We start from the raw sequence: 140,021 nt of genomic DNA, 5'->3' as shown, positions 1-140,021 counted from the left end.
CGCCTCCCGGGTTCGCTTTCTCGCCCGGCAGCCTGGGGTGCCTCTGAGGCGAGCCGGGGGTTAACGAAGGCTACACAGAGTTTCCCTTTTCATGGCAGATCAGGTACTGGGCTCCCGGCCAATTCATCAGGGCTCAGATCTTAACTTTACATCACTGCAAATTATACCCAAACCACATTCAAGAAAAAATTTCCCATTCCCGAATTCTCTTTCAAGCCGTATTTAAACTCGCAAACCAAAAGCACATTTGCAGTTTAAAGACCCTTTGCAGGCGCTCGCTCAGCAATAATCTGGAAATTAAAACATACAACCCCCCCCCCCCCAATCGCGAGGGGCTGCCCACAGGTTGTCTGCAGAGTCGCAAGGCTGACAGGTATTTTTTTTTTTTTCGGAGCATAACCCGAGCTGTGGAAACAAGGAGCTGACTCCATGTGTGGCATTTCTCCGGGTTTCAATCCCGCGTTTCCCAGCGCCTGCCTCGCCGTGGTTTTTTATTACACCAGCTGATGAGTTTTAAATGTTTCGTTAACTTCACTGTCCAGAAACCGGGAAAGACCACACCTTCCTCCGACGAATTCTCAATCCAGCCAGAACCCTAGCGAGATTATAGAGGACTGTTTCGGGGTTGCTTTTCGGTTGTTGGTTGGTTTGGGGGTTTTGTTAGTTGTTTCCTTCCCACCCATAACCCCCGGAGCAAGAATTCACCTGGCTGCGATAGACCTTTGATCACTACCTTGCCGTAACTGCTGCGGGAAGGCTGCCTGCCCTCACCCCGTTCCCCAGCTCGCCGCTGACGCCGGCCGCTTGCCGCCTTCTGCCGCTGCCTCTCAGGTTCCCACGAGCGCCGCTCGGCCCTCGGGACCACCGCCACACCCGCGGGACATCCCGCGGGGCTCCGGGCCCCTCATCCGTCAGCACTGCCGCAGGAGATGCGCCGAGGCGGAGAGGGGCTTTCGGAGGTGGGGGTGGTTTCTACCTGCTGTAACAGCCATTATCCAGTTCCCCTTCCCTTTCCCCGTTTGCGGCAGTTTCGCTACCCGAAATACTTAGGTCGAGGAGAAAGCTGTTCTTCCAAAATTACTCTTTTTGAGAAAATGGGAATTAATATCCCCAGCGCTCGGAACTAAAACACGGAGCGAGGGGACGCTTTGAAGGATATTTCTGAGCGGTACGTGTGGGAGCGTCGGGATATGGCAACGCAACATACAGATCTGGCTACAACTAGCAAGGACTGTAATGTCCCCTTTCGCTCGTAAACCAGACCAGGCACAGCAGGACTCCCAGCCTCAGTTCCAGCCTACCCCGAACTCGCAGAGAAAGTAGCATTTCTCCCATCAGCTGCTTTTCTTCTGCAAGACTACGAAGCGAGGAGGAAGAGGAGGATGGCGAAACACTCCGCTGCCGTGACCACCGCCGGGCTAGTCCCGGGCTGCACTGAGTTGTTTCTCCGCGGCCCTCTCGACCCTCGGGTTGGGGCCAGCCTAGGCTGTGGCATGGTATCGCCCTGCGAGAGGCAGGAATTGAACAGCTCCCGGACTCAACGCTCCGTCCTACGGTCCTCAAACCCACCCTTCCCACTTCCTCCTCACCCCTCCCCACCCCCCCAAAACCAACAAATAAAAATAAGAATTAACCGCGGCCGCTTAGCGAGGCCCACGAGGGGGCTTCTGGATTTAAAAACTGAAAATAAATATTCAGGATCGGGTCCGAAACGAGCCACCAGAATGGCTTATTAGGCTTTAACTGCTCCTTCCCATTAGCTGAGGGGATCCGCGGACGCGCACCGCCCCGCCGAGCAGCCGCGGGGCCGCTCTCTCCGACCACCCTCCCTCTGCGCAGACCCCCGCGCCTTCGCTGAAGAAAACAAAACTAAATAAGTAAGAATCCCCTCCCCCGTTTTTCAGCGGTGAGAAACACGCGGCCGCGGGCCCTGAGGGGACGCACCGCTGCTCGCTCCGCCCGCGCCCCAGCCCCTCTCCGCTCCCTCCCGCAGCCCCCACAGCGCGGGGTTGGGGGGGAACAACAAACCCCTGCATGTCCCGCAGGCACGGGCAGAACGGAGGCAGAGCTTGCTCCCCGGCCGCCGCCGCCGCCCCCCGTACAGTCGGTTCCGCGGGCGCGGAGGCCCCTCCGCCGTGCCGGGCCGTGCCGGGCCGTGCCGCTCCGTTCCTTCCCCGGGCGCACGGCAGGGATGAGGAGCGGCTGCTCGCTGCCGCACTCCGGCCGTCTGGTCTGCATTAGTGCTTTTATAAGGGGCTCAAACAAATCGAATACAAGGTCACCAAATAATTAACAGTTGTGAATTCCCTCCTTGCCCATTAAAATACTTCCCTGCTTATATTTAATTTTCCCTCTGCCAACGACAACACTGCCTGGGCAAAGGCGCTGCACGGATTACACTATATCGCAGCTTTCGGTCCACCCAGAAACCCGCTGTTTTGCATAAACATGTTGCGCTAGATGAACTTCAAGTGGGATTTACGCTCTTTTCTTCTGCCACATGCACAGCCAGGCCATTTCCAGTTTCTGCGCACGGGATCCTCCTTTAGTCCTGCCCCTGCTCCTCACCCTCTCACGACCCTTATGGCAAAGAGCAAAATAACCACGGTGGGACCCCTGCCCATCCGAATCCGCTGCCTCTCAAGTGGAACACGAAACTGCACAAAGGAAACGGGGAGGGGAAAAGGAGACGGTCTCGACTCATTTCGGTTTCCCCATCCCTTAGGCTCGTAGCTCAGCATTCCGTAAGCGAGAGCCCGGCCACGGCACGGCGGCTGCCGGCAGCCCTGTGGATACAGAAGGGAAAGGCGAAGCGAGGCCACAGCAGCATGTCCCTGTAGCATTCCCTTCCCACGGCAGAATCCTTTAAAAATCGAGCTCCCTCGCACCCCAGCTATATATATATATTTATTTATTTTCAGTTTGTTCCGAGCCATGCCACGTTTCTTGCTAGTTTGGGTTTCCTTGTTTATAGCTCCCTCCCGCTCCCTCTCCCTCTCTCTTGTTTTTTTTTTTCTTTTTCTTGTTTTTTTTTTTCCCTCCCCCTGCCTGGTGGAGTCCTTGCAGCTCCTAATTGTCCTGCCTTACTGTGGAGCTCCAATGCTGGGGGTCCTGAGGCCAGCGAGAGCACCATCTGCGTTTTAATGAGTTACTTCATGTGCCAACAGTAATTTTCCTACATTCAGCTAAGTCCTGTCTGATCTTGCGACCGTAACAGGGGGGAGAGAGTGGGGGGCGGGAGGGGGTGGAGAAGGGGAAATCGCAAACCTTTTCCTCCTTTCTGCGCTCCTTTTTTCTACTGATGGGGGGCGGGAGGGGCGGGGGGGAGAATAAAAATATGTATATACATGTAATGCAGTACTGTAGCTTCGAGCTAGCCTGAAAAAGATCTTATTAGCTTCAAGAGGAAAGGAAAGAAACAAGAGGCGAAGAGGTTGGTGGTGATCGCGCCGAAGCGCTCTGCCCCAGTCAGCTGCGGAGGGTGGCGGAGCGGGCGGGCTGCGGGGCTGCGGAGGGCGGCCAGGGGCTGCTGCGGCCATGAGCTGGCAGCAGAGCTACCTTTCCTGCGAGGCGCTTTCACGGACACGCAGGACAGCAGCCCTTGCCGTGCAGGAAGGGTAGTTCTTGGCAGGAGTAAAAGCTGCTTCGTGCTCCTCCCTGGGCAGCTGTCTCCTCGAAATACGCCGATGAAGGATGCCGTGTGGGCAGGAGGGGCGGCCACCGTTGTCTTCCCCGGAGATGTCGCTTAGGTAAAGAGCAGCCCTTCTAATTGGGTCAATTTTGGGCGGCTATATTGTCTGCAAATGAGTTGACAGAAACTCCCCACCACCCTCCCCTTCCCCGCTTTCCCTGAGCAAATACTGTTCATCATCAGCACAACTCCAGCTCGCCAATTAACTGGGCTAGGAGCCCACGGGGAGGTGGGCAGTAAAATAGCTACCACTTCAGAGGAACGGAAGCTCTCTTGAAGTTTTTTGGTGATGTGCCATTGGCTGGTCAGCTTCATTATGGGAGACTAGACAATATTTGATATGTTATGACATGAACACTCAATTAGATCACTGAGTTGAAATACTCCAATCAGTGGCTTGATGCTAAGCAACCCTCAGAAGGTCCAGCAGAAGGTCACAGCCTGTGACACATCAAATCAAAATCAATGGGGAAAAGTGATGCTTGTCCTTAATCAAACCAGGACTTCTGTTAGCAAATCACTTCCCCCGGAGGAGAATCTCCCATGCAGCGAGATGAGCTAAATTTGTTGAATTAACTGTCTTTCTTCTGGTTATCAAGAATAAGATGATCTTGAGCGCGGCTTTATTTCCCCGCGGCTTTCACAATTCGCACCCCGTTTCCTCTCCGGCGGGGGAAGCGGCCAGCTCGTTTCTGAAGACTGAACTTTCGAAACCGTGTTTCTAGAAAGCGAGTCCTCTTCCCCCTCTTCCCCTCCCGCCCCCCCCGCTTTTAACAGCGACGAAGGAAAAAAGCCCCCTTAAAGGGAAGGCGGAAAGTAAAACCCTCCGTCCCCTCTATCCTCGGAAACGACCGGGTTCTTCTTGCCCGGGGGTACACCCACCGAAGGCGCTTCCACCCTCCCGAGGCCAGAGGGGCGCGACGGGTACCGGGGCGGGAGGGGAAGAGCCACGCCGAGCCGAGCTCCTTCCGCGGGGGAGGACCCCCTGAGACGGGGGTCGTCACGATAGGGAAAGGGGCTGAGCCATGGGTTCCCCGGGGGAGGAGAGGCTGCCGACTCGGGGCGTGGGGGGCGAGGGGGAGGCGGCGGAGGTGGTTGATTTGGGTTCGATTTGGTTTGGGGAGGCAGAAGCTCCTGTGAGTCTGAGCGGTTTTCCCAGCGCTCGAACGGCTGAGACGCGGGGGGGTTCCGGAGTGCTTCCCCAGCTCCCGGAACGCTGCTGCCAACCGCTGGCAGGTACACGAGCAGGGTCCCCGGGGGGCGCGGACGGAGGGGAAGGTCTTCAAACAGGGATGGGGAGGAGAGGAGGAAAGAATGCACAACCTTCATTAAGAACCTGTTAATTAGTCTGTCCTTAATGACTCACAAAACAGGGTAATAAAAAATAAAACCGAAAAGGGTGTTTTGAGGGAACGGAAATTTTCCTCTGCGTCTCCGAGAAACCTCCACAAGCTGTCCCGGCTGCGAGCGATAGAACAAACGAGAGAAAAGCAATGCAGGCTCCCGGCCGGAACTGCAGGTCGTGGAGAGGTACCGGGAGCCCCGCGGCACCGGTGCTGCCCGAGGAGAGGAGGGCAAGGCCTGCCATCCAGTTGCCTCCGAACCCCGGTTCCCGCCCGTCCTCTCCCTCCTCCTCACTCCCACCACGGGGCAGCCGAGTGCCCGGGGAAGCGGCTCCTGCTGCCGACTCGCTCCGGGATGGGTGAGGACCAGCCCCGCACGCACTAGGCTTAAAGGACTCGGGTTGCGTCCCCGAAACAGACGGCGGGTCCCAGCCGCTCCCCGATGAGCCCCGGGGCCAGGAGTCACCTAGGCTTCGAGCCGCCTCCCAGCCACGGCGCTTCCGAACGGGGCTGGTGCTCTTCCAGGTAACCCAGATAAAGCACGCACCGAGAGCAGCTGCAGGCAGCAAATGTTTGCCTTCGGTCAGTATGAACTTTCTATTTGCCTTGGAGCCGCCGCGATAAGGGCGATCCTTTCCCCGGCTGAGGGAAACAAACCAAAGAGAGGTTTGCGTTTGGGTGGGTTTTTTTTCTGTTGTGGTTTAAGGTTGCGTTTACACCCAAAGTGCTCCTGAGGCGTGTTTCCCACCACCCCATGACGGTTCGGGGGCGAACACGCGTGTTTCCCGCAGGCAGCCGCAGTCCGGGCGTAGCGCCGCGGGACGCTTTGCTCTCGGATAAAACAACGCGATCCTCAATTTACCTAGAGATCCACTTTTCTGCAATACCGAATACTGAAAGACCGCCGGTGACCGGCGCAGCCTGTCCCCATCTCCCAGCGCCAGGCTCCGGGAAACGGCAGCCGCTGGAAGGGGCGCCCGCCGACCCGCAGGCCAGTGAGGGGCGCGGGTGGGGTATAACTTACCTCGTCCCCTGTCTACAAAGCTAGTGATGGTGTTGGCGGATTTGGACGACTGAAAAAAGCTGGCGTTGATGCCCAGTTTCTCCGCGATAGAGTAAGTCCTGAACAGAGACAGCATGTACTCGTGGGGTTCCGCTCGTGGGAGCGCCCGGCCCACGGCGTGTCCCCCTTGCCGCGGGCGGTTCTCCCGTGGGGACCGCGGCAGCCTGCGGCCCCGTCCGCCCTTGGAGGAGGCGGCGGGTAGGGAAGCCGGGAGGCAGCAAGGTAAATCCCAGAGGAGGCTGGCAAGCAAGGCGGCGGAGAGCAGGGCCCGGCGTGCATTCATAGCGAGAGGCGGCCGTGAGGAGGGAGAGGAGGGCGGCCCGACGTGCGGCTCCGGCGGCCCACGGAGCGGCGCGGGGACTGCGCGGCGGCGTGGCGCGGAGCGGGGACTGCACCCGGGCGGGCTCGGCCCGGAGTAGCCCGCCCCGCCCCGTGGGTACCGCCCCGCCGCGGACCGCCCCGTGGGGGCACCCAGCCCGCCCCCGCGGGGCGGTCCCGCCGTCGGGTGCTCGGGGGACCCTTGGCTCCCTCCTCGCTGTCGACGCCACGCGGGACGTGGACACGATGGCCAGAGAGAGACGCTGTGGGTCTTCCTGGCAGCCTTTGGGTACCACTTCCCACCAAGCCACCTTCGGGGCTTCTCATGAACCTGCCAACCCTTTGGTGCTCTCACGTGCTGTGGTTGCAGGTGTGAGCAGACTCATGGGATGCTAATGATTGTGCCCAGGGCTCTTCCTCTTCCCAGGGCCCCGTGCCCAAGAGCCTGGCACAGCGCAGGGCTCTTTCACAAAGGAGAACATGGTCAAAAGCAGGTTCTCACTTTAGCGTGAGCTGGGGCCCAGCTAATGAGCAGCCCTGAGGCAGGCCTTGCCACCATCCGAGGGGGAAAGGAAAGCACAGGAATGAAGAACCACAGACCATTCTTCTCTCAAAGTGTGCACAGCTACCAAGAGGAGACCAGCCCAAAAGGAGCACAGTGCCAGGCTGGGGTCTGGGAAAATGCAGTGCTGGACAGCACTGTCAAAACAAACAGAGCAGGCTGGGTGGTCAGGAAAGCCTCCTCAAAGTGGGGCAGCACAGATCTTCCTTGTCCTGGTCATGCAGAAGCAGGATTCAGCCATCCCTTTTTGACTGGCTTTTCAGAGGTGCATCCTCCAGTGTAAGACTGGTGTCAGCTCCCCAAATGGTTTCACCCAGCCACCAAAGTAGGGTTCACAGCCAAGGACAAAGCACGGTAATGAGATTGTGTTGCCTTACCTGTCCTGTTCCCTCATTGCTTCTTTCTCATCTCCCGTCTGAACCATGACACTGCAGCCACTGGCAGCCACAAGCCAGCCTCCTTTATTTCCCCACACTGCTTTTGTTTTCCCCTGTGCTGAGCTTCCCCCATTTTGTGTCCTAATCTCCCATTTTCCACTTATTCCTACCTCTCCTACCTGCTCTAGGTCTGCCACTTGGGGATTTCCCACACTGAATCTAACATCTCTGCACTTCATCAACAGCTGTTCTTCATGGGCCATGTGGTTGTACACTGGACTTTCTGGTCTTCCCCCTTCCCCCACCATTTTCCACCAAGAGAGGGCAACTCATGCCTGGGCTTCAGGCACTGCTCCCAGTGCAGTACACATCAGTAGGGCAAGCAGACTCAGATGGGGCACAGGAAGCACACATCCAGCCTGTTAGGTCCTGGTTTTCTTGTAGGGAGCTGAGTCCCACCATGCTCCCCAGCACTTGGGGAGAGATGCTAGGGGAGGTGAAGAGAGTGATAGAGGACATTCAAAGCAATTGAGGGATTCAGGTTCCAAGTGCCCCAGGCTGCATGTCCACTAGAGAAGAAGGTATCTCCAAAGTGCTGCCCTGCAGTCTTCCATACATGGCTTAGTGAGCTCCACAGTGTGATTTTGGCCCATGCCAGCTACCACTTTGCCAGCCGGTGCCCAGGCCTGTTGCAAATTGTGGCTCATGCCAGAGGCTGTCCCTAGACAGCCATTTGGATGTGGGACACACCATATAGCTGGTATTAGAGAGTGAGGCCTGTCATTGCCTTGGCTTCCCTTCAGCAGGGCAGATGCACTGCGAGGTGCTGGCAGATGAGCTGTGAGGAAGCAGGGCTACAAAAGAGTATCAGTGACAGCGCAGAAATGAGGCAAGTGTTCTGCAAAACCAATTCCCACATCTCTCTGGCCTGGTTTCTTCACCCTCTTTTATTTACTGTGCTTTCACTCCTCCTGCCTAGCCCCTGACTTCACAGACACCCTCCTGACCGTTCCTCTCTCTTTTCATCATCTGTTTTCTGCTTTGGGACCTCCCCCCCGCCTCCTGGCCCTTCGGCTTCGCGTTTCTGATGCCTCGCTTTTGTTAGTTCTGCTCTTCTTTGCTGCTCCCATCTTTCTGCTCTGTGCTTAGCATTTTGGCTACTTTTTCTTGCCATGACCCAGTTCCTTCCGGAGCCTTATCATCACTTTTTTGTTTCCTTCTGCTTCTTTTGTGCCCTCTTCACTTATTCCACGCTCCCGCCTGCTATCTCAAATCAGCTGCCCAGCTCCAGTTTCTTCTCCTCCAACTTCTGCCCAACCCTAGTCCCTCAGGCTCTTTCTTTTCTCTCCTGCTGCATTTCATTGTCCTATTTTCCTCTTCTGATATTGTTTCCACTTCCCACATCCCCTCCTTGTGGTTCCCAGTGCTGCTGCTGCACGGCTGCCCTTTCCCACTCCCACCCCGCTGGTTTCCAGGGTCCCCTTGCTGGTCCCGGAGTGTCTGTTCCCTTCCTGCCTTTGTCTCTCGATCTGTCTCTCCTCTTCCCTCTTTGTTCTCAGCTTTTTCCTCCCTTGGCCTCCTCCTCTCCCAAGGGAAGGTGGTTTCATACTAATGCAAAGCCGCAAGGGTCGGGTGGTCTCGAAAACAGCTTCCATCAGCCTGACTTCATTTCTACCTGCTGCTTTTGGGTGTTTTAACACATTCTCTAAAGCTGACCGGGATGGCTGCTTTCCACCCTCGCTTCTTTTATCGAGGGCCTGACTGGAAGCCCTCTGCAGCCAACGAGGGTCTTTCCCCCGGCTCCAGCAACCTTTCAGGCAGCGTGGAGGCTGAGGCAGGTGCACACCCTGCTGTTATCCCCCCAAGACAGCACTGCTCACCAGATGATAGTGCATGCTGTTAGTGCTAACAGCTGTGGAGTAGGTAGTGCTGCTCTCCTGCCCATTCCTCTCAGCCCCATTGCTCCCAGTGTCCCCTTGCCATTTTGGAAGACAAAGCCATTGTTCAATACAGCTAATTGCCAGGACAGCCACTTAAGAGAGCAAGAGAATGTAGGGAACCAAAAGATGTAGCAACTGTGGTGTCTTAAGCAGCTGGACAGTCATAGAATCAGAGAATTGTCAGGGTTGGAAGGGACCTCAAGGATCAGCCACTTCCAACCCCCCTGTCATGGGCAAGGACACCTCACACTACAGCAGGCTGCTCACAGCCACAGCCAGCCTGGCTGCAAACACCTCCAGGCAGGAGGCTTCCACCACCTCCCTGGGCAACCTGTGCCAGTCTCTCACCACCCTCATGGGGAACAACTTCTTCCTCACAGCCAATCTCAATCTCCCCATTTCTAGTTGTGCTCCATCCCCCCCAGTCCTATCACTCCCTGACACCCTCAAAAGTCCCTCCCCAGCTTTCTCGTAGCCCCCTTCAGATACTGGAAGGCCACAAGAATGTCTCCTCGGAGCCTTCTCTTCTGCAGCCTGAACGACCCCAACTCCCTCAGTCAGATCATTGAGAGGGATCTGAATGCAACAAAACCATCTGAAGATGTTTTGATGTTGATTAGCATTGAGAAAACAACCTGGACCTGGACCTGGGAAGCACAGGCAGGAGCAGGCACCTGGCAGGCAGCACGGGAGGGAGGGAATCGTTGCCTGTGGAACACTTGGAATCCTGGCTCCGGAGCTCAGCAAAGGGTGTAACAACAGCAGCAACAATAAGAAGAGTTAAATAATAGCTGCCACCAGAAGAAAAAAAAAAAAAGAAAGAATAAGAATAAGAAGAATAGCACTTTGAAAAAAAGATTTCCTTTCTGGTTTGCTCCACAACAAAAGTTGGCCAGATTTTGGTTATAATTGCATTACAAATCTTTTCTAACTTGAATGATTGATTGATTGATTGATTGGTTTCAGCATGTTTCTCCAAACCCAAGCAATTTGAAAACCACTTCCTTCAATTTCCCTGCACTAATCCACACAGCTTTCACATGTTTCAGTTTTTAAAATGCATTCATTTAGTCCTCGTTTCTCTTTGATTTTGTTTGCTTGGTTTGTTTCATTTAGTTTGAAAAAGGGGAAGGCTGAGGGGAGACCTGGTTGTTGTCTACAGCTACCTGAAAGGACATTGTAAAGAGGCTGGTGCTGGTCTCTTCTCCCAGGTAATTTAGGCTACTCAAGCTATGACTGGGTAGGTTTAGACTGGACAGTAGGAAAAGATTTCTCATGGAAAGAGTGGTCAGGCATTGGAATGAGCTGCTCAGGGAGGTGCTTGAGTCACCAGGCCTGGATGTGTTTGAAGGTGGGTTGGATGTGGTGCTTGGGGATATGGTTTAGGGGCGACCCTTGTAGTGTAGGTTGGACTTGGTGATCCTGAGGGTCTTTTCCACCCTGTATGTTTCTGTGATTCTGTGAATTTGCTTTTCTGGTGGAAAGAAAACTCGTGAGAGGAGAATTTGAAGGCCAGGACACAGACGAAATCATCTGTAATTTTTTTTCACTCGGTAGGTTTAATGGAAATATATCTTGTTACAGCCATAAAATGAGCAGCAGGTTGAGGTCACAGAACCACAGGATGTTAGGGGCTGGAAGTGACCTTGAAAGATCATCCAATCCAACCCCACTGCCAGAGCAGGACCACCTATACCAGGTCACACAGGAACACACCCAGGTGGGTCTTTCATTCCTGCACAAGGGGTCAAGCAAGGTTTGAGTATCTGGGTTGTGGCCTTTCAGAAGGTGCATGAGGAGCACTAGCACAGAGCTGATCAGTTTGTAGACAGAGCTGATCAGTTTGTAGACAGTCCCTCTTCACAGATTTTATTGGTCTTTAATGCCTAGCTCGTGTCTTATTTTTCACCGTGACGGAAGCGCTGCAGCGTTTCCATTTCTGTGAACGCAATTCATTCTCTATTAGGATGAGTACAAAACACGACCGCTCAAAGCATGGGCTGCTTCCTCCTTTGCCACACACAAAAAGCCTCCAAAAAGATCGTGGTCACACCACATAATTACAGGGGTAGGGTTTCCTACTGCCAGAGCAGTTAGCACAACGTTTTCTGCAATGCCCACATGTGCTGGTTCTCAGCAAAACATCAGTCTCGGCATTGGCTTGGAAAATGGGGGGGGAGGGTGGTGTTTTTCTTCTTCAGAGATACCAGACCCAAGGCATTGAACTCCCACTGGTTTAGCCTCCATATTTTTAGCCTCTCTTCTTCCTTGCTGCAGCACTCCTGAAAAGATTGTGGTTTGGTGCTCCATACTAGCAGGAATTTCTCTTTCTTTCTTTCTTTCTTTCTTTTTCTTCCCTCCTTCCCTCCTTCCCTCCTTCCCTCCTTCCCTCCTTCCCTCCTTCCCTCCTTCCCTCCTTCCCTCCTTCCCTCCTTCCCTCCTTCCCTCCTTCCCTCCTTCCCTCCTTCCCTCCTTCCCTCCTTCCCTCCTTCCCTCCTTCCCTCCTCTTTCTCTCTTTCTCTCTTTCTCTCCCTTTCTTTCTTTCTTTCTCTCTCTCTTTCTTTCTCTCTCTCTTTCTTTCTCTCTCTCTTTCTTTCTCTCTCTCTTTCTTTCTCTCTTTCTCTCCTTCTCTCTCCCTTTCTTCCTTTCATTATTTTCCCAGAAGGTAGATTTTGGCCCAGAATTTGCTACCCCTTCCCCTGGGGGACATTCCCTTGTGGGCAATGCACCAGCTCCTCTCCCTGCCTGCCTCTCCTGTCCTGCTCTCAGCTGAGGGCATCACTGGGGACGGAGCACCAAGTTTCTTTCTCTGCTGCCTGCATCCTGGATCATCAGATTAGACAAATGTTTGTTTGTTGGTTTTCTTTTTGTTGTTACTTGGTACAACGAACCCTAATTTAATTCTTTTCCCCTCAGCGTATTTGTTTCAGCCTCCACACTCTCCAAACTGTTAGCACAAACCTCCAAAGTCTAAGCAGAGCAAGAATTTTAACTGTCAGAACTATGGCGTGTGAACTAAGAGGAGATGAAGGAGCACACCCATATACGCAGGGTTGCTTCAGGAGACTCTGAATCATCTCCTGCATTGTCCCTTCAAGGAAAGCTCTTTCACTTTCCAAGCATCCGGTGAGGAATCTGCGCCTCTCTCAGTGCCCCATGGCCCGCGGGCTCTTCCAAGCGAGTCCCCCACGCTCCGGCTCGGCGGAGGCTCGTGTAGCCTCACGGCACAGGGATGAGCTTTCCCCTTTCTCCCTCTTTTGCTCCTGCTTTTGGCAGTTAGTCTTTTCACAGGAAATGTCGGGAGAAGCGTCAGGGCTAACCCCGTGCACCACGGCTGCCTTTCACAGCGTTTTATTTCGCCGCGAACCAGTGGCAACGCCGCTCCCCTGCAAGCTCTCTGCATTTTTGTCACTGTCTTAGATTAGAACCACATTGCCTCTCGCTCACGCTTAAAAACTCACTGTATGGGCATGAAGAGGGAAACCACTCCTGCGTTCAAAACATATCCTGAACATCAGGGAAACAAACTGCAGTGGATAGAGCAGGGGAAAAGGGAGGAGGTTCGCAGGAGCAGTTCTGCTCTCGCTGGTGCCGGGGTGGAGCATTCTGAGGAGGTAGGAAATTGCCTTTCCTGTTTCAGATAGATTTGGTATTGAAAAATCACTGCTAACTTTGTAAACATTAAAATAGAAGCAATAAAGATGTGAAATTTCACACAGGGGATCTACAATGTTTGTGTAATTATAAGCATATGGTTACTTTACATGAGGTCTCTGTTATACTTTTATTTACTGGTGCTCAGGGAAAACAGAGGGGCTCGAGTTCAGTGTTTATTTGCATGGATAGAGGTTGTCACAGTCTCCATTAACCTGTCATAATCTGTCTCAGAGCTCCAGCTATAGAAACTGAACCCTGTCCATTTCTATTCTGTTCAGCCAGGCTGCTAACTTGGACACTTTCTGTCCTTTCTCAACCCTGCAGCCGGTGGCAGGATGAGAGCCGCTTCCCGCCTCATTTTCAGCTCTTGGGGGGGCTAAAAGCGAAAGGCTGTCGCTTCCATGCCGCCTTCTCTCTTCTGGGGGGTTTGCTGGTGGTTGAATTGATTGTTTTCTTTTGAGCTGGACTTTCCACTAGGCTGCTAACCCATCCCCGGAGGACACTTGGCATTTCTTCTCCGGGGCAGAATAGCCACAATCCCTAATTTTTTCTGGGACACAAAAGGAGCTCAGCCCCAGCAGGATCCAGCCCTTCATTTGTGGGCTAAATGATGCTATTTATTGTCTTTAATCCTTAGTGGCCATATGTCTAGGACTGTTCTTCGCTTCAGTGCAGGGAGTGCAGGAGCTTTTGTGCCTGGCAACTTCTGATTTTAGGGAAAGAGCCACGTGGGATGATTTGCAGACATTTCTTGCCCTTCTACATTCTGCGTGAGGATGCTTGCAGTTAGATCTAACTGCAGGTTTTGGGGGTGGTTCCCTCAAGCTCAGGCTTCCAGCTTTGGTTTTGCTTAGGCTGGTGCTGTGGAATGATGTTCACCGACAGGAGCCATCACCACCAGAAACGTTCTGCCTGGAGAGGGCCAGGGATATGCAGTGAATGCCTTCTGAAAAGAGCTGAAGGACTCTGTGCAAAGTGCTGCATCATCACAGCTTGGCCTAGCAGCAGAACAGAATTTATTTGCATCCTGTTACTTTACAGTTCCTTTCTTGCTCCTCTCATTGCTGTCACTTCCCTCTTGTCACTTCAGCACTGCATGGCAGCTGGGTTTTCTCACAGGACCTGAGATGACTCTCAGGCATCTCAGTTACTGTTGTGTTGCTCACGTTGGGATGCAGGCAAGCAGCTTACCAGAGACTCCAAAGATGTGGCTACCGATCTCAGCCATACTCACACTACCTCAGGAGTTCCACTCTACCTTTCCTTGCTGCTGTTTCTGCCTCATTCCTTCTTTCAGCTGCAAAATGTTCAGGATGGGGGCTGCCTCCCACTGCTATTTGCATTTCTTCTTGGTGGTAGTGGGGGAAATTTGTTTTTCCCCCTTCATATTTACTCTTTCAAAGCAGTCCACCAGTGGCAGCTGGATGTTGTTTCCTGGGCAAGGACAGGCAGATGTCTGCCCTAAAGAAACACCTTTAGGAGTGGTATATAGACCCAAATTGCTGCAAACAGACCCAAAGCAGGGGCTGCCAAGTGAGAAGCCTCTGGCAAGGGAAAGCAGCTCCTGGGAAGTGCAAAATTCATGTTGATTCTTATCAGTGCCTTGGTGTAAGAAGGAGCTAAGCTGCAGCAGTCCCCAGGCTGGGGACATTCCCTGATCTGAAGATGGTGGCAGGGAATGGAGAGGCACAGCTATGTGATGGTGACAGCTGTCATTTTAATTCTACTTTTTCTCCCCTATTCTCTGTTTTGTTGATTTTACTGAGAGGGGAGTGAGATGCATAGAATGAAAGAGGAAGGGATCAAGGAAGGAGAGGGAAAGGCAGGCTGGCAGTGGTTTTATCAGATTGGATGTTAGGAAGAAGTTCTTCCCCATGAGGGTGGTGAGACCCTGAAAGAGGTTGCCCAGGGAGGTGGTGGAAGCCTCATCCCTGGAGGATTTTAAGGCCAGGCTGGATGTGGCTGTGAGCAACCTGCTGTAGTGTGAGGTGTCTCTGCACGTGGCAGGTGGGCTGGAACTGGATCTTTGAGGTCCCTTCCAACCCTGGCAACTCTGTGATTCTATACCAGTTTAGCTGTTGGCTGGATCTTCTCTACTATGGACATCCTCAGTGCAAATTCAACTCCATCTCAGAAAACACCCCCACGTGCTGCAAGAGTTCCCTTCCCTTTGCACTTCCCTTTTGCATTTGTAAATCTCTGTCATTTTTAAAAGCCATTTTTCATATCCCTGGTACAATGTGTGGGAGAGGCACAGCAAAGAGAAGCTTTTGCCTTTCCCCGAGGAAACAGCTGAAGTATTTCGCTGAGGGGCAGTGCTGGGACACAGCCCCACACTGAGCCGGCTCCTGCAGAGAGCTCCCCCGGCACACAGAGCAGTGGTGCCCTGACCTGAGCCAGCCACAGTGTCCACAGCCTTTCTTGGGCCCAAATTAACTCAGTTATTTCACTGAGTAAAAAGATGATTAAACAAGCAGTAAGATGTTATCATTAGAGGCTTCCTATTAAACGATGGCTATAAATACTGGCACAGGGAGGATAAAGCTTCTTCAAGCTGAGCATGTGAGCAGCTAATGTTTCCTTAAACATTGTCCACAAAATGCATTGGCTGACCAAACTGTTTATCAGTGCTACCTCTGGGGAAGCCAAACCAGTTTGTTTGTTTCAGTTTGCCTGCCTGCTTTCTGTTTCGTGCAGCAGCGTGGTTACCCTGTAACATCAAGCTGCAGCGTTAAACAGATTCCCCCAAACTATTTGCAGCACCACAAAGGCAAAAGAATGCTGAAGCTGGAAAAAAAAAAAGGAGGAATCATAGAATCAATAATGTTGGAAAAGACCTCAAGGACCATCAAGTCCAACCTGTCACCCAACACCTCATGACTAAATAAACCATGGCACCAAGTGCCACGCTCATGAACACCTCCAGGGATGGGGACTCCACCACCTCCCTGGGCAGCACATTCCAAGGGCCAATCTCTCTCTCAGTGAAGAACTTTCTCCTCACCTCCAGCCTAAACTTCTCCTGGCACAGCTTGAGACTGTGTCCTCTTGTTCTGGTGCTGGTTGCCTGGGAGAAGAGACCAACCCCCACCTGGCTACAACCTCCCTTCAGGTAGTTGTAGACAGCAAGAAGGTCTCCCCTGAGCCTCCTCCTTTGGATTTGCCAGCCAGAGCACCCTGGCATATTTTGATTTCATTGCAGCTTCATCATAACTCTGGATTCCCTTATCTAAAATGCTTGCTCTGGGACTAATTAAATCAGCTGGACTGATCCCTGACCTGCCACTGTGCACACTTAGTCTTTCTCAATGTAGGATGTGGGGGGTTTCTCTATATGGGTGCAGTGGTAGCAAGCCAGAGCTCTAAAGCTGAGGTGGATGTCAGCGCATTGCACCTCTCCAATGATGCCACTGCTGCCCTGGCACAGGGATTCATGCCCCTGCCTCTTCTCCCACTACATGTGCACAGTTATTGGTATGGGCAAACACCAGCATGGCAGGAGGGAATAGGGAATGATCAGATTTAAATCATTAGTGCATTTAAAAGAAGAAATTCATAGAATCATGGAATTGTCAGGCTTGGAAGGGACCTCAAGGCTCAGCCACTTCCAACCCCCCTGCCATGGCCAGGGACACCTCACACTGCAGCAGGTTGCTCACAGCCACATCCAGCCTGGCTGCAAACACCTCCAGGCAGGAGGCTTCCACCACCTCCCTGGGCAACCTGTGCCAGTCTCTCACTACCCTCATGGGGAACAACTTCTTCCTAACATCCAAGCTGAATCTACCCATTGCTAGTTTTGGTCCATCCACCCCAGTCCTATAACTCCCTGACAGCCTCATTCCTGGAGGGTTTTTAAGGCCAGGATGCATGTGGCTCCGAGCAAGCTGATCTAGCATTAGGTGTCCCTGCTCATGGCAGGGGGGTTGGAACTAGATGATCCTTGAGGTCCCTTCCAACCCCAACAATTCAATGATTCTATGATCCTAAAAAGTCCCTCCCCAGCTTTCTTGTTGCCACCTTCAGATACTGCAAGGCCACAAGAAAGTCTCCTCAGAGCCTTCTCTTCTCCAGACTGCACAGCCCCAACTCTCTCAGTCTGTCTCCATGGCAGAGCAGCTCCAGCCCTCTGCTCATCCTCATGGCCCCTCTCTGGACACCTTCCAGCACCTCCAGCCCTCTGCTCATCCTCCTGGCCCCTCTCTGGACACCTTCCAGCACCTCCAGATCCTTCCTGTCCTAGGGGCTCCAGAACTGGACACAGAGCTCCAGCTGTGGTCTCAGCAGAGCTGAGCAGAGGGGCAGAATCCCCTCCCTGGCCCTGCTGGCCACACTTCTCTTGCTGCAGCCCAGGCTCTGCTTGGCTCTCTGGGCTGCAAGCAGGCATTGATTTTATCCTGGGTATTTTATCTATGGCAATAGAACAGTGAAAATCTCCTTTAGGAAAACCAGGCTGAAACTGTACAAACAGTGTAGGTAACAATAGAATCTCAGATTGCATTGGGTTGGAAGGGACCCTTCAAAAGGCATCTTGGCCAAGCCCCCTGCAGGCAGCAGGGACACCTCCAACTATAGCAGGCTGCCCAGGGACACATCCAGTCTGAGCTTGAATGTTGCCAGGGATGGGGCCTCAGGCACATCCCTGGGCAGCCTCTTACAGTATTTCACCACTCTTATTCTAAAGAACTTCTACAAGCCCTGTGCTCACTGAGGGTGAAACAGAGAATAAATGAGCAATACTGCAGAAGGTGCTGCTTTGCCTCTGACTTTCCAGACTCCAGAGAGATTTATTCATTTTGGGCCTGAGTCCAAAGCCATCCACAGGCAAGAAGATTCTTGGCTGGGGCAGAGGTTTGACCTCTTTATGGCAAGGCTGGTCCACAGGGATTGCAAAAGGGCTGCTTCTGTTCAGCTCCTGTCTCCTTCACATGGGGAAAGGCACAAATGTTGCTCTCACTGATGTTCATGGGAAGGATGGCTGCAGTTTAGCATCCTCACATGCCAACATGTTCCACAGGTAATGGCCTCTCTGTGTGTGTGTGAATTAGTTCTTAAAGCTGCACACATCTCTGCTCTTCATAAAAGACGACAACCAGGCACCCTACAACTGCTAAGAGCAGTCTGATGACTGGAAGGTGTTTTATTAACTGAAGTTGGGGAAGAAAATGAGAGTGAATAAAATGTGACTGCATAATAAAGTGCATGAAGTGGTCGTGACAAGAGGGGATCTCGGTGTCATAAACCCAGACCAGCTGGATGCAGTCCCTGGGGACTTTCCCCTTCGCTGGTTTGTGGCCTTTATTATTGTTACTTGGTTACAGTTCAGGAAAAAAGGGACAGAAGCTCTTTATCCAGCTCAGCTTTTCTTTGCTTAATATCAGAAAGTGTCTTTACTTCCCTATAAATCTCAGCACTGCCTGTGCTGGGTCCTGCAGGTGAGTCAGGGCAACCCCAAGCACCAATATAGGCTGGGCAGGGACTGGCTTGAGAGCTGCCCTGAAGAAAAGGCCTTGGGGGTGCTGGGGGAGGAGAAGCTCAACAGGAGCAGTGAGCACTTGCAGCCCAGAGAGCCAAGCAGAGCCTGGGCTGCAGCAAGAGAAGTGTGGCCAGCAGGGACAGGGAGGGGATTCTGCCCCTCTGCTCCACTCTGCTGAGACCACAGCTGGAGCTCTGTGTCCAGTTCTGGAGCCCCTAGGACAGGAAGGATCTGGAGGTGCTGGAAGGTGTCCAGAGAAGGGCCACCAGGATGAGCAGAGGGCTGGAGCTGCTCTGCTATGGAGACAGACTGAAGGAGTTGGGGTTGTTCAGTCTGGAGAAGAGAAGGCTCCCAGGAGACCTTCTTGTGGCTTTCAGTATCTGAAGGGGGCTCCAAGAAAGCTGGGGAGGGACTTTTGAGGGTGTGAGGGAGTGATAGGACTGGGGGGAATGGAGCAAAACTAGAAATGGGTAGATTCAGCTTGGATGTTAGGAAGAAGTTCTTCCCCATGAGGGTGGTGAGAGCCTGGCACAGGTTGCCCAGGGAGGTGGTGGAAGCCTCCTGCCTGGAGGTGTTTGCAGCCAGGCTGGATGTGGCTGTGAGCAACCTGCTGTAGTGTGAGGTATCCCTGGCCATGGCAGGGGGGTTGGAAGTGGCTGATCCTTGAGGTCCCTTCCAACCCTGACAATTCCATTATTCTAATGACACCATCCCTTTCCCAAGGCAGGGATTGCACAGCAGGGGATGTTCAGTATTCCCCCTCAACAGCAGCATGACAAGGAATGGAAACCAGAGATGCATGTTGTGTGGAGACATTCCCAGCATGTACACTGTTTTCAGGACTTACCAATAATTAATCAATATCAGTTTTTTGCCTCAAAATTCATCAAGCCTCACTTGTTCCTGAAATCCCACAGTAGTTCTTCAGCAAGATGACAGAGTTACAGGTTAAAGTCAATGGAAGCACTCTAATCTTTGGCTGGGCATAGAATCATAGGCTCTTAGAATCAATAAGGTTGGAAAAGACCTCAGTGATCATCAAGTCCATCCTGTAACCCAACACCTCATGACTAACTAAACCGTGGCTCCAAGTGCCACATCCAATCCCCTCTTGAACACCTCCAGGGACAGTGACTCCACCACCTCCCTGGGCAGCACATTCCAATAGTGAACAACTCTCTCTGGGAAGAACTTTCTCCTCACCTCAAGTCTAAACTTCCTCTGGCACAGCTTAAGACTGTGTCCTCTTGTTCTGGTGCTGGTTGCCTGGGAGAAGAGACCAACCCCCACCTGGCTACAACCTCCCTTCAGGGAGTTGGAGAGAACAAGAAGGTCTCCCCTGAGCCTCCTCTTCTCCAGGCTAAGCAACCCCAGCTCCCTCAGCCGCTCCTCACAGGGCTGTGCTCCAGACCCCTCCCCAGCCTCGTTGCCCTTCTCTGGACACATTCAAGAGTCTCAATGTCCTTCTTAAATTGAGGGGCCCAGAATCTTCTATTTCATCCCCTGTAATTACAGCCTGGCCTTTCCCTTGGAGATATTCCTTCTGCTGTAGCACTGCATCCTTCCTGGTGATGTCAACACTTGTGTTGAGGTAGCTGAAGGAATACTTCACAGCCTGAGCTTTATCAGAGCTATAGCAAAGGAGAGTGCAGGCCAAAAAAAGAATGGAATGGGCTTATTTCCAGAAAAACAGGGGGAAAAAATACATTAACACATGTATTTTGAAAAGAAGTCCAGAATTGTATATAACTTACTGGAATCATGTTCCTTGATAGCACCATCAGGACTGCTTTATTCATTCAGGGAGCAAAGGGCTGTTATTCAGCAGGAGTAAGTTTGATGGCTCTCAGTCTGACTTGCGTGGCTTTGCTCTCTTACAAGCAAGCACGTTCCCTTAGTTTGTTGTTATTTCCATGTCTGTTAAAACACAAAGGAACTCCAAATCTGACTTCATGCAAGGTCCTGCAGCTGGGTCAGTACGATCCCAGGCACCAGTATAGGCTGGGCAGGGACTGGCTTGAGAGCAGCCCTGAAGAAAAGGACTTGGGGGTGTTGGGGGATGAGAAGCTCAACAGGAGCCAGCAGTGAACACTTGCAGCCCAGAGAGCCAAGCAGAGCCTGGGCTGCAGCAAGAGAGGTGTGGCCAGCAGGGCCAGGGAGGGGATTCTGCCCCTCTGCTCCACTCTGCTGAGACCACACCTGGAGCACTGTGTCCAGTTCTGGAGCCCCTAGGACAGGAAGGATCTGGAGGTGCTGGAAGGTGTCCAGAGAAGGGCCACGAGGATGAGCAGAGGGCTGGAGCTGCTCTGCTATGGAGACAGACTGAAGGAGTTGGGGTTGTTCAGTCTGGAGAAAGCTCCCAGGAGACCTTCTTGTGGCTTTCCAGTATCTGAAGGGGGCTCCAAGAAAGCTGGGGAGGGACTTTTGAGGGTGTCAGGGAGTGATAGGACTGGGGGGAATGGAGCAAAACTAGAAGTGGTTAGATTGAGATTGGATGTGAGGAAGTTGTTGCCCATGAGGGTGGTGAGAGCCTGGCACAGGTTGCCCAGGGAGCTGGTGGCAGCCTCATGCCTGGAGGTTTTGGCAGCTGGGCTGGATGTGGCTGTGAGCAACCTGCTGTAGTGTGAGGTGTGGGAACTGGCTGATCCTTGAGGTCCTTTCCAACCCTGACAATTTCTATGATTCACCTTCCAATGGCAACATGCAAGTCTTTGTTTATTAAAACAACTCCATGTTGTAGTTACCAGTGTCTCATGGGGCCTACAACAGCATCCACGCACCTGATGCAAATCTGTGCTCCCTCTGGGTTTTCAGCCCATCCAAACCATCCCTGCTTCTGAAATCACAGGTTTTGCAGAGCAGAGGTTGGGTTCTGGATGAGCTCCCAAGCCCTAGTTTTGAGAACTGCTGATGGCCCTTGCTTCTCCTGAGGGACCTGGAGCTGCACACTCACACCAGGGCTCAGGGCAAGGCAGGACAGGAACACTGAAGCTCCAGAAAGAGCATCTTGAGAGTTTTCATCCCTAGCCTCCATGTTCCTTCAGTACATTGTCCTAGGTCTTGTTTTCCACATTTCTCCTACAAAAGTCATTTGGCAACACCTGTAGGAGGGCCAAGATAAACACCAGCAGGTGGTGATAGGAAAATGTCATCAGCTGCCCTTTGCCCAGGTGGCTGGGAAGGGAGCAGAGCGCATCGCAGGGAGACCTGGCAGTGCCTGTAGCAGGGAGCTGTGGAGGAAACAACTGGTGGGCAAGGAAATGCTGGTTGGATTTAGTGACTACTGAGAGCTGGGACAGGGGTCTGGTCTCTGAATTTGGTGAAACATGTTTGGACTGTGCCAGACATCCGGATTGTGTGCTTGCTTCCATACCAAATGTCTCTGAACTCAAGTGAACCGTTGTTAAATGAGATTGTGAAGCAGCTGTCAGTGCCTTGGACAGAAAGGGGAGCTCAGAGCCACCAGCACAGAATAAATGATCAGAAGAAAGAGCCAAGAACACGCTTCTCTAGAGAGGATCAATTCATAGCAGGGCTAAACCATGGCAGGTTGAACTAGGTGATGTATTTTAGAGGCTAGTATGAGGCACCAGGCAGTGAGAAAGTTCTTTTTATTCTGTTGCAAGAGAAATCGACACCTCAGAGGGTCCTTAGGAAAGTCACTGAGCCTTTCCGTGAGTCACTCAGACCGGACTAAGAGAGCTCAAGAGAAAACCCCGGGCAGGACGGGAATAAACCTGTGCGATACCATCGGTCTGAGAGCGAGGATCCTACTCACAGCCGATGCAAACCACGAGCGCCCCAGACGCCCTGGGGTGACACGGAACGCGCTGGGTAGGAAGCGGTCCCTGGCTCCGAGCACTGTTCTCCCGTGAGGCCATGACAGCCCTTTGCCCGAGGGGTGCCCAGGCCTGGGAGAGGGCTCACGGTGTAACGGCTTTCCTCTCCCGTTCTCTTTCCCGACCTCCTCCCCCTTACAGGAGAGCCCGCCGTGCCTCGAACCCGGGGGGGACGACTGTCTGGAGGAGGGCAGGGACGCCCCGTCTCGCCGCTCCCGATGCTGGGTCCCCTCTCCTCATCCCGCTGCTCCCAGGGCCGGCTCTTCTTTCCCCATCCCGCCGCTCTCGGGGCTGGATCTCCACTCCCCATCCCGCTGCTCTCGGGGCTGGATCCCCTCTCCCCATCCCGCCGCTCTCGAGGCCGGCTCTTCTTTCCCCATCCCGCCGCTCTCGGGGCTGGATCCCCTCTCCCCATCCCGCTGCTCTCGGGGCTGGATCCCCTCTCCCCATCCCGCCGCTCTCGAGGCCGGCTCTTCTTTCCCCATCCCGCCGCTCTCGGGGCTGGATCCCCTCTCCCCATCCCGCTGCTCTCGGGGCTGGATCCCCTCTCCCCATCCCGCTGCTCTCGGGGCTGGATCTCCACTCCCCATCCCGCTGCTCTCGGGGCTGGATCCCCTCTCCCCATCCCGCCGCTCCCGGGGCCGGCTCTTCTCTCCCCATCCCGCCGCTCCCGGGGCCGGGTCTCCCTTACCCGCGGCGGAGCCGGACCAAGCCCTGCCCGAGACGGCAGCGCCACCTGCCGGCCAGAGCCAGACGTGCCGCCGCCCCGCGCCGGTCAGATAAGGGCACCGGGACAGCGGGAGGGACCCAGGAGGATCTCCCGCTTCGCCGTGTGTGCGCCCGGCGGGGAGTTATGCTCCGACACACAGGCGGGCATACACACGGTGTGCTACCGTGAGTGTCTCCCGGCTGCCGCCGTGACGGTCCCACAGGGCTTCCCGCGGACGGTTCGCTTCCTTTTGTTCGTTTCCTAGGGTGGGGCGGTACCGCGGGACTGCCCTGAGCTCACCGAAATCTCTGCCCTCATTTCGGTCCCCGTTTGTTCGCTTCCCGTTTTATTCTGGATATGCTCGTTGCTGGGCTCAAAGCAGCAGCCCGCACGCTGATTTTTTCCGTATGATGCTTGGAAGGATCAAAGAGGGGTGACAGCAGAGACGTGCGGCAGCCACAGGGAGCATTCGAGGTGAAGAAACACGAAGGTAAAGGTTGAAACAGAGGGCATCCAGCCTGGAAATCCCTTTCACAGCACAGGGAAATGACAAGGCAAGGGCTTTTCTGACAATAGTGAGGAGGAGAAAGGCAGGGCTGTGAAATTTGGTAGTTATTTTCCTACACTTGATCTAAATTCTGAAATAGTAAGAAATCTGAGGGAAAGCAGCTCAGTATGTGCTGCTCCGTGGGTGCTGTCACTCCAGTGTGTGCAACACTGCAAGGAGGCTCCTGAAGCCTTTGCTGCTGGTGCTCTTGTAGAGCATACAAACTTTCTGAGGCTTCATGCTTTCTGCACGTCCTCAGAGGAGAGCTTATAAACCTTGCAAGAGCTCTGCCTGAGACTGCAGGCTCACTAAAGTACACTGCTGAGCTTATAAACCCTGCAAGAGCCCTGCCTGAGACTGCAGGCTCACTAAAGTACACTGCTGAGCTTATAAACCCTGCAAGAGCTCTGCCTGAGACTGCAGGCTCACTAAAGTACACTGCTGAGCTCATAAACCCTGCAAGAGCTCCGCCTAAGACTACAGGCTGAAAGAGGTACACTGCAAAATGCCATGAGCTTCAGGACCTGTTCTGTAACCGTACAGACCTGAAAGCCACATGCACATTCTCTCCTGAGGCTGTGCTGAAGCCAAACCCCTGCCCTATATGTCACTCACCAGAGTCAGAAACACCGTTGGTGTTTCCAGATGACTCTGCTGAAGGTGTGAAGTGGGTGTCAAGTAGAGGGGGGCAATCTCTTTTGGGTGGTGCACAGGGATAAGACAAGGAACAGCAGGTTCAAACTTGAACATAGAAGATTCCACCTCCACCTGAGGAGAAACTTCAGTGAGGGTGGCAGAGCCCTGGAGCAGGCTGCCCAGAGAGGTTGTGGAGTCTCCTTCTCTGGAGACTTTCCAACCCCACCTGGATGCATTCCTGTGCAGACTGCCCTGGGTGATGCTGCTCTGGCAGGGGGGTTGGACTGGGTGATCTCTGTAGGTCCCTTCCAATCTCTTCTGTACTGTGGTACTGTGATACTGTGAAATTGTGGCAGAGTCATGTTATGTTCAGTTTTGTCACCCCTGCAAGGTAGCAATCACTTCCAGCAAACCACTAAGAGGCTGAAACCTCAGGCATGGTGATGTCTAATGGAGCCTGTCTGTCAGGAGGAGCCATCAGATATGCAGGTTTAGCATCTTAATGGTCTGTGAAGTGCCTCATATGGCTCTGCAGCTCTGCTGCTGTGGCCAGGACTCAAATGCTGAAGTGAGATTCCTCCATGGCACCGAAGCTCTGCAGGTCCCTGTTTTCCACTCCTTGGAAAAATGTCCTCTTGCTGTAGAATGGCCTTGTAGTGATTTTTCTTTTCTAGCATTCATGTACATTCTGTACTTTCAGCTTAGTAACAGATGGAGCAGCCTGCTTTCCATTTTCACAGTGTGCTTTGCCCATGAACTTAATCTTCTCATCAGACCTTGAGAGCAGCAGAGGTACTAGGAGAGCTCTTGGCTCACACGTGCTGCCCCAGACCACACCTTCTCCTTGAGGACTTCCCAGGCTTTCAACTCCAGACTGTGATCTCTGTAAACCCTTGTCTGTGATGTCTGAATGTTTGTAATACTTCTCATTGTTCAGGCTTTAGCACCGGCCAAAGCGCGTGGGGCTGCTTGCCGTTCACCAGCAGAAATGTGCTGGGCTTCCTCCAGCAAATCTTCCTCACCTTCCCAAGCAATCCTGTGCACACCAGCAGGCTGTTGAGGGTGGCTGGGGGGCAGAAAATCATGGCCCCTTCAGCTGTCAGTAGGAAACTTTCTGCTGGCTCTCGCTGAGTCCACGCCGTGCCTTTCGTGTGGACCTCTCATCCTGCTGCCCCCCATGGCGCTTGGACAGCGTCCCAGCTCAGCCCCCAGGGAGGACTTCGGCTTCTCCTGGTTGTAAGCCTCATCCCTGCATGGTGAATGCTGCCGTGGCCAGGTGGTGAGCACAACCTTCACCTAGTGCCAGTGTCCTGCTGCGTCAGCCACCTCTGCTAGGGCCAAAATGCTGCATGGCTGTGGATCCCAAAGGAGTTGGTGGAGAAAGCCTTCGCTCTCAAACGTCCTCTGGGCACGAGAAAGGTCGAGTCTTTAAATTGTGCCTGGACTACTCAGTGCTGTGTAAGCTTTGGCACAAGGAAAGGGAGAGCCTGGGAGTTCCTTCCAGTGAAAGAAAAAAGCCCACAGTATATAAACAAGATTTAAGACCAATGGAGCTGTAAGTACAATAATTGCAGAACTACCTGCTGGTGAATTTTTATCACACAATCATCCATATGGCACCAGAAAAGAGAGCCTCTGATGTCTGTGCTGAAGCCTGGAAAGCACCACACGTTTCCAAAAGCAGCCACCTCCTGTTCTGTTCTGCTGCTCAGAACGTGCTTGAAAAGCACATTAAATTGTGGGGCAGTGTCCAAAAAAGTTGGCTCAGTCTGGTTTATGACTGACAGGAAAAGGCCAAGCAATTATCTGAACTCCTGATGGGGCAATTTTGTTCAGATGGATTTTTGGGGTCAGGAGGCAAGGATTTCATCAGAGGGAGTTCTTCAGCTTATGAAACATACAGTGTGTCCAAAACAAAGGCCTGAAGTTGATTAGATATAAGTGTTCAAAAGGAAATGATTTACATGACAGCCCTGGATATATCACCCTCTCGGTAAGACCTGACCCAGCGAGGCTGAGATAACTAACTTATGGAACAGCACTTGTGGACCCAGCTAGGAGATTTTTTTCTGTTCCTCCTCCTTCCTTGTAATGCTTTGCAGGGAATTAGTACATAAATCTTCATGGACCAGGTGAAAATATAGCAACAGTTCCTCATGGTCCTGGTTCAAGCCCAGCTGGCAGCTGAGCACCATGTGGCTGCTTGCTCTCTCCCCTCTGGTGGGATGGGGAGGAGAATCAGGACAAAAAGGCAAAACCTTTCTGGGCCAAGGTAAGGAGAGTTGAGCAGAACAGCACAGAGATGGAAGGAACAACAGGGAGACTCCTGCTGAGGTGCCACACAAACCCAGTGATGCACAGCAGAACTGCCCCTCCAGCTGCACTGCCCCTCCAGCTGCGCTGCCCACAGCCAGCTCCCTGCCACTCTTCTGTACTGGATGTGAGGTCAGGATCACAGGATGTTAGGGGTTGCAAGGGACTTCCAGAGATCACCCAGTCTAACCCCCCTGCCAGAGCAGGATCACCCAGGGCAGCTCTCACAAGAACACCTCCAGGTGGGTTTTAAAAGTTTCCAGAGAGGGACACTCCACAACCTCTCTGGGCAGCCTGCTCCAGGGCTCTGTCATCCTCACAGTAAAGAAGTTTCTCCTCATGTTTAAGTGGAACCTCCTGTGTTCCAGCTTGTACCTTTTGTTCCTTGTCCTATCACTGAGCATCACCAAGAAGAGACCGTCACCTTCATCCAGACACCTACCCCTCAAATAGTCACAGACATTGATCAGATCTCCTCTCAGACTTCTCTTCTTGAGACCAAACAGCCCCAGGGCTCTCAGTCCTTCCTCATAGGGGAGGTGCTCGAGTCCCCTAAGCATCCTCATAGCCTCTATTGGACTCTCTCCAGCAGGTCCCTGTCTCTCTAGAACTGGTGAGGCCAAAACTGGGCACAGTATTGCAGGTGTGGTCTCAGCAGGGCACAGTAGAGGGGGTATCAATAACCCACTGGCTGTTTTGGTTCTGCTGCCCTGGCCATGGCCCCTCCCAGCTTCTTTTGCCAATTGACCCTGTCCTAGCCAAAGCCAGGATGCTCAGCTAGTGTCAGCTGGCACAGCTCACCAGCTGTGGGGGCTCACATCAGCACAGAGTCAGGGCTGTGGCTTCTAGATGGGCTGGAAGGCTCTGCTGTGCTTGGGTGATATTTGCAGGTGCTTGGAGAGACATTTTTTGGCATTTTTTTTGCTCTGTTTCTGAGTCACCACCAGGGATAAATAACAGGCTCCTGGCTTTTAGTGGAGATCCTGTAAAACAATGCCAGTGTGATCATGTTCAGCATCCAGGTAGTCTGAGCTGTCCTGGCTGCCCAGGTGCTACCAGGGTCTTTCTCTCCAGTGCAGCACAAGGTACACACGTGCACAGCTTTGTCAGGGCCACTGGGCCCATGGGACCTCCTCAGGAGTTGCTGCCAAAGTCAAAAGGGACAGCTCCCATGGCACATATGTCTTGGACACAATGGGCACATGGGGGACACCTTCAGTTTGTGCCAGCAGGCAGCAAGAGGATGGGATTTTTGCCTGGCACTTCTTTATTGACTGGAAGCCTTACAGTCCAAGGGCCTCCTGAGGGAAAGGTCATGGAATCATAGAATTGTCAGGGTTGGAAGGCACTTCAAGGATCAGCCACTTCCAACCCCTCTGCCATGGCCAGGGACACCTCACACTACAGCTGGTTGCTCACAGCCACAGCCAGCCTGGCTGCAAACACCTCCAGGCATGAGGCTGCCATCACCTCCTTGGGCAACCTGTGCCAGGCTCTCACCACCCTCATGGGGAACAACTTCTTCCTAACATACAAGCTGAACCTATCCATTTCTACTTTTTTTCCATTGCCCCCACTCCCTGACACCCTCAAAAGTCCCTCCCCAGCTTTCTTGGAGCCCCCTTCAGATCCTGGAAGGCCACAATTAGGTCTCCTCAGAGCCTTCTCCTCTCCACACTGAACAGCCCCAACTCCTTCAGTCTGTCTCCATAGCAGAGCAGCTCCAGCCCTCTGCTCATCCTGGTGGCCCTTCTCTGGGCACCTTCCAGCACCTCCAGATCCTTCCTGTCCTAGGGGCTCCAGAACTGGACCCAGAGCTCCAGCTGTGGTCTCAGCAGAGTGGAGCAGAGGGGCAGAATCCCCTCCCTGGCCCTGCTGGCCACACTTCTCTTGCTGCAGCCCAGGCTCTGCTTGGCTCTCTGGGCTGCAAGTGCTGACTGCTGGCTCCTGTTGAGCTTCTCCTCCACCATATCACATAGAAGGTACTTTTAAAAATGAGCTTTTCTGCATTTTCTCCTCTCCTTTCTGTTTCTTTTTTTTTTCATTGTTTCCTTTGCTATTGCAGCAGACAACACAGGCTGTTTGCAAGTCTTTTATCCTTGATGTGTTTCAAGTTTTCTATGCCTCTTGCACTTTTGTCTTCAGATTGTGGCACACCTGCAGAGTTTGCTGTCAGAGCTGGAGCACGGGTATTTTAAAACTCAAGCAGGTTCACTTCTGCAAGGTTTCATTGGACTTTTTTCTCATACAGGTGAGGTCCCTTTCCTCACACCTTATTAGAGGGCTTTGCCAAGGTCCCTCATGCTTTTAGCAAGAGAGGCATGATGTCTCCAGGAGATTTATTACGAGCCACAACTTAATCAAGGAACCAAGACAGATTCATTTCTCGTGCAACTTGTGCAGCATCATCACCTGAGAGACTCAGCACCAGTAAATCTTGCTGGCATACTCTGAAGGGTGACCCCAAATTTTGGGAGACTCCTCAAATATGAACCAAAGGCACACACTGCTTTATGTCTCCTTCCAAGCCAAAAAAAGAAATATGTCTGGGAAATAAGCCCTTTTGGATGGTCCTTTAATTGGGGGCAGATGTGCCCAACAGCTATGACATCATCCTAAAGCAGGTCTTTTCTCCTTCTTCACTCCCCACTCCCCAGCTTTACAGGAAAGATACAGAATGCAAAGGGATTTATCAGGTGTCTTATCATGAGTGTGCTTTGTACTGTGAAGTGTGTCTGTGAGCTGGTTCTCTTAGGTAAAACCAGCTGTCAGCTCTGAAGCAGGACAAATGAACTGGGGGGGGGGGGGGAGGGGAGGACAAGGAAAAAGAAAATGGAAAGAAAAAGAGAAAGATAAAAAGATAAAAAGACAAAGACAAAGAAAGAGATGAAGAAAAAGAAGAATAAAAGGAAAATAAGAAAAAGAAGAAAAGAAGAAAAAGGAAAAGATGAAGAAAATAAAATTAAAAAGGAAAGAAAAAAGAAGAAAAAGAGAAAAAGGAAAAGAAAAAAAAGAAAAAGAAAGAAAAAGAAAAAGAAGAAAATAAAAGAAAAAGGAAAAGAAAAAGGAAAATAAAAAGAAGAAAAGAAAAAAGAAAAAGAAAAAGAAGAAATAAAAGAAAAAGGAAAAGAAAAAGGAAAAGAAAAAGAAGAAAAGAAAAAAAGGAAAAGAAAAAGAAAAAGAAAAAGAAGACAAGAAAAAGGAAAAGAAATAGAAAGAAGAAAAGAAAATAAAAAGGAAAAGAAAAAGAAAAAGAAAAAAGAAAAGGAAATGGAAAAGAAAAAGGGGAAAAAAGAAAAAAGATAAAGGGAAAGAAAATAAAAATAATAAAAAAATAAAAACAGAGAAAAAAGAAAAGGAAAGAAAAGAAAAGGAAAGAAAAGAAAAGAAAACAGAAAAGAAAAGAAAAGAAAAGAAAAGAAAAGAAAAGAAAAGAAAAGAAAAGAAAAGAAAAGAAAAGAAAAGAGAAGAAAAGAAAAGAAAAAAGAAAAGAGAAAAGAAAAGAGAAGCAAAGAAAAGGAAAGAGAAGAAAAGAAAAGAAAAGAAAAGAAAAGAAAAGAAAAGAAAAGAAAAGAAAAGAAAAGAAAAGAAAAGAAAAGAAAAGAAAAGAAAAGAGTAAAAGGAAAGGAAGAAAGAAAAGAAAAAGTAAAGGAAAATGTAAAGAAAAAGAACAAAAAGAAAAAGAAAAGGAAGAAGAAGAAGAAAAATTAAAAGATCCTACACAGGAAAGAAAGCATTTGCAGCAATCATGGAGGCTGTGGGAAAGAAGAACAAAATCAACTATCCATCTCACTTGTCTTTAAGTATGCGATTTCTTTAGCTGGCAGCACCAGAGGGGACTTGGCTTTCATCTGAAAGTGAATTCAGCTCTGGGTTTAGCAGCAAGAAGTGTTGCTTGGAGGGAACCTGGAGAGATCAGTCCTCAGCTGGTAACTCGGGCAGCCAACACAGATGTCCAGCGGTGCTGCCAGCTGTGATGCTTTTGGACTCTCTGAGCACCCTTCCTCCAAACCTCCCACCACCACCTCAGTCCTCCTGATAAAGATGTGCAGGGCAGTGTGGGGAGGATGGAGCCAAGCTCTGCTCAGGGATGTCCAAGGACAGCACAAGGGGCACTGGGGGCAAGCTGGAGCAGAGGAGGTGCCCAGGAACAGAAGGGAAAACTTTTTCCCTGTGAGGGTGGCAGAGCCCTGGAGCAGGCTGCCCAGAGAGCTTGTGGAGTCTCCTCTGGAGACATTCCAAAGCCAGCTGGATGTGTTCCTCTTTAAAATCTAGCTGCAGTGCTCATTCTTTTTAAATACCTGCAGCCAGCAATGCTCACAGTGAGTGCCAGGAGCATAAAAGGGTTGATGAAGGGTGAGAGGCAGCAGCCTCAAGCCACTTGCTGCTGAATCACACAGAGCTGCACGTAGCCCCTGAGTCATTGCCAAGACAGAGACCTCTTCAGGCCAGCATGGACTTCTTGGAGTGTGGAGAGCTGCACTGACCATTGTGAGGGAAGCAGGGAGGCAGGATTTGTCCAAGCATGACTGAAATGTGTGTATCTGGGGGGGGGGGGAAAAAAGCTAAAATCAGGATAAAGTTAGTTTTTACTGCATCCATTTACATCTTGGCCTTGGGAAAAGTGTTTCAAGCCATTGCCTTCCTTTAGGCAGGTGAGTGGGCCAACTGCAATGATAAATACAAACCTCTGAGGTCATTATTCCCCTTCTTGGATTTGAACTGATGAAAAAGCTTCCTTCTGTTTGGCTGGGCTGTGGGCCAAAGCCCAGTGACCACCCTGCTGCAGCAAAATGATGAATTAGGGTAGTCTTGAAAACCTAAACCATCACTGATAGGGAACAGATAAAAGTTCCCTCTGTCTCTAGCTTTAATCATTTGTGCCCTTGCCAGCATCATCCCCTAGGCTCCAGAAAACCTTCTTGCAGTCGAAGGATGTAGCAGCTTGGGGCACTTGGTGGCAGTGGAGGGTTTTGTGCCAGGATTTCATGGGTGGAAGGCAGGGGAAGGCTGCCTGCCCAAAGCCCCAAGGGCAGGGGTTGTGTCACTGAGCAGCAGCTAGGACAGCCTGCTCTATGCTTCTTGAAGGTGTTCACCAAAATCTGGGTTGAGGGCATTGTCTTCACTGGTGTTAACAACAGTGACTGGATCCTGCTTGAAGTAGTGCTTTGCTTCTGCAGCTTTTAATTTGAGGCACCCTGGGCTGCAGCAAGAGAAATGTGGCCAGCAGGGACAGGGAGGGGATTCTCCCCTCTGCTCCACTCTGGGGACATCTCACCTGGAGCACTGTGTCCAGTTCTGGAGCCTCTAGGACAGGAAGGATCTGGAGGTGCTGGAAGGTGTCCAGAGAAGGGCCACGAGGATGAGCAGAGGGCTGGAGCTGCTCTGCTCTGGAGACAGACTGAGAGAGTTGGGGTTGTGCAGTCTGGAGAAGAGAAGAAGAGGAGACCTTCTTGTGGCCTTCCAGTGTCTGAAGGGGGCTACAAGAAAGCTGGGGAGGGACTTTTGAGGGTGTCAGGGAGTGATAGGACTGGGGAGATGGAGCAAAACTAGAAATGGGGAGATTGAGATTGAATGTTAGGAAGAAGTTGTTCCCCATGAGGGTGGTGAGAGCCTGGCACAGGTTACCCAGGGAGGTGGCGGCAGCCTCATGCCTGGAGGATTTTAAGGCCAGGCTGGCTGTGGCTATGAGCAACCTGCTGTAGTGTGTGGCCATGGCAGGGGGGTTGGAAGTGGCTGATCCTTGAGGTCCTTTCCAACCCTGACAATTCTGTGATTCTATGATTCAGTGAGTTTTCTAATCAGTTCCAGTGCTCCTGTGTGTTCAAGCTGGAATATTTTAGTGTTTCTGATTTTTAGTGTATTTCTGATTGTAAGTGAGGATGAGCATTTCAGAACAACAACAACAACAACAACAAAAGACAAACCAAGCCCCTGAAAGCTATCCACCTCCAGTGCAGTAGGTGAAATTTGCTTTCCATAAGACTTCCCAAGCATATTATGGCAAATTTCCCCAACTTTTCTGCAGCTGCACTGGCAGAGGGCCAGCAGGCTAGAGCCAGTATCAAATTGAACATAAAGGTGCAACATACATAGCCCAGAGCTACCAGCACCAGAGGCTCTGTCCCAGATCCACAGCTGCAGAAGGCTGCCAGTGGCACCCAGTGCGCACCCAGTGCGCACCCAGTGCACACCCAGCCCGAGGCAACCAGAATAGGCACTAAAAATTATTCATCTCTTCCACTGTCACAGAGTCATAGAATGGTCTGGGCTGCAAGGGACCTCCAGAGGTCATCCAGTCCAAGCCCCTCTGCACTCAGCAGGGACATCCTCAGGTTGCCCAGAGCCCTGTTGAGCCTGACTTTGAGTATCGCCAGGGCTGGGGCCCCAACCCCCTCCCTGGGCAACCTGTTCCAGTGTTCCACCACATCATTCCCTTCAGCTATTGTGCTCACACATGAAGGCCAGCCCTGGGGCACTGTTACCCCCAGAGTATCCTGTTTAGGTCTTTGAGAGTGGAGGAATTTTCCAGTGGTCCAGCCATGGAAATCCTGATGCTTCTGGAGCATCTCCTTCAAGGTTATGCCTGAGGAGCAGAGCAAAGCCTTCTCCTGTGCTCTCTCAGCAAGACAACCTGCCTTCCTCTGGGGGATTCTCCACTGAAGGAGGTTTCCCCACAGTTTTGTTCCCTGTGGCAGTTGCCTCTCATCTTGGCCTGGGTGAAGCAACATCACTCCATTTTCTGCCTGCCTGCTCGGGCTGCATGGAAGTGTTGATCCTGTCTTGGATCCAGAGTGTTGCAGCCACTGCTCTGCGGGCAGCTGGGCAGGGGGCAACGTTCCTTATCTGACCAATTCCTTAGCTGCTGCCTAGAGCCAAACAATCACAGTCCATGGGGGCCAAGAACAACATCCTCACCTTAGCACCCTGTGATTGGAACATGCTGCAGGAGCCACCTCCTTGACACGCTGGCAAAGCTTGGGAAAAGATTTTAGCTTGGATGTGTGGTTGGGTTTTACTGGTGAAGGGATTGATAGCAGAGAGTATATAAACAGCCACTCTGAGCAAGAGTGTGTGGGGTTAGGGACTTAGGTTAGGAATGGCTTGGGGGATTTAGAGCTGCTAGGGACTTCTGCCTCTGTTAGCTACTTCTGGCTGGGGCTTCAGTGCAGGGATGCTGCTAGGGATACGCTCAGGACTTCTGTTAGCTGCTTCATCTGTTAAGGGCTTCCAGGATAATTAGGTCTCCTTGGAGCCTTCTCTTCTCCAGACTGAACAACCCCAACTCCCTCAGTCTGTCTCCATAGCAGAGCAGCTCCAGCCCTCTGCTCATCCTCGTGGCCCTTCGCTGGACATCTTCCAGCACTTCCAGATCCTGTCTATAATAGAAGCTCCAGAACTGGACCCAGAGCTCCAGCTGTGGTCTCAGCAGAGTGGAGCAGAGGGGCAGAATCCCCTCCCTGGCCCTGCTGGCCACACTTCTCTTGCTGCAGCCCAGGCTCTGCTTGGCTCTCTGGGCTGCAAGTGCTCACTGCTGGCTCCTGTTGAGCTTCTCATCCACCAGCACCCTCAAGAGCTGCTCTCCAGCCAGTCCCTGCCCAGCCTGTATCAGTGCCTGGGATTGCCCTGCGCCAGCTGCAGGACCTTGCTCTTGATCTTGCTGAACCTCATGAAGTTGGCATGGACCCAGCTCTGCAGCCTGTCCAGGTCCCTCTGGATAGCATGTCCCCCATGATGTTCTTCTAAGGCCAGCAAAGGAAATAAAGGCCAGATGAAGCCATTAGCCAGTGGGTGCATAAGTGGTTGAAAAGCATGCTGGACTTCTCCCAGCTTGCCATCAAAGTGCAAATTCATTTTGAGTGGGGTCAGCCAGGGTCTGTGCAGGGCCTGTTTCTGTTTGATATTTTTGCTGGTAACCTGGATGATGTAATAAAGTGTGCTTATAAACCTGGCCCATCTCACTAAGCCAGGAGGATTGTGAGCATGCTGGGGCCCAGGATTAGAAGTCAAAATAGCTATGAGAAATTGGAGAGGTTTTTCCAGAATCAACAAATGGAAGCAAAGAGAGAGACCTACAGGGTGCAAGGAGGTAAGAAGGACCTCCTTGGCCCCAAGGGGTGGCCAACCAGGAGGCAGAAGAGACCTGGGAGAAAGCACAGCCTGGGTGACTAGTGACACTCACAAGTGTACCCACAGGGACAGGAAAATCAGGGGCTGGCTGTAAGCTTCCTGCTGCTAGGAACTTCTGAGCTCAAGTGCTGCATCCAGCACTGAGCTTCACCTTTTGAGAAAGCCTTACATGAAACAGAAAACAGAATTAACCAGGTTGGAAAAGACCTTTGAGATCATCCAGTCCAACCTATCACCCAACACCATCTAATCAACTAAACCATGGCACCAAGTGCCTCATCCAGGCTCTTCCTAAACACCTCCAGTGATGGTGACTCCACCACCTCCCTGGGCAGCACATCCCAATGGCCAATCTCTCTTTCCAGGAAGAACTTTCTCCTCACCTCCAGCCTAAACCTCCCCTGGCGCAGCTTGAGACTGTGTCCTCTTGTTCTGGTGCTGGTTGCCTGGGAGAAGAGACCAACCCCCACCTAGCTACAACCTCCCTTCAGGTAGTTGTAGAGAGCAAGAAGGTCTCCCCTGAACCTCCTCTTCTCCAGGCTAAGCAACCCCAGCTCCCTCAGCCTCTCCTCACAGGGCTGTGCTCCAGACCCCTCCCCAGCTTTGTTGCCCTTCTCTGGACACCTTCCAGCAACTCAACATCTTTCCTAAACTGAGGGGCCCAGAACTGGACACAGGAAGCCCTGAGAGACCAAGAAGGGTGTTAAGAAGTTTATAAAACCTGATCTGTGAGGAGAGGTTGAAAGAGCTTGGGGTTGTTTAGTCTAGTGAAGAGGAGATGGATGGGTCTGGAGGGAGCAGGATAACAAAGGTTACTGTAAAGAGGATGAAAATCTCTTGACTTGATGTTCCCTGAGAGAGGGACAAGAAGTAATAGGTTTAACTGGGAGCAAGGGAGATTTAGATTAGGTATCAGGGCAAACTTCCCAGCTATAACCAAAGAGAAGGTCTGGAGCAAGCCAGACTTGTGAGCACAGTCACTGGAGGTTTGTAAGAACAGGTTAAATGAGTACCTGTCAGAGATGGTCTGTTGCAGCTCCTCTCATCTCAGCACCCAGGAGCAAACAGCACAGCCCTGCTTTGCTGGGGTTGCTTTATCTTTCCCTGCAGCAGTTTTGTAGGAGCTGAGAGAGCTGTGGAGGCTGTGGTGGAGTCCCCATCCCTGGAGGTGTTTAAGAAGAGACTGGATGGGGTGCTTGGTGCCATGGTTTAGTTGATTAGATGATGATGGGTGATAGGTTGGACTTGATGATCTAGAAGGTCTTTTCCAAGCTGGTTAATTCTATCCTATCCTATCCTATCTTATCCTATCCTATCCTATCCTATCCTATCCTATCCTATCCTATCCTATCCTGTAATAGCTCTTGGTCTGCTGTTTGGGAGGCAGAGGAGCTCTGGCAGGAGCAAAATCCAAGCATCTACCTGTGACAGGAGTACCACAAGTATGTGGTGGCATCAGCCACAGCTTCACCTCTTTGCTTATCGAGTTAAGACATTGCAAAGCTCCACTAAAATTCAAGCTGTCCTTGAGCTTCCTCAGTGATAGGACAAGGAATAACTTCCTCAGTGACAGGGCAAGGTACAGTGGCTACAAGCTGGAACACAGGACGTTCCACCTCAACACGAGGAGACACTTCTGTATGGTGAGGGTGATGGAGCCCTGGAGCAGGCTGCTCAGATAGAATCATAGAATCAATAAGGTTGGAAAAGACCTCAGAGATCATCAAGTCCAACCTATCACTCAACACCTCATGACTACTAAACCATGGCACCAAGTGCCACATCCAATCCCCTCTTGAACACCTCCAGGGATGGTGACTCCACCACCTCCCTGGGCAGCACATTCCAATGGCTAACAACTCTCTCTGGGAAGAACTTTCTCCTTACCTCAAGTCTAAACTTCCCCTGGCACAGCTTGAGACTGTGTCCTCTTGTTCTGGTGCTGGTTGCCTGGGAGAAGAGACCAATCCCCACCTGGCTACAACCTCCCTTCAGGGAGTTGGAGAGAGCAAGAAGCAACCCCAGCTCCCTCAGCCTCTCCTCACAGGGCTGTGCTCCAGACCCCTCCCCAGCTTTGTTGCCCTTCTCTGGACACATTCAAGTTTCTCAATGTCCTTAAACTGAGGAGCCCAGAACTGGACACAGGACTCAAGGTGTGGCCTAACCAGTGCTGAGTACAGGGCAGAATGACTTCCCTGCTCCTGCTGGCCACACCGTTCCTGATATAGGTTGTGGAATCTCCTCTGGAGTCTTTTAAAACCCACCTGAATGCATTCCTGTGTGACCTGCCCTAGGTGATCCTGCTCTGGCAGGGGGTTTGGGACTGGATGATCTCTAAAGGTCCCTTCCCACTGCTAACCTTCAGTGATTCTCTGTGGTTCCTCACTCAGTGGGCTCCTTCCTTAACACATCTCCTAAGCACCTGAAATCAGCAACCTCATCACTGCTATTTAACCAGGGCTGGTACTGAGAGGCAGCTCTCTCAGACTTGTGTTACTCCTGTCACAGGTAGATGTTTGGATCTTGCCCCTGCCAGAGCTCCTCTGCCTCCCAAACAGCAGACCAAGAGCTATTATAGAATAGGATAGGATAGGATAGGATAGGATAGGATAGGATAGGATAGGATAGGATAGGATAGGATAGCACCAAGCACCACCACAGTACTGACCTTGTAAACTGAGCCAACCTCCACAACACAGCTCCTAATTAAAACACTGAAAGAGTGCAAATAAAGGCAAATTCCATCCTGGTCTATTCTATTCTATTCTATTCTATTCTATTCTATTCTATTCTATTCTAATCTATTCTAAATAAAGAGTTCATCAAGGCTGCAAATAAAGGCCACCATCCTGCTGTGTACACCACACTAGCTGTACATCTGGAATTCACTGTCTTCCTATCTCCTTACCTATTTCTTTGTTTGGTTTTGGAGTGATGCAGCCTGTGCTTGAAATGTGCTTTTAAAAGCAGATGTTTGGACAAGAAGTGGAGTCACTGCTTGCTGCTGCAGCTTCTGCCTCCAGCAGTGGATCAGTGCCTCTCCAGGCTTAGTTGAGCACACACAGACATCGTGTTCCAGGAAACAGGGGAAATTGTCTCTTCAGTGACAAATAATTGCTCCTGCTAAAGAGGTACTTGTTATCACCTCCTTGGGCTCGTTAAAGCTTGCAAAATAGCTTCTTTTCAGCTCCCTGGAGACATCTGCTCTCCATATGGTGGGCTTGCCTCTGCTTCCACGGGCTCTGTGCAGGAAGGAGACTCCTGATATGACAAATTGGATTTCTTTCCAGGTCTTCAAACACTTCACTAGTTCCTGACTCGTGTAATTGAGCCTCACAAATTCTGCACCACTCTGCATGCTTTAATCCCTCTCACCCACCTAATTTATGTCACACTGCTTCCACTCTCAGCAGGCTTCCCTTAAAGTATTGGTGCAAGGCTGTTGGCAGCAGAGAGCCACTTAGGAGCCAGAACTGGTTCTGAGCCCACCTAGTGAGTTCAAGCCTGCAGTGGGCAGTAGTGTCCTCCCTACTCTAGTCATGAGGTCTGTGGTGACAGGTGGGACTCGATGATCTTTGAGGTCTCTTCCAACCTTAGTGATACTGAATACTGAATAGTGTCTACTGACCCACCAAGCCATCCTGCTCTTCTGCTCCTTGGAGGAGACCCACTAGAAGGAGCATGGTCACCCCATGCCAGCTGTGACTGGGGGGCTGCTGGCACAGGAGCACAGCCCCTTGGAATTACAGAATCACAGAATGTTAGGAACTGGAAGGGACCTCCAAAGATCATCCAGTCCAACCCCCCTGCCAGGGCAGGATCACCCAGGGCAGGTCACACAGGAACACATCCAGGCAGGTCTTGAGTATCTCCAGAGAGGGAGACTCCATAACCCCCCTGGGCAGCCTGCTCCAGGGCTCTGTCACCCTCACAGGGAAAACATTCTTCCTCTTGTTTCCATGGCACTTCCTCTGCCTCAGCTTCCACCAGTGCCCCTTGTGCTGTCCTTGGGCATCACCCAGCAGAGCCTGGCTCCAGCCTCTGGGCACTCACCCTGCACATCTTTATCAACAGCAATGAGGTCACCTCTCAGTCTTCTTCTCTCCAAGCTGCAGAGCTCTCAGCTCCCTCATGCTCTTCTTGTGAGGAAGATGTTCCACTGCCTTCATCATCTTTGTAGCTCTGTGCTGGACTCTTCAAGCAGTTCCCTGAGGTCCTTCCTGACCTGAGGGGCCCAGAACTGGACACAATATTCCAGCTGTGGCCTTGGAGCATCCATGCCCGCTGTGATGGTGGGGCTGCTGGCACAGGAACACAGCCCCTTGGAGCACCCATGCCAGCTCCTTAGCACTACAAATCCTGCAGGAAAAATGGGGCCATGCCTTCCCTATCACAAAATCCCAGGATATCTTTGGCTGGAAGCAACCCTCAAGCTCTTCTAGTCCAACCTTTGACCCAGCACTGAGAGCTCACCACCAACCAATATCCCTAAGCCACGCTGTTTGCATTCTGCAGATTCTAAACCTCCCAACCCCAACAATTCTGTGATTCTATGGGTCTGTGGAGTGAAGACTCCTTCTGCAATCACTTTGGTTTGGAAGCAGATGCCAGAGGATGGATTAAGAGCTAGAAATGAGCAGTCATGTTTGTGTGTGTGCTGTGTCTATCTATAGCTACCCTCTTACTCCCCATGCTGGCCTGTGATGTATGTGTGTGCTGTGACCTTCCCCTGTAAAACACATGCACTGTTCAGCTGTATTTCCTCATCCCTCACTGGGTGAACTGTCAGCTTGAATTTTTCTAGAAGCTCTTCTGGTACAAATATCTCTGTCAATTAATTCACTCCATGCAACAAGAGGATATTGAAAGTAGCAGTGGAGAAAACCCACAGAGCTGATATTTGGAGGGCAAGACCTTCACAGAGAATCAGAAGGCAGCAGTGACCATTGGTGCTTCTGACTTGTGACACTGGACTGTGTCTCAGTGACACTCAGGGCACCTGCTCTCCTCCCCTGCTTTCTGCAGCAGGGAAGTGTTCAGTTCTGGGCCTCTCAATTTAAGAAGGACATTGAGACACTTGAAGAAGGGCAATAAGGCTGGGGAGGGGTCTGGAGCACAGCCCTGTGAGGAGAGGCTGAGGGAGCTGGGGTTGCTTAGCCTGGAGAAGAGGAGGCTCAGGGGAGACCTCATTGCTTTCTACAATTCCCTGAAGGGAGGTTGTAGCCAGGTGGGGGTTGGTCTCTTCTCCCAGGCAACCAGCACCAGAACAAGAGGACACAGTCTCAAGCTGTGCCAGGGGAGGTTTAGGCTGGATGTCAGGATGAAATTCTTCCCAGAAAGAGTAATTGGCCATTGGGATGTGCTGCCCAGGAAGGTGGTGGAGTCCCCATCCCTGGAGGTGTTCAAAAAAGGCTTGGATGTGGCACTTGGAGCCATGGTTTAGTTAGTCAGGAGGTGTAGGGTGACAGGTTCGACTTGATGATCTCTGAGGTCTTTTCCAACCTTATTGATTCTATGATTCTATGAAGTGCCAGGCTAGCTGGTGGGAAGGAAGCTGTGTGACAGGGAGGAGCAGCACCAATGCCTTGGAGTGGGGAGCACTCTGCATTCAGCTGACATCTTCCTTCCCCCCCCCCCCTTTCCCACCCCCCTCCACAACCTCTCTGGGCAGCCTGCTCCAGGGCTCTGTCACCCACACTGTAAAGAAGTTTCTCCTCATGTTGAGCTGAAACCTTCTCTCTTCAAGTTTGTATCCATTGGTCCTTGGCTTACTCCTGTGCACTACCCAAAAGAGCTTGGCCCCCTCCACTTGACACCCACCCCTCACATATTGATTATCATTGATCAGATCCCTCTCAGCCTTCTCTTCTCCAGACTAAACAGCCCCAGGGCTCTCAGTCTCTCTTGACAGGGGAGATGCTCAAGTCCCCTAAGCACCCTCCTGGATCTCCCTTGGACTCTCTCCAGCAGGTCTCTGTCTCTCTTGAACTGGGGAGCCCAGAACTGGACACAGGATTGCAGCTGTGGTCTCAGCAGGGCAGTGCAGAGGGGGAGGAGAACCTCCCTAGCCCTGCTGGCCACACTTTGCTCGGGGCACCCCAGGATGCCGTTGGCTCTCTTGGCCAGGAGAGCACATCTCAGTAATTCATTGCATCGTTAAGGACCTAAAGGGCAAAGCTGTGTCAAGCTGAGCACACTGCTTTGTCCCAGCTTTTTCTACAACCAAGGTTACAGCAGGACAGTTCAGTGGCATGCTCTCAAACTGAGAGCCACTGCCAGCATTTTCTTAATGGGATTAAATTGTGCCTTGTTGCTGTACAAAGGCACATTTTAAGTAGGCTTGGCCATTTATTTGATGTATGATTCTCTCTGGCTGAATTATTCTCCTGCATTTGTGAATAGTAAAGCCCTTTTATTTCATTACTTGCTGTAATTCTTCTCCTAGAATTTATCCAATTAGTGGTGTGTTAGTAGAATGGAATAAGCAAAATGGGTCGTTTAGCATTCCCCCTCCCTCTTCCCCCCTTTCTGTTAGTATCTATCTCTGTCAGTGACTGAATAGATACCAGCAGTGCAGCATCTGGATGTATTAGCAAATACCAGTAATAGAAGAATTGATAAAGAACTGCAGGGAGATGACACCCTGCCTTGCAGGACCAGAAGGGGAGCTTTACAGATGGCAGCAACCACAGCTGAAGAAAGACAGAGCCTGGCCAGGGACAGGGCTGGGAGGTTGGGATGGAGATGAGAAAGGGACCTCTGCCAAACCTGGGCCTCTGGCTTCCTTCTGCCACAGGCAAGAGAGCAGCAAGGGATAATCACTGCAAACAGCTCATCCCTGGGCCATGATGCAGGCCACAGCCACAGCAGATGAAACATGCTGAAAATATTTCTGCTTGCTGAAAATTCTAACTTAAATGGTAACTAAGAGGCAGTTTTCCCTCCCTTGAAGCTGGGCAGTCCAACCTCTACAGCACCCTCAGCTTTACCAGGCTCCTCTCCCCACAGCGCAGCCCTCTCTCAGGAGAGCAGCAGCTCAGGCTCCCATCCTGGCACATCACAGGCTGGTTTCCCTCACTGCTGAGAAGCAAGAGTGAGCCCAGACACCAGAACCCTGCCCTTGTAGCAGCACAGCAGCACCAAACACCCTGCTGCAAAGTCTACTTTCATGGTCTCACATCAAACTGTTTGCTGGTTGCTGCTTTTGAGCCCCTGTAGCAATAGTTTGCAGACAGAGGGGATCTGCTGCATCACTCCACTGCAGGAGCTGTCTGATGTGCCTCATCCTCAAGGCATAACCAGCAGCAAGCCTGGGCAGAAATACCTGGTCCAGGAGAGAAGTCCCTGCTATGGAGGAGATGGGGACATCAGTCAGGCTAAGCAAATCATGCAAGTGCTGCCTGCTGCAGAGGTGAGGGGGGAAATCAGAAAGCTGTGTTAGATGTAGATGTCCAAGTGCTGGGTGCTGCACTTTGGCCACAACAGCCCCATGCAGTGCCACAGGCTGGGGACAGAGTGGCTGGAGAGCAGCCAGGCAGAGAGGGACCTGGGGGTGCTGGTTGACAGCAGCTGAACACGAGCCAGCAGTGTGCCCAGGGGGCCAAGAAGGCCAATGGCATCCTGGCCTGGATCAGCAATAGTGTGGCCAGCAGGAGCAGGGAGGTCATTTGTTGCTGTCATTGGAGGTGTTCAGGAGGAGACTTGATGGGGTGCTTGGTGCCATGGGTTAGTTGTTTAGCTGGGATGGATTGGTTGATGGGTTGGAAGCGATGATCTTGAAGGTCTCTTCCAATCTGGTTTATTCTATATGTATTCTATATGTCATTGTGCCCTGTGCTCAGCACTGGTTTGGCCATACCTTGAGTCCTGTGTCCAGTTCTGGGCTCCTCAGTTTAAGGACATTGAGACTCTTGAACATGTCCAGAGAAGGGCAACAAAGCTGGGGAGAGGTCTGGAGCACAGCCCTGTGAGGAGAGGCTGAGGGAGCTGGGGTTGCTTAGCCTGGAGAAGAGGAGGCTCAGGGGAGACCTTCTTGCTCCCTCCCTCCAACTCCCTGAAGGGAGGTTGTAGCCAGGTGGGGGTTGGTCTCTTCTCCCAGGCACCCAGCACCAGAACAAGAGTACACAGCCTCAAGCTGCACCAGGGGAGGTTTAGGCTGGAGGTGAAGAGGAAGTTCATCCCAGAAAGAGTAATTTGCCATTGGGATGTGCTGCCCAGGGAGGTGGTGGAGTCCCCATCTCTGGAGGTGTTCAAAAAAGGCTTGGATGTGGCACTTGGAGACATGGTTTAGTTGTCAGGAGGTGTTGGGTAATAGGCAATAGGTTGGACTTGATGATCTCTGAGGTCTTTCCCAACCTGGTTCATTCTGTGATTCTGTTTCCAAGCAGCTGGCACCCTGCAGGACCACAGCCAAAGGCTTTGGAGAGCTCTGTGTGCCCACAGGGGGTGGCTCAGGAGACAGCAGCAGCATGCTGCAGCCTTGCAATAGCTGCAGATCACTAAAGGCACAAACCCTTATTGCAGAGTCCTTAACCATCAGAAAACCTCTTCTACAGTAATTTTGAAGAGCTCAACACTCCCTATGAACACAGCATGACCAAGACTCTGCAGCACTTGGTTCCTGCAGTTGGTCAGCAGCTGGAGTCCTTCACTTGCTTAAACATTGATTGACTGAAGACTTGGTTCTGATCTTGTTTCACAGCTCTATAATTCCACTGCTGTGACACTACCCCAGTGCAATGCATAAAGGTGGAAAACTTAGGAGGGTTACCAAAAGGTGCATGGGTAGGACATTGATACATTTGATTCTTGATGCTGAAGACCTGATTCTCCCTTCCTGAAGTCTGGTAGAAACCAGGATGAGTACATTGAAGTTACACTGTTAAATATGAGAGCATAGTTAAGACCACAGCATCACAGTACAGAAGAGGTTGGAAGGGACCTCCAGAGATTATCAGGGCCAAACCCCCCTGCCAGAGCAGCATCACTCAGGAATGCATCCAGGTGGGGCTGGAAAGTCTCCAGAGAAGGAGACTCCACAACCTCTCTGGGCAGCCTGCTCCAGGGCTCTGCCACCCTCACTGCAAAGAAGTTTCTCCTCATGTTGAGCTGAAACCTTCTCTCTTCAAGTTTGTATCCATTGTCCCTTGGCTTATTCCTGTGCACCACCCAAAAGAGCTTGGCCCCCTCCACTTGACACCCACCCCTCACATATTGGTAGACAATGATCAGATCCCTCTCAGCCTTCTCCTCTCCAGACTAAACAGCCCCAGGGCTCTCAGTCTCTCTTCACAGGGGAGATGCTCAAGTCCCCTAAGCATCCTCCTCCCTTGGACTCTCTCCAGCAGGTCTCTGTCTCTCTTGAACTGGGGAGCCCCAAACTGGACACAGGATTGCAGCTGTGGTCTCAGCAGGGCAGAGCAGAGGGGGAGGAGAACCTCCCTAGCCCTGCTGGCCACACTTTTCTTCATGCACCCCAGGATCCCACTGACTCTCTTGACCACAGGGGCACATTGCTGTCCCATGGAGGGTTTGCTGTCCACCAGGACTCCAAGGTCTTTCCCTGTGCACAGGTGAATGTTTCTGTCTTTTATTCTGTCCTAAAACCCTTTCCATTTCTATGTCTAGTGATCAAAGGCAAGCACTGGTGACCATCAATGCTTTACAGTGAAGCAGAGGTCCCTCAGCTCCTTCCCAGGATAATGTTAGCAAGGTCTGTGCTGCTAGTGTGATGCTTTAACCCACCTACATCAACTTCTTCTGTCACAGCTAGCAAGGACTGCATCACTTCCAGCACAAAAGCCACCACTAGTAGAATTAAGGGCCACGAGGATGAGCAGAGGGCTGGAGCACCTCTCCTGTGAGGACAGACTGAAGGAGTTGGGGCTGCTCAGTCTGGAGAAGAGAAGGCTCTGACGTGACCTCATTGTGGCCTTCCAGGATCTGAAGGAGGCTCCAAGAAGGCTGGGGAGGGACTGCTCAGGATCTCAGGCAGTGATAGGACTAGGGGGAAAGGAATGAAGCTGGAGGTGGGGAGATTGAGGCTGGAGGTGAGGAGGAAGTTCTTCCCCATGAGAGTGGTGAAGCCCTGGAATGGGTTGTCCAGGGAGGTGGTCGGGGCCCTGTCCCTGGAGGTGTTTAAGCCCAGGCTGGATGAGGCTGTGGCCAGCCTGATGTAGTATGGGGTGTCCCTGCCCATGGCAGGGGGGTTGGAACTAGGTGATCCTTGTGGTCCCTTCCAACCCTGACTGATTCTATGATTCTAATTAACCCAAATTTATGGCCAAAAAAGAAAAAAACCCAGTTAAAACCTTTCTATTTTAACATCTCCAGGCTTTATTAGGTGTTCTTCCCACAGTCATCTGGTATGGTTAAAGAGTGAGCAAGCATATAAAAGGAAATATGGTCATAGCTGATTGAAGTAATAAAACCCCCAAACCAAATAGCATCTCATAACTCATTACACAGCACAGATTAGATTTCATTACATCAGTATGTGACTTAGGAGGGAAGTCTCCTGTTGGTCATAAAGCTCTGAGGTGTTGTCATCCTGAAAAATGAAATGAAAAAGAAAAGGAGAGGAGGACAATGCCAGGCCCCCCTGGTGGGGCTGGGACTGTTATGGAGCAGCTCCCCACCTCCTCTTGGGGTGAGCTGGCCTGGGAGGGTGATGCAGGGCATGGGTGACATGGACCCAAGCTAGAGGAGGGGAGATTGAGATTGGATGTCAGGAAGAAGTTGTTCCCCATGAGGGTGGTGAGAGCCTGGCACAGGTTGCCCAGGGAGGTGGTGGAAGCCTCATGCCTGGAGGTGTTTGCAGCCAGGCTGGCTGTGGCTGTGAGCAACCTGCTGCAGTGTGAGGTGTCCCTGGCCATGGCAGGGGGGTTGGAACTGGCTGAGCCTTGAGGTCCCTTCAACCCTGACAATTCTGTGAGTCTTTGCCATCGTGTCCAGGAGGAAACTGCTCCTTATCACAGGGCACTGGCACTGCCAGCCTTTCATTGTTATTATAGACTATTATTAATTACTACTAATTATTATTTACTATTGTTTCTTATTATGTATTACTACTAATTATTATTCATTGCTGTTTACTAGTATTTCTTATTCTGTATTACTATCCTCTGCTATGAGCACAGGCTGAGGGAGCTGGGGGTGTTCAGCCTGGAGAAGAGAAGACTCTGGAGAGACCTTAGAGCTGCCTTCCAATAGCTGAAGGGATCCTCCAGGAAGGCTGCAGAGACACTTTTCCTGAGGGTGTCTAGAGACAGGACAAGGGGGAATGGTTTGAAGCTGAGGGAGAGAAGGTTTAGACTGGAGCTTAGGAGGAAATTCTTCAGTGTGAGGGTGGTGAGACTCTGGACTAGGTTGCCTGTTGGAGGCTGTGGCTGCCTCCTCTCTGGGGGTGTTCAAGGCCAGGTTGGATGAGGCCTTGAGCAGCTGAGTCTAGCTGAGAAGTGTCCTTGCCCCGTGGCAGGGAGGTTGGAGTAGATGATCTCTGAGGTCCCTTCCAACCTGAGCCATTCTAGGACTCTATGTTTTTTTGCATAGCTGACCTGCTGCTGAGTTTGCCACCCTTGTGTGCTGATGAAGCCACATCTGTCTCCAGCTCTGGGCAGCTGCTTGAGGACACTGGATGAAGACACCCTGCTGCTGCTCACCCCCCTTCACACCTGCCAGTGCTGGTCAAGCAGCCCTGACAGAAGCCAGAGCCATGGGCTGGATGCTTGCACTCCCTCTGCCATGGCACCTAGGGGTATTAGCTGCTGTCTGTCAGCTCCTTGGGCACAGCACAAGGCAGAGCAGCTGCCCTCTGACCCTCCTTGCCCTCTGACAGACGCCATGTCACCACAGCCTCCAGGCACTGCCTCTAGGTCTCACCCAGAGCTTCTCACTTCCTGATGTAGTGCTGTGAGCTGGAGAATGTGAGCTGGCAGCTCTGCTAAGGGCCCCAGGCTGTGGGGAACTGGATGGGCACCCCAGCTACTCCCAACCAGGGAGGGTGCAAACAGTCCAGGGGGGTGGCACAGCTGTAGCCCAGCTGGACTGTGAGCTGGGGCTTACCTGTGTTCAAGCCACCCAGCTACAGTGTCAGGGACCTGCTCCCTGTCTTCTTGCAGCCCACAAAATCTGGAACTCTTGTTGTGCTGCAGCACAGCATCAACACCTCATCTGGGGTTCTGTCCTCCAGCTGCACAGCCCAGGTTGGAGCAGGGGACCAGCCCTGGGGCCAGGCAATTTCTTTCCTTCCCTGAGCCAGGAAGGCTGCAGCTTTTCCCCAGATCCCTCTTCCCTTCTGAGCGCCAGGGTTGCCATCTCCTGCCTCAGGACCAGACGGGCTTCTGCTGGTGGTGTAGGTGGCAGGTCCTTCACCCACATGCTGCTAACATGATTTCTGAGCAGCCCTAGGATCCCCTCACTGCAACCCCTTCCTTGCTGAAGGGCTCATCCCCTCCATGCAGAATGCCAGAGCCCAGGCATAAGATAGGCTCTGAGCCACGTCCACACTGGCTGAATCAGGAACAAGGCTCTGGCTGTCAGCTATGAAGAGTGCATCTTCTCTTTAATTCCCCCACAGGCTTTTATTTAAGGGATGCTGGGGTTTTATTTTGAGAGCCAGCCTCTCCTCCTCCATCTGATAGCTTATAATTACCCAGAGCAACCCATCAGCAACTGGGCTGACAGCAACATCTGGGAGATCTTAAGGCAGATCCCCGTCCAGGCTGCACTGATGTAATTGTTTTGCTGGGTGAAGGCTGATAACTCTCCCCACGTGTGTTTATACTCCTTACAAATAATCCCAGGGTTGGTTCTTGGGGGGGGGGGGGCTTTTATTTCTTGTTTGGTTGGTTTTTTGAAGCTCACTTATGTCAACACATGCTTGATTGTGTCTTCTGTGTGCTGAAGGCCCTGCGTGGAAGCAGCTGGAGGAGAAGTCTCCTTTCGGAGCGCACCTCCTCACGTGCTTTTTGAAGTGGCTTTGTTGAAGCACTAGAAAGTATCAAGGCTTTAATGGTTGGGTTGGAGGGGTTCAGTCTCACCCCTGGGGTTGATATGCACGTGAAAAGCTAAGTATAAGAAAGAAAAATGCATGAAGGAGATCCCCCCCAAAGCTCCAGGGGTGGTGGTGGCTGCACCCCTCCTTTCCCTGGGAAACAGCAAGAGCTGGCAATCAGATAGGAAGAAGGCTGTGCAAAGCCAGGCATTCGGTACCCTAAGCACCAAGAACCAGCTCTGGGGAGTAGCTGCAAACCTAGGAGCTCACAGGATCCCAGGATGCTAGGGGTTGGGAAGGGACCTCCAGAGATCTTCCAGTCCACCCCGCCTGCCTGAGTAGGACCAGAGAATCCAGCACAGGTCACAGACAAGCACATCCAGACAGGGCTGGAAAGGCTCCAGAGAAGGAGACTCCACAACCTCTCTGGGCAGCCTGCTCCAGGGCTCTGGGACCCTCACAGTGAAGAAGTTCCTCCTCCTGTCGAGGTGGAACCTCCTGTGCTGCAGGAAATGCTGCTGCCGGCAGAAGTTGTTCTCCAGACCCAGGCAGCAGATGGAGTGGATAACGATGCTCTTTGGGGTAAGCCAGGTGAACCTGGGCTACCATGTGAAAACATTAAACTCCAGATCTCAGCATCTGATCTGTTGCCATTACCTCAGCAGTCCTAGGCTGGGAATAGCAGCCTCTCAGCAAGGCAGCTGTGCTTCTGAAAGGCAAAGCGCTGTGCTACGCTGTGCCTGGAACTTCTGTTATTCTCTTACCTCTGTTTTGAGCAAACCAAAACATCCCTGGCTGCTGCCAGCGCAGATCCAGGTCGTGACATTGCCTTGCCACAAGCCTAAACACTCCTAGGCAGGGCAGCCTGCCTCCAGCAAGCTCTGAGATGCTGATCTCAGCCCTCCTCTGGTACAGGGGCATTGTGCAGCGCTGAGAGCAGCGCCGAGCCGAAGCTCACCTGGCAGGGGAACACGAGTTTGCTGTTCCTCAGAGCCGCCTCCCCAGCGCCGCGCCAGCCTCCCGAGCTCCTCCGGCCAGCAGGCTGGGTACCGAGCATCACCGCGGGGCAGCTAACACAGCCCTGGAGAACTGCCTCCTGTCCTCCTCAGGCTGCAGCTGAGGAACCTTTAGGAGCTCGAGAATTTTGAGTTAATCAAACTAAACCAAACCTATCGCAGCTGCTGTTGTGGCTGTTTCATAATAGAGTCATAGAAGTGTTAGGGTTGGAAGGGACCTCAAGGATCAGCCAGTCCCAACCCCCGCTGCCATGGGCAGGGACACCTCACACTACAGCAGGTTGCTCACAGCCACATCCAGCCTGGCTGCAAACACCTCCAGGCAGGAGGCTGCCACCACCTCCCTGGGCAACCTGTGCCAGTCTCTCACCACCCTCATGGAGAACAACTTCTTCCTCACAGCCAATCTCAATCTCCCCATTTCTAGTTGTGCTCCATCCCCCCCAGTCCTACCACTCCCTGACACCCTCAAAAGTCCCTCCCCAGCTTTCTTGGAGCCCCCTTTCAAATAGGATCTGTTCAAAGCTAATACTCCACCAGGGAACACAACTTGCAGGCAAAAAAAAAGTAATAATAAATCTAACAAAAACACCAAACCAAAACCCCCACAACCAAAACCCAACCAAACCTCAAGCCTCTGAGGTGTCTTGAAGAGATCTGAGCATTGGACTCTGAGCTTGGCTGCTTGTAAACAATCATTTCAATCTGCTGGGCTGCAGCAGGAGTATGAGGCTTCAGCAAAGGGCTGGCTGGGGTGGTGTAATACTGACTGCAGCAGCACCGAGCTCCAGGTATTGCTGTCCAGCCTCTCCCTGTGCAAGGCAGGGGATTTAGACACAAAGAACCAGATCCACAAAGGCCAGGGGGCTTTAGGCAGTGAGGAGTGCTCAGCCCAGCTGTGCTGAGGTACCTCTTTCTGATCAGGTTTCAAGCCCCAGATCCCTCCCAGGCACAGGGACTGTAGCAGCACAACTCTCATAAACCAGCGAGGGAGGTTTCAGCACTTGCTGAGGTCTGGAAGAGAGAGAGCCAGAGTTCCTCTTTCACTGCAGAGATGGAAGCACTTCAAACTCAGACCTGTCCTCTGTAGGATCATAGGATCCCAGGAAGTTAGGGGTTGGAAGGGACCTTTGAAGATCACCCAGTCCAACCCCCCTGCCAGAGCAGGACCATGGAATCCAACACAGGTCACAGAATCATAGAATCAGTAAAGTTGGAAAATACCTTTGAGATCATCAAGTCCAACCTATCACCCAACACCTCATGACTACTAAACCATGGCTGCAAGTGCCACATCCAATCCCTTTTTGAACACCTCCAGGGATGGTGACTCCACCACCTCCCTGGGCAGCACATTCCAATGGCCAAACTCTCTTGCTGGGAAGAACTTCTTCCTAACCTCCAGCCTAAACCTCCCCTGGCACAGCTTGAGACTGTGTCCTCTTGTTCTGGGGCTGGTTGCCTGGGAGAAGAGACCAACCCCCACCTGGCTACAACCTCCCTTCAGGGAGTTGTAGACAGCAATAAGGTCTCCCCTGAGCCTCCTCTTCTCCAGGCCCTCCTCACAGGGCTGTGCTCCAAACCCCTCCCCAGCCTTGTTGCCCTTCTCTGGACACCTTCAAGTCTCTCAATATCCTTCTTAAACTGAGGGGCCCAGAACTGGACACAGGACTCAAGGTGTGGCCTAACCAGTGCTGAGTACAGGGCAGAATGACCTCCCTGCTTCTGCTGGCCACACTATTCCTGATGCAGGTCAGGTCACACAGGAACTCATCCAGATGGGTTTGGAAAGTGTCCAGAGAAGCTGGCAGGGCATCCTCTTGAAGCCATTCCAGTTCACGTGGAAAGAAGTAGATGAGGTTAGGCCAGAGGAGAGGTACACTGAGGTTGTGTGCAGGAACTCTGGAGGTGGCACAAGGACAGCCTGAGCTTCACTCATGATCCAGTTCAAAGGATGATACTTAAATATTCTTTAGAGAAAGCTTAAACCACAGTGAGGACAATGAACTTGGGGTTCCCAAATACAGGACACACAGGCATCCCCCTCTACAGCAGCCTGAAGAGCAGCCTGGCCTTTACCAAACCATCACATAACTCTTTCCTCACTATCCCGTTGAGTGCTTCCTCTTCCCAGGCTGTGTTCAGCCTCATGCTTTCCTTTCTGCCTTTCCCATTTATCTGGGCTCACTTCATCCTCACTGTGCAACCCAAAAGCAGGCAAAGGGAATGGAGGTCAACTTATTTTCCCTACACTCCTTCCAATCCCCTGCACATGATTTCCTAACCCTGTGTCTATCTCAATCCTTTGTCCACCCTGTGTATCTCACCCAAACTCTTGGCTTATCTCCTGGGTCCAGATGCCAGCCTGCTCTCCTTTTCCAGACACACCATGAGAGCACTCACCTCACCAGGCAAGCACAAATCCACCTGGTTTCTGGCACCCTGGGACATCAGATCAGACTCTCACCTCATCCTGGCATCCTTGCAGCTACACTGAGGCAGTGTGGTCTGGATGGGCAGGGAGTGAGGTGGATGGGAACTGGTTAAAGGAGTCAGAGAGTTGTGGTCAATGGGACAGAGTCTAGTTGGAGGCCTCTATCTAGTGGAGTCCCTCAGGGGTCAAGACTGGGACCAGGACTATTCAATATACTCATCAATAACCTGGATGAGGGCACAGAGAGCACTGCCAGCAGGTTTGCTGATGGCACCAAGCTGGGTGGAGTGGCTGACACAGGAGGGTGGTGCTGCCATTCAGCCAGACCTGGACAGGCTGAGAGCTGGGCAGGGAGAAATGGAATGGGATTCAACAAGGGCAAAGGGAGAGTCTGGCACCTGGGAAAGAACAACCCCATGGAGCAGGAGAGGTTGGGGACTGAGCTGCTGGAGAGCCGTGAGGGGGAAAAGGACCTGGGGGTCCTGGTGGATGGGAGGTTGACCATGAGCCAGCAATGTGCTCTGGTGGCCAAGAAGGCCAAGGGCATCCTGGGGTGGATTAGAAGGGCTGTGGTAAGGAGGTAGACAGAGGTTCTCCCCCTCTACTCTGCCCTGCTGAGGCCACATCTGGAATATTGTGTCCAGTTCTGGGCCCCTCAGGTCAGGAAGGACCTCAGGGAACTGCTTGAAAGAGTCCAGCACAGAGCCACAAAAATGATGGATTGGAACATCTGCCCTAGGAGGAGAGCCTGAGGGAGCTGAGGGCTCTGCAGCTTGGAGAAGAGGATCCTGAAGGGTGACCTCATTGCTGTTGCTAAAGATGTGCAGGGTGAGTGCCCAGAGGCTGGAGCCAGGCTCTGCTGGGTGATGCCCAAGGACAGCACAAGGGGCACTGCTGGAAGCTGAGGCAGAGGAAGTTCCATGGAAACAGGAGGAAGAATTTTTTTCCCTGTGAGGGTGCCAGAGCCCTGGAACAGGAGGGTTGTGGAGTCTCCCTGTGGAGATATTCAAATCCCACCTGGATGTGTTCCTGTGTGACCTGCTCTGGGTGAGGCTGCTCTGGCAGGGGGGTTGGACTGGGTGATCTCTAGAGGTCCCTTCCAGCCCCTCACATTCCGTGGTTCTGTGATCACCAGCACTATGTCCTGAGGGAACCAGGGACTGTTTGACACTGATGGATTTACAAAACTGCCCTGAAGGCAGCTTACATCTCTGCATAGCCTGCAGAGGAGCCTGAGGAAGCGGTGTTTGGGGATCAGGCCCTGTTCTTCAAGTGCACTTAGATGCTAACCCAAGCTGCTGCCCACAGATTCCTCAAGATCTCAGCCCTTTGGGCCTTAGACCAGCTCAAAGTGGCTAAGAGAAGTGAAGTCACTCAAGACACTCAGGTCAGCTGCATAGCAGGTGAGACACCCACATTCCAGCCCTGCTCTCACCCTGGAGCAGCAGTGGCTCAAGTTGCCTCTCCAGCCCTTCCCCTGGACAAAGCTCCAGTCCAAGCAAACTGACTGCAAGCAGAGTGAGGAAATCCTGAAGATAATCCTCGACCCTTTGCTGCCTGGAAAGAAAATGCTTCAAGTGGGAATGTATTTGCCACATGCATGTTAGAACAGCTCCATTGTCACGACAAGCCTGATGTTTCATCAAAATTCTGGGGAGATTTAGATCTGCCCTCCTTTGGATGGAAGTTGGATGCAACACAAGCCATCTGTTTCTTGTTACAGTGCTGCAAAGAAATGAAGAGACAAAAATCTCCTCTTTCTGGCTCAGGCCATTCCAAAATGTAAAGGTTTCAGCCTGCCATAACAAACAAGAGCTGCAGCGCTCCCAATGCAGCCTTGTGTTGTGCTGTGGATTTAACACAAGACCTTCGAGGGAAGCCCAGGTTTGCTTGAAAGTGACGAAAATTAGCTCAAGGCAGAACTGTTCACTGAGCTGCAGGATCAGCAACGTCAGCTCAAGCCTCTCTGCATCTAGAGGTGCAGAGATGCTGGGAACTCAGACCACAAAAAGGCCTCAGTAATTTATGGGAGCTGGGTAGCATTTTATCTGCAGAAAGCTAAATGAATGGAGGTGAAGGTTTCAAAGCCAAGCTGCTCTCTTGTTGCCTTCTGCATTTTGCTAGGAGTTTCAAACTGCAGGCTCAGAGTTTTCCCAGTAGGAACTGCTCCCTCTTTCAGCAATTCTTTTCAGTCCCTTTCAGCACACACAGCTCAGCCTTCCTTTCTGCACAGACCACAAACCTCTCAGCTTCTTGATAAGCATTTCTGTGCTTACCAAGGGAATCTGAGGGTTTTTTCAAAGCTGTGAGAAGCCCTCTGAGACCTGCTCCTGGTACCACCACCTGGAGTATCTCTCGTGTGGAAGGATGGGTACTGACACTTTCACCTCCTATTTTCAGAGCAGGTCTACTGCACCAAGACATGGATGTGATTACTCTGCACTTCTGCAGGCACAGCCCCCAGCACCAGATGGTAAGCATTTAGCAAGATGCTTGGTGGGTTACTGTGAACCAAGGGGCTTGCTTAGTGTTGCAGAAGAACCTCCTGACAGCAGCAGATAAACCCCTCAGTTCTCCAAGCCATCACTGCATTATCTTTTCACCTCTGCAGTTTGATTCCCTTTGCTGTTATCAAGCTTTTCCTTAAAATGAGGCCTGGTTTCCAGACAGTAAGCTCATGGCTGCAGTCCTGCACAGTATGGCTTAGGCTGAAAGAGAACTCACAGATCATCTACCTCCAACCTCATCACCATGGGCAGGAACACCCCTCAGCTGGACTTGGCTGCTCAAACCCTCTTCCAACCTGGCCTTCCAACACCTCCAGGGAGAAGGCAGCCACAGCCTCCCTGGGCAAACTGTTCCCAAGTCTCACCACCCTCACACTGAAGAACTTCTTTCTCAGACCCAGTCTCACCCTGCTTTCCCTCAGCTTCAAACCATTCCTCCTTGTCCTGTGTCTAGACACCTTTGCAGCCTTCCTCTAGGATCCTCTTCTCCAGGCTGAACACCCCCAGCTCCCTCAGCCTGTCCTCACAGCAGAGCTGCTCCAGCCCTTGGATCATCTTCATGGCCTCCTCTGGCCTCACTCCAGTAGCTGTGTGTCCTCCTTCTGCTGGGGACAGCAGAACTGGAGGCAGGATTGGAGGTGAGGTCTCAGCAGCAGAGTCAAGGGGCAGAATCCCCTCTCTTGCCCTGCTGCCCACACTCCTCTGGCTGCAGCCCAGCACACAGCTGCCTGCTGGGCTGCATGAGGGCACTGCTGGCTCCTGGGGAGCTGCTCAGCACCCAACACCCCCAAATCTCTTTTTTCAGAGCTGCTCTCAGTGAGCAACCTCTGTTTAATTTAACAGAGCATCTAGCACCAATAGCCTTACACATTTCTTACCTAACCCAACAGCTGCAGAAAACAGCTGGACTGTGAAAAGAGTAAGAATCCAAAACCTGTACAGAATGAAGCTGATCTGTAATGTGTGTGCTCATAGGAGAGGCCTGAACACCAGCTTCTTAACATCTACAGAGAACTCTGCCAAGTAGATTTTACACTTGTGACATGTTTATTGTAGTTGGGTGAACAAATTCAATGAACAAGCCTCCTCAGCCTCACATTTGCTTCCCTGTAGACTTCCATAACCCAGTGTTTAAAGATCACAGAACCATGCAGGTAGGTATCTGCATGAAGTAGTTCAACAGTTACTTCTTGTTCCATGCTTCTCTTTCGAGCCTTTCACGGATTACTTCTTTCAGGTATGGCTCCAGATAATGCTTGTCCTGCAAAAGAAGAGAACACCCTTGAGCTGCAGGGGGAGAGGACACCCTTGAGTTGCAGGGAGAGAGGGGGGAGAGAACACCCTTGAGTTGCAGGGAGAGAGGGGGGAGAGAACACCCTTGAGTTGCAGGGAGAGAGGGGGGAGAGGACACCCTTGAGTTGCAGGGAGAGAGTGGGGAGAGAACACCCTTGAGTTGCAGGAGAGAGGGGGGAGAGGACACCCTTGAGTTGCAGGGAGAGAGGGGGGAGAGGACACCCTTGAGTTGCAGGGAGAGAGGGGGGAGAGGACACCCTTGAGTTGCAGGGAGAGAGTGGGGAGAGAACACCCTTGAGTTGCAGGAGAGATGGGGGAGAGGACACCCTTGAGTTGCAGGGAGAGAGGGGGGAGAGAACACCCTTGAGTTGCAGGGAGAGAGGGGGGAGAGAACACCCTTGAGTTGCAGGGAGAGAGGGGGGAGAGAACACCCTTGAGTTGCAGGGAGAGAGTGGGGAGAGAACACCCTTGAGTTGCAGGAGAGAGGGGGGAGAGGACACCCTTGAGTTGCAGGGAGAGAGGGGGGAGAGGACACCCTTGAGTTGCAGGGAGAGAGGGGGGAGAGGACACCCTTGAGTTGCAGGGAGAGAGGGGGGAGAGGACACCCTTGAGTTGCAGGGAGAGAGGGGGGAGAGAACACCCTTGAGTTGCAGGGAGAGAGGGGGGAGAGGACACCCTTGAGTTGCAGGGAGAGAGGGGGGAGAGAACACCCTTGAGTTGCAGGGAGAGAGGGGGGAGAGAACACCCTTGAGCTGCAGGGAGAGAGGGGGGAGAGGACACCCTTGAGCTGCAGGGAGAGAGGGGGGAGAGAACACCCTTGAGTTGCAGGGAGAGAGGGGGGAGAGAACACCCTTGAGTTGCAGGGAGAGAGGGGGGAGAGAACACCCTTGAGTTGCAGGAGAGAGGGGGGAGAGGACACCCTTGAGTTGCAGGGAGAGAGGGGGGAGAGAACACCCTTGAGTTGCAGGGAGAGAGGGGGGAGAGAACACCCTTGAGCTGCAGGGAGAGAGGGGGGAGAGAACACCCTTGAGTTGCAGGGAGAGAGGGGGGAGAGAACACCCTTGAGTTGCAGGGAGAGAGGGGGGAGAGAACACCCTTGAATTGCAGGGAGAGAGGGGGGAGAGGACACCCTTGAGTTGCAGGGAGAGAGGGGGGAGAGGACACCCTTGAGCTGCAGGGAGAGAGGGGGGAGAGAACACCCTTGAGTTGCAGGAGAGAGGGGGGAGAGGACACCCTTGAGTTGCAGGGAGAGAGGGGGGAGAGAACACCCTTGAGTTGCAGGGAGAGAGGGGGGAGAGAACACCCTTGAGTTGCAGGGAGAGAGTGGGGAGAGAACCCCCTTGAGTTGCAGGGAGAGAACTTATTTCACTTATAGGGAGGTCCAGAATTATCTCAAGCCATTCCTACAGCTTCCTCATGTCTCAGTCCTTCTCAGATGTTAATAAATTCCTCCCCAACAAGAAATAAACCAAACCCAAACCAACAACCCCCCAAACAACAACCAAGAAAAACCCAACTCAAACCCCAACACCCAAAAACCAAACCAAAAAACTACCCAACAACAAAAACCCCAAAGCCAAAACCACCACAAACCAAACCAACAAAGAGAAAAATCAAAACCCCAAACCAAACCAAACCTAAAAACCAGACAAAAGAGCCAAAATCTAAAAGAAGAAATCCCCCCCACCCCCAACACTGCTTAGTCTGAAAAGGTAAACTTCCTACCTGCCAAGCCTGCAAAGACTATTTCTGTGCAACTGCTAATGCCTTGCCAACATCCACAAGCAAAGGGATGCTACCAGCTACACCTTCAGCAACAATATCCTTTGGGCAGACACATAACTGTACCAAATCCACTTTAATTAGATCAAAGCCCAAATATAGTAATCTGAAGACATTTAATTTTGAACTCCTAAGCAGCACTGCAAATTTGGGCACCTTGACTGTGTTTAACACTTGCAAAGCAAACTGCTGCTCAAGGAACAATCCTCACTGTCAATACAGACTGGGGGATGAGGTGTTAGAAAGCAGCCCTGAGGAAAAGGGTTTGGGGATGAGAAGCTAGACAGGAGCAGGCAGTGTGAGCTTGCAGCACAGAAGGCAAATCACAGCCTGGGCTGCATCCAGAGCAGCACTGCCAGCAGAGCCAGAGAGGGGATTCTGACACTTGGCTCTGGTGAGACCTCACCTGGAGTACTGTGTGCAGGTCTGGAGCCCTCAATATAGGGAGGACATGGACCTGATGGAGAGGGTCCAGAGGAGGCCACAAAAATGATCAGGGGGTTGGAGCAGCTCTGCTATGAGGACAGGCTGAGGGAGCTGGGGGTGTTCAGCCTGGAGAAAAGAAGGCTCCAGGGGAGACCTAATAGCAGCCTGCCAGTACCTGAAAGGGGCTACAGGAAGGATGGAGAGAGACTGTGGGCAAAAGCCTGCAGGAACAGATGAGGGACAATGGCTTCAAACTAGAGAAGAGCAGATTTAGACTGGGTATCAGGAAGAAGTTCTTTGTTATGAGGGTGGTGGAACACTGGAACAGGTTGCCTGGGGAGGTAGTTGAGGCCCCATCCCTGGAGATATTCAAGGTGAGACTCACCAAGGCCCAGGGCAGCCTGCTCTAGTTGGGGATGTCCCTGCTGACTGCAGCGGGGTTGGACTGGATGAGCTTTGGAGGTCCCTTCCAGCCTGGACCATTCTGTGAGTCTTTGTGAAAGAAGCAGTTATTCAATGTAGGTGTTACCTAAATATGAGCTACTGGATCACAAGAAACAGCCTCTGCTTAGAGTCACAAAACACCCTGATACTATCCTGTAGCCAGATGTTTAGTGGCAAGACTCCCCTTTCTCTGGTAATTTGGAGTAAACTGAGACTAACAGTACCAGAAAGTCTGTGAATCAATCCATTAAACACAGACAGTATTGGCAGTTACATCTGAAAAAGAAAGAGCAGTTTGTTTGTCATATCACAAGGTGAGACTTGCTTCAATGCAGGGTTTCTGTTGAAATTGTTCCTCCTCCACAAATAAAAGCTTTGGCTTGAGATTTTCTCTAACATGAAGGAATTCAACAGAAAAGCAAGAGAATTTCCAAGCTATCTACAGTGCATTTCTTTATCTGATAGAAACCTAGAACAGCTCAGGTTGGAAGGGACCTCAGAGATCATCTACTCCAACCTCACCACCATGAGCAGGGACACCTCTCAACTAGACTCAGCTGCTCAAAGCCTCATCCAAACTGGCCTTCCACACCCCCAGGGAGGAGGCAGCCACAGCCTCCACAGGCAACCTATTCCAGAGTCTCACCACCCTCACACTGAAGAACTTCTTCCTCAGCTCCAGTCTCACCCTGCTCTCCCTCAGCTTCAAACCATTCCCCCTTGGCCTGTCTCTAGATACCCTCAGGAAAAGTCCCTCTGCAGCCTTCCTGGAGGATCCCTTCAGCTATTGGAAGGCAGCTCTAAGGTCTCCCCAGAGTCTTCTCTTCTCCAGGCTGAACACTGCCGCTCCTTCAGCCTGTCCTTGTAGCAGAGGTGCTGCAGCCCTTGGATCATCTTTGTGGTCTCCTCTGCACTCACTCCAGCAGCTCTGTGTCCTTCTTGTGCTGAGGAGGACACCAGAGCTGGAGGCAGTATTTGAAAAGAGGTCTCAGCAGAGCAGAGGGGCAGAATCCCCTCTCTTGCCCTGCAGGAGGAGGCCCAGACAAGGCCCACAGAAATGATCAGGGGGCTGGAGCACCTCTCCTGAGGACAGGCTGAGGGGGCTGGTGTTGTTCAGCCTGAAGAAGATAAAGCTGCCTTCCAGCACCTGAAGAGGGCCTACAAAAAGGCTGTAGAGAGACTGTTTACAAAGGGCTGTAGTGAACAGGACGAGGGGCAGTGGCTTCAAACTAGAGCAGATTTTGACTGGATGTTAGGAACAAGTTCTGCACCACAAGGATAGTGGAACACTGCAACAGGTTGCCCAGGGAGGGGTTGAAGCCCCATCCCCGGACATCACAGTATCACCAAGGTTGGAAGAGACTTCAAAGATCATCGAGTCCAACCTGGCACCACAGACCTCATGACTAAACCATGGCACCAAGTGCCACATCCAATCCCCTCTTGAACACCTCCAGGGATGGGCACTCCACCACCTCCCTGGGCAGCACATTCCAATGGCTAAACAGCTCTCTCAGTGAAGAACTTTCTCCTCACCTCCAGCCTAAACTTCCCCTGGTGCAGCTTGAGACTGTGTCCTCTCGTTCTGGTATAGGTTGCCTGAGAGAAGAGACCAACTCCCTCCTGGCTACAACCTCCCTTCAGGTAGTTGTAGAGAGCAATGAGGTCTCCCCTGAGCCTCCTCTTCTCCAGGCTCATATTCAAGGTGAAGCCTGAGAAGGCTCTGGGCAACCTGATCTAGTTGAGGACGTCCCTGCTGACTGCAGAGGGGGCTGGATTAGATGACCTTTGGAGGTCTCTTCCAACCCAAACCATTCTCTGATCCCATGATTCTGACTCATCTAAGCCCTCCAGCTTGGAACCACTGTGCACATACCTCTTCATACTTCACCCACTGGTCCTTGGGGAGGATCTGGTGTTTGAGGCTCAGGTCGAGGGCTCGCTTGATGCGAAATATCCTTTCGTTGTAAAGGTGCTCCGGGAGCCTCCTCAGCGCTTCCTTGACGTCGTCATCCTCATACAGAGTATCATCTCGCATCAATCCTGCCCCAAGGAGATTGCACAACGTCACTGAATCAACAGTCTTTGTGCTCCAAGATGCTGCCTACAGCTCCCTGAAGGGAGGCTGTAGCCAGGTGGGGGTTGGTCTCTTCTCCCGGGCAGCCAGCACCAGAACAAGAGGACACAGTCTCCAGCTGTGCCAGGGGAGGTTTAGGCTGGAGGTGAGGAGAAAGTTCTTTCCAGAAAGAGAAATTGGCCACTGGGATGTGCTGCCCAGGGAGGTGGTGGAGTCACCATCACTGGAGGTGTTTAGGAAGATGTAACACAGGCAAAACATTCCCAATGCAAAACTACAAAGAAAACCAAAACCAACCCAGGCAAAAAGAACTTGAATGAGGCCTTGAGCAACCTGGTCTGCTGGAAGGTGGATTGGATGCTAGAAACCAGTTCTTTACCATCAGGGTGAAGGAACCCTGCAACAGCTTGCCCAGAGTGGTAGCTGAGGCCCCATCACTGGAGATATCCAAGGTCAGGCTCAGTAAAGCTCAGAGCAACCTGATCTAGTGGTTGATGTCCCTGCTGACTGCTAGACAACCTTTGGAGGTCCCTTCCAACCCAACCCATTCTACAGCTGTCTTGCCATTTATTTCTAACTTCCCCAGGGCAGGCATGTTAACTGCCTTAAAATGATTTGCCCGTGTTGTGGTCAGCAGTAAATCACAGCCTCTGCACATTCAGCTTCTCATGTCAATCAAGAACAGTTGTGCCACCTTAAATAGCTGAAACAAACTTGCTAACAACTCCAAACACAAACTGAAGACACCACCACCAAGGCAGCTTCCCAGAATCACTACTTTTACCCCTACTTCACCACTGTGCAGGCCAGAGAGACACCAAGTGAAGTTATGGTGGTACAAACTAAACTGATTCCATTGTTTGCAGTTTGGATCCTTAGCACAAATGTTACAGGCAGGCTGACTGCTATCAACAGGAACTTCTCCAGCCTCAAGGGCAGCCTTTGGGTTAGAAGATACTGGCCAGTGAAAGTGACTTGGTGGGAAAAGATACATAACCAAGCTTTCAGGACTTCTTTATGCAAGCTTTTTCAACTGCTCCAGCTTAACCTTGGTCAAGAAAAGTAAGAGGAAACAAAGAACCAACAGAAAAGTCACCGATTTGTTATTGAGTAGGAATCATGATGACTGAAGCTGCTGCTAGCTTTAGCCTCACAAAGGCAGTAGCTAATTTTGATCAAAAAGACTGCTTCCAAACTGCAGTCTAGCCTGGGGATTGCTCAATTGCAGACTTGACAAACACCTCCACCAAACACTCACCGAGTTTGTTGAACCCAGCTGCGTTGTAATACCACTTCCGAAGCGTGTCCAACAGGCGACCACCTCCTGCAACTGAAAGTGACATCAGGATGGACATCAGGAGGAAGTTCTGCACAATCAAAGGGGTGAAATACTGGAACAGGTTGCCCAGGGATGTGGTTGAGGCCCTGTCCCCGGAGATATTCAAAGTCAGACTGGATGTGACCCTGGGCAGCCTGCTGTAGTTGGAGGCGTCCCTGGTGTTGGCCGAGATGCCCTTTGAGGGTCCCCTTCCAACCCAGTGCAATCTGTGACCATCATCAGTTGCAGAGCAATATGAAATTCAGCATTTGCAACACAGCCATACAAATATTTGCTGGCCTCCTTCATTTGCAGGAGCACACCACCACATCCAAGGTTGAATTTGAACATACAGAATCACAGAAAACATCCAGCTGCAAGAGACCCTCCAAGCTTTCACCCAGCGCTGAAGGGCCAACACCAAACCACATCCCTCAGCACCAGGTGCACAGGCTGCTTAAACACCTCCAGGCATGGGGACTGCAGAAGTGTGCCCTGGGGCAGACCATTGCAATGTCTGAGAACCCACCCTGTGAGGAAATATGTCCTAGCACCCAGTCCATGAGTGGGATGCTCTGTTTTTCAATAATTTGCAGCTGACACCAAGCTGGGGGCAGGAGTTGATCTGCTGGAGGGCAGAGAGGCTCTGCAGAGGGACCTGGACAGGCTGGGCAGATGGGCAGAGTGCAAGGGCAGGAGACTCAACACATCCAAGTGCCAGGTTCTGCACATTGGCCACAGCAACCCCATGCAGAGCTACAGGCTGGGGTCAGAGTGGCTGGAGAGCAACCAGGCAGAGAGGGACCTGGGGGTGCTGGTTGATGGTAGGCTGAACATGAGCCTGCAGTGTGCCCAGGCAGCCAAGAGGGCCAATGGCATCCTGGCCTGCATCAAGAACAGTGTGGCCATCAGGAGCAGGGAGGTCATTCTGCCCCTGTACACTGCACTGGTTAGGCCACACCTTGAGTCTTGTATCCAGTTCTGGGCCCCTCAGTTTAGGAAGGAGGTTGACTTGCTGGAAGGTGTCCAGAGAAGGGCAACAAGGCTGGGGAGGGGTCTGGAGCACAGCCCTGTGAGGAGAGGCTGAGGGAGCTGGGGTTGCTTAGCCTGGAGAAGAGGAGACTCAGGGGTGACCTTATTACTCTCTACAACTCCCTGAAGGGAGGTTGTAGCCAGGTGGGGGTTGGTCTCTTCTCCCAGGCAGCCAGCACCAGAACAAGAGGACAGAGTCTCAGGCTGCGCCAGGGGAGGTTTAGGTTGGATGTTAGGAAGAAGTTCTGCACAGAGAGAGTGATTGCCCATTGAAATGGGCTGCCTGGGGAGGTGGTGGAGTCACCATCACTGGAGGTGTTCAGGAGGAGACTTGATGGGGTGCTGGGTGCCATGGGTTAGTTGTTTAGGTGGTGTTGGATTGGTTGATGTGTTGGACACAATGATCTTGAAGGTCTCTTGCAACCTGGTTTATTCTATGTATATTCTATGTATCCAACCTCTTAACTGAAGAGGTAGAATGAGTAGCTGTTAAGTACAATGTTTAATGTTTATTCAATGTATTTGAATATTAAACAGCTTCAAGGCTTGGAACAATGCTAACAGTTAATTGCTAAAGACAGCACCAAAGATTTCAAGGCTCCACTTAAATGACATGAAAGCCAATATTCTACATAAAGCAAACCCACCATGCTTTTCAAATCATTTCTCTAGGTTCCACAGCTCTCACTATAGGCCAATGGCATTCCAAGGCAAGCACATTATTACACTGCCAACCTGCTCTCCTCTTTAGTTGCTTAAAAAAAAATAATAAATCTCTGGAATATCATTTAAGTCAACTGGAAAGTGAACACTGAAACCTCAAATAAACAATAAAATCACTGATTATCAAAAGAGAAGATAAAACATGCCAGATACAGAGCGTTCATCTTTCCTGAACTGCGATTCTGGATGGCAAAAGTGCTTTGAAATGTAAGCAAGTAGAATGCAATGCCCAATACCATTGAAACAACTCATCAAGGGGTCTAAAAAAATCCAGAAACAGCACAAGATGGGCAGTGAGGCCACGGCAAGCTATCTTTCATGGCTTGAAGTCAGCTGCTTTACCAAGTCTCCCCATCAACTCAGTGCTAGGCGTGCCAGTAGCACATCACCTCATCAGGCTTTATTCGCTCGCACCTCGGGCTAGAGAAGGAATGGCATTAAACAAAGTCTGGAGTCAGTGGCGGGGGCAGGACAGCCACCCCCGAGGCCCCTCTGGGGCAGCCCAAGGGCTCCTCCAGAGCACCTTCTGCCCCAGTGCTCTCAGAACAGCCCAGAACCAGGCTCCCTGGGCTGAGGCCCGGACAGCAGGAAAGATGAGCAGGAAAAGCCTCAAGGGACTCACATGATACTGTCAAGGAGATTCTTTCCTTCTTTTCTTAAAGGTGGCTTGCAATATGCATACACACACACATATGTATACGTGTAACATCTTTCTGCATTTCAGCGCTAGTTTCGTGACAGAGAAAGAAACCCTGAAAGTGAGTTTAAATGGTTTTGCTACTGGCCGCGGCCGCGGCCGCTGCCCCCGCCAAGGGCACAGAGCGCACACCGCCCACCAGCCCCCCGCTTCCCGTCACGGCCCGCATCTCCTCACGGAGCGGGACAGGAGAAGCCCTGCAGCGCAGACGGAAGGGACACGGCCCCCCACGACCACCCCAGGCCGCCCCCCGCCGCCTCACCCGGTGCCCTGGCCGCCATCTTGACCTCGGAGAGGCGCGCTGCCTTCTGGGGGAGCCGCCGCGCGCCCGGGGCGGGGGCGGCCGCGCCAATGCCGCCGCAGCGCTGGCGCATGCGCCCTGCCGCCCGGGGGCAGCCGCCGGGCCGGCCGCGGGGGCTGGCGGCGCCGCGGGCTGCGGCTGTCCGCGGCTTCGTGCAGGCTAGTAGCCAGCGTGCCCGAGAATGGAGACGGCTCCATCGGTCTCCGCCATGGCAGGCAGGCAGTGACTGTGCTGCCACCAGTAACAGGCCATGCACACACAGCTTGTGTGCACAGAGCTGTCCTCTCTGAGGCACCCGAGAGGCAAACGAAGCCCATGCTTTATGATGATTTCAAATGACACAACCTTGGTGGATCGGAAATTAAGCCAAGATTAATCAGTGCTTGCTCTGACGACTGAGTGTAGCACAGTCTCCTCGCAGCACCTCAAAAATCAAAAGCTTTTGTTGCCATTGCCCAGGCTGTTGCGTGTGCCAGCAATGACCAAAGGTCCCCCAGGGCAGCCACAGCTGTCGCTCAGTGGTCTGGGTTGGAAGGGACTTCCAAACGTCATCCAGTCCAGCCCCCTCTGCAGGGGCATCCTCACCTAGATCAGGTTGCCCAGAGCCCTGTTGAGCCTCACCTTGAATATCTCCAGGAATGGGGACTCAACCACCTCCCAGGGCAACCTGTTGCAGTGTTTCACTACCATCCTCTACTTTGGATCCATCCCTCCCCAGTCCTATCACTCCCTGACACCCTAAAAAGTCCCTCCCCAGCTTTTTCACAGTCCTCTTCAGATACTGGCAGGCCACAAGAAGGTCTCCTCAGAGCCTTCTCTTCTCCAAACTGGACACCCTCAATTCTCTCAACCTGTTCTCACAACACAGTATCACCAAGGTTGGAAAAGACCTTGAGGATCATCGAGTCCAACCTGTCACCACAGACCTCATGACTAAACTATGGCACCAAGTGCCACGTCCAATCCCCTCTTGAACCCCTCCAGGGATGGTGACTCCACCACCTCCCTGGGCAGCACATTCCAATGATGAATGACTTGCTCAGTGAAGAACTTTCTCCTCACCTCCAGCCTAAACTTCCCCTGATGCAGCTTGAGACTGAGGAGCTCCAGCCCTCTGCTCATCCTCATGGCCCTCCTCTGGATGCACTCCAGCACCTCCAGATCTCTCTTGTAATAGAGGCTCCAGAACTGGAGACAGTGCTCCAGGTGGGGTCTCACCAGAGTAGTGCAGAGGGGGGAGAATCGAATACTACTGTTTCTTAAGCAACAACTTCTTAAACCAGTAACTATTAAGACACCATAAAGGGGAGGTACACATTTCCTGACTTTATTCTAGTCTTTTTTTTTTCTTACATGTGTTACTAATTAAAGTGTTTTTAAGAATTTTTCAAAGTCCTGCATAGAAGCTTTGGCAATCTCTGTACAAAACACCTCATCGGGTAAGGATACTAACTGGTCCAGGGAGATGTAACTGGGTTGTGCTGGGTCATACTGGGCTCTTCCCAAGAATTTAAGAAACATATGTCTCTCCTTGATTCGTAACAGCTTGGAGTTGAAAACCTAGGAAAGAAAAAAAAAGGAAAGAAAGGGAAGAATCTTTTCCATTGCCTAAATTACAGACTCTGCTGATTGTAAAATAAGAGCATTGAAAAGTGGAGAACTAGGGGGGAAAAAAACAAAGCAACAAAATATGTGCATCTTTTCATCCATTTCAGGTTATTTGAATGACACAGAATCACAGAATGTTAGGAGCTGGAAGGGACCTCCAAAGATCATCCAGTCCAACCCCCTGCCACAGCAGGATCACCTGAGCAGGTCACACAGGAACACAGTCAGGTGGGGTCTGAATATCTCCAGAGAGGGAGACTCCACAACCCCCCTGGGCAGCCTGCTCCAGGGCTCTGGAACCCTCACAGGGAAAAATTGTTTCCTCCTGTTTCCATGGCACTTGCTATGCCTCAGCTTCCACCAGTGCCCCTTGTGCTGGCCTTGGGCATCACCCAGCAGAGCCTGGCTCCAGCCTCTTGGCACTCACCCTGCACATCTTTATCAATATGAATGAGGTCACCCCTCAGGCTCCTCTGCTCCAAGCTACAGAGCCTCAACTCCCTCAGCCTGTCCTTACAGGGAGATGTTCCACTGCCTTCAGCATCTCTGTGGCTCTGTGCTGGACTCTTTCAAGCAGTTCCCTGAGGTCCTTCCTGAACTGAGGGGCCCAGAACTGGACACAGTATTCCAGATACAGCCTGAGCAGGGCAGAGCAAAGGGGGAAGAGAACCTCAGCAGAGTACGCTGACACACACAAGGGAAATCAGGGCCACTTGTCCTCTGCTGCACAGTGATGCCTACCTGTGAAGATAATTGTCACAAAGAATTCTAATCAAAGGTGAAAACAATGGCAAGGGAAAAATGGGGAAAAAAAATGAAAAAAAAAAAAAATCAGTGGAACATCCAGAAAAGGAGAGAAGTGGGGAAGCCAAGAGATGCACAATTAAAACATCTTGAAAGCAGAGATCTTACTCTGCATTTCCAAAGAGAAAGATGCTGCTTTAAAGAAGGTAATGGAGAAAACATGAATGCTAGAGTGATGAGAGGGAGCAGTTTTTAGTAAAAAGGAATGACTGCACTACTGGAGGAGAGGTTTCAGGAGGATGCAAACTAATCTGAACTGGAACAGAGAGCAAAATCCCTGTCCCTCCTCTGCCTTCCTTGAATTTAGAGGGGGAAGCAGAACACAGGGGAAAAAAATCCTTAGCCACCATTTATGGATCTGGCTGACAGGAAGGGTGGTTACAGCAGCAGCTGCAACATCAGAGAGGATTTGACAAAAATAAATAAATCAATTCCTGTATGCCTCTTATTTACAGCACTGTCAATCAGGATAGAAGCAAGAACAGATGGAGACAAGTATCCTTCTGTGATTGCAAAAGTTAATGGCCAGCCCATGCCCAGACTGAGGTGCTCCAGCCATATCCCAAGGCTCACAGTTTGAGGATGGAAAGAACAGGGAAGAGAGAGGGTGACTGCAGCAAGAACAAAGAGGAGAAGAAACTCTCCTCTTTCTTTTCCAAATCAAGTGGAGGGAAATAATGAGGTGAACCACCATGAAGCTGTAATGGGTTGGGGCAGGTCCCCTCCCCACCACAGGCAGAAATAACGACTCAGGCAAACGGATTGCAAAAGTGATGAAAGTTTAAATAGAAAGCAGTGAATGCTACAGAAAACCCAAAGCGCAGTGACAAAGAAAGATCCCATCCCCACCTGAGGGTGCATGCAAAACCCCCAGGGCTCCTTCTTCCCCCTCCCTCTGCTGGGCTAGTCTCAGCTGGCCAGGCCTGAGACTGCCCATCCCCCTGTGGCCTTGGGCCTAATCAGGCCCATGGCCGGGAGATCTCTCCCCCAGTTACCAAGTCTCGGAGAGGGAAGGAAAGAGGAAGTGCCAGACTCCGCACTGGATCTTATAGTGGTGCAAAGAATTATGGTAGGAAATACACAATTTCCTGTGTCCATCCCTCTGGGCTGGACTTCTGGACACAGGAAGTGAATGCACCAGGGGGGCACCCAGCTCAAACTACAACAGAAGCTAACAATGAGACAACTCAGAAGTGACCAGTACTTGTGGCTGTTTACAGGTCAAGGTGTGCACAAGTGAGACAGATTGGAGTTACAGCAAGCATCCTTGTTAAGTAAAGATATATGAAATAGCACAGCATCACAGACTGCTTTGGGTTGGATGGGATCTTCACAGTTCATCCAGTCCTACCCACCCTGCAGTCAAGCAGGGACACCTGCAACTAGAGCAAGTTGGTCAGAGCCCCAAACCACCTCATCTGTAATGATTCCAGGGATGGGCATCTGCCACCTCTCTGGGCAACCTGGGCCAGTGTCTCACCACCCTCAGTGTGACAAAACATCCTTCCTTGTCTCTCCTCTAAATCTCCCTCATTTAGTTTAAAAGCAGCACCCCTTGTCCTGTCATAACAGGCCCTACTAAATCGTTTGTCCCCCAAGGTAGTGCCTTTGGCTTCTTTCACCACACAGGGTGGGCTGACCCAAGGGAATACTTTTATTTCCCCTTGTAATGTTGGGTGTTCAGCCAGTTGGATTAAAGTTTATTTCACTACTAGACTGACTTGCTTGGGGAAGAAAATGTTTGTAGTTCTGAAGTTCTGCTTTGTACTGTATTTTGCCCCCTTGTAAGAAGCTGGTGTGACTGCCTGCCAGCAGTGGAGGAAGTGACTAATGCTTCCAACTTTTGATTTGTGACAAAGCAACAGCAATGAGGAGATAGGAAAAATGAAAGCAGGCAACAAGCAACTAAAGTCTATCTGCACTCTTGTGATTGTTATATTTGTTTTTTTAGTTATTGCTGCAACAATAGGAAGCAGAATGGTTTGGGTTGGAGGGGAGCTCCAAAGCTCATCTATGCCAGCTCCCTCTGCAGTCAGCAGGGACATCCACAACTAGATCAGGTTGCACAGAGCTCTGTTGAGCATCACCTTGAATACCTCCAGGGATGGGGTCCCAAACCCCTCCCTGGGCAACCTGTTGCCATGTTCCACTATCCTCATGGTGCAGAGCTTGTTCCTTATATCCAATCTAAATCTACTCTTCTCTCATTTCAAACCACTGCCCCTCATCCTATCACTACAGACCTTTATAAAGCAGTCTCTCTCCATCCTTCTTGTAGACCCCCCTCAGGTACTGGAAGATGAATGAGAATCTCATTGCTTAATGGACAGAAGATTTTTATCTTTACACTATGTTTTCAGATCCCAGAATTACAAAACAACTATTTTTTAACTAGATAAATCCAAAATAAATGTCTATATATCTGTGTTCTCTGATGAACATATTTTCAGCGTGATCTGTCTTCTCTTCTGCCTTTTAGCTAGGTGAGACTTCAGGACACGGAATCTCTAAGCAGGCAGTAATTTCTCTTGCATGAATCCAGAAGAGATGAGCAGAACTAGTTCAGGAAGGACCTCAGGGGACTGTTTGAGAGAGTCCAGCACAGAGCCACAAAGCTGCTGCAGGCAGTGGAACATCTCCCTGTGAGCACAGGCTGAGGGAGCTGGAGCTTGGAGCAGAGGAGCCTGAGGGTGACCTCATTGCTGGGGATAAAGATGTGCAGGGCAGTGTGGGGAGGATGGAGCCAGGCTCTGCTCAGGGATGTCCAAGGACAGCACAAGGGGCACTGGGGGCAAGCTGGAGCAGAGGAGGTGCCACAGGAACAGAAGGGAAAACTTTTTCCGTGAGGGTGGCAGAGCCCTGGAGCAGGCTGCCCAGAGAGGTTGTGGAGTCTCCTGCTCTGGAGACATTCCAACCCCACCTGGATGTGTTCCTGTGTGACCTGCCCTGGGTGATCCTGCTGTGGCAGGGGGGTTGGACTGCCTGATCTTCTGAGGTCACTTTCAACCCCTAACATTCTGTGATTCTGTGAACTACTTCTGTTGAAAACTTAGAAGACTGAGGGCAGTGATGTCCCATATGCCAGATGGAGAAAGAGGGCACTTCCACACCAGAATCTTCCATGGGAGCTGAACTGCTACTAGAAGTTATTCCAATTAGAGTAAAGCTCACAGACAGGTTGAAGAACTCCTGCATGCCCTGCATCTAGTGAGGCTCCACCTTCAGCACCAAAGTAGTGAAGCAGCTGTGCAGAGAGCACCTACACTTTATTCCCAGATGAACAGCTCACCTGAGGAAAACGAGTGAGCATGCTGTGGGGAATGCCCATGATGTTGTGCAAGTAGTCAAACGTCTGCCTCAGCCTCTTTTTACTTGCAGTTAAAATCTTGGGGGTTTTAAACACAATCTGCTGAAGTTCCTTACGCTGAAAACCAAGTTCAATCTGACAAACCTGAAAAAAAACCAACACAAAAAGCACAATTTTATCTTCCAAAGTCAGCCACAACAAACTCAGTTTGGCTTCAAAATGCCACTGAAACAAACCAGTGCCAAATTTTTCTACCCTTTGTCCCCCAGCAACAGGAATGCAACCCACAGTCAGAGCTGTCACTCCGGTTCTTCAAGTCAGGGCAAATTGTCTCAGATTCTGGATTTAAAGTGTAATGTGTTCATTGAGTATCCCTGAAGCAAAGAGGACTTCTGCACTTTGGCCACAACAACCCCATGCAGAGCTACAGGCTGGGGTCAGAGTGGCTGGAGAGCTGCCAAACAGAAAGGGACCTGGGGGTGCTGATTGACAGTCACCTAAACATGAGCCAGCAGTGTGCCCAGGTGGCCAAGAGGGCCAATGGCATCCTGGCCTGCATCAAGAATAGTGTGGCCAGCAGGAGCAGGGAAGTCATTGTGCCCTGTACTCTGCACTGGTTAGGCCACACCTTGAGTCCTGTGTCCAGTTCTGGGCCCCTCAGTTTAAGAAGGACATTGAGACACTTGAAGGTGTCCAGAGAAGGGCAACAAAGCTGGGGAGGGGTCTGGAGCACAGCCCTGTGAGGAGAGGCTGAGGGAGCTGGGGTTGCTTAGCCTGGAGAAGAGGAGGCTCAGGGGTGACCTTATTGCTCTCTCCAACTACCTGAAGGGTGGTTGTAGCCAGGAGGGAGTTGGTCTCTTCTCCCAGGCAAGCAGCACCAGAACAAGGGGACACAGTCTCAAGCTGTACCAGGGGAAGTTTAGGCTGGAGGTGAGGAGAAAGTTCTTCACTGAGAGTTGTTAGCCATTGGAATGTGCTGCCCAGGGAGGTGGTGGAGTCCCCATCCCTGGAGGTGTTCAAGAGGGGATTGGACGTGGCACTTGGTGCCATGGTTTAGTCATGAGGTCTGTGGTGACAGGTTGGACTCGATGATCTTTGAAGTCTCTTCCAACCTCAGTGATTCAGTGAATGCTATGTCTTTTTCAGCTTGTCTATGAACAGAAAGAGATGTGCCTCAGTTTGCATGGCACTTGCAAGCACAAAAATTCTCCCCTAAGAGTCTTTTATCAGCTTCAGTGCTAAGCTGTCAAGAGACTTTCTCCTTGCAGAGCTGATGAGCTCTGTAGCCCACAGCAATCCCATAGCTAGTGACTACTTTTGTTCATGTGTTGGTTCTTTTGCTAATGTAGCTAAGTTTTATATATATATATCTTTTCTTATTAGAGAGTATAATTTCAGTCCTGTAGACTTCACCTGAAGTCTGTTGAGCCTGCAAGAGATGAGTAGGATGCATCCAATTTATCTCACAGCTGCTAATGTCCAAAGTGAGATGGCTTTTGCAGAGACTGCCTTTAATTATGGTTTCCCAAAAGGAAAACACAACACATTTTCTCAATAAACTCATGAGCACTCCTCCCAAAGTGCAGCATGGCAAACAGTTCACAGAGTTGCTGAGAAAGGAATTCAGCATACAGGAGTGTCTGGTAACTCAGCCATTTCTGCTATCCTCCAGTGACATTTACAAACAGCTTGTTTGCAGTCCTGGAGCAGATGTGCCTGCCAGTCAACACAGCCAGACTTTCAAATCCAACTCAGGTAGTTCTTCAGTTGGCACAAGAAGTGGTGCTTTCTGTTTTTCCAGTTCCATGTGCCAGGGCTGCAGCTCTCTGCCAAAACCACGTGGTAAATACAAAGGGAGAGGCTTAAAATCTGGGTTTTGAAGCTATCTTAGGATTTCCAGATTCTTACAGAGAATTCATAGAAGTATAGAATTGTCAGGGCTGGAAGGAATCCCAAGGATCATCCAGTTGCAACTTCCCTGCCAGGGGCAGGGACACCTCACACTACAGCAGGTTGCTCACAGCCACATCCAGCCTGGCTGCAAACACCTCCAGGCAGGAGGCTTCCACCACCTCCCTGGGCAACCTGTGCCAGTCTCTCACCACCCTCATGGGGAACAACTTCTTCCTAACATCCAAGCTGAATCTGGCCTCTTCTAGCTTGGATCCATTCCCCCCAGTCCTATCACTCCCTGACACCCTCAAAAGTCCCTCCCCAGCTTTCTTGGAGCCCCCTTCACACACTGGAAGGCCACAAGAAGGTCTTCTGGGAGCCTTCTCTTCTCCAGACTGAACAGCCCCAACTGTCTCAGTCTGTCTCCATAGCAGAGCAGCTCCAGCCCTGTGCTCATCCTCGTGGCACTTTTCTGGACACCTTCCAGCACCTCCATATCTTTTACTGCACTAGGGGTTCTGGAACTGGACACAGTACTCCAGGTGGGGTCTCTCCAGAATGGAGTAGAGAGGGGAGAATCATCTCCCTCATTTTGGTTCTAGAGGCAACTACAATCAGGTATTTCAACTCCTGGTTTGTTCTTGTCTGCTCTATAAATACCTATGTATCACAAGAAATCATCAGCTGAAACAGCATTCAAGTATGAAGAGTTGTATTGCGTCTGAGTTGGCATAGGTAACTTCAGAATCACAGACTCAACCAGGTTGGAGAAGACCTCAGAGGTCATCAAGTCCAACCTCTTACCTAACACCTCCTGACAACTAAACCACGGCTCCAAGTGCCACATCCAAGCCTTTTTTTAATACCTCCAGGGATGGTGACTCCACCACCTCCCTGGGCAGCACATCCCAATGGCCAATTCCTCTCTCTGGGAAGAACTTTCTCCTCACCACCAGCCTAAACTTTCCCTGGCACAGCTTGAGACTGTGTCCTCTTGTTCTGGTGCTGGCTGCCTGGGAGAAGAGACCAACCCCCACCTGGCTACAACCTCCCTTCAGGGAGTTGTAGACAGCAAGGTGGTCTCCCCTGAGTCTCCTAGAGGCTTACTGAATTGTGATACACAACTGACAGCAAGACTGTAGCACTGTAGTTTGTAAACAGCCTTTCCATTTAAACTTTCCAACTCCACTTTGGTGTGAGGGTTATTCTTTTGCTCCTTTTGGAGCAATAGAGCAATGTGTCTGCTCGTTAAACCACAACAACAGGGCTGAACTCAGATTCTGAATCTGAAGGCATCCAACCTCCTGCTCGGCTGGAGCCTCTAAGTATCAGTAGATTCTGTCAATAACAATCTAGAAGTCCTTCCTTTCTCTCTCTCACATATTAAAAATAGGCTGCTACACTATACACTTTTTGGTAGATAGAACAGAACTGAGGCTCTTAAACCCAGATTGATTATAACATACTGAATCCCCCCAGCCTGTGGAAACAATGTTCGTTAAAAAGAAAGCACTATTAATTGGAACAGGCTGCTACTTTCCAGTCTCCTCCCTTACCACACACACACACATTTCAGACTGCAAGATTCCCAGTGTTTAATAGCTTCAGAGCAATGAATCTGTCTGAAAATTATGTATTTTAACACATAGGCATTATAGGATAATGGGATTTCTCAACTTGTTACACTACATCATGCTGCTTGGCCTAGATAACTTTACAGCACAATAATTAAACCAATACATAGCTACATTTTCTGAAGGGAAAGGAATCCCTGGGGGTTTGAAGTTATTTACCCAACAGTTCTTAATAATGACCATCTGCTATCAGACAATAGGTGTCAAATGCACATTTTGGCACACCAGCTACCTGCCAAGAAGAAAATAACCAACTGTACAGTTCTTGCTCCTAGATTCTCAAGGCCAATCCAAGTCAGCTTCTAACCTACATCAGAGCAGAACACAGACTAAGATACTGCTCCCTGTAAGCTTGCAAGCTATAGAGCAAAATAAATCTTTTAAAATCCTCAGTTATTTTGCACCTCCACTAAAATTATTTCATTAGATTCTCCCTGTGCAGGACTGTCCTCAAGGAACTCTCTCTTCACAGTATCACTAAGGTTGGAAGAGACCTCAAAGATCATCAAGTCCAACCTGTCACCACAAACCTCATGACTAGACCATGGCACCAAGTGCCACATCCAATCCCCTCTTGAACACCTCCAGGGATGGGGACTCCACCGCCTCCCTGGGCAGCACATCCCAATGACAAATGAAACTTCCCCTGACACAGCTTGAGACTGTGTCCTCTTGTTCTGGTGCTGGTTGCTAGAGAGAAGAGACCAACCCCCACCTGCCTACAACCACCTTTCAGGTAGTTGTAGAGAGCAATGAGGTTTCCCCTGAGCCTCTTCTCCAGGCTAAGCAACCCCAGCTCCCTCAGTCTCTCCTCACAGGGCTGTGCTCAAGGCCTCTCCCCAGCCTCGTTGCCCTTCTCTGGACACCTTCAAGTCTCTCAATGTCCTTCTTGAACTGAGGGGCCCAGAACTGGACACAGGACTCAAGGTGTGGCCTAACCAATGCAGAGTCCAGGGGCACAATCACTTCCCTGCTCCTGCTGGTCACACTATTCCTAATGCAGGCCAGGATGCCATTGGCCCTCTTGGCCACCTGGGCACACTGCTGGCTCATGTTTAGGCGGCTGTCAATCAGCACCCCCAGGTCCCTCTCTAGCCACTCTGACCCCAGCCTGTAGCTCTGCATGGGGTTGTTGTGGCCAAAGTGCAGCACCTGGCACTTGGACTTGTTGAATGCCATCCTGTTGGACTCTGCCCATCTGTCCAGTCGGTCGAGGTCCCTCTGCAGAGCCCTTCCACCCTCTAACTGACCAACATCTGCTCCCAACTTGGTGTCATCTGCAAATTTGCTGATGACTGTCTCAATCCCCTAAACAAAATCCCCTTCTGACAACTCTTCAACTACTGGGACACACAACACACTTTTAATGTCTACTCACCTCCAGATTTTCTTTTACAGGCTCTAATTTGCCAGTCAGTAGCCTTGGCAGACGAATTACCAGATCCTTTGTCTACAGTCAGGAAAAAGAGACAAAGGAAAGGTTATTGCTGAAAGCTTGTTTGTGAAGCCATCTGTGAAACAAAGATAGAGATCTCCTATCAACTTTGTTTTCCCAGTTGGAAGAGGGATGCACTTTCACTTCCATTTCATTTTACCTCTGCTCCAAAGATAAGCTTGCATGAAGCTGCAGCAGATTAAGTTATTCAGATATGTTAATTTGGAAAGCAATAAATAAGGGTTGCAAAATAGCCAGGAGGAGGCAATGAAAGTCTACCCCAAAACCAGAAAGCCTGCTCAGTGCTCAAGTTGTTCCTTCCCACCTTCTTTAAAAAAAAAGTAAGCAAAGCACTACCTGGTAAGAGGCCATAAAAGGCTTTTTCAGCAGCAGTGGAATTTGTCTGCCTCAGGATCTGGTTAGATCTTATGGCAATATAAGAAACTACTCCCCAACCTCTAAGCCATGTAATCACTTATAATCTGCCCTGAGTACCAGGCAGTGCCTAAACCCTTTTCACCTCAAGCACTGGAGGGCCAGCAATAGGCACTGTGATAGCTGTGACTGTTCAGCTAATAGAACACAAGATTCCACTTGGAACTTGGCATTTAGTCAGTCTCCAACTAATGCAGGGAACAGCTAACTCTGCCTGCTCATTGCAGGAAACTCCCACTACTACTTACCCTGAAGATCCCAAAGCATGCCAAATAAATACCTGCCAAGCATGTAATGTGGTAAGCACTCATGAGAAAACCCAGGGATTACTCTGAGCAAATGATTTGACATTTAGTTAGACTATTTGTTAACTAATGACTTAAGGATGTTACAGTATTTTGAAGAGCTGAAATGAATCCTTCAATTTTCTTCAAGTTAAAAACCCTGCTTGCTGTTTCAGCAATGGATTCAGTCCTCTGGCCCACCTCAGAGAGTAAAACTGGACACACACATGCTTGCGTGACAATAATCTGCAGCAGATCATGTTCCCTAGTGAGGCCCCACCTGGAATATTGCATCCAGTTCTGGGCTTCCCAGTTCAAGAGGGACAGGGATCTACTTGAGTCCAAGGGAGGGCTACAAGGATGATGAAGGGACTGGAGCACTGCCTGGTAAGGAGAGGCTGAGAGCCCTGGGGCTGTTTAGTCTGGAGAGAGGAAGACTGAGAGGGGATTTGATCAATGTCTATCAATAGCTGAGGGCTAGGGGTCAGGAAGGCAGGAACAGGGACAGCCTCTGCTCACTTGTGCCCTGGGATAGGACAAGGGGCAATGGATGGAAACTACAGCACAGGAAGTTCCACCTCAACATGAGGAAGAACTTTACTGTGAGGATCATAGAGCACTGGAACAGGCTGCCCACAGAGGTTGTGGAGTCTCCTTCTCTGGAGGCTTTCAAGCCCTGTCTGGATGTGTTCCTGTGTGACCTGTGCTGGATTCTCTGGTCCTGTTCAGGCAGGGGAGTTAGACTTGAACTCCAGAGGTCCTAACCTCTAACATCCTGTGATCCAAGAACTGCAATTCAGGACCTTTGAATGTCAGATGTCTATATGACTTCTATATACAGTTAAAAGCATCTCATCCTCCTCTATCAACGTCACTACTGGTTTGTGGGCACCTCCAAACACAGTATTAGAGTTCCAAGCCCACACAGTTGTAACTAACAAAGTACCTGAAGACTTCAGTGTGTAGTTTTTACCTTTTTCACATTGAGACCAAGTTCATTTTTGAAGAACCCCAGTCTGTTATCCAGTCTTTCCACTGAAAACAGGAGCAAGTATGGAGCTCTTGAGACCATCTGAGCAATATCTGCCTCCCCAAATTTTTTTGATTTTAGGTAAGCCACTCTAGAAAGAGAAGAAAAACAAAGTGAAATCCAGTGATGAAAATTTTATTGCCTCCCTTTATTCAGTACTTGCTTAAATTCCTCTGTGATATCTTATAAAGAGACAGATGTTCTAGCATTAACATGCAACCCCTGCCAAAAATAATTGGGGGGAAATCTGCAGTTATCACAAAAGCAACATACCATCCCTTCCAATTAATGAGAAGTAAAATAAACCTCAGAGCAGAATGCCAATGCTGAAGACAGATTTTAATTCCTTCCAGCTGTACTTCAGCAGATAACTATGTTCACCTACCCTTAACTACCAGCCTGTCTCCTAGATTGCAAACACATTAATAGATCATCACAGGGCATGGACAAGAAGAGACACACAGCCTTTTGCTCTTTTAATGAATTCCACTTCTGCTGCTGAAAGAACAGAGTACTGTAACTCATACATCCCTGCTCTGCCAATAGCACTGGAGTAGAAACACCACACAACAATGCTGTCTGTAGAGACACTGCCCAAAAAGACATTTCTCAAGCAGCTGGTTACTTCTGTTACAACAGCTCCCTACTTTCAGTCACTGCTCAATGATTAAGTTCCAGGACATCTGGTTATCAGAAAGGAGAAAGAGCTGACTAAAGTTTTTATGTTTAACAGAGCTTTTTCCGCCCCCCCCCCACCTTTCTTCCCAATTCAAAACTTTTCCCAAACTTTATTGAATTTGATGAAAGTGAAATCTCACTGCAAGTACTACTTGGAGTAGATTATCACCACAGCTCCCAGAAAAGGTAATGGAGGGGAAATGCAGCACACAAGAGAGATGCAATTGGCCCACGTGCCATCAGTTATGATAAACCTAAACTACAATTTGAAGAGGTTTGCTCTGGTCATAGATGAGCACATACAGAAGGATTTGCTGTCAGATGAACTTGGGAGAATTGATGTTTTTATCTGGCTGTAAGTAAGACCACCCTGTCTCAATTTAAGAAGGGACATTGAGACATTTGAATGTGTCCAGAGAAGGGCAAGAAAGCTGGGGAGGGGTCTGGAGCACAGCCCTGTGGGGAGAGGCTGAGGGAGCTGGGGTTGCATAGCATGGAGAAGAGGAGGCTCAGGGGAGACCTTATTGCTCTTTACAACTCCCTGAAAAGAGGTTTTAGCCAGGTGAGGGGTTGGTTCTTCTCCCAGGCAAGCAGCACCAGAACAAGAGGACACAGTCTCAAGCTGCACCAGGGGAAGTTTAGGCTGGAGGTGAGGAGAAAGTTCTTCCCAGCAAGAGTGATTGGCCATTGGAATGTGCTGCCCAGGGAGGTGGTGGAGTCACCATCCCTGGAGGTGTTCAAAAAGGGATTGGACATGGCACTAAATCATGGAGCCATAGTTTAGTTGTCAGGAGGTGTTAGGTAATAGGTTGGACTTGATGATCTCTGAGGCCTTTTCCAACCTTATTGATTCTAGGATTCGAAGACACTACATAGATTGCAGAACATTCTGCAGAAGCAGATATTCAGTGAGAAGAGAGGCTGTGTGTCAAATCATGTCTTGTGGGGAGAAACAGAAGTATCTCCCAGTCACTACAACCTCACTCTTTTTCCACAAACCCTCCAAAATGAAGTCATCACAAGCCCAAAACCTCTAGAGGACCAATTGCTAACTGAGCAGGTACCCCAGCAGAAGATAGCAGCCTAGGCTCCAGAGGATGCTGATGGAACTGGCTGCAGGAACATTAAGAGACAAGGAGAGGTCTGGAAGGGGAGAAACACAGAACACAACAATAAACAATGGGCCCTTCAAAAATGATCACATTATGTTTTGAATGCTGCAGCTTGGCTACACCATACTTCTTCCACTCCATTTTTCAAGGGTGACAACTGCCAAGCATTCTAGACACAAAGCTAAATGAGCAGTTTGGAAAGAAAACCTCCTGGTTGCCTTGACACCCCTCCACTTGTTTTCTGTTTAACAAGTCATTAAGCTTCACACCTGAAGCATTTCTTCACATCCTGGAAAGGCAAGGAACTTAAAAGAGGGATGGCAAGATTATAACACCCTGACTTTAGCAAGAGGTATGTTCAAAAAGCACAACCATCCAACCTGACCAAAGTCTGAGAAAAAAAATCAGTGCTGGCACCAAGGTTAGCCCTTGTTCTGCTGAAGGGGTCAGCAGCTCTGTGTAGCACGTTAAGAGTTTGAAGTCATCATTAACAGTACCATAAAACAAAGCATCTGGTGCAGCTGCACTACAGACACTGATTTGCAACTGTCAGAATTGTTATGAATTATGGAATGTTTTGACTTTTACAGTGTTTATCTGAAGTCCAATGCCAAATCTATTGGATTTTTTGTTTTGTTTCCTGGCAACCTGGAATCCATAGCAATAAAACATTCCAGAGTGATGTAACCAATACCATGTCCATCTGCACCAAAGTGTTTATGCAAAGGTGATACTCAGCTTTCAAAAGACAGCTCTCTGAGACACATTCACTTCACAGTCTGCCATACACCCTCTGCAGCACACTTTACTTTAAAGCCTGCAGGAAAACACTCACCAGTGCCAGAGATAAAACTTGTGGGGAAACAAAAAAAACCCCTCAACAACAAAAAAAGATCAAGCTGCAGAAAATGAAGAAGAAATTGGATTGCTCTGTTCAGACCCTTCCTTCCCTAACCACACAGTGCCACAGGATCTGTCCTGAAAAGCAAATCTGACTACACAGGAGAGTTAGAATGCTTATTTTAACAACAACAAAATACTCTCTTCAGATGGGTATGAGCAACTCTTGACATCTAGACTCAAAACTCCTGCTGAAAAATGACACAGGTTCTTTGGGGAGGTTGTTTCTGAAAGGCCACTTTCTGAGCAGGAGGATGGATGAACAGAGGAAGAAGAAGAGTCAGGCCTATGTTAAATATGAGTCTAATAATGTGCCCCTGTCCCAAAAGCCCTATTTTCAGATTTCTGTCTTCAGCAGCTATTGGAAACAAGAGCCAAGGAGGCAGACTGTCTTGTCTAGAATTCATGCAGCCCACGAGGCAAATCAAATCCTAGGTTGCATCAAGAGGAGTGTGGGCAGCAAGGCAAGAGGGGGGATTCTGCCCCTTGACTCTGCTCTGCTGAGGCCCCACTTTGAATACTGCCTCCAGTTCTGGTGTCCCCAGCAGAAGCAGCACACAGAGCTGTTAAGAGTCCAGAGGAGGACCACAGAGATGATCCAAGGGCTGGAGCACCTATGCTATGAGCACAGGCTGAGGGAGCTGGGGGTGTTCAGCCTGGAGAAGAGAAGACTCTGGGGACACCTTAGAGCTGCCTTCCCATAGCTGAAGGGATCCTCCAGGAAGGCTGCAGAAGGACTTTTCATAAGGCTGTGTAGAGACAGGACAAGGGAGAACAGTTTTAAGCTGAGAGAGAGGAGGTTTAGACTGGATCTGAGGAAGAAGTTCTTCAGTATGAGGGTGTTGGAATTCTGGAATAGGCTGCCCAGGGAGGCTGTGGCTATCTCCTCCATGGAGGTGTTCAAGGCCAGGTTGGATGAGGCCTTGAGCAGCTGAGTCTACTTGAGAGGTGTCCCTGCCCATGGCAGGGAGCTTGGAGATGATGATCTCTGAGGTCCCTTCCAACCTGAGCCATTCTACATTTTGAGCTCATTACAAAGTGTACACACACAGAAGTTCTACTGCAAAAGAACTGTTGGCTTAATGCAAGCCTGCTGAGTAATTTTAGGAATGAAAGTCTGTTTCATAGACTGAGGAACAGGGTAGAGTCAAAGCAGTGTGAACACAAAAAAATGAGTTCATTGTAATCTTGTGCTAGGTTTGAGCTGGACAATGGAACCAAAGAAAAAGTAACTTAAACTTTCTGCTGCCATTAGTTGTAAACAGAGAAGAGAGCTGATCTGCTTGTCTTGCTGCAGAACTCAGAAGGTATGGGCAGACATCATCTGGAAGAGGGGTTTCAAAACATGACTGAAGAGGTTAGTATGGTTTCACAAACCTAGCTAAATCCCCTGGGACTAACATTTTGGCATCTTAGCTGACACAGGCAAAGCAAGTGGCCTAGGATGAAAACCTGCTTACTCTGTGACAGAGATCAACAGTTAAATTTGCCCACAATCAATTTTCATTTTCAATTGTCAGGGTGTTGACTTGTGATACCACCACTTGTTAACGCTGACTGCAGGAAAGGCAGAGAAGTATGGGGTGAGGATCAAGTCCAAGTGCTGGGTGCTGCACTTTGGCCACAACAACCCCAGGCAGAGCTACAGGCTGGGGTCAGAGTGGCTGGAGAGCTGTTAGGCAGAGAGGGACCTGGGGGTGCTGGTTGACAGCAGTTGAACATGAGCCAGCAGTGTGCCCAGGTGGCCAAGAAGGACAATGGCATCCTGGCCTGCATCAGGAAGTGTGCCCCCAGCAGGAGCAGGGAAGTCATTGTGCCCCTGTAGTCAGCACTGGTTAGGCCACACCTTGAGTCCTGTGTCCAGTTCTGGGCCCCTCAGTGTAGGAAAGATGTTGACCTGCTGGAATGTGTCCAGAGAAGGGCAACAAAGCTGGGGAGGGGTTTGGAACACAGCCCTGTGAGGAGAGACTGAGGGAGCTGGGGTTGCTTAGCCTGGAGAAGAGGAAACTCAGGGGTGACCTTATTGCTCTCTACAACTACCTGAAGGGAGGTTGTAGACAGGCAGAGGTTGGTCTCTTCTCCCAGGCAATCATTACCAGAACAAGAGAACACAGTTTCAAACTGCACCAGGGGAGGTTTAGGCTGGAGGTGAGGAGAAAGTTCTTCCCAGAAAGAGAGATTGGCCATTGGAATGTGCTGCCCAGGGAGGTGGTGGAGTCCCCAACCATGGAGGTGTTCAAGAGGGGACTGGACAGAGCATTTGGTGCCATGGTTTAGTAGTCATGAGGTGTTGGGTGACAGGTTGGACTTTATGATCTTTGAGGTCTTTTCCAACCTTATTGATTCTATGAAAAAGGCATCAACAGCAACACAGTTTCAGACAAAGTTAAACCAACTGTGAAACCAGATCTTAAAGCCCAGAGGCTTACCACCCTGCTGCTATTTGTAAGGCTTACCTGGTTTCCAAAGCTTCCAGATCTTCACCTAGGATGTATGGATTTTTGGTCAGGAATGGTCCCAGCTGATTGTCTTCCACACCCACATCCTTAAGAAACAGAAGTATTTTTCTTATATCTTTTTCAAAGTCCAAGGTCAGCAAGAGCTGACCTGCCCTCTGACGTTTCTCAACTTGGGACAAGTCAACTCCTACAACAAAGAAAATGGCAAACTGCTTTAATTAAAGACAGGCTCTACTTCCTATGCTTCACAAAGGCACACCGAAATGTACAGGACCACTCCTTTTTTGCACTGATTTAGCACATTTGAACTGCTCCACAGAGCAAGGTCACAACACCATGTGTATTGTGGAAAGATTCCAGATAAAACAAGCAGTCATTTTAGACACTTTTGCTGAGTTTGGGGGGTTAGACTAGATGATCTTTTGAGTTCCCTTCCAGCCCCTGAAATTCTGTGATGCTGTGGTTTGTTTTTTGAAGGAAGATATTTGTAATGAATCATGCATGTGAGGAATCAACTACACTAGCATGTAACACATGCAGAGATCTACTCTTGCTGCACAGAATCACAGAATGGCTCAGATTGGAAAGGACCTCAGAGATCATCTACTGCAACCTCACCACCATAGGCAGGGACACCTCTCAACTAGACCCAGCTGCTCAAGGCCTCATCCAACCTGGCCTTGAAGACCTCCAGGGAGGAGGCAGCCACAACCTTGAGACTGTGTCCTCTTGTTCTGGTGCTGGTTGCCTGGGAGAAGAGACCAACCCCCACCTGGCTACAACCTCCCTTCAGGGAGTTGTAGAGAGCAAGATGGTCTCCCCTAATATTCAGTATCACTAAAGTTGGAAGAGACCTCAAAGATCATCGAGTCCAACCTGTCACCACAGACCTCATGACTAGAGTAGGGAGGACACTAGTGCCCACTGCAGGCTTGAACTCACGACCTTCCCATTTAGGGTCTTATGTGCTACCAACAGAGCCCTGAGCCTCCCCTTCTCCAGGCTAAACAACCCCAGCTCCCTCAGCCTCTCCTCACAGGGCTGTGCTCCAGACCCCTCCCCAGCTTTGTTGCCCTTCTCTGGATATGTTCCAGCAACTCAACATCTTTCCTAAACTGAGGGGCCCAGAACTGGACACAGGACTCAAGGTGTGGCCTAACCAGTGCTGAGTACAGGGGCAGATTGACCTCCCTGCTCCTGCTGGCCACACTATTCCTGATGGAGGAGAGGATGCCATTGGCTTTCCTGGCCACCTGGATCCCATTCTGCTGCTCTCAGTCGTTGGCCAGCGTTCCCATTTTCAAGTTTACAAGGCAATCAGCAAGATCAGAACACACATTAGAGAGTCTCTGAAGATCCAGGCATAGGCAAAGCAGATAAAGAAACCCACACATACCTAGTTGGACAAGTTTTGCCAGGGTTTCAGAGTAATCAACATAATCTCGGAGCGTGGAAGACTGAAGGGGAAGAAGCGGTTCCGCAACGATCTGCACAGCTTCTTCCTCAGAAATCAAATCCAAAGCAGATGAAGGTGGGATGTCATCCCAGTCTAACAAACAAGCAGAGAAGGCTCAAATGCATTTTGTGAAAGGCAAAGCTCCTCCCACCAAACATTACACTGATCTCTTAAAACCTGTTTTGTAATGCAGGAAGCCTCCAAGTGAGATCAACAGCCTGTAAAGGAAAACCTTTTCCCCTGTGAGGGTGACAGAGTACTGGAGCAGGCTGCCCAGGGAGGCTGTGGAGACTCTTTCTCTGAAGACATTCAAAACTTGCTTGGATGTGTTCTTGTGTGACCAGCCCTGGGTGATCCTGCTCTAGAAAGGGTGGGTGGGCTGGATGAGCTTTTGAGTTCCCTTCCAAACCCTAACATTCTGTGATTATTATCCGAAAATACAGGCCCTGCTCTCTGTTTCTGTTGCTGTTATGTTTCCCTGTCACTGCCCATCAACTCTTACTCATGGCCAAATCTGAGCACAGTACCCAGCAAACCTGCCCTCAGTCCTCTGCCTTGATCACAGCAGGGATCATACCACCTTCTTGAGAAAGAATCTTCTTTCATGTCTTCACAAATGCATTCTTGCCCAATCCTATCTAGATCAAAGACAACTGCAAAGACTATTTTTCACCACCTGACAAGGCCACTGCTTTGTGCCTCTTCTGAATCTGCTGCCTCAACTCCTGTTGTTTTAGCTTCCAGAGTATCTCACAGCCAACTCCAACCATGTTTTATCCACTACAGAATGGCTGCTGACTGCCACCACTCCAACAGCTAAAGAAACCAAGCTCCATTTCCTGCTCATTAAGGTTTCCAAGCAAACATCACGATGCTCGTTCCCCTTAGGTGTTTGAAGTCACAGAGCTCAGTGTCTCTAAACTGATCAAATTCTCCACTCTCAAAAGCTCAAACCAGCTAGATCAGGCTTGCTGTTTGCAGGCTGGATGCTAGTATCCACCTCAACTGCCAAACTGATTACTGATAAAGAGCACAAACTCTAAACTCTTCAGGATTGAGGTTTTCTGTTCCCCTGCACCTTCACACAGTGACTGCCCAGAGACTAGGGCAACACTCTTCCATGTCAGGAAAACAAAGCCACACCAGAACTGCCAAAGTAAGTTCCAAAGTAAGTAGGATGGTCCTAATATTCCAGGAAGAGCTGCATTGACTAGCTCAAGAGCTGTTGAAGGTCTTGCCTCTTCTTTTTCTCAAAGCCTCACAAACAAAAGCACAGTAAAATGTTTTCAGCAATGTTTACTCCTTAACTAGCAGTAAGAACTCTCTAGGAATCTAGATGGATGTGAAGCATTTTCTTTCAACCTGTTGAGGACCAAAGCAATATACAGCAAGGTCCATTCCTGAAACACAGATATCCTTTTTTTCCCCACCCCCTACTTTAAGTTCTTTAGACCTCCCATCAGAAAACACACCTCAAGTTACCAAAAAAAGCCAGTCAGCAATTATTTGTGTTGCATTACATACAGTGCTAACTGGGCAATACATTCCACACACACACATACACAATAAGGCTGCTGGCAGACGAAAATCTGGCATGTAGATCAACTGCACCACAGGTGCAGACACATATGAGCTAGTCGACCTGTCAGAGCTGGTGCAGCACAGTTTCCACAGCCAGCTGCACAAACACACAGATCTCAGTTGCACCTCTGAGCCACCTCAAAAATAAACTCTGTAGCATCCAAGTTGGCTGGGCTCAAAGCAGAATCTGAACACACAAGATTGCCTCGTAATCCACAAGTTTCCTCAGCATAGCAGAACTATTTTCAGAGAGTGCTATTTGATTTTTATTTTTAAGATATAAAAGGAGAAAAAATGGAGGCAACCTCCTCAGGGCAACAACACGAAGGCAACCATGTAGCTATCTCCTTTTCTCGGGAGGCAGCTGGATAACTCATCTCCCATCAGGGCAGTGCTTACGCAGGCTTCACGCTGCTGCCTCCTGTTGTTCATCTCTCATAGAATCAAAGAGGTTGGAAAAGACCTCAGGGATCATCAAGTCCAACCTGTCACTCAACACCTCATGACTACTAAACCATGGCTTCAAGTGCCACGTCCAATCCCCTTTTGAACACCTCCAGGGATGGTGACTCCACCACCTCCCTGGGCAGCACATTCCAATGGCTAACAACTCCTTCTGTGAAGAACTTTATCCTCATCATACAAAGGGGCTACGATAAGAGCTGCTTCAGAGGTGGCCTTCCCCACTCCTGCTCAAACCTCACCTCCCCAAAACCCACAAACAAACCCCTTTATTTTGTACCAGGACAACTACGAGGGAAAGGCAAACACTCAGCTGTTGCAGGGAGCTTTACACATTAACAAGTCTTCAAACAGCAGCTCCAGAGCAACATTTTGACCCAAACCATTTCATCTTTACCTGCAGGCATTCTTTGTATGGTAGTGACCATAAGAATTCTGTGTTAAGGATGAGATTAAAACCAAGCAAAAGTCAGGAACTTCAGCTAAGAATTTCAGATATGAGGCCAAAAAGGGAGAAGCAAGAGTAGTGCTGAAAGCATGATTTGGAGATCTGGGACTAACGGCATCCTCACAGCCTCTTACCTTCACACTGTATTTCTGCGTTCAGCTCAGGTAATGTTTCTGCTTTTGCTTCTTCCTGTTTTATTGGTGAAGGCAAACTACTTTGGGGAGAAGAAAAGGATCCATCCTTGGCACTGCCAGCTGGAGAACAGCTTCCTACAGACACATGCCTGCACGCCTGCCATCTCCACGTAAGAATGGCATTTGCGGCTGGCAGCAGAGCCAGACGGGTGGCCTCGGGGCACGCCTGTGTAGTGCCGCTCCGGCCGCTCAGCCTCCGAGGAAATTCAGCAGGACGGGCCGCTTGCAGCAGGCAACACCAGCGGGAGACCTGCCGGGCCCGCAAAGCCATCTTCCACCTCAGCGCCGCGTCCTGCCGAGGGAGAAGGGGCTGAGGGAGAACACAGGCGCTGCCGCCTCACCCGGCCCGCGGGGCTGAGCGCCTGAGCGGCAACTCCCCGGGCGCCAAAGCAGAAAGTACCCTCCGCAAAGCGCTTCGGAGCCGCTCCGGGGCTATCAACGCGTGACTTAACGGAGGAGGGGTAACCGAGGAGAGCAGCCAGCTCTGAACGCCACAGCTCGCTGCGCTGTACGACAGCCGCTCTCCTTGGGACCTCGACCCTTCTCAAGGGACGGGATCCTCCGCCTCACTCCGCGCCACAGGCCTGGGGGAAACCCGGCCAGGCTAGGCCGCGCTCGCCAGCAGGCCGGCAGCCTCCGAGCCCAGCCGGTGTTGAGGGCACGCTCCCGCTCCCCCTCCCGCTCCCCCTTCCCCTTCCCGCACGCAGCGAGCTCAGCACACAGGAGTCAGAGCGTGGGCACGGCCGCGGGCCCAGCCAACGCCTCACCTGCCCCACGCGCGGCGCAGCCCACGTGCCTGCCTGCCTACCCGCCCGCCCCAACTCGGGCGAGACCATTCGGTAACGGCAGGGGACGGGCAGAAAAGAGCCCTTCCCACCGCTTACCCGAAAGGGGCGGTACGGCTCCGGCTCCACCTCCACGCCGCCGCTCCGTTCCTTCTTCCTCTCTCACTGCGTGGGCGCGGGGAGCTGCGGGGCGAGCTCCGCTCCGCCCCTCGCGCGGCGGGCGCGGCGCTTCTGCCCTCAGCGGCGGCGGCGCTGGGGTGGAAGGCGGCGCGGGCGGGCGAGCGACCGAGCGGGCTGGTTGACCGGGCTAGTTCGAGCCGGTTCGGGCCGCGCCACGCCGCGTCCGCGCCGCCCCGCGAAACCCGGAGCTGCGCTGGGGCGACGGGAAGGGGGGCGAGATGGCGTCGTGCTTGGGGAGCCGGACCCTGAGCAAGGACGACGTGAACTACCGCCTGCACTTCCGCATGATCAATGAGCAGCAGGTGGAGGACATCACGCTGGAGTTCTTCTACCGGCCGCACACCATCACCCTCCTCAGCTTCACCATCCTCAGCCTCATGGCCTTCGCCTTCACCAGGTGGGCGGCCCTCGGCGGCGCCGCCGTGGGGATTCCCCCGCCCCCGCCCCTGGCTGCCGGCCGCGCCGCGGCCGCGCGTACCCGACCCCGGGGCGAAGGAAATCCCGGGTCGGGGAACGGGGAGGGTGCTGGTGCCGGTCCCCCCGGCAGCGAGGTCGGGCAGCGCGGCGCCGGCGGGCGGCGATTGCTGCTGGGGGCGGGTTGACGGGAGACCTGGTGCCGGGCCGTGACTTGCTGCATGCTCTGCGGGCTGGGCTGTTGCATCGCTGGCTTGCCGGGGAGCACCCTCCTAGGAGGAGCTGTTTTCTCAGAGCCGTTATCCTCCTCTGCTACCTTTCCTGGAGACTTGTTGATCTTTTTTTTGAGGCTCTCTGTGAAAGTCTTTGCCTAAACGCACGTTTCAAGCAGTCGCCAAAAATGGCTTTAAGAAGCCTAAGGAATGACATCGCTGAAGCAGATCGTTCACCAGGAGTTCAGAGGAAGGGAGAGATTGGTTTTGTGTCACAGTTTTTATACAGCACGCTTTGTCTGAGGTCATTCACGTGTTGGCTTAGGCACCGGGGCTGATCTACTCGGCCACCTCCTTTCCCCACCACAGGAGCAGCTCTGTGGCTGTCATTCATGGGAGCTGCCGCTACTGCCAGTCATGGAAATAAAGCTAAGAATGGACACGGTCGTTTTCAGGAGCCCTGTTTGTAAAGAAAGGGAATAGCAGTGCGGTCTGAAGGGTATCTTGCGGTGTTTTTCTAAGCTGTGTGCACTCTTTATAGGCCCCTACTGAATGGGGCTGTGAAGCTGATAACGTAATCCTCTGTTAGGCTAAATTGTGCAGTCTTTGGGCAAAAGGTGATTGCTGAGATGATGTGCAGCTCGGCCACAGCCCATTTTGGGCTCCTTTCCACTTCTGTGATGTTTTATGTACACAGCCGCGGGTTTCATTGGCCTTGTTGATTAAGCTCTGCATTTGACAGGAGAAGACAATTATTTGTCCTTAGGCCTACAGCATGTAATCTTCTGTCTTCTCCTAAGAACCTAAACGTTTGGTTTTTAGCAGCTGTGGGAATAATGGTCAATCCTGGCTGGAGCTGAGAAAGGAGCATAAGGAAAAGTCCAGCAGTGTAGCTGCAAATGGTCTGAAGTGTGCCTTTTCTTGTTTCAACTTGTGTATGGCCCCAAGGAAGATGTTTTTGGTGAACATATCCCATGTACTGTTTCGATTCGTAGCCTGGTATAGGTTGGAAGGGACCTTAAAGATCATCTGGTTCCAGTCCCTCTTTGCCATGTGCAGGGACACCTCCCACTACAGGAGGTTGCTCAAGGCCTCTTCCACCTGGCCTTGAATGTTTCTGGGGAGGGGGCATCCATGGTCTCCCTGGGCAACCTGTTCCAGTGTCTCACCACCCTCACTCTGAAGAATTTCTTCCCAATGTCCAGTCTAAATCTACTGTCCTCAAGCTTAGATCTTGTTACTCAGGCTTAAGTAGAATGGGTCCATTCTTAAATCAGAGACTTGTTTCTGTGCTTTGGTACAATGCTTGGAGACTTTTGCTGTAAGTGCTCCTTTCCTTGTCTCCCCTTCCCTGATCAGTTTTCTCACTAACAGGGGTAATTTAGGTCAACCTAGTGAGTAACTAAAGAATTTTCATCCAGACATTGTTCTGAAGGATTAATGGAATTGATTGCTTACCTTTGGGGAAGGAAAGGAATGAGTTCTTTGAAGCAGAGGATAAGCCAAGCAGCAGTTTTGGAACTGCAGTCTAGGCCCAGATAATGCTGCATCACATCTGGGATGTCTGTTTGCATTGTCCCAAGAGGGTTGCTAGCTTTCTAACTCTGACTTCAGTTTCATTTTCTTCCTCCTGTCTATCTGCTCTGCCTTACTTCCTGTGTTTAATACTCATTGACTTTTCTTTAGCTGTTCTCAGTTTCTCCTCTTTTTAGGTTGCAGAAGCTACTCTGATATTGTTTGCTTCCCCCTTGTCTCCCTCAGCTATTTCATACTAGCACAAGACCCTCCTAGATCTCCTGGGTGATACCAGAATGCTGCCTGTGTTGTTTTATTTGGGGCACTACCCAAACCACATGTGCTCTTAGAAACTGAGGGGAAGTCTGTAGTTCCCCAAGTGCTTATGCTATGTGCTCCCAGCTCTGGTCTTTCTATTCCTATCAGCTTATTCCCCTGGGTTTCCAGTGACTGTGTTTGTTTCCAGCTGTTGGGTAGAAGGCTTTTCAGACTTCCCAGTCAGGTGTGTGACAAGTGATTCTTTGCTTCCCCTGTGTTGTCAGTTGTTCCTTAGCTCTCCTGCTCAATTTATTAAGCAGGGGATTTTCCCTGATGCATTCATTTTCCAGGAACTAAAGCATTCTGCTTACCTTAAAGTCTTTCTCATCTCTCTTATAATCAGAGGATGCCAGGATGTTAGGGGTTGGAAAGGACCTCTGGAGATCTTCGAGTCCAACTCCCCTGCCAGAGCAGGACCAGAGAATTTAGCACAGGTCACACAGGAACACATCCAGACAGGGCTGGAAAGTGTCCAGAGAAGGAGACTCCACAACCTCTCTGGGCTGCTTGTTGCAGGGCTCTGGGACCCTTACAGTAAAGAAGTTCTTCCTCATGTTGAAACTTCCTGTGCTGTAGTTTCCATCCATTGCCTCTTGTCCTATCCCAGGGCACAAGTGAGCAGAAGCTGTCCTTGTCCCTCCCTGACCTTTAGCCCTCAGATATTTACAGACATTGATCAGATCCCCTCTCAGTCTTCTCTCCAGACTGAACAGCCCCAGGGCTCTCAGCCTCTCTTCACAAGGCAGTGCTCCAGTCCCTTCAGCATCCTTGTAGTGGTTCAGGCAAACTTAGGAAATGTTTTCCCTTATGACCAAGTCATAATGTGGGGGTCTCCCTTGGGATCACAGAGAGCAGCCAATGCTGGTTTTGAGCAAGCAGATAAGGGTGAAGCTGAACTTCAGATAACTGTAATCTTCAGGTTGCAATAATAATAGCTGTTATCCAGAAAGAGAAGTGTGAGTATATTTCACTTTCCCAGGTTGAGGTGGGGACTAGAGGGTATTCTGTCTTTTAATGCTTCTCTTTCTAGTGCTTTGGACAGTGGTTGCAGCTGCCTTGGCTATTGCCTGCTTCATGAACCATACAGGCTTCACCTCTGCTTCCAGGCTACACCCTGGAGTGGAGGTGTAGAGTGGCTCTAGCTTTCCCTATCCTCTTTTCTCTGGGGAGAGGTATGTGGTCTTCCCGGAGCCTGGAGGCAACCAAGGTAGCACACACACATCAGGAGGTGCTATTTTGTGGAGTGCAGAAAGAGGACTGAGGAAGGAGACAGGTTAGTAGGTTCTGGTGTGAGGCTGCAAGGGATTGTGGAAGCAGGAGTAAGACCCTGTAAGGATGCAAGACGATCTTTCCCACCCCTTAATTAATGAAGCTGATTCAACTGGATTATCATGCATTTAAATGTTTTGGGGAGTTTATGGAAGTCTTCTTTTTCCCAAGCACACTCTAAATTTAGTGTCCTAGCTATTCTTTTCCTCACTTGAATATCCTCTCTTTTTTAAACTCATGATGTAATAACTTAGTAGCTTACATTTTTGGTAAGGTGCCAGCACAATGTAGTGCTCTGGAGCAAAGAGAAGAGCAGGAGAGAGAAAAAGGCTGTATTTTGGTGGTCTTTTAATTATTTCTCCTCCAGACAGCCACAGACATGACAAATGTGCTGGTAAAGGGGATTCAAATGGAGGGAATTTTCATCTGGTCTCCCATGTGAGCAGTAGAAGCCTCTTTTTTTTTTTTGAAGCATGAATACTTCTGTTTCAAAGTTAGCATCCCAATTCCAAAGGCTAAGTGAGGAGATGATTTAACACATTTTCCTGATTGCTGTGATTGTGTCTTTCCTCCAGCAGTTATTTTGGTGCCCTGTTTCTTTTGGCATTTCCCAAAATAGTCCTTCCAGGCAAACACTGTAACTCTTTATCCTATCTCTTGCACAGTAGCAAGTCTCTTGTTCCTACCTTTTTTGCCTGCTTCTGGCAAGAATGTCTGCCCCTTTTGGAAGGTATATGTAAGCCAAAGTGAAGTACCTCCACCTCTCACTTGCAGTGAAAGGCAGTTTAACACTGCAAACATCTTTGCTGGTTTTGGGGCACAGGGGTGCCACTGTGACTAGGGCAGCTTTCCTGGAGCTGAGTGGTACTCCCAATCCTGGGTTGTGCTGCCATTCAATGAGATCTGGGCAGGCTGAGAGCTGGGTGAAGAATCTCATGAAGTTCAGTAAGGACAAGGGCAGAGTCCTGCATCTGGGGAGGAACAACACCAGGCACCAGCACAGACTAGGGTTTATCCTGCTTGAGAGCAGCTCCATGGAGAAGCTCCTTGGAGTCCTAGTGGACAGCAAGTTCTTCATGGGGCAAGGACAGTGCCCTCGTGGCCAAGAGGGCCAAGGGCATCCTGGGAGGCATCAAGAAAAGTGTGTCTAGCAGGTCTAGGGAGGTTCTCCTCCCCCTCTACTTTGTCCTGGTGAGACCACAGCTGCAATCCTGTGTCCAGCTCTGGGCTCCCCAGTTCAAGAGACAGAGACCTGCTGGAGAGAGTCCAAAAGAGAGCTATGAGGATGCTTAGGGGACTGGAGCATCTTTACTATGAGGAAAGGCTGAGAGCCCTAGGGCTGTTTTAGTCTGGAGAAGAGAAGGCTGAGAGTGGACTTTATCAATGTCTATCAATATCTGAGGGGTGGGTGTCAGGATGAAGGTGATGGACTTGTTTTGGTGGTGCCCAGTGATAGGACAAGGAACAACAGGCACAAGCTGGAACACAGGAGGTTCTACCTCAACATGAGGAGACACTTCTGTATGGTGAGGGTGCCAGAGCCCTGGAGCAGGCTGCCCAGAGAGGTTGTGGAGTCTCCTTCTCTAGAGATCTTCAAAACCCACCTGGATGCATTCCTGTGTGGCCTGCCCTAGGTGATCCTGCTGTGGCAGGAGGGTTGGATTGTGTCTTCATATTAAGAGCAGGCAGAAATAATATTCTACCCCCCACAGGGAAGTAAAATAAAGATGCTCTCACCTGGGATTGGAAAAGAATTGGAAGTAAAATGTGCTGTTCACAACTGTATACAGAAAGCACAAAACACCCAAATTTCCATTCAGCCTCAGCCCAGTCCTTTGACCTGGGCTTACCACAACCTCCTTGAGCCAACCACCCTTTAAAAAACACCTCCCCCACTTAGGGCAAAACTCCAGGCCTCAAATGTTGTGTGTCATTCCCTCCCTCCCCCTCCTATTGCCATGCTTCTCTGCATGCCCCATTACTGAAACCATGTAATGCAGCAAAAAATTCAGCTTGGCAGCTCTGGGCCCCAGCTGGCAGCATTGCCAAGACCAAACCAGGCCTCAGCTTTCCTGTAAGGCAACAGCAGCCTGGGAGCAGAGGGGGAGTGGGGAGAAGCAGAAAATGCTTGGTTTTATAGGGAGGCAGGACTTGTGGGAACGAAATAACATTGTTTCCTGTGTCCACCCACTGGGCTGGACACTCTGGACTTCCTGGAGGTCTCAACTATGTGATTTTGTAAAGCCACCCAGTCTCAATTTAAGAAGGACATTGAGACACTTGAATGTGTCCAGAGAAGGGCAATGAGGCTGGGGAGGGGTCTGGGGCACAGCCCTGTGAGGAGAGGCTGAGGGAGCTGGGGTTGCTTAGCCTGGAGAAGAGGAGGCTCAGGGGAGACCTTCTTGCTATCTACAACTACCTAAAAGGAGGTTGTAGCCAGGTGGGGGTTGGGCTCTTCTCCCAGGCAGCCAGCACCAGAACAAGAGGACAGTCTCAAGCTGTGCCAGGGGAAGTTTAGGCTGGAGGTGAGGAGAGAAAGTTCTTCCCAGAAAGAGTAATTGGCCATGGGAATGTGCTGCCCAGGGAGGTGGTGGAGTCACTGGCCCTGGATGTGTTCAAAAAGAGATTGGATGTGGCACTTGGAGCCATGGTTTAGTTGTCAGGAGGTGTTAGGTAATAGGTTGGACTTGATGATCTCAGAGGCCTTTTCCAACCTTACTGATGCTGTGATTCAAACCAGGACAGACTGGGTGATCTCTGGAGGTCCTCCCAGCCCCTATCATTCTGTGATTCTGCCCATCAGCCTTGGCCAGTGATGTGATCACAGCATCTTGCACTTCTTCCTTGGCCCTGCTGAATAGCACAGTGATGTGTCTCTGGCAATTTCTTGGGGTTTTTTTGGACACAATAGATTTCCCCCCACCTTGGTGGCATCTGGGACAGCTCTCTGTGCTTAAAAGAGGAGCATGGCTTTGCTGGCTGAGCCATCAGAGCCTCAGGCTCTGTCTGGGAAGTGTGCTGGATGGCACAAGGCTCTTGAAATTGCCAAGGGAGCAGGAGATAAGCTCTGGAACTCGGAGTTCCTAGCTGGTGTAAAGTGTCACCCTGTGCAAGCCTGGCTGCTGGAAAATGGCTGGGAATTCTGGACTGAGCTGGTTTAAAGGAACTGCCGTGGGGAGTCCCTAAGGCTCGCAGAGAAACCATTCATGTTCTTTTTCCTGCCATGCAGTTAAACTAACACTGGGCTTAAATGTCTCCTGCTGATGAAAGTCTGCTGTGGAGCTGTGAAAAGTTCAATTTGGAGGGAAAGGGGAAGTCATTTGGCAAAGTGAGAAATATTTTAGGACTGCAGGAAATATCTACTGCAGAGTGGGTTTAAACAGTCACAGAACCTTTACTGAACCATCCAGAAATGTGACCACTGGCTGTGCTAGGAAGAGATTTAGCTCTCTCTGAAGTTAACTGGGAAGATTTTGGTATTTTGAGTTGGGAATAAAAACAAAGAATGTATTTTAATAGGTAAACTGATCCTAAGTAACTGGAAATGATACTTGAATTTTAGTGGTGCTGGGTAATGCATTATAAAATGTTAGCTGTGCATGTTTTGGTAGTCTGGGGTTTGTTTCTATTTCTGTACCAACTGCAAGGTCCTGCAGCTGGGTCAGGGCAATCCCAGGCACCAATATAGGCTGGGCAGGGACTGGCTGGAGAGCAGCCCTGAAGAAAAGGCCTTGGGGGTGCTGGTGGAGGAGAAGCTCAACAGGAGCCAGCAGTCAGCACTTGCAGCCCAGGCTCTGCTTGGCTTTCTGGGCTGCAGCAAGAGAAGTGTGGCCAGCAGGGCCAGGGAGGGGATTCTCCCCCTCTGCTCCACTCTGCTGAGACCACAGCTGGAGCTCTGTGTCCAGTTCTGGAGCCCCTAGGACAGGAAGGATCTGGAGGTGCTGGAAGGTGTCCAGAGAAGGGCCATGAGGATGAGCAGAGGGCTGGAGCTGCTCTGCTATGGAGACAGACTGAGAGGGTTGGGGTTGTTCAGTCTGGAGAAGAGAAGGCTCTGAGGAGACCTTCTTGTGGCCTTGCAGTATCTGAAGGGAGCTCCAAGAAAGCTGGGGAGGGACTTTTGAGGGTGTCAGGGAGTGATAGGACTGGGGGGGATGGAGCAAAACTAGAAATGGGTAGATTCAGCTTGGATGTTAGGAAGAAGTTGTTCCCCATGAGGGTGGTGAGAGCCTGGCACAGGTTGCCCAGGGAGGTGGTGGAAGCCTCCTGCCTGGAGGTGTTTGCAGCCAGGCTGGCTGTGGCTGTGAGCAACCTGCTGTAGTGTGAGGTGTCCCTGCCCATGGCAGGGGGGTTGGAACTGGCTGAGCCTTGAGGTCCCTTCCAATCCTGACAAGTCTATGATTTCTGTTATTGAAGCACTCTAGAAGCTGCCTCCTGGCTAGAAGTCTAGGGTGTGAAGTTTTTGCTGTACAATAGATTCTACCTGCCTGAAAGAAGAGCTCAGTCAAGTTTGCCTTGGCACTACAAACTCATTTCTTGGGTCTCTATTCTGGCCATACAACAGCAGCACAACAACCACCTGGTCTTTTATTCATAGTTTTGGCATAAGAGGTGTAAAAGCATGTTGATGGTTTTCCTTTTGAGTTTTGCTGTGTCTCCTATAGGTGAATTCTGAGCTGTGTAGTCCTTGTTTCCAAAGGCTGGTTGCAATCTCTGCACTCACCTCAGGCATTTGGCCTTGGGAACAGACCAAGGAAAGTGAAGGGGATTGTGAACAGCACCCAAACAGCAGAGGGAAACCTAGGAAATGTGTCCAGGCCTCCAGAGTTTTTGGGTTAGGTTTCTGTTTGCTGTTTGAAAGTACTTTTGATGATGTTTCTGTGAACACTGAAGGAGGGAAAGTTTTTCTTTCACCTTTTGTTAAGTTTAATCATTGCCTTTGCATTGATCTGTAACAGTGCTTGTGGCTGCCATGTATTGGTTGTATCTTTAACTCTCTTGTAAGAAAGAGAGACCCAGAAGTGCAGAGCAGTTGCTGCCTTGACCTGGGTGCCTCTTTCTTACACTGATTTCCATGTAGCCTTTGTTTAAGTAACAGGGTGCCTTCAGAGCCTTTCAACTTCATCCTTCCAATGCACTTTAACACTTTGATGTTGTCTGTCTCTTCAGGGATGATTCTGTCCCAGAGGATAATATTTGGAGGGGTATCCTCTCTGTGATTTTCTTCTTTCTAATCATCAGTGTTCTAGCTTTTCCCAATGGTGAGTAGGTTTATCATGTTTCTACTTTTTGTTAAGATGTGAATTTCTCTTTATTGCCACTCTATTTATTTTGATTTTTACTGCTGTGCCACTTTGAATATTCCATGCCTTTTCCTTGACTCTTTTGAATTCCTGTGTGTTAAGGAACACTTGAAAAGTGGGTTGCAACCATACTGAGTGGAGTTAACAGTAAAATGCAAGTTCTTTATGGCTCCTCTGTATCTAATAAGGAAGTCAGGCTCTCAAAATCAGTGCCTTTATTTGCAAGTGTGCAGCTGCAGCTCAGATGGCTAAGCAATGATGTTGCTAGGCCTTCAAAGAATGTTGAAAAGGAGTCTGCCCCAGTGAGTTTTTAAGTGTCATTCTACAGATTCTGAGAGACATTACATATAAATCACCACAAGTGGTGACAGTTAGGAATGGTGGAAGTCACGTTGCAGTGTGCAACCACAGGCCCTCAGCAGAAATGAAAGATGGACAAAGGCTTTGGTTAATTGTGTGAGGAGCAGAAAGTGCCAAAAGGTAAAACTGCTTCTGTGACACTTAATTCTGTCTTCCTGGTGTTTGGTTTGGGTTTCAAGTCTGCTGTCTGTTTAATTTCTACTTACTGCTGTCAGCAAGAGCACAATTCCTGGGTCAGATCTAAACCCTCTCAGGAGAGGCAGTGTTCAGGAAAAAAGAAACATGGGTTGTGCTCAGGACAGCTGTGTAGTTCAGAGCATTTTATAACTCATGACCCCATACTTTTCACAAAGCACTCCCTAAGAACCTGAATGCCAGATAAAAATGAGCTTTATGCATCCAGTGCTGAAAGAGCAGCCTGCAGTCTGTGCTGAAGATGTTTGTTCAGCCACTTCATGCTACCTCCATGTATGATTCATGGTTAGAGGCTTTCCTGTTTCACTAGACTTAATCTTCTCTGCTTTTCACATTACCTGAGAGGTTTCTGATCTAATAAAGTCAGTTTATCACTGGCTCCTAAGTAAGCCATATTGACACTGGCAAAGAGGATAGGTGTCTTCCTTCTTTTCTAACACATGATACTCAGTTTGGAAGCTTTGGGAGGCCTAGTTGCTGGCATTCCCTGGTCATCTGAAGGCTGAGCACCCCATTTCTTTGTTACCCCACTGAAATTTGTATTTGATGACTCTGTTGGGAAGGCATGGACTAGAAAGCAGATGGTGAGACCCTCAGATGACACCTGAGATGCAGTGTTTGCTGAGCAAACAGCAAATAACTATCTTGGAAACAGCTCCATAGGGGTAATGGAAAACACTGGTGACATCCTACTGCTTGGCAGGCTCCTGTGGCTTTTTTTAACAGAGCCTAAACTTTTAAGTGTCTTACATGTTCTGGATAACTGATCCATGCTCCTGCCAGATCTGCATATGAGACAGCTACAAAGTGATTAGGTGGTTCATACTGACTGTCTCCTAACAGGCTTCTCTGTTTTGTTTGCTGTCCACAGGACCTTTCACACGTCCCCACCCTGCGATTTGGAGAATGGTTTTTGGTAAGTGTAAGTTGGGTTCCTGACTTTTTTCACTCCCCCCACCCCAGTGCTTCTTCAGGTCCAACTATTTTAGCTTTCAGATGAATGGAATTGTCACCAAACATACTTGTGCATCAGATGTGTGTTCGTGTTGCTTCCCCTCCACACCTGAGCTGTTGCTTATAATCTGTTCTTAATTATGTTTGGGAATGTTATTGTAGTTACTCTCTGTCAGTGTGCCCTGGTGGACAAGGAGCCCAAGGGTATACTTCAGTGCATTAAGAAGAGTGTGTCCAGCAGGTTAAGGGAGGTTCTCCTCATCCTCTGCTCAGCCCTAGTTAGACCATATATGGAATGTTGTGCCCAGTTCTGGTCTCCACAGTGCAAGAGGGACAGGGAGCTGCTGGAGAGAGTTTTGTGGATAGCTGTGAGGGTGGTTAGGGGACTGGAGCATCTCTCTTTGGGCTACATTATCAGTGCCTATAAATATCTGAAGGGTGGCTGTCAGGAGGATGGAGCCAGGCTCTTTTCAGTGATACCCAGGGATAGGATGAGGGGCATTGAGTTTATGTCCAACCACAGGAAATTCCATGTCAACATGAGAAAAAACTTCTTTACTGTGAGGGTGCCAGAGCTCTGGAACAGGCTGCCCAGAGAGCCTCTGGAGTCTCCTCTAGACACCTTCAAAACCCACCTGGATGCATTTGTGTGTGACCTTCCCTAAGTGATCCTACTTTGCAGGGTGGTTGGACTGCATGATATCTAGAGGTCCCTTCCAGCCCCTAGCATTCTATGATTAAGTCACCCAGAAAAGGATCATTCATTTTGATACTCTATTTTAATCCTGCTTTGTATTTGTGCTTCCTAATCTTCCCTCACAGCTTCCATACTGCCATCTTTTTCCTACCTGAAAAAGATTTGGGTTTTTATAGCTACTGCATACTACCACCTTGAGTCCTGTGTCCAGTTCTGGGCTCCTCAGTTTAAGAAGGACATTGAGACACTTGAAGGTGTCCAGAGAAGGGCAACAAGGCTGGGGAGGGGTCTGGAGCACAGTCCTGTGAGGAGAGGCTGAGGGAGCTGGGGTTGTTTAGCCTGGAGAAGAGGAGGCTCAGGGGAGACCTTCTTGCTCTCTCCAACTCCCTGAAGGGAGGTTGTAGCCAGGTGGGGGTTGGTCTCTTCTCCCAGGCAACCAGCACCAGAACAAGAAGACACAGTCTCAAGCTGTGCAGGGGGAAGTTTAGGCTGGAGGGGAGGAGAAAGTTCATCCCAGAAAGAGTAATTGGCCCTTGGAATGTGCTGCCCAGGGAGGTGGTGGAGTCCCTGTCCTTGGAAGTGTTCAAAAAAGGCTTGGATGTGGCACTTGGAGCCATGGTTTAGTTGTCAGGAGGTGTTAGGTAATAGGTTGGACTTGATGATCTCTGAGGTCTTTTCCAACCTGGTTGATTCTGTGATTTTTATTTTGAAGTAATTCAGTGTTCACAGAGCATATCCCAGACACCAAGCACATTTGCAAAGAGCTGGATATGTTTAAAAGCTGATCTGCTTCTTTTTAAGGAGGCTGTTTCTGTCTCTTGCCACCTTGTGTAGCTAAAAATAAATAGCTTTCCCAAGCAGCTGGTTACTCATCTTTTGACATTGAGTGGCTCCTGCTGGTTAGATGGCACTGGTTAAAGAATCCAGCTCCTTTTGAAGTCTAGGAAACACAGGGCCTGCTCTTCATGGCAGATTGCAGCAAATGGCAGTGGAAAAAAGGGTCATTCCCAATGTTGATACTGCCACACCCTGCCACCTGTACTGTTGGGAAAAGGCTGCATGCAAAATCAAAAGGAACAGAATCACAGAATGTTAGGGGTTGGAAAGGGACCTCCAGAGATCATCCAGTCCAACCCCCTGCCAGAGCAGGATCACTCACAGCAGGTCACACAGGAACACATCCAGATGGGTTTGGAATGTCTGCAGAGGAGACTCCACAACCTCTCTGGGCAGCCTGCTCCAGGGCTCTGCCACCCTCACAGGGGAAATGTTTTCCCTTCTATTCCTGTGGTACCTCCTCTGCTCCAGCTTGCCCCCAGTGCCCCTTGTGCTGTCCTTGGACATCCCTGAGCAGAGCCTGGCTCCATCCTCCCCACACTGCCCTGCACATCTTTATCCCCAGCAATGAGGTCACCCTCAGGCTCCTCTGCTGCAAGCCCCAGCTCCCTCAGCCTGTCCTCACAGGGAGATGTTCCACTGCCTGCAGCAGCTTTGTGGCTCTGTGCTGGACTCATTCAAGCAGTTCCCTGAGGTCATTCTTGAACTGGGGGGCCCAGAGCTGGATACAATATTCCCTCTGCAGTCTCACCAGGGCATTTTTCCCTGTATAATTCTGTTTCTTCTCAAGTGTGACTAAATAAGCTATGCCAGGTCTCAGACTGTTAGCAGATGAAAGGCAGAAGTGGTGTGTTCTCAGCAACTCAAGATGCACCCTTTCCCACTTCTTGTGATAGTGTGGCACCTGCTTGCCCTGGCTGTGCTGCAGAGGACAGTAAGTGCACTTTCTGCCCCTGTGTGTGCTTGAGCAGCACTTGTTCTCTAGCATGTATCAGGGATCAGGAACATGTGAGTGTTGATTTCAGTTGGAAATTTGCTGTAGTTTATTTTGGCTGGCAGATGCCAAGTGTTTTTCACACTAATCTTTCTGCTTTCCATGACAATTGCTGCAGGACACAAGTAAGTTTGAATGCTAGATTATGGAAACTGTGTTTATGTGCCTCTTCCAAATGTGGTCTTAGAGATCTGTGAGCTTGTGAGTAGTGTAAAGATATCCTCCCAACAGCAGCTTCATCTACCTGCAGAAGTGCACCTAGGATAGTAAACTTCTTAAACAAATCCCTACTCAGACATTGGGAAGAGAGAAGCAGCAGTCCCAAATGCAGTAGAGAGGTGTAGTTTGTGGTGGTGTGAAAACATATCATAATGATCTTTATCTTTAAAAGCTTCAAGCAGCAAACTTTCCAGCTCCCAGAAGTGATTCAAACATGCATTAGTTTATAACTGCTCTTTATTGCCAGCGGTGCTCAAAGTTGCCAGGTGTGATCTGTGGTGAGCTCTGCATCTAGACTTAGAGACCTGCATTAGTGAGTCTGAGAAAGCATAAATCAAAGGGGCAGAGCTAATCCAGTCCTGGGCTCCTAATGTATCTCTTCCCAAAGAGCTTCCTGATCACAACCTTGTGCTGCCCATGCCTAAGCTGATTAGACTGATTTTGTTTGAAACAGGAGGAGATCTGAAGTGCTGAGCACTCAGAGATTACCATGAATTATGTAGCTCCTGAGCTTCTTTGTGTGGAGCCACTGCATGTAGAGAACTCCTTTGTGCAAGTTGGGCATGTGCAGGGCAGCAGTTTGAAAGCAGCTTTTTGGACTCTCTGTCCCGAGGAGTTTCATGACTGGACCTGATTCTAAAGCTGAGTCTTTTTGCAGGACTCAGTGTGCTCTATTTTCTGTTCCTGGTGTTCGTGCTCTTCCTTAACTTTGAGCAGGTCAAAGCAGTGATGTACTGGCTGGATCCTAACCTTCGGTATGCAACAAGGGAAGCAGATATTATGGTATGTATTGATGGGATGTTGTGGCTGCCTTGGATCTGTTTGACATGGGTGGGGAGGGATAAACCTGCCTTTGCTGGCACGGAGGGTGCAAGTTTGTTTCCTGCATTTGACAGTCAGCAAGTTTTGGTGGCTGCTGCTATTTCTTTACACTGAAAGGAACTGGGAAAAGCCATCTTGTCTGTAGCCTTTCTAATGCAGGGCTCCAAATGGGTGTGCAGTCAGGACTGGGAGATGCTTGGAGTGGGGTGGCTTTGGGTTCTTTTAAATAACAGATGCGATCCTGGATACTGAAAGTAGACTCAGCAAGGTAGCATCTAAATGAGGCTTGTGGGGAGGGTGGGGGTGTGTGTCCCAGATCAGGTGGGGGGGGGGTTTTGATGGCACAATGCTGCAGTCACAGAATTTTGATCTTGCCTTGTTGCTCAGCTTAGTACAGGAGTGATGTGTTAGTGAATATGTGGAAATCCAGGTACAGCAACCACAGGGCTCTGCTGCCTTCCAGTCACCCAGCTGAGTACTGGTGAGGTTACCACTGGGAAATTGCTTCCATAGACCATGATTGGGAGTTGCAGGGAAAGCCAGGTTTGTTCTTCTGCCTGTTGAGCAGCATGCAAAGAGTTTCAGTACAAAGAACATTGACCTCCAGGTGAGGACACTAGCACAGGGCATTGAGGTAGTCAGTGGAGGCCTGGCAGGAGAGTTGGGAGGCAGGCAGATGGGGGGGTGAGCAGCTGAGCACCAAGCAGAAGAGGGTTACTGCATGGAGAAGCAAAAGCTTCAAGTCTTGATCTATTCACTATGCAATCAAACCAGTGACCACCACCTGGCCAATGCTTCCTTACCCCTGGGTTTGCACAACTGCACACTGTGCTTACCTGTTGTAGAGTTGGTGCTGTTATCAGGCTCATGCTTCCAGTAAGGAACTACAGTGTAACTGCCTTTGGCAAACAGCAGTTTACTGCATGTGCAAACTACAGCACCTGATTGGCAGTGCCTGCAAACTCCTGCCCTGGAGCACCTAAGGGGGAATGGAATCTTTATAGTGCAGTAAGCTTACATCAATTGAATGATGGTGTGGGCTGCATACAGGCTTCTTACCTGGAAAATTCTGAGTGCTTCAAGTGTTGCACCTCAGCTGACTCAGTAAGACATGCTCACAGCCCCAGCATTCAGAGCAGGGCTGTGGCTTTCTGTTCTGTAAGAGGCCTTGGGCAGCCTGCTGTTAGGGTGGTGGGAGGACACATTGCTAAATGGAGCATCAGCATGGGGGTCAGTGGTGTTGCTGAGCAACTAAAGGGAGCTGAGGTGAGGAGGAGACTTAGATTCACCTGGCCCTCCTGTCATTTAAGGGAGAAATAAACAAACTGAGGGGAGGACTAGCATTACAGCTGGCACAGAGCTGCAGTGCAGCAGATTCCCTGACTGTAGCAGTCAGTGGAAACTTAGAATACTGATGCTGTCTCTTGGAGTATATCTTTAAAGTGCAGCTATAAGGAAGGCTGCAGCTTGGTCTCTTGCACAGGGCTGGCAAAGGATAAAAGAAAGTTCAGTACATTTCTCTGTGACTATTAGACTAGAATTAACCAATTTGGAAAAGACCTTTGAGATCCTAGAGTCCAGCCTATCACCCAACACCATCTAATCAGCTAAACCAAGTGCCTCATCCAGGCTCTTCCTAAACACCTCCTGTGATGGTGACTCCACCACCTCCCTGGGCACATTCCAATGGCCAGTCTCTCTTGCTGGGAAGAACTTCTTCCTAAACCTCCCCTGGTGCAGCTTGAGACTGTGTCCTCTTGTTCTGGTGCTGGTTGCCTGGGGGAAGAGATCATAGTATCAGTCAGGGTTGGAAGGGACCACAAGGATCATCTAGTTCCAACCCCCCTGCCATGGACAGGGACACCCCACACTAGATCATGCTGGCCAGAGCCTCATCCAGCCTGGTCTTAAACACCTCCAGGGACAGGGCCTCAACCACCTCCCTGGACAACCCATCAACCCCCACCTGGCTACAACCTCCCTTCAGGTAGTTGTAGAGAGCAAGAAGGCCTCCCCTGAGCCTCCTCCAGGCTAAGCAACCCCAGCTCCCTCGGCCTCTCATAGGGCTATGCTGCAAACCCCTCACCAGCTTTGTTGCCTTTCAAACAAAGCTGGTGAGGGGTTTAGAGGGGCTGGCACAGCTGCAGCTGGAAAGATGAGACAGAGGGGAAAAGCCACAGTAGACACAAAAGCAAAGCTTGAAAAGCTTACTTTGGGAGTGACCTCCATGTGATCACTCATCACAGAGTTCCAGACACCATGGTGTAGCTAGGAGCCCGCACCTTCCATTGTGCATTGCTTGCTTCTCATGCTGGCAAATGGTCCAGTTTCTCGGGGTATGTGCACTGGAGCTGCAGCTTTGCCATCCTTAGGATGGGTGGTGCACCTCTCTCTGGATGACCAGCAGTGTCTGAGAAGCACTACCATGTTTTAACTTCAGGAAACACCAGCAGCAGGGTTACTTACAGTTTCCTAGTGGGACTTCAGTGCCTGCTGATAGAAATCTGTGTGGAGTTGGGAATTCTTCCCTTTATGGAGATCAGAATTTAAGTACTTCCAGTCTTCTTCTGTTCATCTTGGTCATGGTTTGATTTTGCAGGAGTAGCAGCAGTTCTGGCCCAAAAGAGACTATTTTGAACACAGAGCTGTTGGAGTGAGTCCAGTGGAGGGCCACAAAGATGATCCAAGGGCTGGAGCACCTCTGCTGTGAGGCTAGTCAGAGGGAGCTGGGGGTGTTCAGCCTGGAGAAGAGAAGACTCTGGGGGGAACCTTAGAGCTGCCTTCCAGTACCTGAAGGGAGCTTATAGGAAGGCTGCAGAGGGACTTTTCCTGAGGGTGTCTAGGGACAGGACAAGGGGGAATGCTTTGAAGCTGAGGGAGGGAGACCAGGTTTAGACTGCATATTAGGAAGAAGTTCTTCAGTCTGAGGGTGGTGAGACTCTGGAATAGGCTGCCCAGGGAGGTGTGGACATCTCTTCCCTGTGGGTGTTGCAGATCAGGTTGGATGAGGCCTTGAGCAGCTGAGTCTAGCTGAGAGCTGTCCCTGCCACTGGCAGGGTGGTTGGAGCAGATGATCTCTGAGGTCCTTTCCATCCTAAGTCATTCTATGATTTCCTTAACGGAGCAGAACCGAGCAGTGCTGTGTTGTCACCTGCAGATGGCAATGTCTGGTTTAGGAGGGCTGGAGAGCAGTGGTTTTCTAAAAGCCTGTTTTTCCAGTTGGGAATACTCCAGTTCATGCCCAGTGTCAAGACAGAACCCCTCAGATGCAGCCTCCTGATGAGATTTCATCGTCGCTGCTGGCCGGCGATTGCTAGCACTCGCTGCACGACGTGATGAGAGGACAGATTTCCTTTCTTCCTGGTGACTGTTCTCAAGGAATCTGCCCCTCAGCTGTGACAAAACCCTTCCCTTTGCCTTGTTGTTTTGGTGTTGATTTTTGTTAAATGCAGCCCTGTGACTGTGCTTTCTCAATACGAACACGGTCTGGGAAATTGCCTCTGCGAGGAAAGCAAAGCCACAAATGATTGCTGAGCGAAGCCAGGGCTGAGTCATGTAAGCAGCTGGGGAGGGTTAGCCACAGCAAGGGCCACATTGGCTCAGCAGGCAGCAGGAAAACAGGGAAGGGTTTCAAATCAAGAGCCCAAAGGAAAGCAAAGAACCAATTTCTGGAGTGTTGTTTGCTGGGTTTATTGTTATTGATTTGGGGTTTTATTATTGATATCTTTTATGATTATTGATTATTTCCCCCCCCCTGCTGTTATTGATTTTTATTATTTTTGATATTTTCATTATTATTGATTTTTAGTATAGTTACTGACATTGACTTAGGAGCAGTGATTTGACTTAGGAGCAGTGATTGAATAGAATAAACCAGGTTGGAAGAGACCTTTAAGATCATCGCATCCAACCCACCTAATCAACTAACCCATGGCACCAAGCACCCCATCAAGTCTCCTCCTGAACACCTCCAGGGATAGTGACTCCACCACCTCCCCAGGCAGCCCATTCCAATGGGCAACCACTCTCTCTGTATAGAACTTCTTCCTAACATCCAATCTAAACCTCCCCTGGCACAGCCTGAGACTGTGTCCTCTTGTTCTGGTGCTGGGTGCCTGGGAGAAGAGACCAACCTCTGCCTGTCTACAACCTCCCTTCAGGTAGTTGTAGAGAGCCATAAGGTCACCCCTGAGTCTCCTCCTCTCCAGGCTAAGCAACCCCAGCTCCCTCAGCCTCTCCTCACAGGGCTGTGTTCCAAACCCCTCACCAACTTCGTTGCCCTTCTCTGGACTCATTCCAGCAAGTCAACCTCCTTCCTAAACTGAGGGGCCCAGAACTGGACACAGGACTCAAGGTGTGGCCTAACCAGTGCAGTGTACAGGGGCACAATGACCTCCCTGCTCCTGCTGGCCACACTGTTCCTGATGCAGGCCAGGATGCCATTGGCCCTCTTGGCTGCCTGGGCACACTGCAGGCTCATGTTCAGCCTACGATCGACCAGTACCCCCAGGTCCCTCTCTGCCTGGCTGCTCTCAGCCACTCTGACCCCAGCCTGTAGCTCTGCATGGGGTTGCTGTGGCCAATGTGCAGAACCTGGCACTTGGATGTGTTCAATCTCATGCCCTTGGATTCTGCCCATCTGTCCAGCAGTGATTGACTTAGTAGCAGTGATTGACTTAGTAGCAGTGATTGACTTAGTAGCAGTGATTGACTTAGTAGCAGTGACTGACTTAGTAGCAGTGACTGACTTAGTAGCAGTGACTGACTTAGTAGCAGTGACTGACTTAGTAGCAGTGACTGACTTAGTAGCAGTGATTGACTTAGTAGCAGTGATTGACTTAGTAGCAGTGACTGACTTAGTAGCAGTGATTGACTTAGTAGCAGTGACTGACTGTCTCAAGCTGCACCAGGGGAAGTTTAGGCTGGAGGTGAGGAGAAAGTTCTTCCCAGAGAGAGGTTTTAGCCATTGGAATGTGCTGCCCAGGGAGGTGGTGGAGTCCCCATCCCTGGAGGTGTTCAAGAGGGGATTGGATGTGGCACTTGGAGCCATGGTTTAGTTGTCAGGAGGTGTTGGGTGATAGGTTGGACCTGATGATCTTTGAGGTCTCTTCCAACCTTCGTGATTGGTTGACTTGGTATCATTCATTGACTTGGTATCATTGGTATTTTATTATTGACTAATTATTGATTATCAGTGGGCTGTGGTGGTAGTGGTGGTTTTGTTGGTGGTTCTTAATTAATATCAATCCCTAATAGTGATTTTTAATTCTTGTTGCTTTCAGTTAGTGTTGATTTTAAATCTAATTGATTAGGAATTATTACTGATTTCATTGCTTCTGCTGTTCCTGTATGATATAAGCAATAAAATGCTGCTTCAGGCACCAAGGTCTGTTCTAGCTGCCTTTAAATTAGAGCTGGGCTGTGATTAACACTGTGTCTTAATTCCTGGAAGTCTTCATGCACAGTTTTGAAGGTCAGGCAAGTGGGATAAAGCTTATTTGAACATCCTTATTTCTTCATTCTAGTCTTTCTGAAGATACCTATTGCTTCACAGGGTTTTTTGTTGGCTTAATTGCTATCTTTTTTCCTTAACAGGAGTATGCTGTAAACTGTCATGTTATCACCTGGGAGAGAATCCTCAGCCATTTTGATATCTTTGCTTTTGGACACTTCTGGGGCTGGGCTATGAAGGCTCTGCTGATCCGCAGCTATGGGCTGTGCTGGACTATTAGCATCACCTGGGAGCTCACTGAGGTAGGCCACCCATTTATCCTTCTTGTAAGCAAAGGTGGGAGACTGGAATGGTTCTTGGGGGTATTGTGAATAGAATAGAATTAACCAGATTGGAAAAGACCTTGGAGATCATGAAGCCCAACCTATAACCCAACACCATCTCATCAACTAAACCATGGCACCAAGCGCCTCAGCCAGGCTCTTCCTAAACACCGCCAGTGATGGTGACTCTACCACCTCCCTGGGCAGCACATCCCAATGGCCAACAACTCCTTCTGGGAAGAACTTTCTCCTCACCTCCAGCCTAAACTTCCCTGGCACACCTTGAGACTGTGTCCTCTTGTTCTGGTGCTGGTTGCCTGGGAGAAGAGACCAATCCCCACCTGGCTACAACCTCCCTTCAGGGAGTTGGAGAGAGCAAGAAGGTCTCCCCTGAGCCTCCTCTTCTCCAGGCTAAGCAACCCCAGCTCCCTCAGCCTCTCCTCACAGGGCTGTGCTTGAGGCCTCTCCCCAGCCTTGTTGCCCTTCTCTGGACACCTTCAAGTCTCTCAATGTCCTTCTTAAACTGAGGGGCCCAGAACTGGACACAGGACTCAAGGTGTGGCCTAACCAGTGCTGAGTACAGGGCACAATGACTTCCCTGCTCCTGCTGGCCACACTGTTCCTGATGCAGGCCAGGATGCCATTGGCCTTCTTGGCCCCCTGGGCACACTGCTGGCTCTTGTTCAGTTGCTGTCAACCAGTACCCCCAGGTCCCTCTCTGTTTGGCAGCTCTCAGCCACTCTGCCCCCAGCCTGTAGCTCTGCATGGGGTTGTTGTGGCCAAAGTGCAGCACCTGGCACTTGGATTTGTTCAATGCCATCCTGTTGGACTCTGCCCATCTGTCCAGCCTGTCTTTTGTTCAGCTGCACACCATGGACCTGGTTTAATTTATGTTTACTGACCTAGAAATATGATTTTCATTACTTTTTATCTTACTGGGCCTGTATCTAAGCAAGTTCACATGCAGTATAGTCCCTTGCACCATGGTTTGAAGGACCATTGACTTATTTTTGTTATCTGGCTTTGCCACAGTTCTCCCTAGCAGCTGCTTAAGTCATCTGACTGTTGGCATCTTCAAATGCTATTTTGGGTTTAAAAAAACAATAAATACAGATACTTGACTTGATTCATCATCAAGCAACTTGATGAGTGTTGCTCTGACTGCTGGTCCTTATTGTTAGGTCTAATTCAAGCTGATTGAAAGATTCAGGCCTCTTCTCACTTGTGCCCTGTGATAGGACAAGGGGCAATGGATGTAAGCTGCAGCAGAGGAGGTTCCAGTATCACAGAATCACCAAGGTTGGAAGGGACCTCAAAGATCACCAAGTCCAACCTGTCACCACAGATCCCATGACTAAACCATGGCACCAAGTGACACATCCAATCCCCTCTTGAACACCTCCAGGGATGGGGACTCCACCACCTCCCTGGGCAGCACATTCCAGTGGCAAATGACTCTCTCGGTGAAGAACTTTCTCCTCATCTCCAGCTTAAACCTCCCCTGGTGCAGCTTGAGACTGTGTCCCCTTGTTCTGGTGCTGGTTGCTAGAGAGAAGAGACCAACCCCCACCTGGCTACACCCCCCCCCTTCAGGTAGTTGTAGACAGCAATGAGGTCTCCCCTGAGCCTCCTCTTCTCCAGGCTAAGCAACCCCAGCTCCCTCACTCTCTCCTCACAGGGCTGTGCTCCAGACCCCTCCCCAGCCTTGTTGCCCTTCTCTGGACTCCTTCAAGTGTCTCAATGTCCTTCTTGAACTGAGGGGCCCAGAACTGGACACAGGACTCAAGGTGTGGCCTAACCAATGCAGAGTACAGGGGCACAATGCCCTCCCTGCTCCTGCTGGTCACACTATTCCTAATGCAGGCCAGGATGCCATTGGCCTTCTTGGCCCCCTGGGCACACTGCTGGCTCATGTTTAGGCAGCTGTCAATCAGCACCCCCAGGTCCCTTTCTGTTTGGGAGCTCTCCAGCCACTCCAACCCCAGCCTGTACATAAGGAGAAACTTCTTCACTGTGAGGGTCACAGAGCCCTGGAGCAGGCTGCCCAGAGAGGCTGTGGAGTCTCCTTCTCTGGAGCCTTTCCAGCCCTATCTGGATGTGCTCCTGTGTGATCTGCCCCAGCTTCTCTGGTCCTGCTCTGGCAGGGGGGCTGGACTGGAAGATCTCCAGAGGTCCCTTCCAACCCCTAACATCCTGGGATTAATTGCTACTCTAAATATTCTCATTTGCATGTACCCAGAGCTTGGGTAGTAGAATCCAAGTCACCTAAAAATCTGAGGATGTGTTTCTAAACCGAGGAGTTTCATTTAGTGTTAACTCTTCAATTGGGCAATTCAGAGAGGAGGGGGAGGGAAAAATACTCCACTTTTTATCAGCTTTTGGGACAGCATAGTCAAACCTGTCACATTTCAAACACTAGCTGTAGATCTAAACAGATGAATTTAGTCTTTGAAATCACAGTGTTCTGTCGAGCTTGCTGCCTTGAACAGGGTTGGCTCAACTGGCAAAGCATTTTCATAGCTCAGAAACCCAGATAAGGCTTCAGTTGCCTGAAACTAAACTCCTGCCTTGGAAAATACTGATACCACCAGGAGCTCCTTCTCAAAACCTGGTTTTGTTCTGTCTCATTGAAGGAGGTGATTTTGTTTTCTTCCAGGATGTTTTGAAACTGCTTCTCAGCTTTGAGATTTCCCAAGTCCCTGTCCACACAAAACCAGCTTTGCTGGGGTTTTGTGCTGGTTCTCATTCCCTCTGGGGAAAGAACAAATTAGGATTTGTTTCACACACACACTCTTATCACTCAGCTGATCATCACACGACCATCATCTTCAATTTGACACCACACTGGGTGTCTAGTGTTCCCTGGGGTTGAAAGGCAGGTTGCTGGGCAAGGTTCAGTGTGTAGGGAGGTTATCACCACTCAAATGGATTTGTAATGAATTAGTTAATTCAGGAGAGTCATGAGAAACCTCCAGAAGTTATCAGGGCAGTTACACAGGGCTTTAGCCATGCATCTCCTGTGAGCATTAATGGATTTCAGCTGACTGCCTGTTCTGAAATGGGACACTTGGCTCATGCTCCATGCTGTTGGAATGAAGTTGGGGTGCAGGCAGACTTTCTGAGACCTTGGAGATGGTCTGGCTAGCAGCTGTGGTCTGGAGTTTGCTGCTTGTCTATGTGCAAGATCTGGTGGCTTTGGTTGGTGGTGGCCCCCAGGGATCAGTGCTGGGCCCTATTCTCTTTAATATCTTCATTGATGATCTGGATGAGGGCATTGAGTCCATCATCAGTAAATTTGCAGATGACACCAACTTGGGAGCAGATGTTGGTCAGTTAGAGGGTGGAAAGGCTCTGCAGAGGGACCTTGACTGACTGGACAGATGGGCAGAGTCCAACAGGATGGCATTCAACAAGTCCAAGTGCCAGGGGCTGCACTTTGGCCACAGCAACCCCATGCAGAGCTACAGGCTGGGGTCAGAGTGGCTGGAGAGCTCCCAAACAGAGAGGGACCTGGGGGTGCTGACTGACAGCTGCCTAGACATGAGCCAGCAGTGTGCCCAGGGGGCCAAGAAGGCCAGTGGCATCCTGGCCTGCATCAGGAAGAGTGTGGCCAGCAGGAGCAGGGAAGTCATTGTGCCCTGTGCTCTGCATTGGTTAGGTCACACCTTGAGTCCTGTGTCCAGTTCTGGGCCCCTCAGTTTAAGAAGGACATTGAGAGACTTGAAGGTGTCCAGAGAAGGGCAACAAGGCTGGGGAGGGGTCTGGAGCACAGCCCTGTGAGGAGAGGCTGAGGGAGCTGGGGTTGCTTAGCCTGGGGAAGAGGAGGCTCAGGAGAGACCTTCTTCCTGTCTGCAACTCCCTGAAGGGAGGTTGTAGCCAGGTGGGGGTTGGTCTCTTCTCCTAGGCAACCAGCACCAGAACAAGAGGACACAGTCTCAAGCTGCACCAGGGGAAGTTTAGGCTGGAGGTGAAGAGAAAGTTCTTCACTGAGAGAGCTGTTAGCCATTGGGATGTGCTGCCCAGGGAGGTGGTGGAGTCCCCATCCCTGGAGATGTTCAGGAGGGGATTGGACGTGGCACTTGGTGCCATGGTTTAGTCATGAGGTCTGTGGTGACAGGTTGGACTTGATGATCTTTGAGGTCCCTTCCAACCTTGGTGCTTCTGTGACATTTGGTGAGGGTCTCTCCAAGGTCTTCTGAAGTGAATGGGAGGCTGCCCATCACAGTTTAGTCATTGTGGTTCACGTCTGACCGCACAACACGTGGCGGCGGGCAGGGGAGGAAATGATTTGGTTGTTTTCTGAGTGTGTGCTTTAAAAAATGAGTGAAATCTGTGTTGTTCCTCACCCAGAATCTTTTTGCTGTATTCTGTAGCTCTTCTTCATGCACCTTCTGCCTAACTTTGCCGAGTGCTGGTGGGATCAAGTCATTTTGGACATCCTGCTGTGCAACGGGGGTGGCATCTGGTTGGGCATGGTGGTTTGTCGCTTCTTGGAGATGAGGACCTATCACTGGGCAAGCTTCAAGTAGGTCTAAATCACAGCTTGAGAAACGTTGTCTTTGATCTTGTCATGTGGGGAGAGCAAAACCTTTCTCCTTTGCCTATGTAAAATGCACTTGGTGTGTGTGGTGGTCTAAGCTAGGAGCTCAGATGGGGGCAAGGCTGAGAACCTCTCCCCCGCTCCTCCCTCCCAACAGAGAGGGGGTGGGAAAGGGAAGGAGCAAATCCACCAAGCAATAATTTGGAGTTGGCCTGGAAGTAGAGAGGTAGAGTTTTCTTTAAACAACAGATATATACTATCAGTATCAGTCAGGGTTGGAAGGGACCACAAGGATCATCTAGTTCCAACCCCCCTGCCATGGGCAGGGACACCCCACACTAGATCAGGCTGGCCACAGCCTCATCCAGCCTGGCCTTAAACACCTCCAGGGACGGTGCCCCAACCACCTCCCTGGACAACCCATTCCAGGGCTTCACCACTCTCATGGTGAAGAACTTCCTCCTCACCTCCAGCCTGAATCTCCCCACCTCCTGCTTCATTCCACTAATATATATATCAATAACAGGTAAGGTTCACAAGGGCAAGGAACAAGGATGGATGAGAGGGGGACAAAGAAGAAGAATACAAACCCAGTCTCTCTCTGAAGAGGCAGGGAGGCAGCAGGGGGAAGGATCAGGCCCAATCATGTGGCAGAGGAGCAGGAGAGCAGCTGCAGTAGCTCTCATGAAGGAGAGGCAGGAGCCAAAAGCCCTAATGACTGCAATGCCCTGCTTTTTACACCCTAGCTGGTCAGGGAGTGGGGAGTGAAACAGACTCAGGTTTCCCAGGGGGGGAAATGCCCTGCAGGGAGGGCAAAGCACCTGCAAGCCCTCCCCCCTGCTTTGTTTCTTTTCAGAATGGGTGTTAACCCACCACAGTGTGGAAAGAGCCTGCAGTCTGCGTGTGCTAAGGATGCTGGCAGTTTATTGTTAATGCTCAAAATCCACCTTGTAGTGCTGCTCCCTGGGCAGCAGATCTTTGCTAATGTCATTATGTATCGACAATTTCCCTTTCAAATCTCCAGTTCCCAGCACTGATGCCAAAGAGAAATATAAAGTACTAAAGATCTTTGCATTTTCAACTGATATTTTTTTTTCCCCCAGGTAAAACTTTGAGGAAGGCAGTGAACAAAGCAATCTGTAATTGTTTTCTCATTTATACAGACTAGATTTGGGTTCACCTTGGAATGAGGCATCAGAGTGGCAACTGTCAGCACTAGTTGTGATTGGTACCTGTGCTGTGAATTAGAATCACAGAATTGTCAGGGTTGGAAGGGACCTCAAGGATCAGCCAGTTCCAACCCCCCCTGCCATGGGCAGGGACACCTCACACTGCAGCAGGTTGCTCACAGCCACAGCCAGCCTGGCTGCAAACACCTCTAGGCATGAGGCTGCCACCACCTCCCTGGGCAACCTGTGCCAGTCTCTCACCACCTTCATGGGGAACAACTTCTTCCTAACATCCAAGCTGAATCTCCCCATTTCTAGTTTTACTCCATCCCCCCAGTCCTATCACTCCCTGACACTCTCAAAAGCCCCTCCCCAGCTTTCTTGGAGCTCCCTTCAGATACTGGAAGGCCACAAGAAGGTCTCCTGGGAGCCTTCTCCAGAGTGCACAACCCCAACTCTCTCAGTCTGTCTCCACAGCAGAGCAGCTCCAGCCCTCTGCTCATCCTCATGGCCCTTCTCTGGACACCTTCCATCACATCCTTACTCCATTGTCACCCTCTAGAATAAATGAGAGTAATTTCCCAATGAAGTAGTGTTTGCTGCATAACAAGGCAAGAGCTTGTGGTCTAGTGTCATTTTCTAGCTGTCCAGGCTATGGTTTCTTCATAGAGTTTTTTTTGGCCCCTCCCCTGCTATCTCTGCCAGTTGGTGGCAAGCAACCTCTGTGGCTCTGAGCAGCCTGATCTTTCTGAGGTGTCCCTGCCCATGGCAGGGGGGTTGGAACTGGCTGATCCTTGAGGTCCCTTCCAACCCTGACAGTTCTGTAATTGTAAGCATGGCTGTCAGCACATTACCACTGGCACAGATGAAACAGGATCAATTACAATGATAGAAACTGAGCTCAAATCTTCACTTCCAACGGTGTGCCCTACATGAATATCTGTGCTGCTTTCTTTTCTTCCCCACTGGTTGAATTGCTCTGAGAACCACCCAACCTTTGGTCTCAGTTCAGTTTTCCTGCCTTGCAGTATGGTAGGAATAATGAGCATTATAGAGTTGATGTTTTGAGAGGGTTCACTGCAAGTTTAAACAGCAGAATATCTTTGGCAGGACTGGTCTGTCCTGTCTCTGGGGGATAATTTTTCCTCCTGTTCTTTTAGATGAATGAGTAGATTTTTTTTGTTGTTTATATATATGTGAAGAGGAGCTGCATAAAATAAGAAGCTTTTGCTAGTGCCCCTTTGTTTTCTTTTTTATTCTTCATTGCATAGGCACAGATGGTAAAGAGCAAGAGGTTAGAATCATAGAATGATCTGGGTTGGAAGGGACCTCCAAAGGTCATCTAGTCCATCCCCCTCTGCAGTCAGCAGGAGCATCCTCAACTAGCTCAGGCTGCCCAGAGCCCTGTTGAGCCTCACCTTGAGGGGATGGAGCCTAAACCACCTCCCTGGGCAACCTGTTCCAGTGCTCAACCACCCTCATGGTGCAGAACTTGTTCCTCACATCCAATCTAAACCTGTTCTGTACTGTGAAGCTGTTGCCCCTCATCTTATCACTGCAGGCCTTTGCAAACAGTCTCTCCCCATCCTTCCTGTAGCTCATTTCAGGTACTGGCAGGCTGCTACTAGGTCTCACTGGTGCCTTCTCTTCTTCAGACTGAACACCCCCAGCTCCCTCAACCTGTCCTCATAGCAGAGTTGCTCCAGCCCCCTGATTCTTTCTGTGCCCCTCCTCTGGACCTGCTCCATCAGGTCCATGTCATTCCTATAGTGAGAGCTCCAGACTTGGACACAGTACTCTAAGTGAGGTCTCACCAGAGCAGAGTGGCAGAATCATCTCTCTGGATCTGCTGACAATGCATCTTTTGGTGCAGCCCAGGATGAGATTAGCCTTCTGTGCTGCAAGCTCCCACTGGCTGCTCACATCTAGCTTCTCATCCATCAGCACCCCAAAGTCCTTTTCCACATTTCATGAAGCAGGTTCTCCCAACCTAGGATCCCACTAGCCACACAGGTATCAGAAATATCCTATCTGAATAGCAACAGGGTAAAAGCTGCCTTCTAACCCTGCTAGTCTTCCTTCAGAAAAGGAGACTGAGGTTCTTCTAAGATTCCCTGTCCTTTGGCTGCTGCTGCTCATCCAAATTAAAAAGCAAGAACCCATAACACACCTCTCAGATGAGCCTCCATTCCCATCCCCTTCCACAAGGGAGTTTCAGAACCAGTAGCACACCTCTCAGATGAACCTCCATTCCCATCCCCTTCCACAAAGGAGTTTCAGAACCAGTAGCACACCTCTCAGATGAGCCTCCATTCCCATCCCCTTCCACAGGGGAGTTTCAGAACCAGTAGCACACCTCTCAGATGAGCCTCCATTCCCATCCCCTTCCACAGGGGAGTTTCAGAACCAGTAGCACACCTCTCAGATGAGCCTCCATTCCCATCCCCTTCCACAGGGGAGTTTCAGAACCAGTAGCACACCTCTCAGATGAGCCTCCATTCCCATCCCCTTCCACAGGGGAGTTTCAGAACCAGTAGCACACCTCTCAGATGAACCTCCATTCCCATCCCCTTCCACAGGGGAGTTTCAGAACCAGTAGCACACCTCTCAGATGAGCCTCCATTCCCATCCCCTTCCACAGGAGAGTTTCAGAACCAGTTGCACACCTCTCAGATGAACCTCCATTCCCATCCCCTTCCACAAGGGAGTTTCAGAACCAGTAGCACACCTCTCAGATGAGCCTCCATTCCCATCCCCTTCCACAGGGGAGTTTCAGAACCAGTAGCACACCTCTCAGATGAGCCTCCATTCCCATCCCCTTCCACAAGGGAGTTTCAGAACCAGTAGCACACCTCTCAGATGAGCCTCCATTCCCATCCCCTTCCACAAGGGAGTTTCAGAGCCTTTTGGCTTTTAACTGTGCTGTCACATCTCTGGAAGATATCAACAAAGCAGGGGTGATGTGTGCCCAAGGGCAGTGTCTTCAAACCTGTGTGAGCCAGCCCCTTTTATCATGAATGAATAATGAATCTGACAGCTTCTTGAAGGATGGCTGCCAGTGAGCTCTAGGACCAGGAATGTGGGGTAAGAGCAGTGGCAGCAGGAAGAAAAGACCCTTTAGATTATTCCAGGGGGCTGCAGATTTTCCTGCCTGGATATGTTTTGCAGTTGAATTCTGGTATCAGAATGCACCCTGCCTGCAATGCTTCTGTGGTGGGTTGAAATTTCCTCCCCCCCAAACATTAACTTTGCTAGCCCAGCCCAGTTGGAAGCAAAGGGAAGCTGTATTTACAGGCAAAGCTACCTCTCCAATGGACTGCAATGAAGATGTGCAGCATGCCCAGCATTTACAATATTGACAGGTGTTTACAACTGATAAACAGCACAGGAACCCCCTGGTCAAAGACCAGGGGAAGCTACCAGCTTCTCCCTCCCTGCTAAACCCCTACCCCCCTCTACAAAAGAAGGGACAAGAGAAAGGAGCAGAGAAGTTAACACCAAAACAATGCAGCCAAGGTCAAGCAGAAGCAAGTTAGTATCTCTCCAGAGCAAAGAAGCAAGAAGAGAAGAGAGATTGCTTTGGGAACAAGCTCTTATGGTAGACATCTCTCCAATGGGGTTGTTTAGAGCTATCTTGGTTTGCCTTTTTTTTCTTACACCCAACAGTGATTCATTTCCATTTTACTACTTTTTCTGCTCAAGATCTGGGAAGAATTTTAAAGGCATAGCCTAAAACTACCACAGCTTCCTAGCTGTAGATTTCTTCATTCACCCTTGCCTTGCACACAGCTGTGTCTGAAGAGCCCAGGGGGAACAAAAAAGGTGAAACATCAATGACATTGCCTAGAGCTTCTGTTTTTTTCTCTTGTTCTTTATTGCCTATGCACATTCCTTGTATTTAATCCATCCATTCTCTATTTTTGGTTTTTTTATCCCCTAGGGACATTCACACAACCACAGGGAAAATCAAAAGAGCTGTCTTGCAGTTCACCCCAGCCAGCTGGACCTATGTGCGCTGGTTTGACCCCAAGTCTTCCTTTCAAAGAGTGGCTGGAGTCTACCTTTTCATGATCATTTGGCAGGTAAGAAACAATTCCTGGGAAATCAAAGCTACCATCAGCTCAGGGACTTCTTGGCTGTGTTTAGCTGGAATGGAATGGAATTAACCAGGTTGGAAAAGACCTTGGAGATCAAAGAGTCCAACCTATCACCCAACACCATCTAAGCAACTGAACCATGGCACCAAGTGCCTCAGCCAGGCTCTTCTTAAACACCTCCAGGGATGGGGACTCCACCACCTCCCTGGGCAGCACATTCCAATGGCAAATTACTCTCTCTGTGAAGAATTTCTTCCTAACATCCAGCCTAAACCTCCCCTGGCACAGCTTGAGACTGTGTCCTCTTGTTCTGGTGCTGCTTGCCTGGGAGAAGAGACCAACCCCCACCTGGCTACAACCTCCCTTCAGGGAGTTGGAGAGAGCAAGAAGGTCTCCCCTGAGCCTCCTCTTCTGCAGGCTAAGCAACCCCAGCTCCCTCAGCCTCTCCTCACAGGGCTATGCTCCAGACCCCTCCCCAGCCTCATTGCCCTTCTCTGGACACCTTCAAGTGTCTCAATGTCCTTCTTAAACTGAGGGGCCCAGAACTGGACACAGGACTCAAGGTGTGGCCTAACCAGTGCTGAGCACAGGGCACAATGACTTCCCTGCTCCTGCTGGCCACATTGTTCCTGATGCAGGCCAGGATGCCATTGGCCTTCTTGGCCCCCTGGGCACACTGCTGGCTCGTGTTCAGCCTACTGTCAGTCAGCACCCCCAGGTCCCTCTCTGTTTGGGAGCTCTCCAGCCACTCTGCCCCCAGCCTGTATCACTGCCTGGGGTTGTTGTGGCCAAAGTGCAGCAGCCAGCACTTGGACTTGTTCAGTGCCATCTAGAGTAAGTCATTAAGAGTTAAATAAATTAACTAACTCTCTTTTTTATTTTCTTCCCCAGCTGACTGAGTTGAACACATTCTTTCTGAAACATATCTTTGTGTTCCAAGCAAGCCACCCTTTAAGCTGGGGGAGAATTCTCTTCATAGGAATCATTACAGCACCCACAGTAAGGTAATTCTGTTTCCAGGGTGTGTTTTTCCCTTCAGTTGGAAGTAGCTTGAGTTCTAGGCACACAAGACCTGCATGTGGTTTGTTAATGCTTGCTCATTCTGAGTGCTTTATGCTTTTAGCCACCAAGGAGAGCAAATCAATCATCACTTTCCAATAGTGGTGGGTCTTTAGCCAAGTGAATGAGAAAAGGTAACATGCATGTAAACATCTGTATTTCCTGAGGGATGCTGAAGCAGCCTGTAGAGCATCTCCCTGTTGTGTGTGTTAGCTGCATGTGTTGTCCTCCAGGACTGCACCTGAAAGTATCCAAGCTGATGGATGAGTCATGCTCATGAAAGTGTAGCTGAGGAAAAGCAGAGCTGTTGGGTTTTCTAACTGAGCTCCTTCTGATTGTCTACAGGAAATACTGACTTGTTGTAAGAGAAGAGGGAGCATTACCATGTTCTGAGGAACAGAGCAGTGTAGATGGAGTGTTAACAGTTGTGCAGAAACATGAACCTGCTCCTAGTCAGGCACACTCTGGAATAGGCTGCCCAGGGAGGTTGTGGATGCCCCTTCCCTGAGGGTGTTCCAAGGCCAGGTTGGATGAGGCCTTAGATGAGAGGCATCGCTGCCCATGGCAGGGAGGTTGGAGGTCCCTTCCAACCTGAGCCATTCTATGACACTGGTAGGCAGAGTCCCCTTAATTATTACCCTTTTTTTCCTGTGACAGTGTGCACACAGCTCTGAAGCTTAGAGGCAGGGAATTCCCCATTCATGATTAAAGTGATGTCACCTTGGGTGGTTACATGTCAGCCGTGCTTTGGGTCATTCCTAAAATGCAGCTGTTAGCATCCCCAATGCACTGATCATGCATTGGTGGAGTTTGCAGCCCTAAGCCATATGGGACAGGCAAGGAACAGAGTCAGGACTCTGAATTTTATGAAGGCAAACTTCCAGCTCCTTGGGGAATTAGTCCAGGGTGAAAGAATTGGGGCTGTTCGGCCTGGAGAGGAGAAGGCTCCAGGGGAGACCTTAGAGCTACATTTCAGTAACTGGGGTGGACCTACAGGAAGGGTGGGGAGGGACTGTTCAGAAGGGACAGGATGAGGGGCAGTGGTTTGAAACTGGAGCAGGGCAGATTTAGGTTGACCATCAGGAGGAAGTTGTGCACAGTGAGAGTGGTGAAATACTGGAACAGGCTGCCCAGGGATGTGGTTGAGGATCCATCCCTGGAGACATTCAAGATCAGCCTGGATATGGCCCTGGGCAGCCTGCTCTAGTTGGAGGTGCTGACTGCAGGGGTGTTGGCCAAGATACCCTTTGAGGGTCCCTTCCAACCCAATGCAATCTGTGGCTGCTTTAAGCTCCTCCATAGGTTAGCTTTGAAGTATTTGTATGGCATTTGTCCACCCTTAGAAATGGGCATTCTTAAACAGTCTTTGTCCTGTTGGATGAATAACACTTGCCAGTGGAAATCAGAGACACAAACTGAGAAAAGAAACTTTGGTTCCACTTTAGAATTGCCCTCTCTAAGCTCTTGAAAACTGAGGAGCATGAGGAGCAGAGCAGAGCAGTCTCCAGGCTGTTTTCAGAAGAGTGAGAGATCCTGTTCTGCTCTGGAGGGGGAAACGTGCCAGTGGTCAGAGCACTTACCTGGGATTTGGAACAGTCATATCCAGTTTCTATCAAGATTCAAACCCACACCTCAAGAAACTGTCACTGTTAATAAATGTAAAACAGACTGTGGAGGGGGGGTGAAAAAGTGAGGCTTTCTCACATTCTTTGGAAGCTGTTGCACTCTGCTTGCAACAGTGAAGAGGCAGGAGGCAGATCTGGGGCTTTGCTAGCTTACTAGTTTGGGTACTTTCCCAGCCTTTGCTCTCAGGGCTGTTTTCTGTGTTGTCTCAAGCTCTCCAAATCTATGTGATACTCTGTCCTGCTAGAATTGAAGCCATCTGGGAGCCATCCAGTGTGATTGCATGGGATTTTATCCATCAGCATTTGGTTTGCAGTAGAGATGCATTTGTAACATAAACTTCTTTGCTGAATGTAAACACTCTGGGGACTTGCAGCTTGACTTGAAGAGTTTTCTTGTTTCCCTTCTCAGGCAATACTATGCATACCTCACAGATACACAGTGCAAGAGGGTGGGAACTCAGTGCTGGGTTTTTGGGTAAGTGTTCTTGCTGCATTGTTGAAGCACTTGGACAAGTGTGAAGTGTGAGTCAGGCACGTGAGCAGGCTTTGCATGAAGCCAGTCTCTGCCTGCTGTTGAACATTGTGGAGAGCTTTGCCTTCTAGCATTTGTTTCATTGTTATGATAAGTCCAGGAGAGACACTGGCTCAGGTTGCCCAGGGAGGTTGTGGATGTCCCCTCCCTGCAGGTGTTCAAGGCTAGGTTGGATGAGCAGCCCTTGAGCAACCTGGGCTGGGGGGAGGTGTCCCTGCCCGTGGCAGGGGGGTTTGGAACTAGATGATCTTTAAGGTCCCTTCCAGCCCAAACCATTCTGTGAATCTGTGAAAGACAGTGAAACAAATCACTGTTACCAACTACTTTTATTCTGTCTTCAAAGGAGAAGAAATACCACTGTGAACAGTGGTTCACAGCTCCCTCAGCCTGTCCTCAGAGCAGAGGTGTTCCAGCCCTTGTGTCCTCCTCTGGATTCACTCCAACAGCTCTGTGTCCTCCTTCTGCTGGGGACACCAGAGCTGGAGGCAGGATTGGAGGTGGGGTCTCAGCAGAGCAGAGTCAAGGGGCAGAATCCCCTCTCTTGCCCTGCTGCCCACACTCCTCTGGTTGCAGCCCAGCACACAGCTGCCTGCTGGGCTGCATGAGGGCACTGCTGGCTCCTGGGGAGCTGCTCAGCAACCAGTACCTCCAAGTCTTTTTCTTTAGGGCTCCTCTCAACCCACTCTGCTCCCAGCCTGGATCTGTGCCTGGGGCTGGCCTGACCCAGCTGCAGAACCTTACACTTTGTGACTTGTTGAACCTCATGCAGTTCAACCTCATGCAAATGGCATCTGGTGGGGGCTGAAGGTGTAAGCAGAAAATCTCTGCCATTGGCACATGTTCCTGTTTGTTCTCTGGCCCAGCAGAGGCTCATGGAATTGGGAACTGCTGGTTGATCACTCTCTGTATGATGTTTATGCTGAAAAAAAGCACAGAAGGACAACTAAACTTCCCCAGTGGTGGTGTTGCAGAGATGTGTGCTCACTAGGGAGCAGAGCTGGCAGCCTGGGGCCTGGGTTGTGAACATGGAAGTTAAATCCATAGTGTTTGTAACCAACCCCTCCTCCTCTCATTTACCTGCAGGGTTATTGCTTTCCTTGAAGCTATTGTGTGCATAAAGTTTGGACAGGATCTTTTCTCCAAAACACAGATACTCTATGTTGTGTTTTGGCTTCTCTGTGTGGTAAGTGAGATCTCTCATGGCTAAAGCATCTGAACAGCTTCCTCTCTGGAACACTGGCAGCAGGGGCTCATTGGGGGGGGGGGGGGGGAATGCTGGTAAAGAGCTTTGTGCACATCCTAGGAGAAGCAAAATCTGGATTACTTGGAAGAGACCAGAATAACTTCTTGCCACAGCAGAACATGGCCACAGTACTCAGCAAACACTAATTGCAGGTTGCTTCATGAGAGAATGTCAGTTCAACTGAGGCTAGCTTTGGTGCTTGCTGCAGTGCTGACTGAAAGGCACAGGAGATAGTGAGCAGCATTAATAAGCAGTGCATGCTGTTTCACACTGAAGCCTTGCAACTCCACAAACAGCCCTGCTTTAGCAGGCAAATCATCCTCCCTTAGCCTGCAGGTTTCTACACTTGAGTGAGGGCACTGCAAATGCAACATGAAATGTTCATTTTTGTGACAGTAAGTGGAGGTTTGTTTTGCCAGGCTTGGAACTCTGTAATAACTTCATCTTTTTATGTATTTTACTCCCTAATATCCTGGGCAGTGGTATCTTCAAACACCTCCATAACTTATGTACAGAGTGTATCCACAGGTTCAGTTACTGGGTTGTGGGGATTACACTCCACATATAGAGACAGCTAAATGATTCAAGCACAGAGCTCACATTCCCAATACAGCAATTCAAATGGGACATGCAGGTGCTGTGATCTGTGGCTTTCCCACTAATGGGATTCCATGGCAGATTAGCTGGGGACTCGCCACTTGCTCCTCTGTCTGGTGTCTTCCCGGATGCTGTGGCTGTGATTTGAGCAGCCCTTGGCTCAGAGAGGGCTAAGGACCTCTCTCTTGTCATGCCCAGTTCATAGTATCAGTCAGGGTTGGAAAGGACCACAAGGATCATCCAGTTCCAACCCCCCTGCCATGGGCAGGGACACCCCACACTAGATCAGCCTGGCCAGAGCCTCATCCAGCCTGGCCTTAAACACCTCCAGGGACAGGGCCTCAACCACCTCCCTGGACAACCCATTCCAGGGCTTCACCACTCTCATGGGGAAGAACTTCCTCCTCACCTCCAGCCTGAATCTCCCCACCTCCAGCTTCATTCCATTCCCCCTAGTCCTATCACTCCCTGAGATCCTGAGAAGTCCCTCCCCAGCCTTCTTGTAGCCCCTTTCAGATACTGCAAGGCCACAATTAGGTCACCTCGAAGCCTTCTCTTCTCCAGTTCAGTCTGGAGCTTGCCCTTGGCTCAGAGAGGGCTTAAGGACCTCTCTCTTGTCATGCCCAGTTCACAGTCTGGAGCTTGCCCTTGGCTCAGAGAGGGCTAGGAGGCCTCTCCATTGTGTGTTCCCTTGCTGGGCTGCAGCCTCTTCTGGGATTCAACAGAGCATGAGTGCCTCTGAATGCATAGTCTCCAGGGGTGCTGAGACCTTAAATCAGCAAGGAGTTGGGAAAAACCTTTACAGATTATGGAAGACTGAAACAGGCTGCCCAGGGGGGCTGTGGAGTCTCCTGCTCTGGAGACTTTCAGAACCCACCTGGATGAGTTCCTGTGTGACCTGCCCTGGGTGATCCTGCTCTGGGAGGGGGGTTGGGCTGGATGATCTTTGAAGGTCCCTTCCAGCCCTTAACATTCTGTGATTCTGTGATTAATGTTCTTTTTTCTTCTCCTCCCCTTTTTAGGCCTTCACAACTTTCCTGTGTTTATATGGGATGGTTTGGTATGCAGAATACTATGGCCACCGAGAAAAGGTGCTGCATTTGTTCTTCTCCAGAGTGAAAACTGCACTGCTCCTACAGATCAGAATTCTTGATCAGAGCCAGTAGAAATGGGAGGGGGGATAGGAGGTGGGGTGTCCAGAGTCTGACTGAAGTCCAGAGTCTAACTGAAGTCAATAGAAAGAACTCTGAATTCAGCAGGCCTTGGAGAGATCCCAGGTTGCAGGCTGGCTTGTAAAGAATGCTGCCCTCTTAGTTGCTCAGAATGAGGCTGTAAACTTAGCAGAGCATTCAGGGCTGAGTGGTTAGCTCATGTTCCCATTGTGCAGCTGGGATGCTAGGGGAATACTAAGAATGCTTGGTTACACAACAGTTGATCAGGTGGCAGGTTCTGAGTTCTTACTGTATGTGTGTTTCCAACCTGGAAGGCGAACGTCCTGAGGACTGGCTTGTGTGCGTTTTATGACTGCCCGCAGGAGCGGTGCTGCTGCCAAGAGGCAGCATCCCAGTGACATGTGCCCTTCTTGCTTTTGCAGACCTTATCAGAAAGTGAAGACAGCCCATACAGTCCAGATGCTTCCTGGCTCCATTCTAAATTCAGCAGAGGTATTGGCTCTTTTGCACTTACATCCTTGAAGTGGTAGCATTTAAGCCTCAGCACTCGGAAGTGAGTGAGGCTTGAGAAACTCGCTTTGGACACGACTTACTTAACCATCCCTGCAGGAGACAGCCAGCTAAATCATCTGCAGAGTTATGAAAGGTTTAAGCCTTTTTGCCTCTGGGAGCTGTGTTTCTTTTTTAATGGAGACCCTGAATTTCTGCCTGTCTTTATTCCAGGCCATCCTTGTAGATTCAGGGCATGAAACCTTTCGCAACTCTCGTGGACAGGTTTTGTCTCTGAGTGTTACATGTTTGATTTGAAACATGTGAGTGTGAATTGTGCTTGTTAAGAAACAGCCAAGAATGTGCCCTGGAGCTTATGTTCTTACTGACACTTGCTGATGATCATAAACAGCTTTTTTTCTGTCTCAAGCAGAGGAAGCTTCCTTCTCTGTCTTCTTTTTCCAGAGGACAGTTCAGTTACCTGCCCTCTCCATTCACTCATTCAGTGTGGTCTTACTGAACAGGCGTCAGGATTCACACTTGGATGTTCTCTCTATCAGAATTGACACTCCAGGTGTCAGGATCCTTAAAAACAGTCCTCATTTTCACTCCAAATGCTTGAAAAGCTGACCTCCTTTATAGCCCAGACATTATTTGTCTGAATGCTGGTACTATTTTATCCTCAAGTTAGGAAATGAGCAGTTTTTTATGTTTTGGGAGAAAAACTGCTTGCACTCAGAATGTTTTGTGTTGTGGCTTGGCTTTAGTTTAGTTTGGGCTTGGTTGGCTTGGGTTTGGTGGCTTTGGTTTTGGTGGGTTTGGTTCCCCCCCCCCCCCGTTTTACATGCTGGAGAAATCTGACCAAGCAAATCTTTCTGTGACTTCATTCATTACCTGCTTCATCCTTTCTCAGGCTTGCCTCTTGAATTTTTGTTTCAGCCCCCTTTTGCTTTCTGAGCCTTGAAAGATTAAAACCAAGAAGTGCACTCTTCCAAGGGTCTGTGACCTCACTTCCATAGCTTTTCCCTTCTGATAGTGGGACCGGGCAAGAATAGAAGCTTGGGAGTTGAATTATTGATGTCATTTAGAAAGGAGGATGTTTCACTGGCATCTTCTCCTTGTTTGGAGGAAGAATGTTACAGGTTTAGTAAGAACTGGTTGGGATTGGTTTTGTTTGGGTGGGTTTTTATTTAAAGACATAGGCCACTAGATGGAGTAAAAGTATCAACCAGCTGGTGTCTTGCTGAAATAATCCGTGCAGCAGGCGTGAGAGCAACGAGGCTGGGGAGAGGCCTCGATCACAAGCCCTACGAGGAGAGGCTGAGGGAGCTGGGGTTGTTTAGCCTGGAGAAGAGGAGGCTCAGGGGAGACCTTCTTGCCCTCTACAACTACCTGAAGGGAGGTTGTAGACAGGTGGGGGTTGGTCTCTTCTCCCAGGCACCCAGCACCAGAACAAGAGGACACAGTCTCCAGCTGTGCCAGGGGAGGTTTAGGCTGGAGGTTAGGAAGAAATTCTTCCCATCAAGAGAGATTGGCCATTGGAATGTGCTGCCCAGGGAGGTGGTGGAGTCACCATCCCTGGAGGTGTTCAAGAGGGAATTGGATGTGGCACTTGGTGCCATGGCTTAGTCATGAGGTCTGTGGTGACAGGTTGGACTTGATGGAATGGAATGGAATGGAATGGAATCAACCAGGTTGGAAGAGACCTTCAAGATCAAGTCCAACCTATCACCCAACACCACCTAATCAACTAAACCATGCAACCAAGCACCCTATCAAGTCTTCTCCTAAACACCTCCAATGATGGTGACTCCACCACCTCCCTGGGCAGCACATTCCAATGCCCAATCTCTCTGGGAAGAATCTCTTCCTAACATCCAGCCTAAACCGTCCCTGGCACAGCTTGAGACTGTGTCCTCTTGTTCTGGTGCTGGTTGCCTGGAAGAAGAGACCAACTCCACCTGCCTACAACCCCCCTTCAGGGAGCTGTAGAGAGCAATAAGGTCACCCCTGAGTCTTCTCTTCTCCAGGCTAAGCAACCCCAGCTCCCTCAGCCCCTCCTCAGAGGGCTTGTGTTCCAAACCCCTCCCCAGCTCTGTTGCCCTTCCTCTGGATGATGTCTGAGGTCTCTTCCAGCCTTGGTGATTCTGTGATATTATTGTTTTATATGTTGAAATGTATATATACATTCATATATGATATTATATATATTATCTATCATATATATACACATAAAACATTCCTCTCTCAGCAGGTGCTGACAACAGTCCTCCAAAGCATGCAGCCAACAGCGAAAGCCATTCGTCTCGGCGGAGGAATCGACACTCCAAATCAAAAGTCACCAACGGAATTGGCAAGAAATAAGAATGGCTCTGAAGATTCCCCTTCCAGTGTGACCAGAGGTGATTCAGGCCTGCTTCTGAATTTCCAAATGGAAGATTGATTTTTTTTTTTTTTAATTAAATTAAAAGTTTAAACAAAAAGCAGAAGGAACAAAAGAGGTGGTGAAGAAAAGGAGGAGCGGGATGGAGCAACCAGTGTGGTGCAAAGCACTGCCTGCTGGCGCTCCGTGGAACGGCTCAGGTTGGAAGGGACCTCAGAGATCATCTGCTCCAGCCTCCCCACCGTGGACAGGGGGCACCTCTCAGCTAGACTCAGCTGCTCAAGGCCTCAGCCAACCTGGCTTTGAACAGCTCCAGGGAGGAGGCAGCCACGGCCTCCCTGGGCAGCCTGTTCCAGAGTCTCACCACCCTCAGAACGAAGAACTTCTTCCTCAGCTCCAGTCTCACCCTGCTCTCCCTCAGCTTCAAACCATTCCCCTTTCTCCTGTGTCTAGAGACCCTCAGGAAAAGTCCCTCTGCAGCCTTCCTGCAGGCTCCCTTCAGACACTGGAAGGCACTTGTCATTCACTGATGTAAATCTAATTCCTTCAGCGTGGGGCACCTAAAGCTGACGAAGGTTATGCTGGGAAGAAACCCAGTTTTGTCAGAGCTGCAACCCTGTCTTGTGCCCAGGTGGTGCAAGTGCATTTTGAAGATCTTGGCTGTGGACTCAAAAGACAAAAGTTAGCAAACTGATAATCAGTTGGTTGGGTTTGTTTTGGGTTTACTGTGTTGCCTTTTAGAACAAGCATGCAATCCTTTGAGCGAAAGCAGCTCTGCCCTACTTCCTCAGTCTCACAACTCAACTTTTTTCTACACCATGTAGTAAATGTTGCAGATTTCCCCACTGTTTACAGCTGGTTGCTTTGATGTAAAAGCTCCTCAGCCCTGATGACAGGAGTTTAACCAGCAAAGAAATGAGGCCAGGCTTGTAGAGATTCACAGATTGCACTAGGTTGGAAGATACCCTCAAAGGCCATCTTGACCAGCAGGGACACCTCCAACTAGAGCAGGCTCTCCAGGGCCACATCCAGCCTGATCTTGAATGTTTCCATGGATGGGGCTCAACCACATCCCTGGGCAGCTTCTTCCAGTGTTTTAGAATCATAGAATCCACTCCCACTGTGTAGAACTTCCTCCTGATGTCCAAGCTAAATCTCCCTTTCTTCAGATTCAAACCCACAAGCCCTTGTAAACAGTCCCTCCCCAGCCTTCCAGTAGCTCCCTCAGAGACCAGTGCCATTCAGTTGGTTTTCCCCCTTCACTGCAGTATGTTCAGCATCTTCCTGTGCTGAGAGGTGCTCTTTTCAGCTGTGTCACATTGTCTACTATGTCCCTTCCTTCTGATTTGCCTTTACCTCACAGAGATGCCAGTGTCTTCAGTCTGGTATCAGACCCTGCTTTGAATGCTCTGATCCCCTACATAGCCTGGTGCTAAGGCAGTCTTTTGCTGAAGCTGGGGTGCTGACTGCTGTCACAAACACAGTGACTTGGGAAGGCTTGCTGCAGTTTTTGGTGCCTGAGGGGCACTGTGATACTGCTCTAATGCAGTGCTTTGGTGTATCATTGAATAGTCTGAGTTGGAAGAGACCTCCAAAGGTTATCCAGTCCAGCCCCCTGCGCTCAGCAGGGACATCCTCCACTAGAGCAGGTTGCTCAGAGCCCTCTTGAGCCTCACCTTGAATATCTCCAGGGCTGGGGCCTCAGCCACCTCCCTGGGCAACCTGGTGCAGTGCTCCAGCACCCTCATGGTGCAGAACTTGTTCTTTACATCCAATCTCAATCACCTCCCATTTCAAACCATTGTCCCTCATCCTGTCTGCAGGCCTTTGCAAACAGTCCCTCTGCAGCTTGCTTGTAGCCCACTTTAGGTACTGGCAGGTTGCTATTAGGTCTCCCTGAAGCCTTCTCTTCTCCAGGCTGAACACCCCCAGCTCCCTCAGCCTGTCTGCATAGCAGAGCTGCTCCAACCCCCTGACTCTCTTCATGGCCCTCCTCTGGACCTGCTCCATCAGGTCCATGTCCTTCCTGTGTTGAGGGCTGCAGGGCTGAACACATACCCTATCATGCAGTAAGGTACCCAAGAGCTAAGTCACTCTTTTTCTTGCAGGTTTTTTGTTTGGTTTTTGTTTTGCTTTGTCTTCTTCTTGTTCTTTGGGGCTTTTGTTTGCTTTGTTGGGTTGTTGTTGTTTTGCATGGGGTTTATTTATTCTGACACCTAGCAAAGTAGGGAATTCTTCAGCAGTGAATCATAGAATCAGAGAATTGTCAGGGTTGGAAGGGACCTCAAGGATCAGCCAGTTCCAACCCCACTGCCATGGCCAGGGACACCTCACACTACATCACCTTGCTCACAGCCACATCCAGCCTGGCTGCAAAAACCTCCAGGCAGGAGGCTTCCACCAGCTCCCTGGGCAAATCTGTTCCAGTGTGATGATTAAGTCAAGGGGTAAACAATCCAGAGCAATCAGTTCCTGTATCAAGTTCCCAAAATCTTGTTCCAATTAGATTTGGGGATTCCTGGGGTTCAGAGGGGTGGGTAGCATAAGTGAGGGTAAGTAACACCCATGAGACACTTAGCCTCCATAAGAAAATGGGATTTCCATTGGCCTCTGAGTCATGCTGCTGTCATTTGCCCCAGGATGAGTACTGAAAAAAGATGCCAGAGAGACTTTCTACAAGTGTATGATACTGTGAATAGGGGAAAAAGGATCTCCTGTAATCCCTTAACTCCTCTGTGCCACAGCTGATCAGTGTTTTCCATGCAGCTGAGTGTTGCTGCTGAGCTCCTCAGATGCCCTTCATTTCCCACCCCCTTCCCTTTTTAATCAGCGCACAGCTCGGGAAGTGACGCAGCAGGATCTGCTCTATCATCATTGCTACAGGGACATTCAGTGCTGCGTGAGGAATGAGGAGCAAGAAATGCTAGGCAGGCTTCAAGGCTTCCCTGCAGCTGGTTGGATTTCATTCCTGCTCCAACAATCCCATGTTTTGCCTTCTTCCATGTAGTGTGCTCCATCTTGATGAATGTATTTGTGGATCGGATGCTGAGACTGGTCGCTGTTTGCTTTTCCTTGGGCAATAGCTCAGCATGGCTAAGACTGAAGAAGGGCATTGTCCATTTCCTGTTGATTCAATACCAAAGGCAGAGATTAGGAGTCTGATGGCTTAGGTGTTTCCAGTCCTGTGGTTTCCACGGGTGAGAGCCTGTCTTGTGCTTGCAAGGTGCACGCTCCCCAAGCGCAGGATCCAGAGCTTGCAGCTGTAAGCGGATGCTGAAGGACAGCATCTGCTTGCCTGGGGGACAAGCACACCTTCTGGAAACGCTGCTCCCACTGCTGGACTGCTCCTTAAACACACTGGAGTGGCAAATAGGGAGGTCTGGCTTCTGGGTACTGCTACAGCAGGTGGGCCATGAAGCAATGGTGTCTGACAGCACCTTTAGAAGTACAGCCCAGGAAGGCTTCAACCTTTCATGTTTGGTTAGGAATTGTTTTGGGGAGAGTTTAGGTTTGTGGCTTTGTTGGTTTGGGTTTAGTTTCTTGTTTTTCTTTTCCTTTCCTTTTGGTTCCCCTTTGGTCCCCTTTCCTTTTGGTCCCCCTCTTGGTCCCCCATTCCCTCTTGGTCCCACATTCCCTTTCCCGTCCCCCTTTCCCTCTTGGTCCCCCTTTCCCTTTCCCTCTGGGCCCCCCTTTCCCTTTCCCTCTGGGCCCCCCTTTCCCTTTCCCTCTGGGTCCCCTCCTTCTCCCCCGGAGCTTTGCCCCAGCAGGCCCTGGGGAGGTGCTGTTGATCCCTGCTGTACGATCGGTGGTCTCCGTGTTACCATCTGCTGCGCTGTCGCTGAGCTCTGTGTGTGCGTAGCAGCTCCACTGACACATCACACAGCTTCCAGCTGCACTGCTCCCTGGAGGAGCCCCACTGCTGGAGCAGGGATGCACTGTTCTGCTTCTAACTGCTTGTTCTGTCACAGCTTCATGCCTGCTTTCCAGCTTCTTTTCTCTGTCCTCTAGTGATCTCCCCTGCTGCTATGGAGAGATCTGAATGGGCCCTCCGGAGGCTGTCCGCCGCCGCTGGCAGTCGTTGAAGGGAGGCTCATTTGGGACAGCATGATGTAAGCAGAGGGTAGCAGCAGCAAGAACTTTCAGTAGTGGATTAAAGGAAAATGGGAAGTGTTTAAATGCAGGCACAGAGTGAAGCAGAGCTAGCCTCGAGTACTGGATCCCAGTATTAAAGTTGCTGCATCTAACCAAGTCTTTGGAGTGTGATTTGGGCCTGGGCTTTTGTGACTCTTCTGTGAAGATCAGGATTGGATGTTCCAGCTGTTAAAACCCAGGTCTTTCTTACTTTGTCACAAGAGGACACAGCTGTGAGCTTGTGTTTGATGGCTTTGGGCCAGAGTTGCTCTGTATCGGTTGCAAAGCCCTGTATTTTGCAATGCCTCAGTAAATCAACCTGTGTCACCAAGCTGTGTGTTGGTCTGCACCTGAAAGGGCAGGGGATGGCTGCATGCTGCCTGCAGGAGCTGTGATCACCTGCAGCACACGCTGGGGTTTTGCCTCGTGCCAGCTGTCATTTTGGAACAGCAGAGCTGATAATATGAGCAGTGGTATTGTGCCTTCTGATTTGTTGGTGTACAGGGTAAGGCTTGTGGCAGTTGTTCCCTTGGGATCTGCTGAACTGTTGGATGGGAGAGCTGAGCTGCAGGCTGCTCTCATGACAGACCTTCAAAGAAGAATGACAGGATGGCTTAGATTGGAAAGGACCTCGGAGATCATCGTTTCCAACCTCCCTGCCATGGGCAGAGATGCCTCTCAATGAGATTCAGCTGCTCAAGGCCTCATCCAACCTGGACTTGAACCTCCCTGGGCAACCTATTCCAGAGGCTCACCACCCTCAGGCTGAAGAGCTCCTTCCTCAGATCCAGTCACACCCTGCTCTCCCTCAGCTTCAAACTATTTCCCCTTGTTCTGTCTCCAGACACCCTTAGGAAAAGTCCCTCTGCAGCCTTCCTGTAGCCCTGGGAGGGTCTGGGAGGTCCTTACTAGGTCTGCCTGGAGCCTTCTCTTCTCCAGGCTGAACACCCACAGCTCCCTCAGCCTGTCCTCATAGCAGAGGTGCTCCAACCCCCTGAACACTGGAACAGGTTCCCTAGGGAGATGGTTGAGGCTCCATCCCTAGAGATATTCAAGGTGAGGCTTGATAGGGCTCTGGGCAGCCTGATCTAGTTGGAGATGCTCCTCCTGACTGCAGAGGGGGCTGGACTGGATGATCTTTGGAGGTCCCTTCCAAGCCAAACCATTCTATGATTCTGTGATTAAAAGACCAGGATTTAGTTTCTCATGCTGGAATTTGCTCCTCTCACAAAGGAGCAGAGCCCTGCCCTCAGCAGTCTAAATTATATAAGGGTAAGACCAAGTGAGTTTTGACTTCAAATCAGAGAGAGAGAGAGGAAAAAAGGCAAGTCTGGGAAAGAATGCAAATGGTAAACATTGAATTCCTATAATCAGCAACAACGTGAGTGCCAGACTGCACTCAGCAGACACATGGCTTTAATTTTCCTGGGTTTCATGGATCTCAGTTTCCAGATGATCATGAAATAACTGGATGGCTTATTGGATGTTTTTTTAGAGCAGGGGAATTTACAGCAGCAGCAGCAGCAGCATTCCTAGGGCTGGGGTCCAAGCTATGTTCCTGCAACTGCTGTGCCCCCCCCGGGTTCAGTCTTGCTGGAGTTCTGGCTTGCAGTGTGCCTAAGGCCCTCCCTGTTGGTGTCTCTGCACACACAGCCACCTAGCAGATCGACTTGATCATCCCAGACCTGCTTGAGTTCAGTCTCTGTGGCAATGACTGCTGTGCACTGAGATGTTGCAGAGGCTAGTTGGAGGCCTGTGCCTAGTGGAGTCCCTCAGGGGTCAGTACTGGGACCAGGACCATTCAATAGATTTATCAATGACCTGGATGAGGGCACAGAGAGCACTGCCAGCAGGTTTGCTGATGGCACCAAGCTGGGTGGAGTGGCTGACACAGGAGAGTTGTGCTGCCATTCAGCCAGACCTGGACAGGCTGAGGGTTGGGCAGGGGGAAATGGAATGAACTCAAAACAAGGACAAGAGTAGAGTCTTGCATCTGGGGTAGAACAACTCCAGGGGCCAGGCAGATGGGGACTGAGCTGCTGGAGAGCAGTGAAGGGGAAATGGACCTGGGGATGCCCATGAGCCAGCAATGTGCTCTTGTGGCCAAGAAGGCCAAGGGCATCCCTGGGGTGTATGGGAAGGGCTGTGGTGAGTAGGTCCAGAGAGTTTCTCCTCCCCCTCTACTCCATCCTGGTGAGACCACATCTGGAATATTGTGTCCAGTGTTGGGCCTCTCAGTTCAAGAAGGACCTCAGGGAACTGCTTGCAAGAGTCCAGCGCTGAGCCACAAAGATGCTGAAGGCAGTGGAACATCCTGCTGAGGAAAGGCTGAGAGAGGAGAGCAGCCTGAGGGTGACCTCATTGCTGGGGATAAAGATGTGCAGGGCAGTGTGGGGAGGATGGAGCCAGGCTCTGCTCAGGGATGTCCAAGGACAGCACAAGGGGCACTGGGGGCAAGCTGGAGCAGAGGAGGTGCCACAGGAACTGAAGGGAAAACTTTTTCCCTGTGAGGGTGACAGAGCCCTGGAGCAGGCTGCCCAGAGAGGTTGTGGAGTCTCCTCTGGAGACATTCCAACCCCACCTGGATGTGTTCCTGTGTGACCTGCCCTGGGTGACCCTGCTCTGGCAGGGGGGTTGGACTGGATGATCTCTGGGGGGTCCCTTCCAGCCCCTAACATTCTGTTAGGAAAGCTTCCAGTCTGTCTGCAGCTCTGGAAGGTCCAGGCCAGCAGGCACTCGTCTCAGCGGCAGCCCCTAGGTGATGCTGTAACACAAAGAGGACGGACGTGACCTGGATTTTTCACGTGTTGCTTCTAATTTGGGGCTGCTGGCTGTAGCCCTCCTGGCTTCATGTGAAGGGCCTCATGCCTCCTGTTGGCTGTAATTACACGTGCTGTGCACACGGGCCTGCAGTGTGCCCTGTGTTGTCAAACCTGCTGCACAGCAGCCAAAGGGAAACAAAATCAGCTGGGTGGTTTTGAGGAGGCTTTTAATTGAAAGGCTAAATGATAGCTGCATGGTCTTTGGAGGCTCAGAGCAAGAGACTCCTATTTTGGTTTCTCCCAAACACAGGCTACTAATTTGTTGTCTGACTCCCTTCCCTGGTTGAAGGGAATGCTGTTCTCTCCAGAGGATCTTTGAGCTGAAGCTCTGTGCAAGCTTATTCTGCCTTTCATAGGATCACAGAATGGCTCAGGTCAGAAGGGACCTCAGAGATAGAATAGAGTAGAGTAGGATAGAATAGAATAGAGTAGGATAGAGTAGAATAGAATAGAATAGAGTAGGATGGAGTAGAATAGAATAGACTAGAGTATGATAGAATAGAATAGAATAGAGTAGGATAGAATAGAATAGAATAGAGTAGGATAGAGTAGAATAGAATAGAATAGAGTAGGATAGAATAGAATAGAGTAGGATAGAATAGAGTAGAATAGAGTAGGATAGAATAGAATAGAATAGAGTAGGATAGAATAGAATAGAATAGAGTAGGATAGAATAGAATAGAATAGAATAGAATAGATCATCCTCTCCAACCTCCCCACTGTGGGCAGGGACACCTCTCAGCTAGACTCAGCTGCTCAAGGCCTCATCCAGCCTGGCCTGGAATAGCCCCAGGGTGGAGGCATCCCCAGCCTCCCTGGACAGCCTTTCCTCCTGTTCCCACTACCTTTTGTGCAGGCCATCAGGGTGGGACAGGGTGACCACTGTTGGAGAAGGTTGGTTGGGTTTTGCTCCCAGGAGTGCAGCTGGACCAGGCTACAGTGTCCAGTGCTGCCTGCTCAGCTGAGGTTGAGGCTGTGGCAATGAAGCTGTGAGGATCATGGGATCATAGGATGTTAGGGGGCAGAAGGGAACTTTGAAGATCATCAAGTCTACCCCCCTGCCAGAGCAGGACCAGAGAATCCAGCACAGGTCACACAGGAACACATCCAGATGGGTCTTGAAAGTGTCCAGAGCAGGAGATTCCACAACCTACTCTGGGCAGCCTGCTCCAGGGCTCTGCCACCCTCACACTGAAGAAGTTCCTCCTGATGTTGAGGCAGAACCTCCTGTGCTGGAGTTCATATCCATTATATTTGATGTGCTGGCTCAGCTGAGCCTGTCCCTCCTCCCTGCTGCCCTGCTTGGGAAGGGGCAGGCACTGTGTGTGTGGTTTATTATGTCTTTGTGTGGCTCCGAGTCTAGGGTGGCTCAGGATAGTTCTGCAAACATTCCACACTTCCCACCATCTGCAGACAGTTCACATTCTTCCATTAAGAGCAGCTGAGCTTTTTTTTTTCCCCTAAAGATCTGGAAATTCAACAAGACTAAGTGCAAGGTCCTGCAGCTGGGGCAGGGCAATCCCAGGCATTGATACAGGCTGGGCAGGGACTGGCTTGAGAGCAGCCCTGATGAAAAGGCCTTGGGGGTGCTGGGGGATGAGAAGCTCAACAGGAGCCAGCAGTCAGCACTTGCAGCCCAGAGAGCCAAGCAGAGGCTGGGCTGCAGCAAGAGAAGTGTGGCCAGCAGGGCAGGGAGGGGATTCTGCCCCTCTGCTCCACTCTGCTGAGACCACAGCTGGAGCTCTGTGTCCAGTTCTGGAGCCCCTAGGACAGGAAGGGTCTGGAGGTGCTGGAAGGTGTCCAGAGAAGGGCCATGAGGATGAGTAAGAGGGCTGGAGCTGCTCTGCTGTGGAGACAGCCCAGGCTCTGCTTGGCTTTCTGAGCTGCAAGTGCACACTGCTGGCTCCTGTTGAGCTTCTCATCCACCAGCACCCCCAAGGCCTTTTCTGTCCCCAAAGGACACAGATTGCCATCCAGTAAGTATGGTTCTGTGATAAATCAGCTGGGAGAAACCCCAGGCCTTTCATTAAATGAGCTAAGACACTTAGCTTGGGATTTCACACACACACACACACCCCCCTTCTGCAAGTGCTGTAGGAGCTGTAGGTGATGCAAACTGATGCTTGCAGCTTTGCAGACATTCTCACTTCTGCCCTGCTGCTGACTGTGCCATCTTTGGATCCCTGTTCCAGACCTGCACACTCTCTCTGCCCCTATTTCAAACACGTTTGGAAGGGCAGGACAGAGATTGGGGTGGAGAAAGCAGGCAGAGCTGAGCTGCAATTTCCTGGTGTTCTCTAAACATCCCAAAATATCTCTCAGGGTGAAGCCTTCCACTTGTTGACTTCAGGCTTCACAGCACGCTCTGTGCATTCACTCCTGATGCTTCTCCCAGGGGTGGTAACACGATTGCCAGTAATGACCTTTCATGCTGCAGACTTTTCTTCTCACCCCACTTCCATGCTGAAGGAATTTCTTGGAAACAATGCCTAGGACATTGCAAACTTGGTGCAGGGCATGGTCAGCACAGCCAGGTTGAAGATTAGCAGTGAGGACAAAGGGTAAGTGACTTGTCTGCCTTTCCTCAGGAAGCTGAAGACAAAGAGAAGAGTAGGATCCCAGACCTTCAGTTCCCATGCTGCTACCAGCAAATCATCATGGGAATTGCTAAAAAAGGGCTTCTGTAGTCCATCCAAGAATGTCATCCACATCTTTTCATCCCTGAAAATGAAAACATGGCCCCTGGTAGACAAGGGACAGAGGCAAAGTGACAGCCCCTCTTCCATTCATCTGTTCTCGTCTTCGTTGGCCTTTGCTGGCTTACTTCTATCTCCCTGGCTCACTTCCATCTCCCTGGCTCTTCCCATCAGCTCCCATGGCCAAGACCTCAGCTGCTGATTTCAAATGAAGGCTTGCTAAGGATATGTCAGCATGTGTAGGGCAAAGGAGAAGATCTTTGGATCTCCAAGGCATGCTGGGCACTGTTTGAGGTGGTGGAAGCCTCATGCCTGGAGGTTTTTAAGGGCAGGCTGGATGTGGCTGTGAGCAAGCTGATGCAGTGTAAGGTGTCCCTGCCCATGGCAGGGGGGGTTGGAACTGGATGATCCTTGAGGTCCCTTCCAACCCTGACAGTTCTGTGACTCTATGCTTTTGAACCAAAGTAGTGGCTCTCTGCTTTTCTTCTTACCACTCACAGTTCAGTGTGTTATTTGACTTGCCAAGGCATGAAACACAGATTTACAGCTTGCACTGGGTTGGAAGGGACCCTCCAAGGGCATCTTGGCCAACCCCCCTGCACTCAGCAGGGACACCTCCAACTAAATCAGGCTGCACAGGGCCACAGCCAGCCTGAGCTTGAATGTCTCCAGGGACAGGGCCTCAACCACATCCCTGGGCAGCCTCTTCCAGTATTTCACCACTCTCACTGTGCAGAACTTCCTCCTGATGGCCAACCTGAATCTGCCCTGCTCCAGTTTCAAACCATTGCCTCTCACAGCCCTTCTGAGCAGTTCCTCCCCAGCCTGCCTGTAGATCCCCTTCAGATATTGAAATGCAGCTCTAAGGTCTGCCCAGAGCCTTCTCCTCTCCAGGCTGAACAGTTCCCATTCTTTCAGCCCTTCATACAGGGCTGCAACCCTCTGGTCATCTTGGTGGCCTTTCTCTGGACCTGCTCCAGCAGTTTCATGTCCTTCTTATGCTGAGGGTAGCAGCACTGGAGAGCCTCCCATATGAGGACAGGCTGTGAGAGTTGAGGCTGTTCAGCCTGGAGACAAGGCAGCTCCAGGGAGACCTTAGAGCAGCCTTCTACTACCTGAAGGTGGCTACAGGAAAGCTGGAAAGGGACTTTTTAATAAGGGCTGGGAGTGATAGGATGAGAGGGAATGGGCTGAAGCTTGAGGAGGGCAGATTTAGACTGGAGATTAGGGAGAAATTCTTTGCAGTGAGGGTGGTGAGACACTGGCACAGGTTGCCCAGGGAGGCTGTGGAAGGTCTCTCCCTGGAGGTGTTCAAAGCCAGGCTGGATGAGGCCTTGAGCAGCCTGGGCTGGTGGGAGGTGTCCCTGCCCATGGCAGTGGGGTTGGAACTGGGTGTTCTTCAAGATCCCTTGCAACCCAACCCATTCCATGAATCTGTGATACTCTGTTGCTTCACTGCAGTGTCAAGAACAGAATGAAAGGATCTCTGCTGGAAGCAAGCTGTCCTTCCCCTGCCTTTTCACTGGAGCCTGTTTGCCTAGGACAATGATAAGATAGGAAAAGATAAGAGACAAACCATTTCTTCTCTCAGCTTGGTGCTATGCAGTGGCCCTGGTAGAGGTAGAATAGAATGGAATAGAGTAGAATGGAATAGAATAGAATGGAATGGAATAGAATGGAATGGAATAGACCAGACCAGGTTTGAAGAGACCTTTGAGATCATCCAGTCCAACCTATCACCCAACACCATCTAATCAACTAAACCATGGCACCGAGTGCCTCATCCAGGCTCTTCCTAAACACCTCCAGTGATGGTGACTCCACCACCTCCCTGGGCAGCACATTCCAATGGGCAGTCTCTCTTGCTGGGAAGAATTTCTTCCTAACCTCCAGCCTAAACCTCCCCTGGCACAGCTTGAGACTGTGTCCTCTTGTTCTGGTGCTGGTTGCCTGGGAGAAGAGACCAACCCCCACCTAGCTACAACCTCCCTTCAGGGAGTTGTAGAGAGCACTAAGGTCTCCCCTGAGCCTCCTCTTCTCCAGGCTAAGCAACCCCAGCTCCCTCAGCCTCTCCTCACAGGGCTGTGCTCCAGACCCCTCCCCAGCTTTGTTGCCCTTCTCTGGACACCTTCCAGCATCTCAACATCTTTCCTGACCTGAGGGGCCCAGAACTGGCCCCACAGTAGATCATGGTTGGACTTGATGGCCCCAGAGGTCTTTTCAAGCATAGCAATTCTATGCTTCTATGAACTCTCCCAAGCTGTCATTCATCTTCCCCAGCTTCTGTCTTTGGGAGTCAGCTGTTAGAAGGGGGTCAGCACATCTCCCTAGGAAGCAGAGAACTCTGCAGTGGCTGAGGAGGATTACCCCATGTGTAATCCCCTTACAAAACCACTTCCCTTCCGACCCCAGGGTGTAAAAATAAAAGCAGGATTGCATCAATGGTTTGGGTTTGGGTTTTTTCCCCCCTTCCCATAGCTAATTGGAGAACAATAGAGCACATTAAGGAATTAAAGTGCTCACCTGTAAGATGCTTAAAAGCAAGGCTGCTGGCAGATATAATTAGCTCCAGTCAGCTGCTTGCTTGTTTACTTCACCTGATTTACCCAGGGTGGGGTCTTAGGGCTTGGAGCTTGATTTAGACAACCTTTGGTTGTTGCATAAAGGAAATGCAGTGGATGAGCAGGGACCAAAGAGAGAGAAAAGACTTCTTTAGGAAGTATTTCTCCAGTGTGAGGGTGGTGAGACTCTGGAACAGGCTGCTCAGGGAGGCTGTGGCTGCCTCCTCTCTAGAGGCGTTCAAGGCCAGGCTGGATGGGGCTTTGAGCAGCTGAGTCTAGTTGAGAGGTGTCCCTGCCCATGGTGGGGAGGTTGGAGCAGATGATCTCTTGAGGTCCCTTCCAACCTGAGCAGTAAAAAGCAGTAAAAAGGTAACTTGCTGGGCCTGCATGGGGCACTTCAGGGCCTTGATGGGGTGCTTGGTGGCATGGCTTAGTTGATTAGGTGGTGTTGGATGATAGGTTGGACACAATGATCTTGAAGGTCTCTTCCAACCTGGTCTGGTCTATTCTATTCTATTCTACTCCTATTCTATTCTATTCTACTCTACTCCTATTCTATTCTATTCTTTCTGTTAAGCCATCTGAGGTGCTGGCAACTTCTCTGTTGTCAGAACTACAGCTCTTCCCAGGTTGGGTGCAATCACCCTGCACATTGCTCATGTTCTTGGGTTGTTTCCTTCAGCAGAGGACCCAGCCTGCTCTGCCTGTCTCTGTACATAACACACCAAGCAGGAGGGTTTCAAGGCTGACTTAGAAAGAGGCAGAGCTGTGCATGCCCACACCTCCTGGGCATTTCTGAAGCATTCCAGGGCTCTCACTTGCACCACCAGAAAAAAACCCCTAGGATGGTTCCCTTGCTGTTTGTGTTTGGTCCCATTTTCATAGAATCACAGAATTGCTTTGCTTGGAAAAGCCCTCTGAGATCATTGAGTCCAGCCAGCAGCCCAACACCTCCATGGCCACTAATCCATGGCCCAGGGTGCCATGGCCACAGGTTTTCTTGCACACCTCCAGGGATGGGGACTCCACCACCTCCCTGGGCAGTCTGTTCCAGTCCCTGACCACTCCTGCAGCAAAGAAAATTCTCCTAATCTCCCCTGGCACAATTTCAGGCCCTTTATCTCTCATTCTATCACCTGGTAGAAGGCAGAAGAGACCAACTCAGTGCAACCTCCTCTCAGGGAGCTGTAGAGAGCAATGAGGTCTCCCCTCAGCCTCCTCCTCTCCAGACTAAACACCCCCAGCTCCCTCAGCTGCTCCTCCCCAGCCCTGTTCTCCAGACCCTTCCCCAGCTTTGTTGCCCTTCTCTGGACCTCCTCCAGCCCCTCAATGTCCTTCTTGGAGTGAGGAGCTCCAAACTGAGCCCAGGGTTTGAGGTGTGGCCTCACCAGTGCTCAGTACAGGGGCACCATCACTTCTTCAGTCCTGCTGGCCACTAGGCCAGGATGCTGCTGGCCTTCTTGGCCACCTGAGCATACTGCTGGCTCATGTTCAGACAGCTGTCAACCAGCACCCCAGGAGCAACCCCAGGCTGTTCATGCATGCACAGGGGTGCAGGTGAAGAGGGGAAGAGCAGGACTTTTGCCTGGTTCCACGTGCCAGCTCTGCCAGCACACTGGCTGCCTGAAAGCCAGAGGATGTGTGCTGACCAGCTGTGGCAGGACAGAGAGATGGAGGGGGAAAAGAGAGAATGGAAGAAACAGGCTGCAGTTAACATCTTCCTTGCCAGGAGCTTAGGCACGGCTGCCCATGGGTCAGGAGCATTCATTTCACTTGGGTTTTATGCAGTGCCTTAAGAAAATCTGACAGCAGAGAAACCCTGGGAGTGATTTGTGATTGTTGATCTTCAGCTGTTGGAGTGAGTGACTCTGCAGAGGTGCTCACAGAATTGTCAGGGTTGGAAGGGTCTCAGCCAGTTCCAACCCCCCTGCCATGGCCAGGGACACCTCACACTACAGCAGGTTGCTCACAGCCACCTCCAGCCTGGCTGCAAACACTTCCAGGCAGGAGGCTTCCACCACCTCCCTGGGCAACCTGTGCCAGGCTCTCACCACCCTCATGGGGAACAACTTCTTCCTGACATCCAAGCTGAATCTACCCATTGCTAGTTTGGCTCCATTCCCCCCAGTCCTTTTCACTAGGTTCAAGGGCAAATCCTGCCTGACCACCCTGGTGGCCTTCTCTGAACAGGTGACAATAGCTGAGGGGCAGCAACTGCTGTCATTTCCCTGGAGCTGAGCAAAGCCTTTGACACTACCCCGCACCACAGCCTGGTCTCCAGGCTGGTGACACATGGGGTTGATGGGTGACCACTAGATGGATACAGAACTGGCTTGATGGCTGCTCACAAAGAGTGGCTGTCCATGGGTCCATGTCCCAGTGGAGGCCAGGGACAAGCAGAGTCCCTCAGGGATCAGTCCTGGGACCAGGCTTGTTCAACATCTTTGTGGGTGCCATGGACAGTGGCATTGAGTGCAGCCTCAGCAGGTTTGCTGATGGCACCAAGCTGTGTGGTGCAGCAGACAGGCTGGAGGGAAGGGATCCATCCAGAGGGAGCTGGACAGGCTGGAGAGGTGGGCACAAGCCAACCTCAGGAGGCTCAACAAGACCAAGGGCAGGGTCCTGCAGCTGGGTGGAGGCAATGCCAGGCACAAATCCAGGCTGGGCAGGGACTGGCTGGAAAGCAGCCCTGAG

General features: G+C 50.6%; 4 protein-coding genes across 6 annotated transcripts in view; 1 reads left to right on the top strand and 3 right to left on the bottom strand.

The window, feature by feature from the left end:
- Positions 1-6,445, bottom strand: part of GDF6 (growth differentiation factor 6) — a 10,884-nt gene extending 4,439 nt beyond the window's left edge. The window contains exon 1 of the mRNA XM_054167246.1: positions 6,059-6,445. Within this exon, the coding sequence (XP_054023221.1) occupies positions 6,059-6,380 (322 nt within the window). The 5' untranslated portion in view covers positions 6,381-6,445. The remainder of the gene's footprint in view (positions 1-6,058) is intronic.
- A 48,140-nt stretch (positions 6,446-54,585) lies between these two features.
- Positions 54,586-63,718, bottom strand: LOC104302446 (cytochrome b-c1 complex subunit 7). Its single transcript, XM_054167207.1, has 4 exons — positions 63,607-63,718; positions 60,833-60,904; positions 59,374-59,540; positions 54,586-54,813 (listed from the first exon to the last, which is right to left on the bottom strand). The coding sequence occupies exons 1-4, from the start codon at positions 63,716-63,718 to the stop codon at positions 54,736-54,738; spliced, it is 429 nt and encodes a 142-aa protein (XP_054023182.1). The 3' UTR covers positions 54,586-54,735.
- A 1,271-nt stretch (positions 63,719-64,989) lies between these two features.
- On the bottom strand, positions 64,990-85,754 carry MTERF3 (mitochondrial transcription termination factor 3). Its single transcript, XM_054167447.1, has 7 exons — positions 85,306-85,754; positions 82,621-82,773; positions 81,222-81,411; positions 76,019-76,166; positions 74,270-74,341; positions 69,347-69,508; positions 64,990-65,205 (listed from the first exon to the last, which is right to left on the bottom strand). Exons 1-7 carry the CDS (start codon positions 85,634-85,636, stop codon positions 65,011-65,013), a joined length of 1,251 nt encoding a protein of 416 aa, XP_054023422.1. The 5' UTR covers positions 85,637-85,754; the 3' UTR covers positions 64,990-65,010.
- A 700-nt stretch (positions 85,755-86,454) lies between these two features.
- Positions 86,455-125,181, top strand: PTDSS1 (phosphatidylserine synthase 1). Of its 3 annotated transcripts, none has more exons than XM_054167403.1 (13): positions 86,455-86,727; positions 95,225-95,316; positions 96,785-96,829; positions 100,273-100,397; positions 106,032-106,190; positions 110,585-110,736; positions 115,861-116,002; positions 116,909-117,021; positions 119,111-119,176; positions 120,317-120,416; positions 122,096-122,164; positions 122,668-122,737; positions 124,989-125,181. In XM_054167403.1, exons 1-13 carry the CDS (start codon positions 86,549-86,551, stop codon positions 125,096-125,098), a joined length of 1,422 nt encoding a protein of 473 aa, XP_054023378.1. In that variant the 5' UTR covers positions 86,455-86,548; the 3' UTR covers positions 125,099-125,181. The 3 variants fall into 3 exon arrangements, with proteins under 3 accessions (XP_054023378.1, XP_054023377.1, XP_054023379.1); XM_054167402.1 differs by having other exon boundaries at positions 124,986-125,181; XM_054167404.1 differs by lacking the exon at positions 95,225-95,316 and having other exon boundaries at positions 86,506-86,727; positions 124,986-125,181.
- The last annotated feature ends 14,840 nt before the right edge of the window (positions 125,182-140,021 follow it).

Source organism: Dryobates pubescens, chromosome 14 (genome assembly GCF_014839835.1).
Source record: "Dryobates pubescens isolate bDryPub1 chromosome 14, bDryPub1.pri, whole genome shotgun sequence".
Lineage (NCBI taxonomy): Eukaryota > Metazoa > Chordata > Aves > Piciformes > Picidae > Dryobates > Dryobates pubescens.
The sequence above is the reverse complement of the archived record's forward strand: the minus strand, read 5'-3'. Positions and strand labels throughout refer to the sequence as shown.

Coding starts and splice junctions, on each gene's coding strand:
- LOC104302446 (XM_054167207.1), bottom strand. CDS start 63,718: ATGCGCCAGCGCTGCGGCGGCATTGGCGCGGCCGCCCCCGCCCCGGGC. Junction 60,905..63,606: donor GATGGCGGCCAGGGCACCGG/GTGAGGCGGCGG, acceptor TGTCACTTTCAG/TTGCAGGAGGTGGTCGCCTG. Junction 59,541..60,832: donor AGCTGGGTTCAACAAACTCG/GTGAGTGTTTGG, acceptor TCCTTGGGGCAG/GATTGATGCGAGATGATACT.
- PTDSS1 (XM_054167402.1), top strand. CDS start 86,549: ATGGCGTCGTGCTTGGGGAGCCGGACCCTGAGCAAGGACGACGTGAAC. Junction 96,830..100,272: donor GATTTGGAGAATGGTTTTTG/GTAAGTGTAAGT, acceptor GTCTTTTTGCAG/GACTCAGTGTGCTCTATTTT. Junction 119,177..120,316: donor ACTCAGTGCTGGGTTTTTGG/GTAAGTGTTCTT, acceptor ATTTACCTGCAG/GGTTATTGCTTTCCTTGAAG.
- MTERF3 (XM_054167447.1), bottom strand. CDS start 85,636: ATGGCTTTGCGGGCCCGGCAGGTCTCCCGCTGGTGTTGCCTGCTGCAA. Junction 82,774..85,305: donor CGCAGAAATACAGTGTGAAG/GTAAGAGGCTGT, acceptor CTTGTTTGTTAG/ACTGGGATGACATCCCACCT. Junction 69,509..74,269: donor CTGTAAAAGAAAATCTGGAG/GTGAGTAGACAT, acceptor GTTTTTTTTCAG/GTTTGTCAGATTGAACTTGG.